Below are 144,179 nucleotides of genomic sequence, written 5' to 3'. Positions count from 1 at the left end.
AAAGAACACTCAGGAAAGACTTCCCCCTGGCTGCTTTTATTTAGTATTTTTCTAGGTGCTTTTCTGAAAGACGTTTAGAGTGAGGAAAGTGAAGGGAAAATGAATAGGAGAGGAGAATGCTTCAAGATCCTCCTTCAGCTCCAAGTCCCTTTCTGCTTGGGGGCATGCAAGAAATGGTCACTTGAGTTTGTCACACACTCTTCATTACAGCAGCACAAGAAAAAAAAACCCTCTTCTCTCCAACTCACCAATCCATTTGGCTTTTGTGTGTTTATAGGTTAGTGTGTAACCAGGGCCTTCTGAAGTCTGGTTAAACAGTAGAATAAGCAGCTAATGCAATCCAGCGACCTTGGCCGTCTCCCAGGGATGCAGCTTGGTGAATACAAAGCAGTAGTTTCCTATCTTTGTGACTGAGACTTTACCAGCAGGCCTGCCTTGAATATAAGCCCTCTTCTGGTTCTTTCATCACAATCTTTGCTGCCTGTCTCTTTCCTATTGTTGGTGACTCAGTCTCACATCAAACCATGTGTCTCTGTTTCCAGTCCAAGATCCTACATTACGGTGTCAGGTCCCTGAGCAGCAACCTCTTTCTCTCTCACAATGGGGACTCTGCGTCCTAGAATTGCTTGTTGTCAAACCAGGTTTAATGATCTTCTGTTGTTCCTCTTGCCTTTAACCCTACATTGCACCTGGCCCCAAGCTTGGGCCAAGAACACTTTCTTTTCTCATTCATTTTAGTTCACAAGATTTCTTCCTTTAATTTCCCTGGGAAGGGGAGGGGGCTCTACTCTTCTCCAACCAAGGGGATCATTCCTAAACCGCCTTGTACAAACTCCCATTTTCTAGAGTCCAAAAAGATACCTTCCACTGGTCTTATGTAACAATTTCTAGTCACCTTTTCCTGTAACCATTATCCGTCCCTCCTGCCCTCCAAAAGCCACCAAAGAGGATCAGTGCTGGACCTCCAAGGCCACTCTAGGTTCTAAGGTATATGAAATCAGAACTCATACTGAGTGGGAAACAATTCAATAGAAGGTATAAAAGATGTCTTCAAAAGGAAAGTGCTGGCTCATGGTTATAATCCCAATACTTGAGAGGCAGAGGCAGGAGGAGCACAAAGATGCCAACCTGGGCTGTGGCTACATGCCATACACAGTGAGAGGATGGCAAGAAAGAAAGGGAGACAGGAAGGAAATCATCAGCAATAGCTACTCACTTGAATGTTGTCACTCATGAGGTTGTGTTTGTAGGGGCGGGGCTGTATCTGTGTACAGATTCACAGTCCAGAGGTGACTATTGCTATTTAGAGAAGTTCACATTCCAGCCCCCATCTGATAACCGAGCACAACCTGTACACTCTCTCTTCGGTTGATAGCACTGAGCTCCTGAGAGATGCAGTGGCAAAAGACCTGCCCTAAAGCTTTCCTTTTTAAATGCATCTCCCGCCCTAGTTTAATATATAGCAGACTTTTGCTGCAGTCCTGCGTGTTTCCATGATGAATTTTCATTTTGCCTCGGTTTCTACTATACTTTTAAATTCATCATTTTTTGGCTGCAGCGCTAGCATATCCTTACATAGCATTTTCTGCATGAGTTTCTCAAGGGTTGTGCATAGGTTTTACCTGTCCTGAATCTTCAAGATTTATCATAGGTCATCCTCTCTTCATTCACACACATGTGCCAATAATGATGGAATGTTTCCATCAGGACCGTGTCTGGTTTTTTGTGAGTCCTCAAAAAAGAGGAGAGACTGCCTCTGTTTTATTTTTGCATCAAACCCAGCAGAGGCAATGGACTATGTAATCAGTGCTTCTGAAAACTGATGCTGTAAGTTGTCTTGGTTTTCACTACCTATCTGTGTTTTGTGTGGGGCCTTCTTTGTTAGCCATACACATGTGCATAAAGGTGGAGAAAGCAGAAAGGCGGGGACATCTTGCCCACTACCTTTGAAAGCCTAACAGGAGCAAGCCAGTCAGCCTCTGTGGCATCACGGCTATCGCCTTTAGAAATGAACATCGAGGACCACGGGTTTAGATTAGAAGTGGGTGACATTAAGACCAGGAAAAGCCTTAATAGATGATTGAACCCATTTCATCAGCTCCCCCAGGCCACCTGGCAGCATGAGAGAAGAACATGCAATAACCCTATCAGCCAGCTTCACAATTAGAATGAATTCATAAGAAACAAAAGATCTTGTTTTCATGGGAAAATATCCTTTGTGATATCCAACAAAGGGAGAATAATTTTGAAAGCATGTGACTTGGGGTCCCATCCTGCAGCTCTTGCACAGACAAAACTCTCATTGACTCTATCAATAGAATTGTTGCTACATAAAAAGTCTTTTGCAAAATTTCCATGATGCTTCAAAGCGCATTTTAAGTGCATCAGCCCCAGTACCCCACACCCTCCCTATTTTAATAAAGCTGGAAAAGGTTTCTCTTAGATTGCCCTATTGTGCAGCGGGAGACAAATACGGATTGGAAGCCAATGGCCCAACCTCATCCCCCCCCATCCTTGCATATATCATCATACCAAAATCCATGGCAATATAGAGGAAGGTCAAATTTCAACTGGATTTCTGAACTTGAATTTTCCATTTCAAATTGCTCTTGCCAGGTAGATAGAAAACGGATTTCTTACAGGCTTCAATAAATACCATCTCCAAGTAAAATCCACATTTTTCAAATAGATAACAGTATAATGAGTGGTATTGCTATTCCAGCTATGGCTGAATAGCGAGCAGTCTGTTCCTTTTTATGTAGTATGCTCCTTAAGAGCCTCAAAAGATGAAATTGGGCCTTCAATACTGCTGGAATGAAGGACAATGGGTTCCATCTCCTCTTTTGAATTCTCTTAGCAAATGTACTGCATAAAATAGAATGCAACTCTACGAAAGGCTTCTGTTCTCAGAAAAAAAAATAGAGGGGGCCATCTTTTGTAATAGGTTATCAATTCTCACCCTTCCCTGTGTTGTTCATTCAACTGATGCAATTTTAAGTACCACATTCTTAAACTGAGAAAAAAAATAATTTAATCCATGAGCTTTTTCTCTGAGGAAAAAAAAAAGCTAATACTGATAATTTCACAAATGGGCCCAAAAGTATATTGGGGAGTCCATTACCTTTCCATTAGAACTTTGAAGAAACAGAAAAATCTTCACCAGGACTGAGCTGATGAGATGGTATAGGCCAGTGGCCAACCTCCATGGGAGATCTAAGCAAAACATGTGTCTGTTCAAAGGAGAAATTAAATGTTATTATGATACCTAAAGACATATTAGGTATTATGTCTCTGTCTCTGTCTCTGTCTCTGCCTCTGTCTCTCTCTCTCTCTCTCTCTCTCTCTCTCTCTCTCTCTCTCTCTCTCACACACACACACACACACACACACACACACACACACACACACACACACACAGAACTTTTCATTCTTTAGGTTCTTACAAAACGCACTCTATTGCGTGACATCTGGCTTTTAATGTATTCTTATAAACTTACTTCATGTCTCTCTTGCCTTGTCTGCCAAAAGAGAACAACTCAAGGTAGAAATTGGATCTTCAATCTCAACTTTATTCACCACATTAATCAGAGTAAACATGTATTGAGTAATTAATATGTCTGGTTTTATTCCCAATATTTTGCATTCATTTTCTCAATACCCATTTCAACTCTGTATCATAGCAGATACAGCTCCATTTTAATGAGGAAAAATTATGCAAATTCAGGTTTTTAGGAAGTAACTGCTGAGTGACCTAAATAAATGGAGTCCAATGAAAAATTCCGAAAATTATATGCAAAGGAGACGTAGCATGTGGTGTCTTCTTAAATATTCTGTATTTTATTTACCTTTAGCCAATAGTATAATGGAGACCAGTATTAGCTTTCAATATCCATTTTCTCTTCTTTAAAATGGCTTTGTGTCTAAGTCTTTGCCAGTGAAATTTGTGTATAGAAGCATTGTTTTGTGTTTATTGGAGGAAAATAATTTAAATTAATGTGGTACACCCAAATTCTTTTCCTTCCTCTTTTCTACTGCTCAAAATACACATGTATAACTAAGATCCAGTGACTATTTTGGATCACAATGTGACCTTGGGCATTAAGACCACATACAGCTGAACAGTATAAATCAGTGTTGGTACCTCGTATTACAAAGCCACTCTGATAGCCTACATCCAAACTTCTTTTATAGTATAGAAACCTAGAGTTCTGTTTTAAGTTATTGTCAATACCACTGAGTCTTGAGTAAACAGCTGATACATATACAGTAACAAAAATGCCATTTGAGATGTAATAAAAGGCTGTCAAGACTTTCTTTTAAAACCTGACATTGGGTTTACTTCAACATTACATTTTCTTGTTTTAGAACAATACATGTTAATATCAGAAAACTGTTAGAATGGAAACAGTGTAAGTGGAAATTTACACTTATCTTTAATTCTATCAACAAGAACTAGTGTTACTGATCATTTTGATGTGCACAAACCTTTAAAAATAAGTACACAAGTCATCAATTCTTATTGTAGAAATGAATTTTAGAAGTCGTATTGTCTTGCTAGGAGGTGGTGGCACACACCTTTAATCACAGCACTGGGGAGGCAAAGGTGGGTGGATCTTTGAGAGTCTGAAGCCAGCATGGACTACAGAGTAAATTCCAGAACAGCCAGCACTATACAAAGAAACACTGTCTAGAAAAACCAAAAAAAATTGTTTAAAGAAAAAAAAAAAAGAATCATATTGCCTGGCATTTTAGAGAAGCCAGCATTCCTTCCCTGAGGCCTAGCCAGTCTCTTCTTGAATAGTTCCAATGACGAAGTGCTCAAAGATTCATGAAATGGTTGGCTCCATTTGGAGCCAATGTATTCAAAATTCTATATTTTATTAATGAAAGTTTGCCACTTGATCTCTGAAGCAACCAAAATTGAATTTACTGTTTCTCTATCTTCGTGTTCAATTTAACATTTTTAGAAGCCAAAACTGTATGCCAAGCACTGTGGCAGGAATGAAAAGAACCCAGGTCACATTAATGGAAAACTTGGATGAGACACAAAGTTGATATTTTCGAAAGATTTGGTGGCGGGGGTGGGATGGGGGTGGGGTGTGGGTGAGTGTGACCAACAAAATGTAGACTGTCAAAACATCAGACAGCGAGTGATTCTGTCTTCCTTGAAGAACTCATGGGCTATCCAGAGACAGGAAATAGAGTTTTAAAATGTGTGTCTGAAGTAGAAAAGGATGTTCACTCATTCTGTCCTCTCAATGCAGCCGTTTGAGACCATAGACGGATTAGGGTACTCCGCTCTTGGTTAGTGTTCTGAGAAGAATACATCCTACTTTAAACAGTGCCGTCAACCCTGAAAAAAAGGTCATAAAAGCAATGCAAGAACAGAAAAACTGAAATAAAGCCATAGACCTTTCTGATGCTCAGAGTGAAGTGGGACATTATCTTTTTCCGGCAGTTACTTAATCTAAGTGCCTCAGCCTATCTTCAAATCTGAGAGTTTACTGTGCTTTGGCCACACATAAATGAAGAGTAGAGTAGTTGGTTGAAAATGCTGAGAGAATGGCAAGAAGAGGAGAATAAGACAGTCTTCTATAGAAGAATATGTCCTCAGCCTTTCTGCCTCAACAATGTTTCAAAGCCGGCCACACCCAAACATTGACCCATTAACACACAGTGAGTCTTGTACCTACTTGAAAAAGGAGCATGATTATATGCCGGAATCCAGTGACTCCAAAGCAATCTGCCTCTCTTTCTACAGACTACAAGAGACAACAGGCTTTTATGCCTTCACTAATTTATACAATAAAGCAATCATAGCATTTGGACACTTTGCAAACTTGCTGGTTTCTGTTTCGCTTGAGATCAATTAAATCCCCTACGTCATAGTCATAAGAACTTCTGCAATCTCCTCCATTTTATATTTACATAATTAGGATTATTAACCCTTGATGTGAAATTTCCACTTATCTCTGTCAGGCTTATTCCTGTTTCCTTTGCTTCCTAATTCTAATCTAGGACACTGTTTTTGAATCTGCATGTTATACTCTCCAACGTCCAGTCTAAGCATGTCTCCAAATGTTAGTTCATTTCTAATTTTAATTCACATATTTTGGATATCTCTACCTAAATAAATGATGAAAGTGAGAAAGCAAGGCAGCTAAGGTAAGACCTTAGATCTCCTAAGAGCATTGGCTTTTATCTTCCAGAGGTCCTGGGTTCAATTCCCAGCATGATGGCTCATGATCTCCAGTCTCAGAGGATCCAATATCCACTTTTGGTCTCTTTGGCCACTGGGCACACACATGGTGCACAGATTTAGAGACAGAAAAAGCCACCCACTCACATAAAACAAAAATAAAGATGAAAATAAAACAACTACTACCAAAAACCCAAGTTAACTGAGATCAAATTGAAGTATGTCTAGTGTTTGTGTGCATTTTTTCAAGTAGCTAGGAAAATCCTAAACAATAGAATTACTTGAACTTTATTCATTTATGTTGCTTACAAAGACATCTTGACTACCATACAGTAGTTTAAATCACACTGTTCTAAATCATGCTGTTCTTTTGGCCACCCCATTATTCTGTCAATCCTGGGACTACAGGCTTTTTTTTCTCTTCAAAGAAAGCTAAAACACTTTCCTTTTAATTATATATAAACACCATGTCAAAGAAATGTATTAATAAAATTGTTTGTTGCAATTCTTGTCTCCAAGAATCCACTTTTTTCTGTGGATATGTGACAGTTTATATCTCAGTCTGTATGCATCAAATCTGGAACAAAGAAATTTTATTACTAATAGCAATATTTTCTTATGTCCACTTGCCACACAGAAGCTTGTCATAAAAAAAAACAGAGCAATTAGCAATTTTATCAGTTTGTTCACGTATTTGCATTTTGTATATATTTGCATTTTATATGTGGCACCCCATAACTGTTAAAATTAACTAAACTTGCCACCTAGTTTGGTTTACTAATATACTAAATGATGTGCCCCTAAATTAATAATTCAATTTAAGATGTAATTATTAAACAAATAAACAAAAAGTACAATCAACTGGAAAGTTGTTCTTCCATGCAGCTACTATTAAATAAAATTGTTGTTAGTTCAGCATATACATGAAGAAACATGAGATAACGGCACCAAAATACAATATAGTATTAGTAAACATTTTAAATATATCTTATATTCCTTGAGGTATCACTCATTCTAATGAAATTTATAATATTTCCATAAGTACCTTTAAATATTTTTTTAAAACAAGATGTGGTTGTGTTGTGCTTACCACTGAGCATGGATACTGGAGAAGCCAATTTGGATTGTTTTTCTTTTCCTCTTTATTTATTCTTTTCTCATACAACCCAGCCCAGCCCAGCTGCACTTTCTCCTCCCTCCACACCTCCCAGTTCCTCTGTACCTTCCCTGTCTTCCATTTCCACTGCTCCTGTTTCCCTCAGAATAGAGCAGTCCTCTTAAGGATATCAACTGAACACGGCATTAGTAAGATGCAATAAGACTAGGCACATACCCTCATCTCAAGGCTGGACAAGGGATTTCAAAGGTTAACTTTAAGTTATTTCACGAGCAACATTTGTGCATATACTGTAGAAAAGCTTAGGAGTAGATAGCTTAGCAAAAGCCCATTCAGTGTCCAATCCAGCTAGCTCTGCTTTCCTTATCAATATGCTTGTCCCCTCATTCTCGGTTAAGTATTCATTCCAGTGTTCATTCAGGCTTTCTCTTCTCCAAACCTCAGTTTCCCTTATTTATCTCTATTCACATCTGGATAATGGTCTAGGATTCTTAGCAGAAGCAACAAGCCAAAGATATCACCAAGTCCCTTACTGTTTTTCTACCCGTGAGATGATTCCTACACTGCCGATATGTGTAGGATCAAGGTTAGAACAATAAAAGTGGTACCTGAAGTTGGTCTCAAACATGAAATATTTACCAGTGTCACCGGTTTCTTAATCTCATCTTTCAACATTGGTTCTTTGAATCCCCATTGTGTGTACTTAACCTTGGAAATATGCTTTTGAAGCAACTCTCCCTCTGCGCATCTGGAACTGAATTCTAGAGGGATCACAATTACTCCACTAAGACTAGAATGCTCAGTAATATTTGCTAATGCCTTGGAACTAAACTTTTTATGGCCCTTTTGCTTTGGGGGTAGTTTACCTACCTAAGATATACATACAGAAGCAGCATATAGTGGTGGTGATGTGGAAGTAGGACTTAAGAAGGCCAACAAAGACTCTCAAGATGGCCCAGGATGGAAAGGGCAGGTGCTTTTCCCAAAGCCTGCCAGATTGAGTTTGACCCTAGGTTGGAAAGAAAGAACTGACTCAGTCGAGTCTTCCTTTGCCCCTACACATACTTGACCTGCACCCCATCTTGCCTCATATAATAAGTAATGTAAAAGTAATTAAATAAATGGGGGCAGAGGAGGTAAAAATGAACTAAGAAGATTCAGTTGTTCATCACACAAGAAACAAAGGAGAGGAAAAATGGAAGCAGGGAAGATAGGAAGAAGGGGGGATTGTCTCACTTTTTCCTACAATCTGTTCCTTCACCCTTGGCTCTTACTCCTGCTTAAGACACCCTTATGAAAAATGTACAAAAATTTAAAGATTTCCATCCCCCCACATACCATTAATAAAAAGCAACTGTCATAAGAATGATGAATTTAATTGGGTGATAAGGCTAAGTAAGAAAAAACACTGGCTGTCAAATCTGGCAACTGAGTTAGATTCTAGGACATGCATGGTGCAAGGACAGGACGCAAGCAAGTTTTCCTCTCACTTCCATATGCTGACCATGGCACAAGCCACCTCCACCTCAGTATAAGTAAACAAATGAACAAAAGAATGAATGACCCAACAAATGAATGAATGACCCAATGAATGAATGAATGAATGAATGAATGAAAAGAAATTTAAAGAAATCATTCATCACATCAAACTTCTAGGATGGCCACAATTCCCTTTTCTTCATCCTCAAGTCATTCTTAAAATAAGGTGGAAGACACTTAGACTCACTACACACACACACACACATCCTCAGCAAACAATTAAGCCTCAAATGTTTTTGCTTCCTCCTCATTGCCAACAAGAAGCTGAGACAAAGAGCAAGATTAGCAGCATGGAAAAGAAAGCTCTTGGTGGACAGGACAGAAAAGACCTCAGCACTAGTTCTGTATAGTTAATCACAAGTTCAGCCTAGGGAAGCCATGAAGCCATCCTGAGCCTCAGCTTTCTCATCTATAACATGGATTTGGGACCCTGTTCTCTTTGTGAACCCAAACTAACTACCCCATGCTCGGCCAGGCCATGGAAAGTGCAAACCACGCCCTCTCAATGTCACTTAACTAGTCTATTGTCTTCGTTCTAGTGACTCCACTTTTCTAGGTCCATCATGACCACACAAATGGTTGATTATTATGGGCTAGAGATGAAAAGCTCACTTTAGTGGAAATGCCTCTCGTCTCCAAATCTCCTTGTTGCCTTTTTTTTTCACCTATCCCACACTTAGCTTATGCTAGTGAACTCTCCCGTATCCAAAGACCACCTTCAACAAATTCCAGCTCTCAATAAACCTTCATCTTTCTTTTCCCTTTTTAAGATATGATCAAAGTAAGAAACTTCATTTTTTTTCTCATCAAGATGTTGCATGAGCACATTTTGACTGCCAGCTTTTATAAGTCCCAGAATCACTGTATGAATGTGTGTTTAAAAAAAAAAGTGTTAAGCACAGCCTGTCATGGTGGCACATGCCTTTAATCCCAGCACTCGGGAGGCAGAGGCAGACGGATCACTGTGAGTTCGAGGCCAGCCTGGTCTACAAAGTGAGTCCAGGACGGCCAGGGCTACACAGAGAAACTCTGTTTCGAGAAACAAACAAAAACAAAAACAAAACAAAAAGTGTTAAACACCATTAAAGCCAATTACATATCAAAAGGCTAGAAAAGTAGCTCTGTGCACAGGACATACACAGGATATATGGCTCTGGATTCAAACCTAGGCACTACAAAATATACACATAAATGGATAGAGTAAGTATGAGCTAGTCACTGCTTCCTCTTGTAAGACGTCTTTGTAAAGAGAGGCAATATCTTGGGAAGTCTGTACTACCTTCTCTCCTTTTCTTCATTCCTCTCCCTCTTTTCTCTCTCTTGAGCAGAGAACACCTGAGATACTTCCGTTTCACCTACCTGCCCGTCCCATTTTGTGTACTTAGTTTTGCATTGATATTCCCTATTTTATGTATTTAGTCTGGCGTTCTGTATGAGGGCGGGGAGGACTGCAGGTGGAGGATATGTAGCGGGCAAAGGAACACTTGCTGGAGTCAGCTCTCTCCTTATTGCCAGAAAGCAAATTGAGCTTGGCAGGCTTGGAAGCAAGTGGCAGCCTTTACTTGCTAGACCATCATCACCTTGTCATCCTTAACCCATACCCCTTTCATCACCTCTTCTTTCAGTATATCCTATTAAGATAAAATAACCCCAAATCAAAAGGACCGTTAAGAGAAATTTGGTCCAAAGTCACCAGTGTGTTAAAACACTCAATGAAACTACTGGAAGATGTTCGGACATCCTACACATGCCGCTGAACATAAAAAGAGACTTTTCACCTCTGTTTCCCCTTGGACTCTTCTACTTGACTGAACTCCAGAGATGACAAAGCTACTACATCCAGTTGCCAAATTAAAGGTGATTTTTTAATCTGGAATATAACTGTATGGTAGCTGTGGAGACAGGTAGCTACCACAAGGTGTCTACAGTTAAGGTGCAAAATATAAAGCATACTTTTCCATCTAAGAATTCAAACCCCCTCGTGTTTACAGCAACTGTACCTCCTTACAATCCCTAAAATGGTTTAACTTGGTTTATATTCTTCAGAGACACCTGGATACTCATCTCCCCTCTGCAACTTTTATAGCAATTATAACCATGCATCTTGGTTTCAGATATAGATAGATAGGTAGATAGATAGATAGAGATAGATAGAGATATAGAGATATGAAATTTAAATTCATTCCATAAAGTCAGATGAGGTGGCATACACTTGTAAGCTCAGCACTTGCGGGCGTGGGGGAGGGGCAGCTACAGTTGGATCTCTGAGTTTGAGGCCAGCCAGATCTACTGAAAGAGTTCCAGGACAGTCAGAGGTACGTAGAAAGACTTGTCTCAAAAAAAAACAAAACAAAATTTATACCCCGATGGTTCATTTATCTAGGGTATATAATATCTCATTCCACAACTCTGTTGAATGTGCCCTAAGTTAAGAAGTTGTCAAAGTGGTCTTCAGATTATCTAAAAGAAGCTTAAAAGGCAGAATACTCAAAATGATTACCTTTATACTAAGGTAGCCATTTGGTACCTAACAAGAGAAGCATGCTCAATAAAATGGTGTGCTAACAGATTTTGAGTCACACATATTTACCTTCACCTCTCTGTACTCCCAAAATGTCTTAGCATAGATGTTCTGTCTGATGATGGTGTATGTTGGCTGATAGGCAGACAGTTCACAAAAGTAGACAAGCATATGAAAAAACATCGAAAGTTACTAGATAATCAGCCAAATTCATATTTAAATAAGACACCAATAATAACTTATGGCAGTAGACAAATTACTAAATTTAAGACATTGTCTCCAGGAGCTAAAGAGAGGGCTCAGTGGTTAAGAGCACAGACTGCTCTTCCAGAGGATCTGAGTTCAATTCCCATTACCTATACGAGGCAGCTGACAAGCGCCTATAAATCCAGCTTCAGAGGATCCAACTGCTCTAGTATCTGAACATGGACATAGACATATACACAAAATTTAAAATAATTAAAATTAAAATAAGAAACACGTGCTTTCAAGTGGAGAGCCAGATAATCACAGTCCCAAATCACTGATGCCTGTAAGATTGAACAATCTAGAAAGATATTTGAACCAAGCCTTAACAAGGTTCATGTGTTATGTTTCACTGTAAGGAATTTCTCCCAAGATAATAATCTAAACGCATGTAAACAATCATTATCATGCAAATATTGGAAACAGACTCCATTTCCATCACCAATTGGGTACTAGTGAACCTATGAGCTTTCACACCTGCCATCTGTGGAAGCTACACAAGAGAGCGGTAGCTCTCACCTAATTCATCCACAAACTATATGATACAGCCAACAATACATTTTGTAGAAAATGAAATTGATATCACTTGCCCTTTCACAGACATGGAAACTAGAGGAATGAGGTCAGCATTGCAATGTTTTTGACCCCAAGGCACTTAGTGCACATAGTACCTCTATTCTAGAGAACATTTCACATTAACATTAACTTTCAGTGGCAGTGTAAAATTTTAATGAATCATGATAGCTTAGAAAATTGGACATAATTGATTAAAATTGTGTCATGCCCACATATTGGGAAAAATGCTTTTATAAATTATACCAAGTACTAAATGTTTGTTTCTGGGGCGTTGCTTATGGAAACCATTATCTTCTACTTTATAAGTTAGCCATTTTCCCTAAAGAGAAAGTCAGGCATTTTGAGAAAGGAAAGGTAATAGAGTAGATTTAAAAGAAACTAAAAGGACTAAGTGAAAATGACCCTTGAGAGCCACCTGTGTCCTACAGAGACAAACATGGATGCAGACATTAGGAGCTAGGTTTTGTGTGCTATGGAGCCACCCTCAGAGAGTGCCAGCATGACCTTTTGTTTTGTTTTCAATTTTGTAGCAACATTTGTCAGTCCAGCATCAGGGTGCTTTTGTTGTTGCTGCCTGATGTACAACACTACCTCTTGCTGCATAGATAACAAGGAGAAGCCAAAGGCCTCCTTCTTCATTCTAACAAGTGCTGCACATCTTCTGCAGCTTATGAAGCGCTGCTTGGTCTTCTATCATCTCACATTAGAGATCCATGATGATGACCTTAACAACAGGGCCAAATCAAGCAGCTCAGACTCCCCAGTCTGAATCATGGCAGGCAAGGCATGTGGGAAGCACCTCCTCCCCAATACAACCCGAGCTAAAGAAATGCGGCCATGTGTTGAAGCCAAGTTCACACTAATGCATACAATTTTTTTTTTTAATGATTGGTGTTCTCTTGGTTGCTTCAGAGGCTTGACCTGAACATGCCAGGAAAGGATAATTGTTAGGTAGAGGTTTGTGGCTCTGTTGTTACCACATTCTTCTAGAAGCTTCTACACTTGAGTCATAAAGATAAGGTATTAATTAAGCCATGGCAGAGAAAACATTCTCAACCAGTTGGAGACTGAGCAACAGAAAATGAGGATTGAATTGATTTTTTTTCTTCTTTTTCCCTCACCAATACAACTGAGCTCTGTGCCCAAACCATTCATTCTGATTTACACAGGATTTCTCTACAGATGGTAGAGCCATCAATTAAACGTTTGTGACTATGGCCTTATCAGTTCACTACCCTTCCAGCTGCCAGTTGGCTACAAACAATCTCACGTCTCATCCTGTTTCTAACTCAATGAATTGGGGTTGCTTTTAACCTCCATTGCTGCTCCCACTCAGTCTTATTGTACTTATTTGATGCAAATGTAGTTAACTACAGTTCTCTACATATTCATGAGATATTCAAGTTGGATAAGCTTTGTGAAATTGTAGGAAGAGAGTAGATGAAGAAAAACAGAATCAGCTACTATTACTATAACAGGATCTAAACAAGACAACAAAAATAAGATGGCAGTGATTAAAGCCCTCGTGTTCTCATAAAAACAGGAGAGACAGTTGGATAAATGTCATAAGTTATGCAGATCAATATTCTACCCATAGGACAAGAAACAGAAATCCTTCAGATGAGATCATTACAAATTCACCTCTCCCAAGTCTTCTGAAATTATGATATACTCCTTGTTCAGGAGGCCATCCTTGGGTTCTCTGGAATCAGAAGACAAGATGTTTTTTTTATCTCTGCTTCATCAAAGTCTATTCTTTCTTGTCTCTCCACAAACATAGAGCAGCGCTTTTCAAGGAGTCCACCACCTCTTGTTTTTTTGTTTTGTTTTTTTTTTTTTGGTTTGTTTTGGTTTTTGGTTTTTTTTTTTTTTGCTTTTGTTAGTTTTTAATTCTGCCAACTACAGATGTCGCAAAGACATTTATCATCATTGTCATTCACCCCTATTATTCTGAGCTCATAAATGGCCTTAAGATCAGATCTGAATGAATTGACTCTGAGTCATTAAAAGCAACAAATCTTAGATTTGCAGCTAAATTGAATAGATAGTTCAGATATGACAGCGCATTCTCACATCCACCTATGGAGTCTGTCATCTTACTGATCGTTTGCCTGTGTGGTGTGCATGTCACAGTTTATGAACAGATATGCTTTATATATATTTTTTTTATGTTTCTTTGTGTTTTTAACCTATTGTTCCTTTTCTGCACCAGAATCGATGCCATCCAAGAGACCTCATTATATTTAGTCATCACATTTGCTTAAGCTCTTCTTGGTGATGACAGTTTCTCAGGCTTGTCCTCTTCAATGACCTTGAGCATTTGGAAGAACACCGATTGTGCATTTACAGAGCACCTCTCTATTGCACTTCATCTGCTTTACTCAACATTAGACTTAGGCTATGTGTTTTGGGGAGGAAGACCACAGAAGTGAGATGTCACCACATTAATTCAAGAGTGCCTAAAATTAATATTACTGCTATTGTTGATGTAGACCTTGGCAATCTGTCCGATGTGGTGCTTGCTCAATTTTTTCTCTGTAAAACCAGTCTTTTGTTTATCTTGTAGAGATCCTTTTTATTTGCTTTATTTAAGTGTAAATTGCATGCAATAAAATGAGTGTTCCATCTTAAGTGTACATTTTGACAAGGGTCAATGAACAAGTAGTTCTTCACTAGGGCTGATTTTCACCAACCATTCAGAGGACATTTGGCATTTTTGGGTACAAAGAAAAGAAGGTACTAGATAGATTATGTGTACAAGGATCATCAGTCTAGTAAGTCAATATAGTATGGAAATATACACTATGTAAATAAATAGAGTAGGTAAAACTAGTATGCAATACATAAGACAAAAAAGAATTATCTAAGCCATAATGCCAACTGTGTCAAGTCTGTACAACTTTGACATGCCAGTAGCATCTCAAACATCTCTTATATTTCTTTGTAATCCATTTAATCAGCTTCCCCCCCCCCCCACATACCACTATTCTGTAGTTTTGTTTTGTCTTGACTTTTAACTAGAGGGTAGTTTTTCCAGTTCTTACATGTTGTAAAAATGGAAAAATACTTTAGTCCTTATTTTAGCTCTGGTTCCTTTTATTCAGAAAAAAAAAGAAGGAAATGCTGAGATTCATTCATATTAACTTACTTAACAGTGGGGTGTTTTTGTTGTTTTGTTTTTGTTTGTTTGTTTTTGCTGCTACTCTATTCTTTTTTCCTGGGCAGTTGGGTTTGTTCCAGTTTGAGAACTTTATAAATAAAATGAAAACCCATGTAGAAATGTTTATGTAGTCATATGTTTTTAGTTTTCTTAGATGCCTATTTTAAAATGGAGTTGCTGGGTCATATGATAAGTATACATTTAACTCAATGTGTTTATAATTTTAAAATGAGAAAGTGAAAATAATGAGTTTATCTTATTTTGACGTCATGTTGATTCTTTTACTACTTCTACTTCTTTGCTGAGAAATAAGTTTTGAATAAAAGAGAAAGTGATGTCAGAGACATGTCCTTCCATGCTTTCTGTCCCAGGCAGCACTCCCTGGGATAGTTAGGTGGTCAGACTTCATCAATTTCTCTCTGACTTACACTTGCCCAAGAAAAAGTTGATGTCTCTGAAGATCAGAAACAAAACCAGCTGGATCTTTGGTTCTTTGGGTAATGTGTGTTTGATTTTTATTTTTATTTTTTTTTGAGAAGATGTTTCTAGAAAATGGCCTGCGGTATTGGCATTTGTGAAACAGATCTAACTTCTGCTTGGAACTGCTATAAATTTTTAAAACAAACCAAACCCTTGCATCACAATATGGCTATGTAAGGTACCTCCAAGCCAAATCCATTAGATGTGGAATGAAATATTTATTATGATCTGAATGAGGCAACAACAAAGAAAGGACTTTATGTTTTCCTTAAAGTTATACTACCTAAACTTGGAATGTTGATATGCTTATAATGAGCTTGGCAGTATAATCTTGGATTATATAAAGACTTAAAATGGCCATCAAAAGGAAAAAACCCACAATGTTCCTAAAAGTAAAAACTAAAATCTTTTTAAGATAATGAGAAGCAGCCTATTCTGCTGAGAGAAAACTTAAAAATTATTTATTATTCACATTGTGAAAATATCCTTTACCATACAAAGTAGCGATATTCCTAATGCTTACAAATTCATTCCCAAGGATGAAAGCCTGCAAGAAGCATTGATAATATTTCTAATTTTAAGATGACATTAGACAATTTTAATAATGATAACAAAAGCAGTGAAAGATACAAAGATCCAGATGAAAAAAATAAACCCTAGTCTTGTTTCTGTCACAAACCAGTTGATAAAAAATATACTATGTCCAGGCAAGGAGGCACTCACCTTTACTCCCAGCCCTCAGGAGGCAGAGGCAGGCCTATCTCTGTGAATTTGAAGCCAGTCTCGTCAATGGCGTTCTGGGCCAGTCAAGGCTACACAGTGACACCCTATCTCCAAAACAAACTAACAAACTAAACATCAACAAAAAATATGTATGTGCACACACACACACACACACACACACACACACACACACACACACACACTGAATCCTATGAGTCCATTTCAACTCAATTTGAGTCAAATTATCTGCTTTTTGAAAAAAAAATAATGCACTACACTCATAGAAGCAACCATTTTGTCAGAATTATTTTAATTTACTTTAAAGTGATCCTGGCAAGGAAAAGCATTAGATGAGACAGATATATTAAATTATATTCTTTTGTAGATTTCATGCCTCAACTTATAATAATTTTAATAATAATATATCCTTACCATTATTATCATTTAAACTAAAGTCTGGTGACGATTTAGCAAGCTCCCAGCATCTTATTTCCAGATAGATTTATCTTCCACTGTTGTAAGGTTAAATACTCACATGACACTTTCATGTTTACTAAGTGTTTACGCATCAGATGCAAGCTAATTCTCACAGGAGACTTTTTAAAGTCAGTCTAGATTATTTAAAAGGCTAGAAAATGCTTTGGGGAAAATTGTGTACAAATGGAGTTAGCTTTGTAAGAAATAATTGCCCCCTCAATCTGAAACCATCAAGAGAAGCGAAGAAAGGATACACTATTGTCAGAGCTAACTTCTGGCAGCCCGCCTTCATTCTTGTCCTAAGAGCTAAATAAGGACAGCTCTTGAGTCGTTCTGTTCCACACACTCAAGATTCTTCCTTTTGCCTCTTGTTATATCACATTTCTCTCTTTATAGCTGGGTCTTCAGTATTTGGAATAGCTCGTCTCACACAACATGTCTTATTCAGGTGACCATTTTGAGGTCATAAACTCATCTGCTTTGTAGCTGAAGAAAAACACCTACGGGAAGAACATTGATGATGTGAGCCTAGTAGTTTGAATCTCAGCATCTCCTTAGTTTGAAGAGCTTTATACAAGCTCTAATTCACCCTGGGAACAGACAGAAATAAACAAGGCTATATGAAAACCATATTTCCTGTAAAAATGGAAGCTTAACTTGTTTGACTTAGGCGGTTAAAGTATTCACTTTGTAGAGCAGGGTGGCTCATTTTTTTTCTGCATTTTAACTTTCATGATTTCAAAATGAAAGACACTGTCCTTTCACATCTGGTAGATTCTAGATGTAATACCTTTAAACACATGGGAATGAGCTAAATAACCATGGTGTCTAGAATAAAGAGATAATTATGTTAACAAAATGACAAAAATAAATAAATTGCCTTTCTATTTGACATAAAGGTTTTAGCATTATGTCATTGACTCAAATCAAAGGGCTTCTTTGTGATATGACAATGATGTTTTTGATGCTATGGCCCATCTCACCATGATGTCACGACTCATTCATAAAATGCATGCTATTATAGGCTCATTTGGAAAAGGAAACTTCCAGAATAAATAAAAATTTAACCAGGCCTGGTGGCACATGACTGTAATCCCAGAGTTTAGGAGGTTAAGGAAAGATGATCAGAACTTTGAGACCAGTCTCCTATAAACAGTGAGACCCAGTCTCAGAAAGAAATACAAATTTATAAATTTTAAACAAAAATAGTTTTCTCTATAACAAGAAAAATGCATTCCCTAGACAAAATACTTTGAACTAACACATATGAAAGTTCTTTTTTCTGTAAGTAATCATCAGGCCTGTATCTCCACGAGAGAAGAATTGTTAGTGAAAACTATGTTTTTCAAGAAAAAGCTACAACTCCTAGCAAGCCATTAGGTCATAGAATTTAAGCTGTGTCTATAGAGATGGAAGTATCTATCTACAGAAAAAATATTAGTTTGCTGAGGTATTGACGACTATGCATGACCTAAAAAATCAGAATGATCTTTCTGCCTTCTTTTGAAAGGTGTCTACACAGAAAAGATATGCATGTGACCTCCACAGCAGGCTAGTCCTAGGCAGCTGTGTCCTGGGCTCCTCAAAATGCCTTGCTATCTTTAGTGCTACTCTCTGTGCTAACCATGACACCTTATCTTTTGTCTTCATTTTCCCAAGTTTCAATATCTGCTTTTGTCTTTTGCTAAACACTGAGCATAATTTACAGGCTTTGAAAATGTTCACAAAACTCTGGGCTTAAAATTTTTAGAACAGCCTTCATCTCCTAGTATTCCACAATGAAAAGATCTCTATCTTTTCCCCAATCTTCCTCCAAATGGAAACATGGAAGACAAATCTTGATAAGAGTCAGTAGAATAAATCATTTGTGTTGGCTGGGGACTGACTCTTGTACCCTGCGGTTCTTAAAAGAGCAAACACAACCGCCTCCTGCTAAGTCATTATCCTCGCAGCAGAATGGAAAAGAATTCAACGACAGGGCTCCTCCCCCAAAGGAATTTTGGATTACGAGATGCCAAGTTAGAACAGAGTTTCTTGCTAACACAAGACTTGGCATAAGCAGAAGATCCTCACTCCCAACACATGTGTCATTGGTGCAGTGCCACGGGCCAGAAAGTATTCCCAATGTCCTTGGCTGAAAGCGGAGGAAGAACGTAAAATAGGAAAAAGTATGAACAAGGATAAAGCTCACACTCAGGCTCTCCAGGGCAGTTAAGTCTTGTTCTGGCAATTCACACAGCGACCACCCTGGGTGTTTACGATCACGAGGAAGAAGAATGCGGAAAGAAAACATCAACAGCTCATCAAATCTCTCTGTTCTTGTGCAATCATCAAAGGCAGAGCCCTGACCCCTGCATTTATTTTTTCTTCCGCCTTCCTACAAGTCTGTGAGTTACACACCATCTGTCCTGGCTGGCCCTTCCTTTCTTCTGCTAGCTGGTGTTGCTCAAAACCTAAGCTCTGCACCACTCATCTCTCACACTAAATTGAGCCATGTGGTTCCAGACCGGCCTGTGATCTTCCTGGCAGACAGTAAGAGAAATGATGAGCTCACCAACATCAGAAAGAAGTCAGCAAGCTACTGATGCTAGTATCCATGCCTCCGGTCTCCTTATTAACAGAACTCATTTTTAGCCAAGCAGGTTCAACTGGAAAGAACCAGCTGCCTTGTCCAACCTCTCTAGCTACTAAGTATGGTCTGCTAGTGTCAAAGGGAAAGTCTTTCCAGAAGTCTTCAAGTTGTTAAGTTGTGAATGATTTGTAGCTGAATACTATACACAGAATTATTTGTGGAAAGGCAGTGATTACTGGTTATAATGAAATCAACTCTGTTGTGAGCAACTGTTTAACACTTCGGATTCTTTCTGCTTGCTGACATGACGGAAACATTTTAAGAAATGATTTATTTATTTGTAGTTTATGTTTGTTGGTGTTTTGCCTGTGTGTATGTCTGTGTGACGGCATTAGACCCCCTAGAACTGGAGCTACGGAGAGGCGTGAGCCACCACGTAGGTGCTAGGAATTGAACCCAGGTCCTCTAGACGAGCAGCCAGCTCTTAAGCACTGAGCCATCTCTCCAGCCCCTACATGCTGGAAATGTAAGCATCAACTTGATATCTGAAATTCTGGCAGTCAGCTTGTACCATGAAGTGTTCATAAAGTGGCATGACAAGGCCCTGTCAGCAAACTACCTGAGCCTGGAGCACTGCTATGGCACCATAGTATTTCTGGACATCGTACCTTCTTTTTCCTTTATCCAAGAAAGAGTAATGATTCTATTTTGTTTAAGCCTTTTTTTTTTTTTTGTCATCGATTGCAGTTTTCTGTTAGATTAATGTCAGAGGAAAGAATGTTACAGAAGACAGAACAGTGCAGGAGTGCAGGTGAGGATTTCAAAGCCCAGGCATAGCTGCCAAGTTCAACATGCATTTAAACATGATTGGTACAGCCTGGCCAAGGAGAATAATATCACATAAGGACAGAGGAACAGCAGAAGCCTTTTCGCACAAGGGCATGGTGGCCTTCAAAACACCTTGCAACAATACAGATGGATGGATGGATAGAAAAATAGATAGATGATAGATAGATAGATAGATAGATAGATAGATAGATAGAATGATTTTTGTTTGAGAACCATACACTGTAGTATGGCTTTTGTGTTTCTAAGTCTCTAGACTTAGAACAGTTAACCTGCCATTATCATTCATGATCTTAACTAACCTTGGGAAAGTACGAAGCGAGTAGTTGGTGGAATTTCTCACAATTTGGATCTGTATGTCCTCACAGTGGAATCTAGGTTGTGCATTGGTACAGGGATATAACAGAAGTGGTGTATCCTCAACACATCGTACATATCAGAAGGCAGATCTTTCACCATGGCAACATGCTCTTCATCATGTTGGTCCTGGACTTGTGAGAGGCTGAACCCTGACCTCGGCAGAACTAATAAGCTAGGTTGGGCCTCCCTATTCTCAATATGCCAATGAAAAGGGCAAGGAAGTGAAAAGCAGAGAGGGGGGAAAGGGGGATTTTACTAGCCAGCGTGGCTGTATTAGAAGGAGGATCAAGTAAGAGTTTCAGTGATGCGCTCCCTGCCCCATCTCAGTCCACATTCATCATCCTGATTTGAGGTGCAGTTCTAGTCAAGGTGGTCTGCCCACCACTGACTGATCGTTGCCTGCCCTCTACCCCAAGACTCTCCTGCAAGGTAAAATGACAAATTGTGAAAATTGTGGTAAATCTTTTCTTGGGAGACAAGTTCATCCTCCGGTGGGCACCAGCATTCGGCATTTTCCTTTTCCCAACATGAGATGCCTAGAAAAAATTCCAGTTTCTGGGGAGTCTATTGTCTCAAGACTCTGATGGAGAAGGAAGGTATACAAGTTGCTCTCTTTAGAGTATCTTCTCTCCTGCCCGGATAGTTAAAATGTTGGGCTATCTTAGCTTGCCTTTATTTCTTACCTCTATACATTTTTTTTTTCTGAGACAAGGTCTCTCTATGTAATTCTGGATGTCTTGCAATGTAGACCAGGATGGCCTTAAAATCTGCCTGCCTCTGTCTCTCAAGTGCTGGGATTAAAGGTGTGTGTCACTATGCCTGGCTCCTCCTGCTCCTCCATGCATTCTTGGCCCAAGGCTTTCAGACCTGGTCCCAGAGATCTCATCCCAGCCCATGGTCCCCCGTCTAATTCAATTCTCTAAAATCTAACAGTGGTCATCTTGTCAAAGAGACCATTCTTTAACTCCTAGGCCTGACTGAGGTCCCCTCCTGTGACCTGGCAGCGAGCTATGAACTCAGCCACCACAGCACTTCTTAGTATTAGAGCTGTTGCTTTGTGTCTCTGTTTCTCTGAACATTTGGATGTAGGAACTTGTCAATATTCACATTGATCAGCATCGCAGAGCCCAACGCTGGGTGTACTGTAAGGTGCCAATAAATCCTTCCTGAGTGAAGCAATGAGCTCTCTGCCTGCTCTTTGGGCCCTGCCTGACTCATCTACTCAATTCTCCCACAGTGTTTCCAGAAGCTTTGTCTACATCTGGCCTTTGTTGGCTTCTGGATATTCCTAGGTCCAGATATGTCCCAAATGTTAACACATTTGAAAAGAGGGTGGGATGGAGAGAGGGAGGGAGGAAGGGAAGGAGGGAGGGGATCAGACGGAAAGAGGGAAGCCAGGAGGTGACTAGTCTTTTGTAGTGGCTTCAGAGCTTGTGGTGAGCAGGTGAGAGACTGTTTTGGAGTGTGACTCTTAGTTACTTCTCCAGCTCCTACTCCACTTCCTGTTTATTCTGCCTCCAAAACCACAATAGGGAGAGGTGGGGGATGGGAAACTGTGCCGGCAGTTCTTTGTAGGAGCCTTCCTGCTCCCTGCAGGCCTTGCATAAATTGGAGTTTCAGCTCTTTGGAAATCCTTGCTTTGCAAAAGAAAAAAAACCCGAGGAGCTGAGAACCTTGATTAACTCTCCCAGAAAGCAAAAAAGATTGGAGGAGCCCGTCTGACTGGGAAAGCATGGATTCTCCACTACTACTGACTGCAACCTTTCCCTCTAATTCCTTGGGCCCCACCACTTCCTTTATTCTGACCTTTGTATTCGTATTAACCTCATTAAATTCACTTCTCTTGGTGAAAAGCTTTTTCTTAGGCTGCATCCCAGCACTAACTAAACTGCCATCCATCGGTGAGATCAAAGAGCTTTATGGAGGTACCACTAGTGAGAGTACCACTAATCAGAAGCGGACTAGGAAACGGGATCACTCACCCACTGCTAGTGACAGGCTTAAAACTGTCTAAACACTATGGAAAAAGCTTTGGCAACTTTTGAGAAACACGTTATCTACTCTATGAAGGAGCAATTTCATTTCCGTGTATGTGGTCTTGTTTTTTAAGGGTTGAACCAGAATGTCGTTTTGTTCGTATAGAACTAAAATCAACAATGAACTAATAAGTGACTTCAGTGTTTATCAGAAGGAGACCAGATAGGCAAAGCGCGAGCATTCATACAAAGGAATGCTGGTGAGCAGTGAAAGGACTAGTGAGGCTGACAAGACTACTCAGTAGGTACAAATGCTTGCCAAGCCTGAAGAACTGAGGGTAAAGTAGAAAACTGACTCCTAAAAGCTGTCTCTGACCTACACACACACACACACACACACACACACACACACACACACACACACACATTTGTGTGCACGCCCCATAAATGAAAATGTTTAAATAATAGTGCTATAGTGCATCCCTGCTAACATATTCAAACATGTGCTTGAATCTCGGAAGTACATTGTGTGAAAGTGGTCAGACCCAAAAGAGCACATTCTCTAGACTTCCTTTCCAACAAAGGTCAAGAATGTACAGAACTAAATGTATAGAGCTAGAGATTAGAATTCGGATGCCTGCTGGAGAGGTCTCAGAGAAAGGAGGAGATCAAGAGGTGAAAGGTGATAGTTTTCCACGGTGATGGTTCTGTTCTGTACCTTGCTGGAGATGTTGAGGATGACTTTATGTGCTTATTAAACCTTCAGCTGAATGCTTAGTATCTGTGCATTTTCTTCCATAAAATTATATAGCAAGAAGAAGAATGAAACTGAGGGTACCACACCTCCTCTCCGTAATATCACAAAATATTTTGGAAAGAGAAAATTTGGAAACAGAGCCTAAGAAAAGAAAGGCTGAACTTAAGACTTAATCACAAATTCAAAGTAAATTAATACTGTTACATTTAACACAATCCTGGTAAGCAACGCAATGGTGGTGTGGTATGTAAGGTATGTTCCATGCAAGTCCATTATCATATGCTAGAAGGCAAATAATTTCGTTTTCTGGTGCTTCCACACAAATTCAGTCATTTAAAACAATACAGAGGGCCTGGAGAGATGGCTCAGCACTGGCTGCTCTTCCAGAGGACCCAGGCTCAGAGCTGCCTGTAACCCCAGTTCCAGAGGACATGACACCATCATATAGATGTACATGCAGGCAAAACATGAATGCACATAGAATAAAAATTAAATTTTAAAAACCACAGAACTCTTAAAGTTCTAGAGATAATAGGTCCAAAATTGGTCTTGGTGACCTAAGGTCAAGGTGTTGGCAGGGATGGTTCGTTCTGAAAGCTCTTGAGCCATTCTGTTTCTGTGATGTCCCCAGTTTTAGAGGAAATCCTTGCATTTTTGGCTTGGTGAAATTGTTACAGTCTTGATAGGGCTCATTTCCCATGCCAGTTAAAGCTCTAACATCTAGACCCCCTCAGTATCTTTCTCCATCTTTACAGCCCCTTCATTCCTTCCATGAAAAACTTTTGTGATGACATTGAGCCCACCCATATAATCCAAAGTGACTGTGTGATCTGAATATCAGGTGATCAGCTACCTTAATTCATCTGCATCCTTATTGGCCTTCCTCCCCACCCCCCATACAAAAATATGTATTCTATGGGGTCTAGTGAATTAGCCAGGGGGAATCTGTGAAGCAGAGATACTATTTGGCCTACTCAACCAACAGTTCATAGAACTGTAAACTGTCACATAAAGCATCTTTCTAGTCTCTACATTTAGTTTGAGGTGGATATTTCAAAGATTTCAGGTCTGTTCTAAGCTGTTTCTATTCGAATTTTCATTTAGCGTCTCCTACTTGAAAATGAACCTCTGTTCTAGTTATCTATTACTGCATAACAAACCACTTAGTGGCAAGAAAAAAAAATAAAAAAAAAATATTTTGCACACAATTCTGAATTTGGGCAAGGCTCAATGAGGACAGCTTGTCTGCACTCTACTTGGCATTAGCTGGGCAGGCTTAAAGGCTAGGTAGATGATGATGGTTGAAATCATCTTTGATGGCTTCTTCACATGTCTGGCAGTTAACCTTGCTGACAGCAATGTCAGTAGTACTAAGGGCTGAAACACCTATGGGTCAGCTCTTCCTGTGGCTTGAGTTCCCTTTGAGCATGGCAGCTGGATTGCAAGCATCTGGAAAAACAACTGTATATGTCATGCTAGAAGATTCTCTATGTGCTGGTAGTGAGGGGAAAATTATCATGTCCTTAGTTAAGGTTGCTCCAATGCCCCACCTACATTGAAGGGGAGGAGAAAGAGACCCTAGCTCTGGAGAGAAGGTGGAAAGATTGTAGCAGAGGACGTCTGATCAGAAAGAACTTCATAGGCATTTTTAGTGCCACACCTGCCATACTTGGGATGTGAATACAGGAGAATCCCTGGAGCTCTCTGTCCAGCTGCTCTTGCCAAATTATTTAGCTCCAGGTTCAGTGAGAGATGCTGTCTCAGAAATATAAGGTTCAGAATGATAAAGGAAGATATTGAAAATTGAGTTCTGGCCTCCATGCATGTGTACACACCCATATGCATGTGTCTCTGTACCCGCATGCCCACATTCATAAAGTATACTATACAAAAACAAATAAGACACACTAGGTACTCTAGTCTTGATGGCTGCCATAGTCCACACGGGATCAACCTGAGAGCAGATGATTCTTGTGCTCTCAAGTTCTTCACTAGGAAAAGGGCTGCTAGGTCTGAGAATTCCTCTCAGACACCCAGCACTAGAGTTAACCATTTAAATGTCTTACACTTACTCTTCAGACATTTAAGCTATGAAGGAATTCTCAACTACTTATCACAACACACACACACACACACACACACACACACACACACACGCATACTCCTAAAGCATCTACGAACTTTATTTTGCAATTCCAATTAGATACCATGAAGTGCTACACCTTTTTTGAATGACTATTCTATACTAACTCTACTCCTTACATTTAATCATACTTGGACTCCTGAAGCATACATATGTTCTTTCGTAATGTATGTTTCATTTTTTTTTTTAAAACACGGGACTTAAGCTATTAATTCATGTGAACAAATGGAAAACATTTAAGTATCTTGGTTAGAACCAATAATGTAGTACTTTCATTTTTTTTCTTTTCTTACCTACCAAACAAGGAATCTCTTCAATTAAATGTCTGCTAAGGAAGAAAAAAAGAGGGGCCATTATCCAAGGGCATAGCAAGTTCTGTGAGGTATTTCAACATGGTGGAAGAGCAGTCAGGATTTAATTGGCCCTATTGAGCTCACCCACAAGCTGCCGCATTCTTTACCTCAGCAATGTGGTATTTAAAGGGGCGGGAGGAGGGGCTACCAAGTTAGTTTTTGCTTTTGAAAATATCAAGTGAATCATGTCCAGTTCATACTGTCGGCTGAATGAGCCTTGAAAGATGTGCCCATATCAGCACTAATAAAATCGATATTGAGAATTAAAGTAGACTGCAGAAAATGCCCCACCCTCAACGTTGTTTCTTTCTCTTGCCAGAATAAAAAAGTGAACTGGGCCTTGTTAGCAAGCCTACACTTCTAACTAGTTCAGAGACTGAGGCAGAACAATCACAAATTCATGGTCTTCTGGAGACCATGTGTAAGCTAGTGTAAGGCCAGCCTGGACTTAGGGAGACCCTGTTTCAAAATAAAATATACAAAAAAGCCTTCAGTTCCTCCTTCAGTACCAAACAAACAAAACTAGCATTATTTTGCTAGTATTTTCTCACTTTGTCTTAGCTAAAATGTTAGAGAACACTTTTCCTTGACAATTCAAGTTCAGAAAGTTGCCATCTGTTATGATGTTTATAACTGGGCAGTGCTACTGCACACCTTTAATTTCAACACTGAGACCAGCCTGATCTACAGAGTGACAGGACAGCCAGGGCTGTTATACAGAGAAACCTTGTCTTGAAAAAAAAAAAACAAAGCAAAACAAACAAACGAAAAGGTTTATAAGTGGTTATGAAGATTCTCTAATGTTAATTTTTAGGAGTTTCAAGTTAGACACAGTGGTAGATAATGCTGAAATTGCTAGGCAAGGGATACAAGGAAAACAAAGTAGGAATAAAATGTAAAAAAAAAATTCATGAATGATACAAAAGAATGCTCTTTTAACGATAGAGAATAACAGGACAGGAAAGACTGAGGAGATGGTTGTGGCTTTAGTTAATCTCATTTAGATTTTTATACTTTAGCTGGATTGAAACCTTTGACACTAAAATGAAAACATCTAGTTAAATATAAAAGGACAGAGGAACTGGAGAAGTGAAATCTTCCGTTTCATAGAAGACATGTCTCTCTGAGTCATAAGGAAATCACTTTGCTATTCTCACCAGCACTGGAGCACCAAATGGCAGGCAGAGAGGCAGAGTCCTTCTGTGTACAGAGGAGAGTTTCCTTTGTCTTGTCTGTTACTGTCTAAATTAAGCAGCTTTCTTCAATGGAGCAAGGAGATTCCTAAGTAAGGGGGCAAGTAGGGAGAAAGTTGTGGCCTCTTCATTTCCTGAAACTGAAGAAGCCTTGAAGCTCAGGCTGCTTCCATCTTATTTCCTTTCTGGTGGTTTCACAGCTTTTCCTGAGGGCAAGGGAGGCAGAAAGAGAGAACAAATGGCATCCCTAATTTGCACTCTACCTCTTTATCTTCCCAGTTAAGATGTGTCTTGCAGTGAGAAGGGCCTATAGAAAGCCCTGTATGTGTACCCAAAGTTGTTTCCACACAGCCCTGTCAAGCCTCAGACCTGGGTGCAAACAAATACAGCCCAAGTACATAGGGATGAAAACCCCAAGGTTGGTGTTTACAAAGATCCTTCAATGGCTTAGGGTCATATGCACAGGAAATCCTGTAGTCTAAGCATCTGGATTATGGCTCGGAAATAACATCATAAACTTTGAGCATTCTGTTGGCTCTCCAAGGAGTTCTTGCTCCACAGAGAGTGTCAAGAGATAGTACCACGCCCCTCTAACATGGTGGGTCGAGGGCAAGGGTATGAGGCAAGGGGAGGGATTGGCTTCCAGTTGTTCACAGTCTGAGCAAAGATGACACCAACAAACATGCCAAAGGGCTCAGGGAAAAGCCCATGAGGCCTCAAGCCTGCACACAGAATGTTAGTCAACTGCACGAAGCTAGGAGCAGGAGAGGTGGCACTTCTCATGGAAGAGCACACTGATTGGTCGTCCAGTGCTAGTCAGCCCTGAAGTCATAATACCAGCACTATTATATGGACTCAATAGGTTATATTTGGGAATATAGATGTGTATACAAATGCATGTACGCATGCAAAAACAATTCATTTGAAAAGAGGCCACGAATTTTAAGGAGAGCAGGGAAGGGTATGTGGAAAGTAGAAATGTCATAATTCAATTACAATCTCAAAAATAAACAAAAACAAAAAAATATCCTGAACCACAGAAACAAAGGAGCAGTTAGTTGTTGGCCATAGACTATCCTGATGTCTACTCTCTCAGTACATCCTATCCAACTCCACATGACGTAAAGGCCCAAGCCAAATATTTGGGGCCAATAAAGAACAACCTTTCCATTCCCTTGAGGTATTTTTTAAACTGACATGATCTTTGAAAAATTAATTTTCAGATTAAATGATCAAAATCTAAACTTCCCAACATAAAGAAAACCGTAGAAGGCCAACCATTATTCTCTGCTTTTATTAGTTGACAACAACAACAAAAAAACTTCACCTCCAAAAAGTTTAAGAATGTGCTCCTTCTTCCATTATTTTATTTAAAATTCTTTTTAAAATAAATCATATGCCAGATGTGGTGGCGCATTCTCGTAATCCCAGTGCTCAGGGAGGCAGAGGCAGGTGGATCTCTGTGAGTTCAAGGCCAGCCTGGTCTACAAAGTGAGACCAGGACAACTAGGGCTACACAGAAAAACCCTGTCTCAAACAAACTAATAGATAAACAAATAAAGCAAGGACGTAATGGTAGATAAAAATTTATTAGATACTCCATAGAAAGATAAATTTCTTTATAAAGGTTTATGGTATAAAAATTAAGCCCTAAGTCAACTAGAGCTCTGTATGAACATTTGAGAAATGCTGGGGACATTACTTAAGTCAGGAAGAGCTAGAGAAGAGAAAGAGGGAAGAAAACATAATTTAAGAATGCTTTTTGTTCAAAACTAAAGTAAAGCAAGACGATAAGGAGGAGGAGGAGGCACATGCAAATGACCCAAAGTTTCAGTTTTTAAAAACTACAGATGTTTCCAGATTGGTCAGAGAATGAAGATTCCAATTGTGCCACGTTCTCTGGCACAAGCAATAGGAGTGCACTAGGCAGACTGCTAAGGAAGTAGATAAATGTACAATGTGAAATTGGCTACATGAAGAAAGCTAGAAACTGGAGGGCCAAAACTAGTTTCTCAAAAGTTGAGGGGTGAAGTCTTGGGTAGGCCATTATTACCAATTGTCAACATCTGTAGGGTGGTCAATCCTGTCCCCGCTGTTTCCTTCTGTCCAGCTCATCTCTTTCTGTCTTCCCTTCAGTCATCAACCGCCTTGGAGATGGACACTAAGAGGTAGACAGTTTTGGGGAGAGCTTGGGGGCAAATACTACTTCTTGTATTCAGCTTTCCAACGATAGTCTGCAAAAATCGAAATCGCATATTCCTTTTGCCTCAGAAAAGTAAACCTATAGCTTGGGCACTTTAACAGGTAAGTCTTGTTTTGGGTCCTGTCCTGGTTTTATTTCAAAACTAATGTTGAATAAAATAGTATCCAGTGGAATAGTGTTTACTGGGCCTGGAAAAGTTCTAAAAATTCCATGCTCTTTAACAGCAAATCATATTCATATTAGTTGAGACTCACAAACATATGCGTACATACACACACACACACACACACACACACACACACACTTATATGAAAATATTTTTAAATAAAAATTAAAGTCAGTCCTTTTGCAAGTTGCATATGTTTTACTGCATTCTATTATTCTTGCAGCATTTTTAGAATACACATTTCAATTAGCAGCTTATAAAGTTCTTGCCATCACTTGCTCAGAGTGTGACTTGGCTTTAATCAAGTTCTCCTCATGACTGGAGGGAAATGGATGAATCATTTCTGTATGTTACTTAAAATAATAGTTTTCCTCCCAGTAGTAGACATCTGCCCAAAGCCTCCAATTTTCATAAAGAGTAAGGAGCAGGAAAGGAAGTGGAGGCACGAAAAACGTTTAGAGTAAAAGAGAAACCTAAAAGGGATTTTCGCTAGTGCTTAAACAATCTTCCAAATATCAAACCAGTCCCTTATCATCTCATGAAATCTCCACTGCAGGCCCTGGAAGCATTTTAAGTCTTATGCCGGACTTCCAGTGTGGTGGCAGGCTAGGAGCGTTAACTATCTACAGCACATAGGAACAGAAAATTTAGACACTCCAATTTTCTAGCTCCGAAGGCTTTGTTTCTTTTCACCCTCATTGCTTCCAGAGTTGTCTTTAAATGTTTGGTTCACACGTTGGTATTTCAAAGGGAAGAGAAAACAAGTACAGGTGGACCTGACATTTGGTGCTGGCTAGTTTATCTTCATGTATTAACGATTAACTTTCTCTGGCAACAGGCAGGCATACCAGTCTGGAGACTTCCCCCCCCTTTTTTTTCCACTGCTGCAAAAAGCTGATAATGGACTTGAGCTGCCCTGGCTGGCAGTGCACACATTATAAGTGCATGCGTGCATGCACACACAGACACCCAGTTGGCATTTTCTTTTAAACTGTAAAGTTGTATTATTTTAAATTCAAGTCCTATGAATTTAGAAAATGCCCCCATGACTTCCTGTGAAAACTGAGGTTGGTCTGGCATTTATCCCCCAACATGATGAAATAAACAAAACGCAGACCGCTGTGTTTCACCTGCCCCATCATTTCTCAGGAACATCATGACACTATCTTTAAAAAGCATTCCTAAGGGACTTAGGACAGCCTCCATCACATCTGCTGTCCACAAGTACAGAATGGGTCACCCTAAAGGGGGACAACACTCAAGAGCTTAGTACTCTTGGGAAGTGCTGAGGAAAGTCACAGGTTGTGTAATGATCTATTAAAATATCACCCATGATTAACATACACGATTTAAAAATAAAGGCCTGCAAGGTGAGTGCATTGCTATTCGATGAGGTTTTTTGTTGTTGTTGTTGTTGCTGTTGCTAATTTTTCACCTTTCTATAATCAAGTGAAAATTTTGCTTTCAGTTTTTAAACTTCAAAATGCTTCAACTAAGCATTGTGATAAGCTAGTCAAATTGGTTGAAAGATACAATATACGTACTTTCACAAATACTGTGAATATTTATAAACATCTTGTTAGGGTATTTGATTCTATCTTGGAACTGAATTAGAACAGTAGCTTGTCAAAACTAAATAGTTGTAGAGAAGATTACCCACCAACTGGAACTATGAGAAAATAATGCTTAACATCAGTGAAATAAAGGAAATTTATTTTTAATGATTTGGCCACTCATTGGTGGGTTAAAGAGCAACACACACGCTTATCCAGTTTAGTTAACACATCTGCTTTTTATTTTTTTAGAATATAGTCTACATCTGGATTAAAAAAAGTTTTAAATAAACAAGACATAAAACAACAGTGGAACCCTTCATCATTCTGCGTTATGACACGACAGAATGTCAGTTGGTTCCACTTTAGATAAATCCACTTTCTCATAATAATGTCATTTTTGCTGACCGAGTGGCAAGCTTCATCCTAGCTGGCGCACCCGCCAGTTTACACACACGGGGTGGGGGAGGGGTGGTGTGAAAAGGATGGGGTGCCACAGGACTACTGTACAGTGTAACAGAAAATCATTAATAAAGTAGTACCGGTTACCAACAGTGCTGTTTGTGCGCTTATCACAATGGAATCGACGAAGTTTCAAAGCAAAGACATTTGAAATACTTAAGACAGGGTCACTGTTACAAAAAGAAATAGTGCAAACAGGAAAACTGACGCAATCCTAGCAACGCCAGGGCCTCCTCTTGCAGCTCAAAGCAGGGCAGGCAAGAGGCTGTGCCCCGCCTCCCAGAGCACCCAGCTTGAAGCTGCCCTCCCAAGTGTGGCAACCCCGTGCTGTGCCCTGGCATGGCCCTTTCTCAGGCCCTTCTCTTCCGGAAGGGGAAAAAAAAGAAAACACAGAAAAGAAACCCCAAGAAAGGCACAGGCTGAATGAAGGACGTTGGCCCAGTCTCATTCCCACCAACACAGAGTAGACCCCCTCCAGAGGTCTTTGAACCCCCTTCTCTGGCGACTACTTTCCTTTGCTCTCGCGATGAGGCCCTCTTCTCAACACAATCCCCCCTCCCCCACGTACACAGCCCAGTTTTACAGTGTGCCCTTAGCGCCCCACAACCAGGAAGAAAATAGCTTGGAGGAAAAGAGAGGGGTGGGAGAGCCGGCCCGAGAGGGTGCTGGGCAGTGGGGATAGCCCCGCCTCAGTGGCCCCAATTACTGAAGCCGATCTCCTGCTTGTATCTGTTGGTGAGGATGTTGGCTTTGCGGGTAAGTTTGGAGAGCACGGTGTGCAGCCCACGCAGGTGGTAGTGGAACTGCTGCTCCAGATCTTCCTCGCCGGCATCTGCGCTCTCCAAGTGACTCAGGCCCACTAGGATATCCTTGGACTTCCAGGTGCTCTCCTCGCTCCCGGCCGGCGGGGACGACGGCTGGTGCAGGACTCCCCACTCGATATCGTTGCGGATGGACTTGAGCAGCACGTAGTGGCTGTACATGTCCCGGGAGGGCGCGAAAAAGCTCCCATTAGCACTGCCCGGGCTGGGGGCAGGGGTCGTGCGCTCTTCCAGGCAGCTGCCACTGCTGCCTACCTCCACACCGACCTCGTTGTCTAGCTCCGGCTCGGACAGGGGCACGTCGCGCAGCAGACTGGGCACCATCACTGTCTGGTCCATGTTGTTCACCGCGCCAATGAAGCGATTCATGGCGTTAAAGAGCGAGTGCCTCTGGTTATAAGTGTCGCAGATTTGCATCATGGTGGCCGAGTGGGCTCCGAAACACGGTGAACGCTGATGCACCGAGATAGACCGCTGGCGATGCCCGCCTTCAAGCACTCTCAGACGCTGATGCCGGGAGCCTGCTTGTAGCTGGTGTGGCGGGATTCCCAGATCCTTCTCCGCCCTCTTTAACTCTGGTTCCTGTCGCAGCCCAGCCCTTCCTGATGCGCGGCTGCTCCCAGCTTTGACTCGCAATGACGGTGGGTGGTGGGGTCTAGTCTTGACCTGCTTGGGAGACAGAGACACAAGAACTAATTACCCACCCAGTTAGGGTGCCCGGTACCCCCCAAAGACGGCGCCAGGGTGGCTCCCTGGGACCAGGCAGTATCACCTCCTCCAATGCTAACAGAGGACTTTTGAGAAAAAAGGAGAAAGGAATTCCCCTAGCCCGGATACTCCCGTTTCTCCCTTCTAAAACCTAAGCGAAAGCAACCATATTAGTCGGGGTAGCCAAAGGGCCGGGACACCCACCTCTTACACTGCGAGATTCCCCTGGTTCTCAGTGTTTGCGTTGCAGACTGTGGTTGCCCAAGGGCGCTGCTGCGGTCACTGATCGGACTGCGGGTGTGGAAGGCGGTGGCTGCTTCAGTCCCCTGCCCATCCCAGGTGCTCAATTTATAGTCCCGGAAAGGTGTCCCTGGCGCCCAGGACCACCCCTGATGTCTCCTCCTCCTCCCTCCTCCAGCAGCACAGATAAAAGGTCCCAGCCCTGACCGCGAGTAACACTCGCCCAGCCCTTTCCACCGCGGGGGCGGGGCACGCCGGGCAGCTCCGCCTCTCGCCTGATACCCGGGCTAAGGCTGGGCGACCCAGCAGGACAAGGCAGGGTAGGGGTGGGAGGATGGAGCAGCCGCGCCCCAGCACCAAGCCCAGAGCAAGCTGGCGGGGGGGGGGGGGGGGGGGGGGAAGGGAGGGCGAGGCACTGAGCCCAAGGAGCCGCCGTCCAAACCAGAGGGCGGACTGGCGCGCGCGGGCTGGGCGGGTTTGGCGCGCACTCGCTGGGTGGGATGACCGGAATGCTTGTGTGTCCGCGTTGCAAAAGAACCCCTCAATCCCGAACCTAGAGAAGCTGCAGCCCGGAAATTTAGCTTCGGATATATTATTAGAAGTCGGGTAAGAGGGACTCACAGCTGGCCTGACTCCGTACTGGGACTATTATGTAAGAGTAGCAGGACATGCCGGATGCACGTGGACACCAAGTGCTTCCTCCACGATCCTGGTCGTGGTCAGCGGCTGGGGGATCCCAGTGCTGATGCTTTTGCTTCCCTCTTGGTAGAGTCTTCCCCACTGTTTCTTATGAATGCTGCCAGGTATGAATAGCACCCTTGTCATCTGATCTACAGATGTTTCCCCCCCCCCCCCCCCACAAGAGATCAGAGCGCGTGGTGATGGGCTGCGAACTTGAACCTTGTGGCCTTTTGGTTATCAAAAAGACTAGGAGAAGGTGCCAGAGGTTAGGCCAGGTGTTGGGTGTATCTCATCATTTAAGAGAAAAAAATGGGAGTGTATCCAATAAATTTCTGGAGTGTGTGTCAAGTGCTCCTTTCAAAAGCTAGTTCTTAAGCAAGGGTTACTTAATAAGGCCTGAGCTGTGTGGCACATCCGTGGATGTAACTTTCAAATGTTTTACACTTGAAACTTGAGGGTTTCCAGCCTGCAGCCTATACTCGTTTTCTAGCTCACTTCCTTTGCCACATTCCGCATCCTCCAGCCTACCCTTACGTTCCTACAGATAATTATGACTCAGGCTTCTAATTTTAGGTTTCTTTCCACCCAAGTCTCTGAGGGAGGTTATAGAACACCATTGCCCTGTGGTACAAAAGTGACCCCCTCCCCCTCAAACAAGGAGAAACACCTTTGCATGTGTTTCTCTTTCTTGAAGGACCTACTGTCACTCAAAACGCGTGTTTCTTCCTAATTGTGAAGAGCGGCTGACTTTGTGTAACAAGGGCTGATAAACAGACATGGAAAAATCATTGGTGACCCTAGGACCCAATCTGGGGACTCTTCATGTGGTGCACTAGTTCTAGACCATGCTTTCTTTGGTGTATGTGTGTGTGTGTGTGTGTGTGTGTGTGTGTGTGTGTGTTTCTGGAGACAAGGTTCCTTCCAGCCAGATTGATTTTGGAACTAGTGCTAGAGCTGAACTTTTCATCCTTCTGCCTCACTATCCCATGTTCTTTTAAAAGTGAAATAATGGTATCTGCCCACCAGAGAGGTAAGCAGCTCTGTGGAAAGACCGACCGACTGGAGGGGGAAAGATGCATTATGATGTAAACCCGATCAACTTTTCCACCCTCCCTTTTGTCAACAAAATGGAGTGTCTGTCTCCCCTGTGAGGAATTTTTCCCATGTTTCCTTAGCAATAAAAAGAAACTACTTGGATCATGGCAACGGCTTTTGTCAGGGTTCAATGAGATAATGAAGGTAAAACTCTCATTGCGTGCATTATAAAGTCCAAAGATTACTTGTACTTGCTATAAGGTTTCATCATAATCTAGAGGTATTTTATATGGAGAGTCTTAACCCTTAAGAAAATAGGGAACTGGGCTAAGAGGAACCAGAGAGGGCCCCCACCCCCACCACATAGGCACAGGAGAGTATAAAACAGTCCAGGCTTAACCCTTTATGCCAAATGAGATCCAAGGAGGAGAGCTTTGGAAAGACAAATTGCCTGGTTTCCATCAGTTGACTTTTTTTTCCCTCATAACTTACAATGTATTTTGGCCCCATCTCAGACCCAGACCCTCTGGATAGTTCAAGTATACACCTTGATGAAAAGGAGTTATTAAATGCTGGAATCCTGCCTCCTTTTCTCTGCTACTTAGTACCAACAATGTGATTAATAGCTCATAGAAAACGCAAATCCAAACTGCCTAGCAGTTTCTCTTTAAAAAAGAAGCCCAGCCTGGGCGAAAGCCCCTAGCCCCTTCCCTTTGCCTTCCATCCTTCCTCTGGATCAACTTCCTTCCTTCCGTCTGGCTCCTCCAGTGTCTTGACTCTCAGTGGCTGTTCTTACATATTTCTTAAAGTCTGCCAGATGATGGCTCATGCACCTGCTAGCAAAACTTCCCAAACCGGGCCTCCCAGCTCCCCCTGCCCACACAATAACTCACACCCACCGGGTAACTCCAGAACGAAAAGGTCCTCAGGCCAGAGCTTCTGGCCCTTGGAATCACCCCACCGCCACCCCTCCTGACCCAGCCAATCAGGAAGCTTCCGAGAGATTTATGCAAATGAACCTTTGGCCCTAGCCACTCAGAAGCCACAGACCCCTCCCCCCCAAGTGTCCTCTTTAACCCGGCTCGGAAGAGCTGATGGCAGGCGTCCCTGGCAACCGGCCTGCAGCCAGTTTTCCCCTAATGCAAGGTTATAAAAAAATAAAAAACGATTCCCGGGGGTCACATGGGTACTAAACGGGTTGGGCCAGGCCCAGTAAAAAGTAGGCAGCTTCACTAGTTGCTCCAGGCACCTTCCCTATCTCGATCTGTAACTGACTAAAAGCTCCCAGCTGTCCAGGACTCATTTTGCCTAATGAGAACCATACTGATCATCAGTTGGGTAAATGGCTTTTGAGTGCCGGCTTAAGGCAAGGTGCCCTGGTCTCTATTTTTCTAACCAGTGTGCTAGATTCCTGTTAGAAGCTTGGCCAGAGACTGCACCTGCTCTCCTTTTTCCAAAGCTCTAACTCAGGAGATCTTAAATGCTGAATGTTAGAATTTCTTCCTGACTTTAATCAGTAACCAGGAAATGATGCTTGGCTGGCTCATCATCCCCCTGGAACCCTCCCCGCCCCCACCCCCCTGCCCGGACAATTCACAAATTACCCTTCCTGTTGTGCCTCCTTGATGGCTTAGGAAAGCGGGCATTTAAAACGTGAACAGAAATTGCTAAGCAAAGTCGTGACCAAAAGTAAACAGGGTGGAAGGGGGAGGACTGGAGAAATAAAAGGTCTGGCTCAGGGCCGAACAGAAAGTGGTATTTTAAGGCTAGAAACCAACCCAAGACAAGACAATAGAGAGCCTTGATCACATTGATATGGAATTCAGAAGCCATAGCTTCATGAAAACTGCCCTGGAAATACAATTGCACTCTCCTTTGAAAGGCCATGTAGTCCAACCATTTGTCTCTACTGAAATGGGTCACAACATCTCCACCAAGTGGTCACCCTGGCCTATGTTCTTGTGCTCCTCATCCTCCAGCATCAGGCCAAAGGTTTGGGAACTCTTCAGAAAGCCATGAGGCACACGGTGGGTGTTTGGTTCTAGCAGTTGTCTTCCTCGAGACAGTTACCTTTGGTTCTTGTAGCAATTGATGCCTTTGGGTGAGTTGCTCACTCATTCTGGTCACTTTCTTCGGAAGTTGTTTGGGTTTGTCTGTAAGTTTCATATCTGGGCCTCATTCCAAGTACCACCTTACCTGGAACAAAAGGAACCTATTTTATTGTGAAGCGCAACTTTTCTAGACGGAATTCTTCATTGCTAGAGCCAATGCTCTTTTATTACCTAACAAATACAGACTTCTTACAATGTTGTCCAGCATTTAATGGCCTGGTCTTAATGTTTACACTGGTATGTTGTTACATATACAACAACATTTGTGTACTCTATTCCTGAGCAGTAGAGACCTTTGTGGACCAAAACATAAAACTTTCTATTACTATTACCTAAGTAGAGCTTGGATCATTGCTCCAGCATGTTTTAGTAGTGTAGATGTGGATTTGATGCTCTAATACACTTGGATATTACCCACATGTCTGATAACTGTTCAGTGTAGTCATCCAAGCTACTGGTAAATGGGTGCCTATGAGCACTGCACAAAGGGCAAAGTGCCATTAAACATCTGGAGATATCATATTAATTGTACCACCATCCGGTAGACAGAAGAGTATGAGAGACCTTGCTAAGTGTTTTACTGAGCTCTCAAGTTAATGGCCAGCTTCCTTCTTACAGAGTTAGAAAGTATCTTTGTACCATTACAAACGAACCACTGTCACAGGATATTAACTAGAAATAGGGCCTGGAGAGATGGCTCAGTGCTTAAGATCATTTGCTACTCTTCCATAGGATCCATGTTCGGAACCCAGCACCCACATCAGGTGACTCACAACTACCTGTAACTCCAGTTCAAGAGGGTTCTAATACACTCTTCTGGCCTCTGTGGACACACACACACACACACACACACACACACACACACACACACACACACAAACCAGAAATAGTGTCATGATAGAAATTCTGAGTTCAGGGAAAGCTGACAATTTTTAAAAGTAACTTGTATTTCAGTCTCAGTAATTCTACTTATTTGAGGATTCTACATAGAAAAAGATGCATTCAATTTGAGTATAGCCAGCAAAAAGAGCAAAACCCATTGTAAGTTTTTAAATGCTATATAGGAACTTTTATACACATACAAACACATATATATAGCAACAACTCATGTAAAAAAAGCCAATGAATTTTAAAGAGAGCAAAGACATGGGAGAGCTTTCATAGAGGAAGGGAAGAGGGAAATGATGAAATTATACATCTCAAAAAATTAAAACTAAAAATTAAAACAATAAAATAAAATTAATTATTGCGTTTCTTCAAATACCAAGATCTACTTTAAAAAAAAAATGAGAATGTTCCTTTTTTATTTTGATGGGTGACATTTTGGTTAACTTAAATTCTGAAATCAAATTCAAAGCTTGAAAATCTGGAACATAAACTTAACATAGGAAGTAAAGATATAATTATCCATGTCATATGTTCAAGCTCTGACATATATTTATTTGCATTTTGTTGAGAGTATAGTATTATATGTGTGTGTGTGTGTGTATATATATATCCCAGTGGACACATTCAAATGTTCCAACAGTAAGGATCTTATAAATAATTTATTTTTCTGACTCAAATAATGAAAGAAACTAAACCCAGATGCTGTAGTCTAGAGAATTCACCTTCATTTTATTAGACTGTCCAGAGAGAATGCATAGGCTAATCTCATAATCATGAGTAAGAGGTCAAAGTAGGATGCAAAATTAATAGGCTAAAATTGACAGCAAATAAGTCTGGACAAAAGCGTGACCCACAGAAAAAATAACTATAGAAGAATTTGATAAGAGTAGCAAAATAATAAATCCTCCGGAAGATTTATAAAATGAAAGTGCCATGTTAAAGAAGCAGACGTTGAATCAAAACATTACTACAAAGCTAATAAACTAAGTGGAAGCAACAAAGAGCAAAACAGACATGCCAAACCATTAGTTACGATAGAGTACAGACAACTGTAAGAGACACAGGAGTTCATGGAAATGCATGAACAAATAAACAAAAAGAGTTAAGAAAACTACTATGGAAGACAAAGATCATAATTTAAGAATAATGGATGTTTGTGGACAAGAGGCTCAGGGAATGTGGTAGAATATACAAATGGGGGGGAGGGGAGATGGTTCAGCAGTTAAGAGTATGTACTATCCTTGCCGAGTCCCAGCACTTACATCAAGGGGCTCACAATTAACTGTAACAGCACCTTCAGGGGTTCCAATGCCCTTTTCTGGGCTCTGAAAGTACCTGTATTCACAATCCCAGACACACACACACACACACACACACACACACACACACAGAGAGAGAGAGAGAGAGAGAGAGAGAGAGAGAGAGAGAGAGAGAGAGAGAGAAAATGAAAATAAATTTTACAAGAAAAAGAAGGAAAGGAACAGAAAGATATCCTTGAAAAAAATTGCTCATTTACATGTTTAATAGACATGCTGAGTATTCGTTAAATTTATTCAGAAAAGAGGCAATACAAGCTCATTGCCTTTTTCAAATTCAAGGAAAAATTAATATTCAGACAAGAAAAGAAGTCAACAGAACTGTGGTAGGGTAGGGAGACTCATTCTGTGGAGAAGACACACAAATGGAGCAATAAGAAAGACTGTGATTGAAGACTATCGAAGTACAAATCGACAGTTCAGCATTCTCAGACATGAACCGAGGATTCTTCTTGAAAACCTTAGTGATAAATTTCTGCCAGCGCATCAACAGCAACAGCTGAATCAAAAGAGGAACAGGGAAGCTCTCAAGAAAAGGATCATGGTAATTGAAACCAATTAGGATGAGAATAACCAGTGTGGGTACTAAGGTTGCAGATCAAAAAGTAAATATTTTGCTGGGTGCTGGTGGCGCACGCCTTTAATCCCAGCACTCACTCAGAGAGGCAGAGGCAGGCAGATCTCTGTGAGTTCGAGGCCAGCCTGGTCTACAAAGCAAGTCCAAGACAGCCAGGGTTACACAGAGAAACTCTGTCTTAAAAAAAAAAAAGAGTAAATATTTTAAACCCTAAGTAAACTAAGTAATAAATGCAACAGAATTCAAAGATAGAGGGATAGCAGCAGAGTTCATCAAATTTTACTGTTGTCAGTGACGTCTAAAACCAAATTGAGCCAGTTTAAAAAGGAAGATATTAAGAGCTCACTATTTTTCAGATGTTTTTTTTTTCTTGGCTTAGAAGGACCTTTAGGGATTGATGTTTTCTATAGCAAAGTCTCTTTTCTTGAGTTCATGTTTTCTTTCGGTACCATTTCACTTACTACCAAAAAAAAATCAACTTAGTTGATTTTTGACATTTTTTTAAAAAGTAGTATGTATGAACCAGGTTTTGGTGATACATCCCTTTAACCTCAGAACTCAAGAGGCAGAGGCAGGTAGATCTCTGTGAGTTCAAGGTCATCTTTGTCCACAAGGTCAGCTTAGGCCACTCAGTTACATGGCAAGACCGTGTCTCAAAACAACACAAACAACAACAATAAAACAATGTTCCATTTCTTCAGCAGGCTGTAGATGCTTGTCAAATGGGTGTGTTTCAATCTGCGAAAATGTGTCAAGCTGACACATTTGATGGAATGGTTTTTTTTTCCGGTATATATTATGCTTGATTAATTTTTTTCCGTGCATGATTCTCGGTGGGAGTTGGGGAAAGCAGGGCAAAGGGAACAGGCAACTGAACCTACTGCTGTAATTTGCGATCCCATGCTCTCAGTATTTGGAGGGTAAAACTGACCTGAACTAAAATGAAAGTAGAAAAATAGTAAGCTCTCTGACCTGTGGAACCATAGTATGGGCCATCCTTCTTTCTTTGAGGGTGGATGGGTTTCAAGACAGGGTTTCACTGTGCAGCTCTGGCTGTCCTGGACTCGCTTTGTAACCTGGCTGGCCACAGATTCATAGAGATCCACCTGCTTCTGCCCATGGGTGCTGGGATTCAAGCCATGGGGCACTGTGGCTGACGAAGCCATGCTTATTGTGTTCTGATCCTGTCACCTACAATATGGAAAGTCTGGCAAGGCATGTAGTTCAGTGGTAGAGCCCTTAACTGGTATGTGTGAAACTCTAGGTTCCATCCTCACTACCATAGAGAGGAAAATTATGATTCTTATTGGCTTTTACACCTTAGTGTTAGAGAGATGACATTCTTGGAGGTGATACTAGTAAATGAATGTTTTTCTACAACCCCCTAAATGTTATTTCTAAGTATTCATTTGTATAGCACATTTATGTATGGCTGTTCACCTTTGTCACTCTGATTGCTTGCTTATGATTGGAAATACCTAGAAATATCTGATATTGGTTATCCTTTCTGTGAAGTCTCTCCTTTTAACACACCCATACACACATACACACACACACACACACAGAGTACATTACTGGAGTTGTGACTTTCCCTATGCCTTCATCTATCCCCTAAATGCGATCAGAGGCCTACACTATCTATGTAAGCTTTTAGCTAGGTTGCAATGCGCACGGTATCTTAGCCAACTTAGTTTACAAAGATTGCATTTTGTGTTAGCATTACTCTTGGGCAGACCAAAATCTAACTGGAACACATGATCAGTTTCTTTGTCCCCTAAATGATTCCACAACTAGTAGAAATTTGAAAATAAATTTATGAGTATGCCATTAATGGGTACTTTGATTTTACTCTAATTATAATTTTGTTCTTGGAAAAAATATTAAGCAAGAAAACACACTTTCCATTTTTGAAAACGCTGAGTGCCTTGTGTAATTTCATTTGGTGCAAAGTGAGTGATTATCTTGGCCAGGATTATAAAAACATTCATGTGTAGCATAATTTGTTCAGCAGTATTTGTTGTAAATATTTATCTGGTACTACACGTTGTCCATAGAAATGATCCCTTGGTTTCTTCTGGACAGATTCAAATATCTTTTCAATTCTGAGTCACACGAGTTGCAAATCTAAGTGGGATTGCTGGAGTGATTTATGTAGTAATTGGATCTTGGTTTTCAGAAAGAGCAACTTTGATTTGCTTAGCAAAAATCTGTTAAGTAAGATGGGGGAAAACAGAATACTGTGGCCAGATAGTAAAGCACATCACTCCCGTTTAATCTCTTCCTTTACCAGAAGGAGATGATCTGAATCACAGCACTTAGGATGCAGAATCCAGAATATTCCAAATTGAAGATTTTGGGGACTCTGTAATATGTTTTAAATTGAGAAATCCTAAACCAAGGTTTAGTGTTTGTTCATTGTATTCTCAGGTTTTTTTTTTTTTTCATTTAATTTCAGGCAACACATTCTGCTTCATTATATCGAAGTTGAAGCAAATTTGCTGCCATTCTAACAGCCAGGTCAGCTGCTTTTATAATGTTGTTCTTGACCTACTGCTGGGACCATAACTTTCATACATTCAACCAATTGGTTCAAGTGTTTCACATTTCTTTGTACCATTTGTGCAATGCCTTCGTGGCTAGAAATGAGAGTATTTGAGTTACTACTACCTAATGCCATGTTTAGTCAAATTCTCTCCTTTTTGCTTGTCTGTTTAAGTATAAGGCAATTATTTGACTGCCTTCTAAAACGCAGCTCCAAGATCTTCTAGACAGTGAACAGTCAATCCCCCCTTCTCTCTCCTATTCTCCATTTCTCCCTTTCCAGCTCTTCTCCGCTTTCTTTACTTCTCCTTTTTTCACCTACTATCTCCTTTCTTTCCTCTTGGGGCCAGAAATTAAAATCTTATGACAAGTGGGAATATAAAGCACTTTGACTTCCTAACTATTTTGGAATGCTGTTCCATATACTCAAAAAACAATGTGTAGAAAGAAGTCATGTTCATCTACATGACACTATATATAAGATGATAAAATAAATTAAGAAAACAGAAAAAAGAATCATTATACAAAGTAAAAGATCAATTCTTCATTCTCTTTTTTAAAATATGTGTATATATATACATATGAATGCTCTATTTGCATGCATTTTTGCATGACAGAAGAGGGCATCAGATTATTACAGATAATAATATCTGAGCCATCATGTGGGTGCTGGGAATTGAACTCAAGGCCTCTGGAAGTACAGCTGGCTCTCTTAACCACTGAGCAATCTCTCCAGCCCCAGTTCTGCATTCTTATAAAGACCATTGTTACATTTATTTTGCTTATTCATTCATTGGTTTCATACCTAGATTGATAATGTTTTATTATGACACACCCACAAAAAGCACCATAGAAACATTTGAGTAATTTTGTGTGTCAAATTTAAATAGAAACCCATTTCTCTAATGAACTTTCTATTTATTTGAGAGGGTGGAATATTACACCCAATGCAATGAAAAGAGCAAAAAGGCCGAAGTTATAATTGTTTGTCATCCATCCCACCAAGCCCTCTCTGAATTACTGTCATTTTGTTGGTGTTGTTTGGCTTATGTGCTCAGAAGCCCTATGTACCCTTTGTAAGCCTCAATTCCTTCACCCTACCTTACACGGTTAATGAAAGGGTTTAAGGTGGGTGTGGTGGTTTGAATACTATCATCTGCCCCCCCCTCCCATAGGCTCAAGTATTTGAATGCTTTGTCATCAGAGAGTGGGACTAGGAGGATTAGGATTAGGAGGTGTGGCCTTGTTGGAGGAAGTGTGTCACTGGAGGTGGGCCTTGAGTTTTCAGAAGCCCAAGCAAGCTCCAGTGGCTCTGGCTCTTTCTGCTGCCTTTGCATCCTTTTGTAGAACTCAGCTACTTCTCTAGCAGCGTGTTTGCCTGAGTTGTGCTGTCCCCTCCCCCTCCCACCTCCCCCCCACCATAATGATGATGATGGACTAAACTTCTGAGACTGTAAACAAGTCCCAATTAAATGCTTTCCTTTATGTAAATGTGTCCATGGTCTTGGCATCCCTTTACTGCAATACAACACTGACTAAGACAGTGAGACAAATTTCTGGTAGAATACTAGGATCATGTTAGGTTGTCATGAGAGTTTTGGCTTTTTTACCAACCCGGTTATGTTATGATTTTGTTTTAATCCCAAGTATGGGATATGGGGCTGCTTTTAGTTTGTCCACTGATAACTGCCTTGTGTGGCTTGCAGAGGAGCATGGTCTTTGCCAGCTGCAGATAGTTTAATTCTGAGGATTCTGGGAGGAATAATACGAGAGCCCAGAGAGAGAAAGGAGGGTGCTTAGACAAGATGGTCAGAAAACACTCAGAGAAAGGACCTTGAAGGAGATGGTTGGAGGAGGAAGAAAGCTGTCGGCTTGCTATCCTGATGTCTGAGATTGGTACTGCCCCCAAAGAACCTGACAACCCTAAACATCTGTAAGTAGTCAAAGAGAAACTCTGCCCTCTTCCCCTTCTAACCTTCTTTTTCTCCTACCAAGGGTTGGGGGTTGTAAGAGAGGTCGAGGCATTAAGAAACACAAACAAAATAGAGTTAAAAGGTAGCATCCACAGTAGGTAGTAAATATAAAGGTGTTGCTGGCTGTGATTGTGTGTTATGCTAATATGCAGTGTTATAATGCTGCATATGAGGACTGTAATTGAAAAGAAATATTTACATTTTTGTAACTCATTTGTCTTTTATAGTGTAAGACATTACTTGGGAACTTGATTATTTTTTTCTAACTTGAAATTTTGGGGGATTCTCAATTATATTGCTTCACTTTTCTTGTTATGTTGATAAACTACCTTCCTCCAGATAGGCTCTGCCTTCCAGAGGCTCACCCTCCCAAAACTAGCACTACCAGCTGGGGACCAAGTGTTCAAATTAGGTCCCATTCAAAGTATATTCTTTCTTTCCCTCTTTTATTACTTCCTTTCTTTCTCATTTTCTGTCTTTCTTTCCCCCTTTAACTGTCTCACTGTGCTTGCCATGTTAATCCATATCATCATCATCATCGTCATCATTATTATTTATTACTATTATATTTTTATTATTTAAAAATTTTAAATTTAAATATATTTTGATCATATTTTTCTCCCCTAGGCCCTCTCTCCATCCCAACCCACCCAACTTTAAGTTTTTTCTCAAAAAAAAAAACCCAATATAAGAACAAAACTTCCCCAAACCAAGAGAAGAAAGTAGCCCCCCCCAAAAAAAAACCCCACCAAACTGTAATCAAATAAAAGCACACAAAAAACAGTGGGATCTAGTATATGTTGATCAACTATTCCTAAATATGAGGCCTGCCCTGGAGTGATTATACACCCAGTGTCACTCCATGGAGAAAACTGTCGGTATTCTTACTTCATAAATCCCTAATTATACGTAATGTGAATATTTTTAGCAAATCTCTCAATCTATGTAGACTGAGGAAAACTGGTATTTAAAGAACAAGTGATTTAGAACTCAGAAAAGGAAGTAGTGGAAGTAAATGATGCAGATGGGGTAAGAGTGGGGGGGGGCAAGTAAGGAACAGGGCGTGGCCAGTGCAAAGGCCTTACCTAAAGCAAAAGCAAGCTTGCAGGAGCAAAGAGACCAGCAAGGCTGGAACAAAGATTAGCATTTAGGAGATGAAATCAGATAGGCTACTGGGTCAGATCCTATTGGAATTTCTAAGTTGTCTTAAAGTTTGTCATTTCACAAGGGAAAGACATCATTGGCATGCATGGAGGAAAGGCACACCAATTACTGATTTAAATTTTAGATGAAGTCCTGTGCTATTCTCTGGGCTGAGAACGTTTGAAGAGTAAAGGGACAAGTTAGGTGAGCAGTCTTGGAGCAATTGCGGAAAAGAGGCAACAAAGTGGATTAAAGTAGCAAGTGGTGATCAGGAGCTCTGTTCTGTGTATATTTTGAAAATGGAGCCAATATAATTGAGGGCATTTTATTTAGGGACAAGCATGGATGATGTCAAGATTTCAAAAGACGACAGAGGTGAGAAAACTGAGACTTCCCTTTGGACTGTGTTTGAGATTTCTATTTCTCACCAAAAAGGGACACTGTAGAGGTGATCAGATATGGAAATTGGAATCACAGTAAACTAGGAAAAATATGTAGTAAAATCATTTGTTTTAAAGTGTTGCCCCCAATGCTAGTTCTTATAGGATACAATTCACTTCAAGGATCTTGGGTATAAAACGTGTACTGCACCCTCAACAATAAATTTCCTTGCTCACCTCCTCAGCTACCCAAACTCTCTCTTTTCCTTCATAGCCTACCCCCTCCCGCAGGTTTCTTCCACTTCCCAAGCATTCCTCAGTTCTCTGCATCAGGCTTAATGCCGTCATCCCCCCCCCCCCAATTGCCCTTCCTCTCTGCTGCAAATCCTCATTTGACACTGTTTTCCCAGAAATGGACTCCTTCCTTAGCTCTTGTTTTCCCGTTTTCCAAATTCTTGTTTGTGATTAATGAAAAAAAAATACTTATCTTGCTCGACATCATGGTGGATTCTGGCACTTACGTCACTTCCGCTTGTTGATCCTTCCGAGGCATCTCACACTCAACATACCCAAAACTAGACTTTCACTTTAACACACCTGCTGCATACTGATGTTACCTTTCTCCAGATGTGGCACTTGTATCAGATTCACTGCAGATACTTGGAAATCATCCTAATACAACTTTCTTCTTCATGCCTCACATCTATAACTTTGCCTGAATCTATCACCTTCAATGCCTGTGTCTTTGTCTGGTATATTAATACTTTGTCTATGACTGGTTTAGTCTTTGTCTTTAGATTACAAATCACAGAGATATTTTCTTTCCTTCTTTCTGTCTGTTTGTCTTTTTTGTTGTTTGGTTGTTTGGTTGGTTTTTCCTTTTTCTTTTTTTCTTTCTTTCTTTTTTTTTTTTTTTGAGACAGGGTTTCTCTGTGTAGCCCTGGCTGTTCTGGCTGGCTGGGCTCTTGCTCTTGATCTGGCTGGTCTTGAACTCAGAGATCTGCCTGCCTCTGCCTCCCAAGTGCTGCCATTAAATGCTTGTGTCACCACCACCTGAGTACAGAGGTCTTTTCTAACCACCTTATTAAAACCAAAACTCCATTAGCAGTATTGAGGATCCCATTATCTTTTTTTCTTTTTCTTTTCTTTTTTTTTTCAAGACAGAGTTTTTCTGTATAATAGCCCTGCTTGTCCTGGAACTCCTTTGTAGACCAGGCTGGCCTCGAACTCACAGAGATCCATCTGCCTCTGTCTCCCGAGTACTGAGATTAAAGGCATATGCCACCACGCCTGGCTTCCCATTATCGCTTGTAATAGTAATCACAGTCTTATTATCTTTACTACTTTATACAATTTTTTATTTGTCTTTCCACAAAACAGAGTATAGGAAAATAGGCAACTTGTCTTTTCTATTAATTGCTTTCTACCTAACACTTTATATATGGTTTAATATATGAAGGGCTTAATAAATATCAACTAGATCAGTGGCTCTCAACCTTCCTAATGCTGTGAACCTTTAATACAGTGCCTCATGTTGTGGTGACCCCCAACCATAAAAATTAATTTTGTTGCTACTTCATAACTGCAGTTTTGCTACAGTTATGAATTTTAATGTAAATATTTAATATGCAAGATATCATATTTGATATGTGACCCCTATGAGAATTCCTGAATTAGATGAATGAAATATTTCTGTATTAAGTATAGCTTGATGCTAATAAATATGTCCTATGGTTTTAAAAATCAAGAATAATTTCACTCAAATGTCTTGATAGCAACTCTTGAGATGATTTAGTAGTTTTTCTTTTGTGATCTGTTAGTATGGAAAATTATATTAATAGACTTTGCAGTATTCAACCATTCCTAATTTCTACATGAAAAATTATGTTTGATGGGCACTGTCACTTAATACATTGGCAGATTCTCTTTCTTGAACATGTGATATAGAAGCATCAACCTCACAGAGGGGCTTTAAGCCTCACTATGACCTAGTCTCACTGATGAATAGAGATTTGAACATGACACACACTCACATACATATGTACACACACACACACACACACACACACACACACACACACACAAATAGAATCGGCCAACTTCAGCTTCTCAACTGTAGCCTGCTGGGCTTTCAGTCAAGTGTTAGCAATAGAAAGAGAAACTGGAAGAAAACTGAAGTGTGAGCTCAGGGAAGATGGGCTTCTTTCGTGTTTTCTTCTGTTCCTGTCATTTTCCATTGCAGTGGCAGGTCACTCCAGCAGCAGCATGGAGGTTCAGTCTGTATCTTCTTTTAGTAATCTCAGAGTCAGACTCATGGTGGCTCCTAAGATGGAGCAGCCACACTAGTGACTTTCTGTAGAAGTCTGGGTCCCAGCTCTGATCATAAGCAGGAACAGTTGGGCAAGGCATGCCAACGACTAAAGCATGAGCATTTTAAGGCCTCTGCTATGGACTCTTAGATTTGGCTAACAGCAACCTCTTCTTTCTTATTTTCCTGACCCAAGGGTTGCGGTATTGGCCACTTCTTATAGGTATTCTGCCCATATTCTTCCTAATGCCTCTCTTCATTCTTTCCTACATCAGTACCTGAATTGTTACTCCTTGACATTAAATTTGTGTCTTAGAAGTTTTTGTCTCTTGGAAGGATACTTAGTGATACACTAATCTTGGATATTAGTCCATTTGGGTTTGTAAGCATTTCCTTCTACAAAAGAATATGCATTTGATCCATAGAGCTAGGTCATTTTTTTTTTAACTTTTAATATTTACTTCTAACTCTTTTAAATTCTCTATAGATCATTCTAATCTCATATGTAGATTTCAGCTTTTATTAACCTTTTTCTTGTTTTTATTTTTTGGTTTTTCAAGACAGGGTCTCTCTGTGTATCCTTGGATGTCCAGGGACTCACTCTGTAGACAAGGCTGGCCTCGAACTCAGAGATCCGTCTGCCTCCCTGAGTTCTGGGATTAAAGGTGTGTGCCCCTACACTTGACTTTTTCTTGTTGACACTTTCCTTTGGGGTGTTTTTTTTCTAAGAAAGAAATTGCTATTGCATTTATCTATGAGTGTCTTAATTGTCCTATTTGCTATAACTGTATTTATCTAATGAATCAATTCTTTTTTTCTCTTTTCTTTGCTGATTTTTGACGTCTTAGGTGAGTTACCTAATCACGTGTTCCCATCTTTCATATTTAGTTAAGAAGGATGTTTAAAAATATAACATTTTCTCTGATGATTGCTTTAGTTGTTTTAATAATTCATTGACTAGATTCTACCTGTTACTTTTATATACTCATTGGGCTAACAGCTACTTTGGTGTTTTACAACTCCTGTATTATACTCTTTTCTTGGCCATAGTGTTGTTTTCCAAACTTTCTTTTATTTTTTAATTTTTATTTAAGTAATTTATTCAGATTACATCTCACTTGTTGTCCCCTCACTTGTATCTTCCTATTCCCCTTCCCTCCCTCTTTAATCCTATTGCCCTCCCCTAGGTCTGTGAGAGAAGGAGACCTTGTCCCTCACTATAAGATCACAGCCTGTCAGGTCTCTTTCTGGTAGCCTGCATACTCTTCCTGTGAGTGTCCCAGGTCTCCCCACCAAGGGGAAGTAGTCATATAGGGGATGCCAGAGTTCATGTCAAAGTTAGTCCTTGCTTTCCACACAATTGTGGAGAATGTAGTGTCCATTGGCTTGATCTGGATAGGGGTTCTTGGTTGACTGCATGCATGACGGTTGCTACAGTAGTTTGAACTGACCTATCTGGGTCCAGATCTGCCAGCCTTAATGATCTTCTTGTAGGTTTCTAGGACCCTATGGATCCTTCTATTTCCACATTCTTCCTTACCTCTCTCACCTAGAGTCCCAGTAGGAAGTCCCAGTATCTATCCCAATCTCCGGCTAAGTGAAGAGTTTCAGGGGACATCTCTGTTGGGCTAGTGTCCAATTATAAGTGAGTATATACCATGTGTATCTTTCTAGGTCTGGGTTAACTCACTCAGGATGATAATTTCTAGTTCCATTCATTTGCCTGCAAATTTCAGGATTTCCTTTTTAATAGCTGCATAGTATTCCATATTGTAAATGTATCACAGTTTCTTTATCCATTCTTCAACTGAGGGCTATCCAGGTTGTTTCCCAGTTCTGGTTATTACAAATAAGGTTGCTATGAACATGGTTGAGCATATTTCCTTGTTGTGTGGTGGAGTATCTCCTGAGTGTATTCCAAGGAGTGGAATAGCTGGGTCTTGAGGTAGCCCTATTGCCAGTTTTCTGAGAAAGTGCCAGATAGATTTCCAAAGTGGTTATACTAGTTTGCACTCCCACCAGCATTGAAGGAGTGTTCCCCTTTCTCCACATCTGCGCCAGCATATGCTGACACTGAGTGTTTTATCTTAGCCATTCTGATTGGTATAAGATGGAATCTCAGAGTCGTTTTGATTTGCATTTCTCTGATGACTAAGGATGTTGAGCATTTCTTTAACTGTTTCTCAGCCATTCAATATTCCTCTTTTGGCCAAACTTTCAGTCAACTGCTTTTCGTCAGCCATGGATGGAAAATACTAAATGAAAAAAAAATCCCACCATAACAATTGTTGCCATTCTGGACAGTTTTATGAAATCTCATGCCTTCCTCTCCATTCCTCTGGAGCTGCAAGTCATCCCTATGCATAGTTCATCCATACTATGACTAACCTTTCTTTTACTCCTTTATTAACTATCCATCTTGGCTATCAGATGAAAGGCTACAGTGTTTCAGTTCCTGTATTTTACTAGTAATGAGCCAGTCTGCAAGTTCATGAGTGGTCATGCTTGCTGGCTACTTGATTATAGTCTGCTGCTCTATTTCATCATTTCTTATTATAGTTAATCTTCTTACAGTAACTTATAAATTAAGCTTGACCATAGCTGTATATGTATATGAGAAAGATAATATGTAGAGAGTTCAGAACCCTCTGAGATTTTAAGCATCCACTGAGGATCGTAGAACATTTCTCACAGGTGAAAGAGGGCAGCTGTAATAAAAGTGAGCTTAACTTGTTTGTTATCAACAGGTTTTTATCATCTACCACATGATTTCTATTTTAGGGTGTTTATTAACATTGTCCTCGCTTATGCTTTATCTCTCAGTTCTAATTCTATATTCATTTTATTGAACATAAGACATATTGTAATACCTCTGGAATAGGACATATTCTCAATAGTTAATTAAAATTGGCAAAACTTTCACTTTCCTATTGCAACATAAGTTTATTTAGATCCTACAACCTGATTACAGTTTGACTCAGTAAGTGTGTTGTGTTTAAGTTATTCCAAACTTTCATTGTACCTCATTGTTTCTATTAAAAGAGTGGGAGTAAGTGTTAGTTCTGCTTGTACATGTACTATTGGATCATCCGTAATATACATCTGATTTTGGACAATATATTGGAATTGAGGACATACTTTAAAAATATCTTATTAAGAATGTTTTTCTCATAAGGGCACCAGTCTCATCTTCTGAGCTCATGACTTAATTAAATACCAAATGTAATATTACCAACCACTTTAGCTATTAGGATTTCAACACAGAAATTTTATGGGGAGAGAACACAGTGACTCAGCTCATATCAATAGAAGTCCATATTTTATCACTGAAAATTCGCTTTACCATCTTAATGTTTTTGTTTCTCTTGTTTTGTTTTAACCCTGGATTAGCAGATTTTAATCTTGGTGACTTTTCTCCCCACTTGGTTTCCATTCCTCTGCAATGTTTTAAATTAAATTGCTTAATTTAAGTTTATGCATGTCAATTTTTTTTCAATTGAATTTTATCAGATCCCACATTCCTTAAGTCTCTTAGTTCATTTTATCTCTTGGTCAGCTGGATTTTTTCATCAGATGAGGTTTTGAAAAAAGAGCTTTGTGGTATCTTCCTAGTTCAAATGTGTGTGTGTGTGTGTGTGTGTGTGTGTGTGTGTGTGTGTGTGTGTGTATGTGTAGATGTGTGTTTATATGTGTGTATGTATGTATATATGTATATGCTCACAGAGATCCACCTGCCTCTGTATCCCAAATGCTGACATTAATGGTGTGTGTGACCACACTTGCTGTTTTATTATATTTTAGAATACCTTTCAAAGCCCATCCAGACAACATGTAGGCTGGCTAGAACTTTGTTGGGTCACATTTTCCTTCAGAAGTCCGAAAGCAGTATCTACACTGGCTGAAGGGTGCTGCAGAGAAGGCTGAAGCCTCCCTGTGTTGTTCCAGCTTGGTTTTGTGGATGTCTATAAGGGTGAGTATAGTCACTGAGGTTGAGTAACTTGAGCCATAGATTATATTTACCAGGCTTTCTCAGCTTCACCCTTGAACTGACATACCTTTGAAACCTATAGATTGATGGCTTCCTTTATTCCAAATCATTTCCTTTAATTGTATCATTGAGTATTTTTCTACTTTAGACATGTTATTCTTTTATTACAAATTTCTCTTCTTTTTCCTTTTATGGTTTTGTCTCTGTCTAAATAATATTGCACATTTCCCACATTCCCATATTTCTACTCTATTTTTCCTTTTTCAAGTCAACTGGTTTTTTTTTTTGAGACAAGGTCTCTCTGTGTAGCCTTGGCTGTACTGGACTAACTTTGTAGACCAGCCTGGCCTCGAACTCACAGTGATCCGCCTGCCTCTGCCTCCTGAGTGCTGGGATTAAAGGCGTGCATCACCACCACCCAGCTAAGTCAACTGTGTTTTAATTTTTTCTAGATTTCTTTGTTTGTATGTGTGTGTATGAGTGGTTTGCTTGCATGTGTGTCTATCCTGGTACCCAAGGAGGCCTGAAGAGAACATCAGATCCTCCCAGAACTGGAGTTATGGATGGCTCTGAGCCACCATATGGGTGCTGGGAATCAAACCTGGGTTATGCTGAGCCATCTCTCAGCTCACAAGAATAATTACTACTTTTTTCCCTGACGCATAGTCTCACTATATATCCCTGGCTGCCCTGGAATTCATTAGACCAGGCTGGATTCGAAGCCAACTTTAATTTGAACAATTCAAAAGACCTTGTTTATTGAAGATTTTTTTAAATCACGGAAAAGGTGCTAACACTTGCTAAAAGCGATCTGTGGGTACTTGGATGGTATTAGCATGCTTTTGTTTTGTTTTCTTTCTTTCTTTCTTTCTTTCTTTCTTTCTTTTTTCTTTTTTTTTTTTTTGGCTCCATGTTTGTATGTTTTTTGAGACAAGGTTTCTCTTTGTAGCCCTGGCTATTCTTGATCTCATTTTGTAGACCAAGCTGGCCTCGAACTCAGAGATCTACCTGTCTCTGCTTGCCGAGTGCTGGGATTAAAGGTCCATGTCATCACCCTCAGGCAACATTGTGTGTATTAAAGCAGACTTCATTTTTCTCAAGCAATATTAGGCTGTCAGAATAACTGGATACAAAGTACAATTTCCAAATATCACTGTGTCCACACTCCTCAGTTTCTTCTGATAGAAACATCTCTGACTGCTGCGGCACATTTGTTATAATCACTGAACCTACACTGACGATCATTATCACCCACAATCCATTGTGACCATTATGAGTGTGGTTTGGATTTCTCTATTTGTTTTGTTATTAGCCATATTCCCTGAGGTCTGCAGACATCCCTTCATTTCTTTCTCAGCATCTTATTGTCCCTATGTTCTTGAGCCCCCTTTCTACTCCCCTTTGCAATCTTTCCATGCAACTTATTTATCTTGTGGTTTCTTTTGAACTGAGGCTCGCTGCATTTTTCACTGTGCACCCTTGGTGCCTGTCTATCCTAACTTTTCATCTACCTCACCATGAAACTACTCTGGCTGGAATCGCCAACTCTTGAGGTCCTGCTGTGGCTCAGTGAGTAAATACACCTGCCGTGGAGCCAGGTGAGCTGCATTCAATCCCCAGTACCCATGCGGTAGAAGAAGAGAATTGACTCTAGGATGTTGTCCTTTGAGCTCTATCTTCATGTGTGTACCCACACCTGGACACGCGCATGTCCACACACACAATACAAAAGCAAATAAAAACGGAACACAAATTGAAAGACAATTCAACCCATTTTCTGTCACTTTGCTGCTCGGAGACATCATGTCTGGCCAGTGAAATGAAAAAAAAAAAAAGGAATTTCTCTGTGGTTTTCAAGAAAAATAAACCTTGTAAAACAGGACAAACAATGCTGGAAGATATCCGTTGTTGTCGTTCCATCCTACTGTCAATAAATCAGCTGCATATTTCAGGTGCAAGACCCATTTATCATCATAAGGAAAATAGCCACACATATGGAAAAGAAAGCACAAATCTCCCACAAACCTGGGTCTAAATGACATCTATGAGCAGTCATACCAGCCAAGAGCTGTCTACATTTATCTGTCTTGTTATATTAGAATATTTTATCTCTATTTATTTAGACTACCATGCTTCATTTTCTGAGACATACAGCTGAACAACATACTGACTGATGAATATCTCATATATAGTCTATAAGAGTTCTTTAGAGTTGCCATAAGAAAGTACATAACGTTGGTGGGTTAAAACAACATAACTTTATTCTCTCAACCTTGTGGTGGCCAAAGGTTACAATTGAAGTTTTCAATACTTTTTCTTCTGTTAGGTTCTAAGGGAGAATCTATTCTGGTTTTCTCCTTCCGGGTTCTGGTGGCTTATATGTGCATCACCTTAACACTATTTCTGTTGTCACATGGCCTTGCCCTCTGTTTCTGTTTCCTTGATTATTGTGTCTTAATAGGGAGCTGGCGATTGGATTCAGGGGTCCATGTTAGTTTGAGATAACCTCATATGGGGATTGTTGCCTTAATTATGTCTGAAAATATCCTTATATCAAATAAGCTCACATCATGTGAGTGCATAGAATGGATGTGTCTCTTTGGAGGATGCTGTTCAACCCACTACACAGTATATGCTTATAGATGGGATTTTATTTATATAAACTTTATTTTTGAGAAGTCTTCTTATTTCTAAATTGATTTATCTAGCTTTTACATTTTGCTTGACTTTGCTTTCATCTCTTTCCAACATACATACTATCCACACAGCCCAGGCAAACCTGCTAGGTATCCTTTCGTTTTGTCCACACTTAACCCTATAAAGACAGAATTCACAGACACAGATGCCTGTACACACACACATACACATACACACACACACACACACACACACACACACACACACACACACACGGGGTAGGAAGAGGGAGGGAGGGAGAGAGGGGGAAGAGAGAGAGAGAGAGAGAGAGAGAGAGAGAGAGAGAGAGAGAGAGAAATCAACTAATAATTTTGCATAACAAATTATCCTCAAACTGAGTAACTTAATATAGTAATTACCTAACTTATAATTCATAAGCCATGCAACTGATATTTGGTCACTCTCAGCTGGTCACTTTAAGGATAGGCTCCAGCCTTTCCTCCAGGGTTAGTCTATGTGAGTTCAGCAGCTCTGCATCATGGTGTTTCTTCTTCTGGAAGGCAGTTGGCTAGACAAAGAACAGTCATTCCATGTAGAGGTAGGAAGTGGGAGCTGGCAAGTTAAATGATGCACTATTCCTACTTGTGTGACACTTCTGTTAACACCCTACTGTCTAAATACATAAGCAATCGGTGAAAAACTATATGCTGGCTCTTGATGGAAGCAATTGTGTGGTTCAGTGGCAAAGTCATAGAAACAGAAAGGGGCATAAAATTGGGACCCTCAGTGTAATGTATCTCATAGACAGGATAAAGAAATGTCTGTAACTTCACTTGATCAGTGTCTGCTTTATAAAAATGGAACCCTACTATGTAACTTGTGCCTTCCTTCTTTAAAAATACTTTGCACATATATTAAGTCATCTTTCTCATCCCTTCTTAAAATTTTTGACTGGCTGCATCTTATTTCATGTTGGAAATTTTCTATAATTATTTAGCTACCCATCTACCCTCTTGATGTATATCTAATACTTTATCTGTCTCTGCACGCCTGTCTGTCTGTCTCTGTCTCTCTTTTCTTCCCCCTTCAATGTTGTTTTAAGTACAAAATAAGTCCCAATCATTAAATTTTGCCAATAAAGGCTCAGGAGCCAGATGCTAGGGTGAAAACCTACAAGGTCAGAGAGGCAGAGAAAGTATGCAGCTGATCTTCCTACTTAGCCTATATTTTAAAAGGAAAAATCCAAAAGCCCTTTCTTCTTTTCCATGCTGTCTGAAAGACCCTTCCCTCCTTTCTGTTTAATACTTGCAGCTGGTTGTTTGCTATGGCTCTTAACCTAGGGTTAACTTTATTTAATCTTGTTTACAGAAAGCTCTTGGATTAAAGGTGTGTGTTAGGGCTGAGCCACACCAAACAAGAAACAGGTTTTTGTTTGGTTTGGTTTGTTACCCTCCCCCCACCCCCGAGTCAGGGTTTCTCTGTGTAGCCTTGGAAGTCCTTACTCAAAGTGTTGACCAGGCTGGCCTTGAACTCACAGCAATCCACCTGCTTCTGCCTTCTAGAGTGCTGGGATTACATGTGCGTACCACTGTGCCTGGGCTAAGAAATAGATTTTTACAGTTTACAATCTTGGGATTCACAATGGGATCAAATATTCTGCAGCACCCTTCCCATTGCTTTATTTTCACTCCTGTAATCCCAGCACTCAGGAGGCAGAGGCAGGTGGATCTCTGTGAGTTTGAGGTCAGCCTGGTCTACAAAACAAGTTCTCAGGCAGCCAGGGATGTTACACAGAGAAATCCTGTCTCAAAAAACAAACAAACAAAAACACCCCCAAAATGTAAATATTAATTGAATTAAATGATTCTAGAAACATTAGTAGTGTAGTGAATCCGAAGTAATCAAGATGTTGAGTCATGGAGGGAGACCTTTGGCCTTGTCTGGAGCTTCCTCCTGTCTCCCAGCTCATGCAAAAATGGTATATTTCAGCCTCAATAATGTTGAAAAGGAGAGTACATGTGACTGAGGCCCTGGCAAATCTTATCTACTAGAAGAAAAGCCTACTTGGGTTAACTAGGACTACAGGTAGAGCTATGTCCAAGCAATGCATGTATTTCCTAGGGTGATAATAAAATGTTGTAGACTCAATTGTTCATAACGAGAGAAAATTTCTCTCAGTTCTGGAAGCCGGAGGTCCAAAGTCAAACTACTGGAGGAGGAGCCCTAATATTGTCTTATTCCTGATGTTGATTTGTTCCATGCCTCTCTGTTAGCCTCCTCTATTTATAGACATACTACTCTGATCTCCTTTGCCATCATTCCATACTCTTCTTTCTTGTTTGTTTTCTTACGGGATTCATTCTATTTAAGGTGCAACTCTAACTCATTATGATCTCATCTTATGTAATCATATTCTCAAAAATTCTGTTTCCAAGTAGGTTCATTTCCTGGGGTCCTGGGGGAGGGGACACAAATTTCACAACATGACTATTCAAGCATAACACTATACAAAACAATGAACTCCATCTGCCCTCTTCCCCACGTTCACAGCCATGCCTCAAACAAAATAGATCATCCAGTCTTCACCCATTCCAACTTTGAGTCCAAAATCTCAACTCATGGAGAATTTCACACATAAATACAGTGAAATATGATCATACAAATCCCCTATTTTCCTCTGCTAACTCACCCCATATCATTGTTGTGTTCTTTTCCCAACTTCATTTCCTCTTAAAAAAATATAAGTCGCTAGTGCTGCATATATGTGCATGGGTGTGGGGCTAACCACTAGACAGCATAGGCAACTGTAGGCATAACCTTTTCTAAATCTACTTTATTTGAGGTTTTTTAATGCATATACCTCCCTTCCAACCCACTTACCCTAGATAGGAGAGAAAAGAGGTTAATGGGAAGAGGAGAAGTAGGCCTTGTTGGACTTAGTTCCTGGGAGCAATTCCCCTGAAGTAGTCGGCAGGATTTCAGCAGACCAGCAACTCCACCATAGTTGCTGCTGGAACCTGGAACAGCAGCCAGAGCCCGGAGCCTCAAAGCCTTCATTGGGGCAGTTCTCTCTAGGAGCTTCTGAAAGTGGAGCAATGAACAGCCAAACAATACCATGACCCAAAAAGGCCCCCAGCCTCCTGTTTTGGGCTCATATCCTCTCAGAGACTGTACTAGAATGTGTTTCAGTTGGCAAAACCAAGCCCCCCACACGAGGTGGTTCGATAAACATCACCTGTTCTCTCACAAGTCTGTTCTCTATCTCACACTTGGGATCAAAACAAAAACGTGTTTACATCCAATACCTATGCCACACTTGGGATCAAAACAAAAACATGTTTACATCCATTACGTGCAATCTAGCAGTGGCCACACTCCCCAAAGAAGAATGATTTTCCCCCTACTGCAGTAGCTCCAAAATGCCAATAGTTGCTCAGTTCAAAGTGGGGCCATGTGAGCGCCTTCCCCATCCATGATAAAATTTTGGTGATTTATCTTATTGAGGTCTTGTGCAGGCATCTATGGCTGCTGTGAGTTCATTCGTACAATAGTTATGTCATATCAGAAGCGAGCGTTTCACAACACTCCTCATCCTCCAGCTCTCACATTCTTTCTGCTTCCTCTTCCTTGATTGATGCTCCTTGTGCCTTGGGGTGGGGCTAGGTGAGGATTGAGAGGTTGATAAAGATCTCATTAATGGATGGCACACACTCACCTATTCTCAGTGCTTTGACTAGCTATGAATCTCTGTATTGACTTCTGTACAGTAAATTTCTCTGACCGAGATAAAGAACAGCTTGTGTCACAACATAACTATTCAGCAAAGTAACAGTAATAAGTTTGACCTTTAGGCCTATGACCTCCAAAGTTATGGAGTCTTAAAATTTTTTTTTTAGATTTATGTGCATGAATGATTTTGTTGCATGAACATGTACCACACACATGTGCCTGGTGCCTGGTGCACATGGAGGTCAGAAGAGGGCATTGGATTCTTCTGGAATTAGGGGTGGTTATTAGCTACCGTGTGGTTACTTTGAACCAAACCTAGGTCCTTGGCAAAAACAGGTGCTGTTAACTGCCATGCTCTGTTTCCAGCCCTCACCCAACCATTACAGCTGTGGCCTTTTTAAAAATATCCAGACCCAGACCATAATTTCCCATCTTTCTCCTCCTCCAAGTCCCCTCTTCCTGTACCTCCCCTCTGTACCTCCCACTCACTCCTCAGTTTCACTTCAGAAAGGGGGTGGTCTCCCATAGCTAGCAACCAAACATGGCATATCAAGTTGCAATTGGACTAAACACCTCCCCTCATGTTAAGGATGGACAAGGCAACGCAGTAGGAGGAAGAGGTTCCCAAAGGCAGGCAACAGAGTCAGAGACAACCACTGTTGCCATTGTTAGGAGTCCCACAAAAAGACCAAGCTACACCATTGTAGCGTATATGAAGATGGCTTAGGTCAGTCACATGCTGGGTTCTTGGTTGTTGGTTCAGTCTATTTGAGCCTCAGTGAACCCAAATTAGTTGATTCTGTGAGTTCTCTTTGGTGTCCTTGACCCCCTCTGGCAGCCATGAACTTTTGACCAGGCTTATAGTACAAGGCATAAATTCTCTCTAGTGAAGCAGGCCTCAAATCCAAAAAGAAATAGATTGGTTACCCTACAACAGTCATGTCACTATGGCACTACTGGGAACATCAGCCCTTTAAGGATGCTAAAAGATGTTATTTTACAATTCAAGAACAACTGCTAGCTATGACCATTGATTTCTTTCCTCTTTCAGCAGCCTGTATAGCACCTTCCAAAACTATAGAAGCTAGACAGTAGGGAGGAAGTTTCCTAATCAATTTCAGATTGATTTCCTCTTATGTCCTGTAGCCAAAGTGTGTGTATCCTCAGCAATAGGGTCTTACAATCCTGTTATGGCAGGTAAAACTGTCTTAGTCAAGGTTCTATTGCTGTGAAGATACACCATGACAAAGGCAACTCTAATAAAGGAAAACATTTAACTGGGGCTGCCTTACAGTTTCAGAGTATCCTTGTGGCAGAAAACATGGCAGCATGCAGGCAGACACAGTGCTGGAGAGGTAGTTGAGAGTTCTACAACTGGATCTACAGGCAGCAGGAAGAGAGAGCAACAATGGGCCTAGCTTGAGCATCTGAAACCTCAAAGCCCACCCCTAGAGACGTACTTCCTCCAACAAGGTCACATCTACTCCAACAAGGCCACGCCTCCTAATGGCATTTTCTAAGCATTCAAATATGCATCTATGGGGACTATTCTTATTCAAACCATCAAACACAGGCTATTACCATTGTTATCACAGTAAGCAATAGCTGATAGCCTGTGTTGTTTGGAAGACCACTGGTGCTCCCTTGATTTGATTACACATAGGGAGTATCCCATGCCCGGAGCTGTGACTTTTATTTACTAACCCACGTATTCTAGAAGCAACATTGTCTACTCATGTAGGGTACCACCATTTAAACTCATTTTAAAATTAAGCTGATTTCAAAATCCATTTCTTGATTTGTTGTTCTGAATGTCTATTTTTGTTGTTGTCGTTTTATAATTGTTAAACTTTATTTTTATTTTATGTGTATGGGTGTTTGGTTTGCATGTTTGTCTATCTTTGCACCATGTATATGCAGTGTCTTCAGAGGCCAGAAAGAGATGGTGCCAGATTCCCTGGTATGGGAATTATGGACCATTGTAAACCACTGTGTGGATTCTGGGAATTGAATTCAGGCCCTCTGAAAGAGCAAATAGTGTTCTTAACTGCTGAGCCATCTCTCTTGCCCCCTACTGTTTTTAATTCCCCAAAGTCTATGTAGTCTCCAGTTGGCAGTCAGTAACCTAGATTAAAATGGGATAAAATTTAGAATTTAGTTTTTTTTTAGTCATAGAAGTCACAACTTAACTGCTCAACTGCTACGAAGGGCACTGGTAACTATGTTTAATATCACAGAAGCTGAGCATTTCCATGATTGTAGAAAATTCTAATAGGCAAAGCTAATATAGCTATGTTTTATTTCCTTGTTTCTAAGGATGGTTCTTCTGATGTATATTTTTCCTTTAATTAGTGTTAGATTTCTGTTTTCATCTTCCCCTCTTTTATAGGTGAAAGAGTGGTGGGAGTGCTAATGACTATTTTGTAAGTCATGTAGGTTTTTTTTTTTTCCCTTCATTTTCCTGTCTTTAAATGGTAGAAGTTTGGAAAGGGCCATAGCTTAACATGAAAGTGAAAGTTCTGCTTGTAGCCATGTCAATAACAAACATATGTAAGTAGACTTATCTCCCCCCCCCCATAAACTGGGCAAAATACATGAGACAGCTGCTTTAGGCATTAAAGCAAAAGGAATGCAGCAAAAGGAATGTATGATCCTTGAGAAATAGGAAACCCACACAATGAGACTTGTATTTACATCACTTTTGTTCTTTAGCCACCTTTTGATCATGGTGCTAGAAGTTGACTGTACAAATCTCACTAAACCGAAGAGGTCAGTTTTGGTCAACTGGTGCACGTGGAACTTTTTGAGGGAACTGCATGAAATAGGCCACAGAGCATCAGTTTTCAACATGTGGGTCAGACGACCCTTTCACAGGGGTCACATATCAGATATCCTGCATATCGGATATTTATACTATGGCTCATAACAGTGGCAAAATTATAGTTATGAAGTACAAACAAAAAGAATTTTGTGGTTGGTGGTCATCACAACACAAGGAACTGTATTAAAGGCTTGTAGTAGTAAGAGTGTTGAGACCCACAGCCCTATAGTAACTGATATTGTCTTAGGACACAGACAAGGACAACCAAGTTGGAAAACACACTGATTTCAAGGGTTACTTTAAATTTATCCACATGAAAACAGAAAATAAGGCACAGCAAGAAAGACAAATAAGTTACTGAAGAGGGAAACACAAATAGATACAGATGCAGTCAATCAATTTTCAGTAAAGAGGCCATGACAATGTAACGGGGGGGGGGGGGGGAAACAAGTTTTAAAAAAGCCTTGCTAGAGCAAGGCGTCATTCATATGCTAAAAATAAGCTTACCTCTCACCCTATATAAAAAGTACTTGGAGATAAATCGTAGGTCTAAGCAAACAAGATAAAAAATATAAATTTTAAAATTGAACATAGGGAAGGAACTACTTTAGAGAAGGCACAAAAGACACTAACCAATAAAAAAGTAAAAAAAAGAAATTGAGATATGGTGGGACATGCCTATAGTCCCAGCTCCTCAGGAAGCTGAGATAGGAGGACCTTTGAATCCAGGAGTTCTGGACTGCAGTGTGCTATGCAGATCTATTAGGTGTCCTCACTAAATCAGCCATCAGTATGGTGGCTTTCTAGGAGTCAAGGACCACTAGGTTTCCTAAGAAAAAGTATATATTACTGAGCTTTATGAAAATGAAAACTGCTCATCCAATATCAATTAAGAAAATAAAAAGGCAAGTCAGCCTGGGAGAAGATATTCACAATACATTTGTTTCACAAGGGGCTTACACCCAGAATTCATCAAGAACGCTCTCAATAATAAAATGAAAAACAGTCCAATTTAAGTCTGCATAAAAAATTGAAAAGAATGGTTGTTAGCTGGGGGTTGGGGACTGGGGAGAAATTAGTCAAAAAGATATAAAATTTTAGTTAGGAGGAATAAGTTCAAGAGATTTATTGTGCAACATGGTGACAATAGCTAACAATATATTATTCCCTTGGAAAATTCTAAAATTACATATAAATTGTTCTCACTACAAAATGATAGCTGTGAGAGGTAATAAATATGTTAATTAGCTAGACCACTCATTCTACAATGTGTATATACTTCAAAACTGTATGTGTACATAGTAAACACATACAATTTAGTTAAAAATTAAAATGAATACACAAATTAATAAAACATGAAAAGACCCTCATGAAAGAAAATATATGAAGACCAATAAACACATGAAAAGGTGTTCACCATCAAATGCGAATTAAAGCTACAATATGATGCCACTCCACAAACACTAAAATAGGTTATATTAAGTCTAGTAGTATTACATCTTGGTGAGGATGTAGATGCACTGAAAGAGCTGTCATGATGGAGTGTAGAATTGTACAACCATTCTTCAGTTGAGGGACATCTACTTGTTTCCAGATTCTGGCTATTATGAATAAGGCTGCTATGAACATAGTTGAGCAAATGGCCTTGTTATATGGTGGAGCATCTTTCGGGTATATATGCCCAGAAATACTATAGCTGGGTCTCTAGGTAGAGCTATTCCCAATTTTCTGAGAAAGCACCAGATTGATTTTGAAAGTTGCTGTACAAGTTTGCACTCCCACCAACAATGGAGGAGTGTTCCCCTTTCTCTGTATTCTCCATAGCACGTGTTGTCACTTGAGTTTTTGATCTTAGCCATTCTGATAGGTGTAAGATGGAATATCAGAGTCATATTGATTTAATGATTAAGGACATTGAGTATTTATTTAAGAGTTTCTAGGCCATTTAATATTCTTCTGTTGAGACTTCTCTGTTTAGTTCTGTACCCCATTTTTTAATTTGTTGGTGTTTAATTTTTTAAGTTCTTTACATATTTTGGATATTAGCCCTCTGTTGGATGTAGGGTTGGTAAAGATCTTTTCCCAGTCTGTAGAATGGATAAACTGTGATACATTTACACAATGGAATACTCAGCTATTAAAAACAAGACCATCTTGATGTTTGCAGGCAAATGGATGGAACTAGAAAATATCATCCTGAGTGAGTTAACCCAGACTCAGAAAGATATACTCATTTAAAAGCAGATATTAGCCACATAATACGGGATAAATACACTACAATACACAGACCAAAAGAAACTAAATAACAAGGAGGACCTTAGGTAGAATACTTAACTCTCATTCAGAAGGGCAAATACAATAGACACCAGAAGCAATTGAAGAGAAGGAACAGACAGGATATTCTCCAAAAGTCTCCATCCAGAGGAGGATCAAAGCAGATGCTGAGACTCACAGCCAAACTTTTGGGTGGAGGCAGGGAATCTCATGGAAGACTTGGTAGATAGAAGGGCCTGAAGGGGACAGAAGCGCCGCCACAAGGAGACCAATGGAGCCAACAAATCTGGGAAGGGGTGAGCATGTGTGGATGGATGGGTGCTGCAGAGACTGATGCACCAACCAAGGTCAGTGCATAGCGGGAACCTAGACCCTCTGCTCAGATGTAGTAGACAGGCAGCACAGTCTTCTTGTATATCCCATAATATGTGGAGTAAGGGCTACTTCTGGCATGGACTCTGGCCCCCAAACTTTGATCACTTCCCCCTGGCAGGGCAGCCTTATCAGGCCACAGAGGCAGAGGATGCAAGCAGTCCAGTTGAAACATAATAGGCTAGGGTCAGATGATAGGGGAGGAGGGTTCTCCCTTTCTGAGGACTAGGGGAGGGAGGGAGAGGGCATAAGGGTGGGAGGATGGGACCCGGAGGTGATAAGGGAGGAATACATTTTTTAAAAATGTAAAAATAATTGTACAACCACTTTGGGAAAATGTCATTTTCCTATGAAGTGCAAATTAGTAACTGTTGTGTAACCATCGATTCCACTCCACTGTTCCACAGACCTGTTAAGAATGGTCTTACCCACTCTATTCATAACACTCTCAAATGAGAGCAACCAAATGCAGATTGACAGCGGATTGGGTAACCCTCACTAAAACTTAGGGAACCTCGATGCCAAGGAGGCAGAAAGATTTTCAGAGTCAGAGGGGAGTACTGCTATGAAACGCTGTCTTTTCAACATGACACAGACAGCATTGCACCCATGAACGCACAGCAGCTGTGGTCACCTGCAGAGGCCCCCCACACAAGATGAAGTCAGCCAAAGCTCTGGAGTAGATGGGGTAGATGATCTCCAGGTCCCACTCTTTAGTGTGAAACTCTTGGTAGTTGATAGCAGATGAGGAAGAGAGAAACATTCTTTAAAGATGTCACCACCGGATTCTTGTGTGACACACCCATGCACATATGGGCAGCACTCACTATTCTTACAGGGCTATCAAAAGAGAATAAAGACACAAAGTTGCAAGGGAATATATTGGGGGAATAGTTGGAGAAAGGTATGGGAGTAGATATGATCATATTTTATTGCATACATGTATGGAATCTCTTGAATAAACAAAGGATTAAATGAATAAGTTGCAGCATATTCACAAAATGAAATAACAGCAAATTGGATAATTTATTATACATTGTGCTGACTAGTTTTTAATGTCACCTTGATATAAGCTAGAGTCATCTGAGCAGAGGGAACCTCAATTGAGAAAATGACATTTTCTTAATTAGTGATCTACAGGGGAGGGCGTAGCCCATGATAGGTAGTGCCATCCCTGGGCTGGTGGTCTTGGATTTTATAAGAAGGCAGACTGAGCAAGCCATGGCAAGCAGGCCAGTAAGCAGCACCCCTCCATGGCCTCTGCATCAGCCCCTGCCTCCAGGTTCTTGAATTTCTGCCTTGGCTTACTTTGATGGGCTGTGATTCAGGATATGTAAGCCAAATAAACCCTTTCCTCGCTGTTTCTTTTGGGCATGGTGTTTCTTTCATCACAACAGTACGAAAGTAACTAGCATATTCAGAAAACAACATATAGAAATAAAGAAAATAAATTAAAATACACCCATCATTTGTTTCCTTGATATTCAGTTACGAGTTTTATTTTTTAAACCACTTTCTTAATTTTTTTAAAATTATGTGTATGTGAGTGTGGTTAAGTGCATACAATTGGAGGTGTACACAGAGGCCAGAAGAAGGCATTGAACCCTTGGGATCTGGAGTTAGAAACATTTGTGATGTGCCAGACATGGGTGCTGGGAAGCAAACTGGTCCTCTGCAAGAGCACTAGGCACTCTTTCCCACTGAACAACCCCTCCAGTTCCTGTGTACTCATCGGATACTCTGTTATCACACAGGAAGTTTGCAAGTATTTTCTCTTACACTATAGAGCTTTGTTTTCTCCCTATCTGTTTATTCCTTGGTGAGGAGTAGACTTTTACTTTGTCACAGTCCCATTTGTTTATTTCTCCCTTTCCTGCTGTGTGTTTGAGGTCATAGTTAAGAAACCATTGCCGGGTCAATGTCAGGGAGTTTATCCTGTGCTTCTTTAGGTCTGACACTTTCAGATCTGACACTGGAGTCTTTAATCCATTCCAGGCTAATTTCCGGATCCGGTGCCAGACAAAGGTCAATTGTTTTCTTTTACACATGAGCATCTACTTTTCTCAGAAACACAACTAATTTTTGTATGCTTACTTTGTGAATCCAAGTAGAACTTTGCTTGCTAGTTCTAACACTATTGCATGGTGTTTCTCGGGGTTTCTGTATGTTAGATCATGTCACTATCAAGTAAGTAGAAAGCTTTGCTTCCTCTTTTTCCACTTTGTATGCCCTTGCTCATTGCTCTCTAGAAGAAAGACCTTTAATTCCTCCCCATTAAGCATGGTGTGAACTGTGGATTGGTCATCCATGGCTTTTATAACGTTGAAGCTTCTAACTCATAAGACTTTTTAATCATTGAAAGGCAATTCTCTACTAAAAGGCAAGTGATATGATTTTTAAAATGCGCGTAGTATCTAAGTAGTTGTCCATCTCCAAAAGGCATGCAAATGACCAGGAGGTATATGAAAAAGGAGTTAACATGATTGGTCATCAGGGATATGCAAATCAAATCATAATGAGGTATCTCATACCTGTTGTGATGGCTGTTATCAAAAGTTAAGAGGCAGTCAGTAGCAGTACGAATATGGAGAAAAGATATAATAGATATTTATGGAATTTGGTATAGAAATTCTTTCAAAAGCTAAATTTGAATTATCCTTTGTTTATCAGCTTAACACATGCTGAAGTCATCTAGGAAGGGGGGCCCTCAGTTGAGGAAGTGCCTCCATCAGATTGCCTGGAAACACACATGAGGGCATTTGATTGATTAATGGTTGATGCAGGAGGGCCTAGCATACCGTGGATGTCACCATCAGTCTTAGTTACTTTTCTATTGCTGTGAAGAGACACCATGGCCAAAACAACTTATGAAAAATGAGATTCACAGTTCCAGAGGGTTAGTGTCCATAACCATCATGTTGGGGTGAGGAGAGTACGGCAATAGGTAGGTGCGTATGGCACTGAAACAGTAGCTGAGTGCTTACATCTTGATCCACAAGCACGAGGCAGAGAGAGCTAACTGGGAATTGCTTGGGCTTTTGAAACCTCAAAGCTTGCCCTTAGTGATGTACTTCCTTCAACAAAGCCATACCTTCCAACCAGTCACAAATAGTTCCAACAACTAGAGACCAGGCATTCAAATATATAAGCTTATGGGGGCCATTCTCATTCCCATCATCACACTATCCTTGGGCAAGTGATCCTGGGTAATATAAGAAAAGAGGCCGAGCAAGCCATGGGGAGTAAGCCAACAAGCAATGGCTCTCTATGGTTCCTGCTTCATTCAGTTTCTGCCTTGAGTTCTTGCCTTGGTTTCACTCAGTGATGGACTGTGGCAGGAATGTGTAAGCTGAATAAACCTTTCCCCCTCCTAAGTTGGTTATGCTCAGTGTCTTATCACAACAACAGAAAAAAACCAACTAGGACGCATGCAATCCATCAGTTCTAGCTCTGTTATATATTCAAAAGAAGGAAAACAAGTATCTCCAAGAGACATTTCCATTCACATGCTCTTTGCGTCATTATTCACTGTAGCCAGTACTTGGAAAACAGCCTAAGTGTCTTCTGATAGATATTTTAGGGCAGGTAAAGAAATTGTGGTATATGTAATTGAATATGATTTAAGATTAAAAAGAAAGAAATTCTGGCATTGATGAAATGGAATAAAAGGCATTATGCTGAATAGAGTAACTCAGAATTAGAAAAGAAATATTACATGATTTTGTTTGTATATATAATCTAAACACGCTCAGTGTTTTAGAAATAAAGAGTTGAACAGTGGGTCTAACGGCAGGAAGTTGGAGAAAATGGGAAAATGTTGGGCGAAGGGTATGATTGTGAAGGTTATATCACGACCAAGTCTAGGGTAGCTAACATCAGCATGGTTGCTGGTGGCCATATTCATTTCAAGTAGTAAGCACAACACATTGCATATGTTTATCAAAGTATGTATGCTGTCTCATGCTATTTCCCTCATCTTATTTTGTTATAAGTGAACATTACCAAGCACTTACTAGAAACCCAATTTTAAACATTTCGTATGTGTTTTCTCATTTGATCTTTACAACCACTCAAGTAGGTATTTCAATGTTGTCGTGTCAAAAATAAGGAAGTTTGGGTTGAAGAGATGGTTCATGGTTAAGAGTACCAGCTGCTCTTCCAGAGGACCCTGGTTCAATTCCCAGCACCCACATTAGGCACATAGTATTACCTCTGTAATTCCAGCTCCAGGGGATCCAATACCCTCTCCTTACACAGACATACATGCAGGCAAAACCACCAATGTGCATAAGATAAAAACATACATTTTCTTAAAAATAAGGAAGTTAAGGAAAAGAAAGCTTAAATAGCTTGCTCTGGACATGGGACTTCAATTCATCTCGTTCTCATGTTACTAAAGTATTTTTCAAAAGATGTATTTATTTATGTAATTTATGTATATGAGTGCTCTATTTGCATGTGTCCCTGCATGACAGAAGAAGACAACAGATCCCATTATAGATGGTTGTGAGCTACCATGAGGTTGCTGGGAATTGAACTCGGGACCTCTGGACAAGTAGCCAGTGCCCTTAACCTCTGAGCCATCACTCCAGCCCACTTTACAATATTATTAATCACTTATCAGTGAATAAATAGAAAAGATTATAACTTTTTTAAGATGCAAAAATTATGATACAGTAAATTTAAATATTACCCAGCATACACACACACACACACACACACACACACACACACACACACACACACACACACATCTGTGGCAGATCCTCAAAACAGATCCTATAGACATTACCCTAGGCTTACAATCACCCATCCAATGTAAAGAAAGCAAAGACTTATCTAAAATGATGGGCAGCAGACTTTGACCTCCTGAGAGTTTCTATCAATTGTGATCTGAGAGTACAGTGTCTACAGGGAGGGATACTTCCAGGGTGAGCCTCTCCCCTGCTATAGAAATCAGAACAAAGTCATTTTAAGGAAGGAACCCAAGTAGCTTTGGATGCAGCAGCATCACAACGGATAGTGACTGAAGGGAAAAACAGGATCATGCCTTGATGGCACACGAGCTTGTGCTGAGTTCTTCTGTATATGGACACAGCGAAGACCATGGCAAAATTCGTGACAGTACTCATGGTGGCAGTAGAAAGGTGAAGAGAAAATTGGCATTGATCAGCTTTGAGTCATTGGGGGGTGGGGGCAGGGTACTGAAGGGATCTGAATGCTTCAGGATTAGAAGTCTGAGCATCAAAGACACCTGTGTTAAAACAGTGCTATTTAGCCACACTCTTCATTGTCCGTGCTCCTGACTAGTGAGAGCTAACATGTAAGGAATAATCAATAATGAATGCAATGTGAGACTCACATCCTAGACTAATTAACACCACTGTGAAATTCAACTAAATCATTCTGGGGCACCATGTGAGTGCTGTGAATTGAACCTCGGTCCTCTGTAAGAACAACAAGTGCTCACAACCACTAAGCCACCTCTCCAGCCCCTCAACTATACTTTTGATTATCACCAAGAGTGAACTCATGAACTGTTCTTAGCCAGGCAGGTACTTGCAAACAGACTGAAAAGCATTTCAGGACCCCTAACTTGTAACAGACCCCATGGGCATTTTGCTTCCAGTTTTTTTACTATATTTGTTGCCAATCTTTCTTTTTTTTAAATCTAAAGATTTATATTATTTATAATACTCATTATATTACCTATATATAACACTTATGCTAACTTAAAATCTATTATTTCCAAAATCAAAATAATACCACAAATCATGATTAGACACATTTCGCTTCAATTTCTGTTTCATCCACTCATCTTCAATTCTTTTCTCTATAGGTAGATTTTTTTTTCTATAGGTAGATTTTTTAATACAGTTCATTGGTGTTTGCCTGCATGTGTGACCTTATGAGGGTGCCAGATTCCCTGGAGCTGGGGTTACAAACCATTTTGAGTTGCCATGTGGGTGCTGAGAAGTGAACCCGGGTCTTCTGGAAGAGCAACCAGTGTTCTTCACCACTGAGTCATCTCTAGCTCCTGTAGATTTTGTTTTAAATCAGATTTTCATTTGTTTTTTTTTCTTCAATTTAGTTTTAATAATTATAAGGATATATGTGTGGCTACATGTGTTTATTAGTACATGATTCATTTTAAAATGTTGGTCTTACTTATTTCGTAATTTCATGCATGCACAATATACTTTGACCATATTCCTCTTTCATTAGCCTCTCTTATCCCTTTTCCATTCTAGTCAAACCCCTTCTTCCCAGCAAGTCTCCCTCCCACTTTTATGTGTCTTTGTGGCAGGGACATGCTGCCTTTAATTATGGTTGCATGCATGAGCATGGTATGGGGCAGTATTTCTTTCTGCAAGAACCTGGGACTACACCTTGGTACTCCCCATGCCTTCAGGAGCCTTAATTGTTTCTTGCCCCTTAGAACTGAGTAAGCTACTCTCAGCCTTAGTCAGAAAAAATTTTTTTCAGTAGATGGCAGTGAGCACAGACACTCAAAACTGATCAAAGTGCAGAGAATATGTGACTGTTGAATGTTCAGTCCCAAGTGAGACATCTAGATACCAACCCGCAAGGCTCAGGGGATATCACAGAAGATGGCAGGAGAGAATGCAAGAGTCAGAAGATGGGGAGGAGCTCTGTTAAATGCTGTCTTCTGGATATGACATGGTTGCAGTACCCACGAACTCACAGCAGCTATGGTTATTTGCACAAAGCATTCTACCATGGTTGGAGGAGGAGATTGTGAATTCCTTTTAAATGCATGATACCCTGCTAAATGCACAGCTGTGTATTTTTGTTTCTCAGTGATATATCCTGAAAATGTGCTTATGAATAGAAATTATCCTTGTTCCTTTTCATGATGGCATAATGTATCATTATGGGAATGTATTGCTTGTCCCAACAGTCCTCTGCATTGGATATATAGGTTATTTAAACTATCCTTATTGAGTCCTAATGTTATTTAAATATACAAGCTTCATAGCTATTCTACCGTCCTGTCCCAAAGATCTCTATGTTTTCCCATTGCCTCGAAAAGCCCAACCCTTTGTATTCTTGTCCTCTGCTCCCACCACTTGATACTCTGATATTGACAAAGAACCTGCCTTTAACAGTAATTAAATAAATTTATTACTAGTGTGGGACTGTTGTTATGTATATGTATGGGCACACTTGTGGCACAACATGTGTGTGGAGGTCAAAGAACAATTTTCAAGAGTTGGTTGGTTCTCTTTTTCCATTTTGTGGGTCCCAGAGGTGGAACTCAGGTCCACAGGTTTGGTGGCAGATGCTTTGACATATTGAGCCATCTCATTGGCCACACAGTTTCCTTTACCCCAACTTGCCCTGCACATTCTTCATGCAGCTACTCAAACAATATTCTTCCCACCTGTTCTTTTGTTGTTGCTTTGTTTTGTGTTGTGTTTTTGTTTTTGTTTTGTTTTCGAAACAGGGTTTCTTTGTGTAATAGCCTGGCTGTCCTGGACTCAACCTGTAGACAAAACTGGCCTCAAACTCATGGAGATTCACATGCCTCTGCCTCCTGAGTGCTGGAATTACAGGCATGCACCACCTCTCTTCCTACCTCTTCTTGTCATTCTATCTCTGACCTCTTATGTTGCTTAAAATTGTTCCTCAATCAACAGAAAAACAAAAGCAACCTCTTTCAGGACTTCTTTCAGATTACCATCTCTACCTATACCTTCCTCTAAGTCAAACTAAGTTATTTTCACCTCAGTACTCCTAAAGCACATTAGTATTTTCAGAGTTAATGTTTCCAATTTATAGCATGCAGTATTTTTGGGTTATTTGCATATACAACCCTCCCCAGCCCCAGTAGATTATAGAGAAGTGATTTCTGTTCATGGCTTTTACACAACTAAGCAACCAACGCATACACCTTCAATTGTTTGTTTATATTAAACGCCTGTAAAAATAGAACACACACAATAACCAGGGCCAACATGCCTATGACTTTGGAAAAACAAATGCACGTCACTCATCCTTTACTTGCTTTGTTTTGCTCTACTTGATAGGAGAGGGCCCAAAGCAATTCCTGATGAAATAAAAATTCTCTGAACAATTGAAGGTTGTTATTTGTGTTTCTAACAGCATATTTATGTAGTTTTTAAATTACCATGCTTTGACACATCAACCTTCCTCTTAAGGGCTTTCTGCCAACTGAGCTAAATTTCAAATTAAGTTAGTTAAGGTCTTTCTAGAAACCATTGCCAAATTCTTGCAGAGTTCAAATGGTTTCTTGATAACACTAAACTAACATTTTAAAAATGTATTAATTAATTAACTCAGGTGTGTGTGTGTGTGTGTGTGTGTGTGTGTGTGTGTGTGTGCAAGCACCCACACATGTGCATGCACATGCCTGTGTGCCACCGAACACATATGTAGGTCACAAAACAACTTGCAAGAGTCATTTCTCAGTTTGAGACCTGGGGTTTCATGTCAAATAATTAGTCTTGGGTACAAGCACCTTCACCTGCTGGGTCCTCTTGCTGGCCAAGACCAACATTTCAACTCAAGTACATAAAGCAATTCCCCAAGATGTATATATTACATAGGTACATATTTTATCTAGCACACCTTAAAAATTAAATCTAAGGGCATAATTATTATTGCCCAACAAAAGTGATCTGGATGATCCAAGGCATTTGGGGATGCCTTTAACAGATAAACAAATCCATTCCATTAAAATTAAGGTGAGTTGTGGTAGCAAACACCTTTAATGCAAACACTTAGGAGGCAGAGGCAGATGGATTTCTATATGTTCCAAGCCAGCCTGGATTACATGGTCAGACTGTATCAAAAAATTAGTAGAAAATCCTTAGAAATGTTTGTTTCTGTTATAAGAAAATAACAACTTCTACTGGTTACTCAAGAAAAAGTTTAATGATCTCTTTTAGGGAATTGTGTTCTCATTTAGATAATTTAATAGAAAGTTTCTGATTCTTGGGTCACTGAAATGGCTCCGTAGGTAAAAGGCACTTGCTACCAAGCCTGTGACCTGTTGAACTCAGTCCCTGGAACCCACAGGGTAGAAGGAAAGAATTGACTTCCACAAGGTGTCCACTAATCTCCCCACATATGGCATTGTACACCCCTCACACATATGCACATTAAATAAATGTAATAAGATATTAAAAAAATAAAGTTTCTGGGTGGTGATGGTGGTGGTGGTGGTGGCGCACGCCTTTAATCCCAGCACTCGGGAGGCAGAGGCAGGAAGATCTCTGTGAGTTCAAGGCCAGCCTGGTCTACAGAGCAAGTTCAGGACAGCCAGGGCTACACAGAGAAACCCTGTCTTGAACAAATCAAGTTTCTGATTCTTATGATTTCTTTCCAGACTTTTAAGAAAACTCTCTGAGGTCATGTCAGCACTGAAGGGATTCTGACTAGTCCTAATTGCCATGAATTATTTTGGGTGGGCTAGCAAGCATTACCTATGGTGGGTCATATATCAGGCTCATGTACAGGGCATGAAGTCTAGTCTTTCAAATTAAGTAAAAAGTTAAAAACATAAAACCTCTCAGTGGAAGAGCTGTCCAAGAATTTGTGGCCATTTCAGACGTCATTCAAGATGATGAATACAAAATGAATAGGAACCAGGCTACCCCTGGCACAGAACTCCCATCTATAGCATTATTTTACCACTTGACAAAGATTTGCTGAATTCACAAGTAGGTATTAGGGATATTATAAAGGAACAAAGACTGCTGGATTTTGTGGCAACTTGTATGTCTGGAGGTAAAAGAGAGGAGAGAAAACAGCATGATGGCATTGTGTACACAGGCAGCTAATGGGCCTTCTAACAATGCTACTGATAGCAACTTTAAAGAAGGAATATTATCTCCTTTGTGGGTGATGAATCATCATCCAAAACCACCAAGCCACCCTGTGGAAACCACCTATTAAAATCATTAAATGTGTTAAGAGTGAGGAACATAGGTGAAGCTTTGGCGATCAGAATTCCAAGCAATGGTTAAAAAACTAAGCAAGCAGTTCCACCCATGGAAGAAACTATAGCATGGCCAATTTTCTACAGTCCCCGAGCAGTGCTGTTAATGAACACTATTACAGGAACATTTTTGTTGACCTTATTAGAGTTGTTCTCCATTAGTGGTAGAAGATGCTCTATAGAGATCAGTTGTAAAGATACCTCCATTCTGGGAACCATTTTAACACCAGACTCGCAGAGGCTTCTAAGTCATCTGTTAACGATTGTGATCCGATGAACTATGATCAATGCATAATCCACTGCACATTTAACGTCTACATTTTCTGGAAACATTGATCTGGCTTGTCTCTGAGGCAGTCGGAACAGAAACTTCTTGTGACTCAGCCGCTGTGGCTGAGTTTTATGGAGAGTCTCTTCAGTCTTGCATTTAAATCCCTCCCTGCCATCCTGCAGCACAAGTTGTAAAGTGCTCCATAACCCCGTGACCGGGAGAAATGAGAGACACTGCTGAGACTGGAATCCTACTCTAAACAGGTCTCCAGCGAGGGCTGCTGAGTGGTGATACATCACGCAGCTCTGTCCTCTCAAGCTCCCAGGGTCACCTCCGTGGTGCTCTCTGCTCCAGCTGCAAGATAGGGGAGCTTCCAGCAAGCATCACACTGAGCTCTCCCGTGTGAAAGCACACGCAAGCGCAAGCGTAGTAGCTGCTGAGCAACAGGACTTGCCTGCAGCCTGATTATTAACATCGGAGAACTGGCTGCTAGGCAAATTCAGGAATAGCTTCTATGATATTTAAAAATATGGATTTTTTTTCTCCTGCTACTTACTGGACAGACATACTGCATATTCCTCTCTGGATATACACAGGGGCAGTGTGACTGGAGAAGCCATCTCCACTGTGCCTACCATGACTATTGATCACATCAAGGATGAGCTTATTCTGCTGAGGATCGCCTGTGAGATGCAATAAGGGAACTATATTAATATTTTACAGTACTGATACTGTGTTTGTTGCATTTATTTAAGCACTTAGATATCAGAGTCTGTGAAAAGCCAAGCATCACTAAAATCTCGTCACTATGGATATTAGCCACAGGATAGTTCACATTCTGTTTAGAGAAGGCAAACAGACTTATTAGAACTACCTTTCACACATGCAATCAATAGACCATAATGATGCATTAATATAGATAGTTTCACTTAAAAGCCTGACCTTCCAGGCCCTGAAAAAAAATTTTTATTTTCACTTCCAGAGATCCACTAATGTGTATTTGAGAAAATAATTTAGGATGGATCTATCACTGAATGCTGAAGAATGTGGGTTACATTTCCAAACAAGGATTTCTTCCACTTCCTGTCAGATAAATGAACCTCAACTGAACATGGGTCTGGGGAGAGAGGGCGGAGCGGTGACTTAGCACTAGATTCAACATTTTCCTGCACTGACAGATTTAGAGATAAGCCCCATCCTGCATGTGGTTAACACCGTCATATTGCTCCTATCTCAAGGGAGGCTGAAGGACCAGTGCCTCTCCTGAGCACTCAGCAGATCACAGGAGGACAGCATCTGTTCCGGACGTGCTGGGGAAATGGTTTGGAATCTTTCTTCTCAGCCCAAGATAGCCTGCTCATCAAGCACAGTGCCTCCATTGCCTGATCGCATTCATTGATTTGAGATTTATTTTGTATTGGTGTATAGGGGGAAAACAAACGTGTCCAAAATTATTCATTCATTATCTTATATCTTAGCCATTTGCCTTAAAAAAAGAATAATTAAAAAATGCCTGGGACAAAGTGGCTTATATATGTGTGTATATATATATACATATATATATGTACATATACATATATATCACAAATAATTTGAAAAGTGATGTTTAGACAACAACAATAACACTTTATATGTAGAAGATATTTTAATCCAGGAAATGCTTCATAAATTACTATTCATAACTGCATATGATATTTAAATCTCACCGTCAACTGACAAAGTGTACTAATACTTTAGAAATGATAAATAACTAATACTGGCAACAAATTAGTTTAAAAATCAGCTTTATGGTTGACATTATTTTAAATGAATGAAAATCATTTTTTTAGTAACTCAATGTTAGTACCAACATGCCAGAAAGTTAGGTGGCTTGACCCTAGCTTTAAAGTTGTCTTCATTGTTAATTTCCATTAAAAAAAAAACTTTAACATTGTCTAATTATAGGGTTCTGCATTCACTGATCTCACTAATTCAACTATTTGATCTGAGGGCCTCTCCTGAATTGATAAATCTAAACTGCACATTTTTCTAAACTGCTGAAGCTCAGGAGAACTCTTGAAGGTGGCCCAGATGGTGGCTGAATCTTTTGCACCCACATAGCACCATCTGCTGTAACTTTGCGTTATTGAATTTATTGTCTAGTCCTCTTAAGTCGTGGTGCGATGTTTTGACTACTTTGCTCTGTGGCCTGGCCTGATTCAATACACCAAAGACATGTAGTAATGCATTCACAGTGAAACTGAGAAAATCAAGCCATTTTGGTAGTAGAATACAAAGAAAGAGTTCAAACTTCATGGCAGTGATCAATTCTGTGACCAGGAAGTTGCTCTTGTCACTGCGCTTATATTGAAGTCTGCTGTTGCGTGAACTGTGCTCTTTCCAGAAGCCTTTCTAAAAGGAATGAGGACTCGCATATGGAAAACATGTGAAACCTTCATGATTGTTTGGTTCAGGAAGAATGTGTGTTCACAGGAGTCTCACACCTGAATATTTTAATCATGTGTCTGTCTCCCAGAAGTAATAGGACATAAAGGGAATAAAGACCAATGTGTTTTCTCCTTGGGCAGCACAGGTAGATACTTACCTGGGCTCAGGAGACCTTTTTGAGAGTTCTGTGTAATGTTAAAAAGTACCTCTACTAGACATAGGGCCAATAGATGGAATAGTGAGAGAAACATGTAATCATTGTAGCCATTACTAAGGTCCTGACTTTTGTTTGTGGCCATGGCTTATTTTCAGGTGTTTACTATGTTACTCCAACTAACCAAAGAAGCAGAATGAGAATTTAAAGTAGGTCATGAGTGCACCAGTGGTCAATTTCATCATGGACCAGTTCCTTCCTCCTGTAGTCTAAGCTAAAAGCCAAAGAAGCACAGAAAAAAAATACTATAATGGTTTGAATATTGTAAACTGAAAGATTTCCATCTAGGGACCTTTTACCAAATGAGGCAACAAACACGACACCCTCAAGACTAGATTTCGGTCACCAAATCCATTAGTTTTTTTTTCTTATTGTTGTGGCAGAATATCTGATAAGAAGCAACTTCAAGGAGGGGGAATGAGTTTTGAATCTCAGTTTGAAGGCACAGTCCGTCGTGGTCAGAAGGGATGCTGGTAGAAACTGAGGCAGCTAATCACATGGTTGACAGTCAGGAAGCAGAAAGAAATGAATGCTGATACCCAGTTCATCTTTTCCTTCCTTCCTTCCTTCCTTCCTTCCTTCCTTCCTTCCTTCCTTCTTTCCTTCCTCCCTCCCTCCCTCCCTCCCTCCCTTCCTTCCTTCCTTCCTTCCTCCTCCTCCTCCTCCTCCTCCTCCTCCACTTTTATTCAATAGTGCACCTCAGCCCATGGAATTCTACTGCCCGGTGCATCTTCCCTCTGCACCTTACCTCTGGAAATCCACCTGCAAGTGATTTTCTTTCCTGTCTTTCATTTTCTTAGGGGGTGTGTGTCTGTGTGTCTGTGTCTATCTATGCCTATGTGTGCCCACAACTGCACATACAGACCTAAACTCATCCTCTGCAAGAGCAGCAAGTACGTTTAACCTCCGGAGCCAAAGAACTTCCTCTGTCCTGAGCCCATAAGCTAGTCTATCTTTATGTACAACCATAGTGCTGATGGCACAAAATCCTAGCACTCCCCCCATCAAGAGGCTGATATAAGAAATTTCACTTCCCAGCAGCATTATTCATGATAGCCCCAAATTAGAAATGACCCAAATACCCCTCTACACCAGCATGGGTCAATATGGTTTATTCCTGTGCAGACACACTCTATAGGGTGAAGCCCAGCTTCCACTGCTACATGGAGGAAGCTCAGAAAACAACATTGTAAGAAGACAGGCACAAAATAAGTTATAATACACAACTGCACCTCCACAAAATTCCTAAACTGATGAACAAACTAAAGGATGGTTGAGAAATCCATGCTTCCGTATCATGAAGGTCAGGTAGTGCTGACCTTTGAGACCACATGTGATACAGGAAATGAGAGGACATGTGAGTAAGGAGCATCTCAGGTGCTGTTGATATTCTCACTTCTAATTGTGTTCATGATAATTCTCATAGCTGGATATCACAATTGATTCCATTTTTGAATTTCTGGTATATTTCCCCATTATAAAACAGGTTAAAAACAAATAGTAAAAACCTTGTATGTCTCCACTGCTCATCTACTTCTCCAACATATTAGACTGAGATCCCTATATTTGCTCTCAGCTATTGATCCTGTTTGGCCCCATCATGCATATTATGTTCCAACCATACTATATGCTTCAATACTTTTATATTTTAAAAAATCTTTTTCTCCCAAATCCCCATTTCCTACTCCCAAGGTATTCACACCCATCATTTTAGGTATACCAAAACTGAGAAAAAAAAATCCACAGAGGCATCCATGAGCTCTTGGACCAAACATAATGCTGTGTGCTGCTTCTGGATTCTTGTTTCCATTTGGGCCTCTCTGCTACTGTATTCTCCTTGGTCCCGTCGTTGTTGCTGTGTGTTGTTCTCTTTCCCCACAAACTCCACAGCTTTGAGTGCAGTAGATGCTCGGTAAGTATAGGGAAAAGTCACTCTTCTGTGGAAGAATGAGACCTCTCTGTTTGGCTGTTGGAAATCTAAAGCGTATTTGCCAAGGCTTGCCCACAGAAAACGGGCTACTTGAGAAATACCACAACCCACATAGTATAATTTCATGATACGGTTGATGATGTCATTCTGAGAACTGTCTTATAGCGATCAATTAGGTTATACAGATAAGCACTACTATATGTACTATACATACTGTGTACTATAAGTAATTCATTTCTGCTTCTGGGATTGAGGCCCAAATCAGTTTTGTGATGCATGTCAGGAAGGCTTTATAATCTTCTGAATAATTCATAATGTAGTTAAAAGTACTGTTCCTTATCCTGGCTGAGTACTTATAGAGAGCACATTTAAAGCCATGACTGTGAGCTTGTATACTAATGTACTCATGTGGAAGATACATAGAGTTACTTTTTGAACTTTTCTCTAACTCTACACCTTATAAATAGAAATGTCACTTCATGGATATAAGAATGTCTGACTCTTCCTCCTCTTTTCAAAGACCGTGAATCAAGCTGAGAAGCAAAGAACACTGGGAGTTTGATAAGACTTTTATGGCATCACGAGTAAGACTTAAGACTGGCAACCTCTCAAGGAATTCCGTGATGTCAGCCTGGACCATAACTGGTGAGCTATTTACGTGCATAAGGAAACTCACAGGCTGGTTATACCTCACCAAGAAATGCTTATTCTCTCTCTCTCTCTCTCTCTCTCTCTCTCTCTCTCTCTCTCTCTCTCTCTCTGTGCACGTGCGCAGGTGAGCATGTGGGTGCTTACATGCATATGTATATTTGCGCAGGCATGTTATGACCTACATTTGGGAAAGTTTTCATTAGCCTCCCTAATTTGGTTGACTTTACATAATTGTTTAAAAATGACTGTAACACTAGCAGATTTTGAAGAAGGGATTAGAGCAGTGCAAGTGTGAGCCTAGGTGGGACTTAAAACTAACAATGGTGGGGGAGTAGATTATTTAGAGAATATTCTCGAGAACCTTGCTCTAGTGATTTGGAAAGCCACCAAAGCTATCCTTGAACACAAAGTTCCCTTAATCTGTTTTGCTTAAGTCAGAACTAACTGTTCCATCTCGAGGAAGTCAACATTAGTGATTACCATATAGAGCAGTTAGTAAAGGCATATGATCACAAATAAGTTGCTTTTACACATGGAATCCAAAATGCCTATACACATCCACAGTATTATATGTAAAATGTAGTTAATGGCTAAGAAATACTTAAAATTCAAAGCAAATCCAGTAAAAGGGGGGATGAAATGTATCCATGTTAGATTCATTAGGCAAATGGCCTCAAACATGTGTGATGTCTCCCAAACGTTCTGTGAGTTGCTGGCTTTGACATGTTGCAATTTTGTGTTTAAAATTTACTGAGAAAATTCAAAAGAAGTCATCAAAACAACATACCACTGGACAGTGTGTGAAGAATACCATTTCAGTCTTCAAAGCCTTCTTTGTAGAATTTTTAAATTAGAAAGAATAGAATGGTCTCTGTGTCTTTTTGTTCAGGATATAGATGATGTATAATTTAGGAAATAAATTCATGTGATTAGAAAATATCATTAACACCCGTCATTACTATGTAATGATCATATTTTTATTGTTTGGATAATTCCTTTATAAATTCCTTATGCAAACTTTAGACCTAAATGATTATCTCTTTTGGAAAATTTTGAAACCATCTGTGAATTTTTCATACCATGAGGCACAGGATACGCTGTGGCTTGATTTTTTTTTTTTTCTGAATTTGCCCTTTTGAAAGCATTGTCCACTGAGGGTTCTCTTAAGAAGTGTGAGGTTTGGATCTTTGAACTCCAAGGCTGTTCTTTGTTTATTAATGTCACTGTGCCATTGGCAGTTTACATCTATTTTCAAGTTGTGGATGCTGGAAAAATGAAATAAGTCATAATAAAAACAATTTTGTCCAGGTGGTATAGAAGTCAGTTGAAGAGGGGTTGGTTAAGAGCTGGCCTTCTAGAGGACCCTGGTTCAATTCCAAGCACCCACATGGCAGCTCACAACTGTCTGTAATTCCAGTTCCAGGGGATCTGACACCCTCACACAGACATACTTGCAAGCAAAACATTAATGCATATTTAAAAATAAATAAATTATTAAAAAAAGAAATCAGTTGAAGAAATAGAGCTCTTTTGTGGTAACTAAAAGATGTGCATTACCTAGCATACTAAAATATTACTATTCATCAAATGACTGCTATTAGGTGTGCCATGATTTGAGTACATGGAGCAGAAGAACATTATGGCAGAACACTGCAGTAGTGCAAGGCTTTGGTCTACTGTGACATAATTAGAAAAAATGTATGATAGTTATATACTATATAAAATCAAAATAAATAAAATACATATTAATATATAATACTAACCTCATACATAGGCTAATATTTATTAGCCAAAGACAAAGATCATTTCAGGAGTACATGAGTATTTCCCCCATTGGAAAGATTTTTAAAATTTCTTTATAACTTATAATTTGTTTAATACTGTGGGATATTACTATCAAACTCCAACTAGGGAATTCAAAAATAAAACTATAGTGGATACCATAACTAGAAAAAAATCTGATTACTAATGTAATCTGAAATAGGAATGTCTAAACACATGTATACATTTATTTCTATATATTTAAGTATATATATTTTTAATTGACTAATTACTCTAATATGTAAATTATTTTTTACTTGAAACAGAATTTTTCATCTGTGCCCTTACTGCATTTGTGTGTACAAATTGACTTATTGATATTATATTTTATAATTTTATGAGTGTGCTATGTGTTTTGCTTCTCAGTCTAATTATAGCTTAAGTCTATTTGTAACCTTTCTTCCGCTGTTTCTGTAGCACAAAACATTTAGGTAATTAGTGAATTTGAACAAAGGAATGAATTTATCTGTGTGTTATTGTTTACCACAGAGCCATCTTAGTAGATCAGAGCAAGAATGTAAGGAATTGATGCAAGAATGTCAAAAAAAATCACAATGTTCTTGTTTGCTGGCTTCAATTTAGAGTGCTCATTCTTTTCATAGTTCCTCAATTCTTTTGGTGTTTCTAGTTTTACACCAACTTTATATTAAAGGTAGGCACAGCTAGTTTTCCTGAAAGTACCTGAGAATAAGATTTTCTCATTATCTATGATATTTACTGATCAAGAAGGAGGGGTTTCAATTTGAATTTCTGAAATATTTCTCATCTATTATTTTTGTGCTCAAAATTTTTCTTGACTTATCTAGATTCCTTATAGTATATCCCAAGATCTAAGATCTAATAGGAACTTCTTTAACATGGAAAGTGGCTAGTTGCTTCCTCTACAACCCCGGATATATGAATCACTTTTAATGCATTTACTATGAATTGTATGAATACACTTTAAATGAGCTGACTATGTTTAGCACTGAGAATGGAGGGCTGACTTGAATTGTTTCTTATTTTATTTTGCACAAGTTATTTGTTCTTCAAAGATAAGTTAAGTCTCTTTAAGTTTCTTCTAACTCCCTTCTCCAATTCCTCCTTGTTTTGATTTTCCTCCTGCAAACCCCAAGGGAGAGGGCAGAAGTACTCGAAATAAGGTCTCAAAGAGTTATGAACATTTGAAAACACGCCATGTGCTAGGAAAGACCTGTTTGAGTGAAGTCCTACAACCAAATTCTTTCCCATGAGTGGCTTAATATTTATGTATGTGATATTGTTTACTACTTATTGTAGGTCACAATGTGACTTAAAAAAAAACCACGATGTAACTAAACTAGTGAATATAGAATGAAATGATCACATTCACAAAGTCATATTTTAGAGCATCAGAACTCTTGATTGAAATGTGACATGATGTGCAGGTTCAAGCTTAAGGAACATCGCTGCATCCACAGTCATACCTCTGTGAAAGTGTCAAGTAGCCAAATAGTAAACTGTTTGTGTGCGTGCGTCTGTGCGTGTGTGCGTGCGTGCGTGCGTGCGTGTGTGTGTGTGTGTGTGTGTGTGATTGGAATAAATAGTCTGACTTGAATTTTCACCCAAATTCATTTGATTATGTAGTTTAAAAGGCAAAGCCAGATGATAGCTAGAATGTGTTGGTTGTGTTGATATTTCTGACCCTAGTGTTTGTCTTCGAGGCAAGGAAGAAGGGCTGAGTCAATGAGTGAGGTAGAGAAGGTTCCTTGACACTGCTACCCTTTCTATGTTACACACACAGTCCTCCCCCTGTTTGTGTGTGTGTATGTGTGCATGTGTGTATGAGTAAGAGAGTGTGTGTGTATCATAGGAAGGGTACCAGTGGCACAGCACCTTCTCTACCTCCCTCCCTTTGGGGACTGGAAAAGTCATAGCAAATGCTTCAAAGTTAGAAGATGGAAGAGCTGATAGCTTCCTGGTGGTTCTGGGCACTAAGGTTATCTGGCATTTTCAGCATTCTCTGGTTAGTGTAAGAAATGTTACTGTGTCATGTCAGTGGCTCACCAAGCTTCTGCCATCTTCAAAGGTGATGCTAATGTTTGTTAAGAATGAGGCAATTTGCATCCAGGAAATCCTCCTCTGTAGTTAAGAAATGGGACTTAAACCTGCCTAATCTCTCCTCCGTGAACTGTTGTGGTTTCTGCTAACTATTAATTGATCGAAATTTCCCTTGGCTACATTCACCTTCTCATCCTGCTCAGCTACTCAGGGATAATAATGTTTAATGCATTTCCTACTTACTGTATGGCTCTTCATTTAATTTCCATTTTTCTTTTCTTTCTTTCTTTTTGTTTCTTTGTTTTTTCCAAGACAGGGTCTCACTAGGAAGCTCTGGCTATCCTGGCACTCACTATGTATACAAGGCTGGCTTGAACTTCCAGAAATCCACTTGCTTCTTTTTCCAGAGTATTAGGATTAAAGGTATGCCCTTATGACCAGGTCATTTTTTTTTCTAAAGTCCAGTCTTATATGTTTTAGGAGGCACCTTACAGTTTGGCTCATAATCTTGCTGCTCATAACTTTTGAGTGCCTTAGAAATGTGTCAATCACATAGCTCCACTTTAGAAGAGAATTATTGCACAGATGAATTAAGGTTGTCCCCAATGAAGCCATTCATATTTATGACCGAATAAGTACACTGTGTTTTTAAAGTACAAAATGTTAGATTTTGTAATCTCCAAATTCTTTTGCTATAGACTAGTTTTGTAACAAAGACAAAGATTTGGCACGCAACCACTCCTATCCAGAGCACATACTGACTTTCATCATTCACTCAGATATACCAGTCTAACCCTCAATATGTGATAAAAATTGATTATCCATTTAAAGTTGTTTCATGGCCCATGCATGTGTTTCCACTGGTGTTTTAAGTGGCTTTACGCTGAGTGAAATAGCATTACTTAAACAGTAAAGTATAAACATAATATGGCTCGTTTATTAAGGTCCCAATGCTGCAGCTGGAAGGCATTCTAAGCAGTCTGGATACACAGACAATGCCAATGTCCTTGACTTCATAGCAGTTAGGACAACAGAATACTTTCATGTGGACAACCACCCTTCTTTCCTTCTTTTTTAGCAGTAGGAGATGGTCTGTGCGCTATGCCCTCCCCATCTAGTCCAAGATACTATGAGCCAGTTATGTATTGTTCTCAGGAATCATTTGACAATACATTTTGCCGCCAAAATTGAATAGAAATCCATTTCACTGTAAAAGATTGGAGTCGCCATCCTCATTGATGGTTATTGTCAAAAGAAGTAGTGTATTGTTAAGACCATGAAGAAAAGAGTAAGTAAAACTGTTGGGATTCTTTTTCACAAAATCCTTGTTAGAGTAGTATTTTGAGTGTTGGCTGTATCCAAAGCAATAGAGATATTATTTTAGAAGATGCTGTTTTTCCCCCACTTACATCTCCTGCCAGCTAGCCAGTTAACCTTCAGGTAAGCCCACCTGCAGTATCTATGAAAGTCTTTGGACTTTCTCTGGTTCAGCTATACATCATTGTGTCAACAACGCCAACCACTCAATGATGGACGTTGTCAGATATATTAGTATACTTGTGAGGTGTAGAATATTCTAAGATAACATTCTTTCCTGTTTCCAATAGTTCCCAGTGAGATTGATCAGTTTTCTGACAGTGGCAGCTTGCTTCATGCCACACACCATAGTGGCTTTCCTTTTCTTCTTATCAGTCTTCTTGGCATTACCTTCCCAGTATCTCTTTCCCTTACATTCTTGTCTCCCACTGTGCTTCTGGGAGAAATCAACCTCATATGTTTTAAAAATATGTTCTTTGGTCTAACCTCAGGCTAAGTAAATGAGTGAGGCACAGAAAATGAACACCTTTAATGAATTCAATTGTCTGCATGCACAGCTCAGTTAGGGACAAACCAACTCCTCACCACGTTTCCTATTTTCCAGCAGATCTCAGTACTGACAAAGGGTCTAGGAATCGCTTTCAGAAGAAGCACCATCAGTGAAACAGGTGACTTCCAGCACATTCTTTTTGCTGAGACTCCTGCAGACTCTAGGAAATTGTAAAAACTGGATAAGAGCTACCTGTCCTTAAGTTTTTAAACTTTCATGAGGTCATTGTGTTTGTTAGTTTCCCATCAAAATATCATGGGTTAAGCCAGTGGTTCTCAACCTTCCTAATGGTGCAACCCTTTAACCCAGTTCCCCATCTATAGTTTCCCCAAATCAGAAAATTATTTCATTGCTACTTCATAACTGTAATTTTGCTACTCTTATGGATTGTAGTATGACTATCTGTCACCACCCACAGGTTGATAACTATGGGACTAAGCAGAGGATTCTGAGATGGCTACAGACCTAAGTCATTGGAATGTGCTTAAAAACAGAACTGTATATTGAAAATATGTTCTGGTTGATCCTAAAGGGGGAAAAGTAAGCCTTCCAATGTGCTTTTCAAGACAGAATAAATAGGATAAGAACCAAGAGGATCCTAGCACTTGGGAGGCAAAGACAGGTGGATGGCTGTGAGGTTGAGGCCAGCCTGGTCTACAAAGTGAGTCCAAGACAGCCAGGGCTGCTACACAGAGAAACCCTGTCTCGAAAACCAAAAACCAAAAACCAAAAACCAAACCAAACCAACCAACCAAACAAACAAACAAAAGCCAGGAGGATGAGGAGCAGGAGTAAGAACTTTATTATGAAATGAGTGGGATACACAGAGAGTCTATCTCAAAGTGAAAAGAAGAACTTCACTATACTTATTGAAATCTCAGTAACTGAAAGGAAAATAAATACAGAGAAAAATCCCAGATGTTGCCAAACCTGGAACAGTACAACATTGATGGGATAGGATTCATGCTGGTCATGTTGGAATCCATAACTAATGTGTAAGAATAATTCTGAGATGTCAGAAGAAACTCACCTTAAAGTCTAAATAGTAAAAATACATTTCCTGAGAAATGGCAAACATAAGGAACTTCTTTTATGTAATTAAGAATATACTACTGATGGAGGATCTGCACAAATTGTCATAAGGCCAGGCCATAAAAACAGAGCTTATTGTAAGTATATATTTTATTCACTCATTCATCTGTTTCAACTCTTGTCTTTGAGTTTCCAGTATGGGGAAAGTGCTGCAATGGGCACCGGGCTTCAAAGTTGAATGGAATGCTATATTGGTTTTAAATAAACTTTCTGATACACAAAATGAACACCTAGTGGTTTTGGAATATAAGCTGACAAAACATTAAATTCCCGTAATTGAACAGGGAGTGAATGATTAACATAACATGGGCAAGAAAAAAAGTTTCCATTGCTTTTAAGTTTAAGCGCACTCTATAAAATTCACTTAAAAAATTTAAACTTTATTTATTTAGTTGTTCACTTTACATCCCAATCATAGTCCCCATCCTCCTTTCCTCTTGGCCTCACCCTACTTCTCTCTTCCTCTCCCCCCCTCCAATCACCCTCAGGAAAGTGGGCCACTAACCCAACCCAGCACATCAAGTTCCATCAGGACTGAGCACATCCTCTTCCATGGCAGCTTGGAAAGGCAGCCTCACTAAGGGGAAGTGATCGAAAGCAGTCAACAAAGGCCATGGCAGAAACATTCCCCACTTCCCAAGTTGCCCATCAGGTATGTATGTGTAGGAGGGCTAGATCCAGGCCATGCCTGGTCCTTGGTTGGTTCTTTAGTCTCTGCAGGCCACCTTGGGCCCAGGTTAGTTGGCTCTGTTGGGCTTCTTGTGAAGCTTTTGAACCTCTAGGTCCTTCTATCCTCTGCAACTGTTCCACAAGGTTCCCTATGCTCTGCCCAATCTTTGGCTGTGAGTCTCAGCGCCTGTTTCAATTCTTTGCTGGGTGGAGCCTCTTAGAGAACAACTATGCTAGGCTCCTGTCTGAAAGGATAGTACAGTGTCATTAATCATATCAGAGGTTGCGTCTTTCCCATGGAGTGGGTTGGGCCAGAGATTGGTTGGACATTCCCTCTATCTCTGCTTTATCTTTATCTCTGCACATCTTGTAGGCAGGGTAAATTTTGGGTCAATTTTTTTTTGTGGATGGGTTGGTGTTCTTCTCCATCCCCTAGGAATCCTGTCTATTTAGAGGGTGGCCTTTTCAGTCTGTCAGTAATGCCCCCGCCCACAGTTTCTCTTCCAACTGCTCCCCACCCCTGATTCTCTCCATACACCTTTTCCTATCCTGTTCTGTCTCTTCAAACACTTCAAATGTCTGTTCTACTTCCCCTTCTGGGTGAAATTTGGGAGTCTTCCCTTGGGCCAACAGCTCAGGCTCTAAGATCAACAATTAATAAATGGGACCTCATGAAACTCAAAAGCTTCTGTAAGGCAAAGGACTCTGTCAATAGAAGAAAACGGCAGCCTACGGATTGGGAAAAGATTTTCACCAACCCAACATCTGAAAAGAGGATAATATCCGAAGTATATAAAGAACTCAAGAAATTAAACACCAAAAACCCAAATACTCCAATTCAAATATCGAAGACAGAGCTAAACAGAGAATTCTTAACAGAAGAATCTCAAGTGACCAAGAGACATTTAACGAAATCCTCAAAGTCCTTAGTCAACAGGGAAATGTAAACCAAAACAACTCTGAGATTCCATTTTACACCAATAAGAACGGCTAAGATAAAAAACTCAGGAGACAGCACCTGCTGGTGAGGATATGCAGAAAGGGAAACACTCCTCCACTGCTGGTGGGAGTGCAAACTTGTACAACCACTTCAGAAATCAATCTGGCACTTTCTTAGAAAATTGGGAATAGCTCTACCTCAAGACCCAGGCATACCACTCCTTGGCATATACCCAAAAGATGCTCCACCACACAGCATGTTGCTAAATCATGCTCATAGCAGCTTTTTTCCTAACAGCCAGAAACTGGAAAAAACTCAGATGTCCCTAAACCAAAGAATGGATAAATAAAATGTGGTACACTTACACAATGGAATAGTACTCCACTATTAAAAACAAAAGAATCATGACATTTGCAGGCAAATGGGTGGAACTAGAAAAGATCATCCTGAGTGAGGTAACCCAGGCCCAGAAAGAAACCTATGGTATGTACTCACTTATAAGTGAATATTAGCTATATAGTACAGGATAATGATACTACAGTTCACAGACCTAAAAGTCATTTTTTAAAGAACATATTGGCAATGGGTAGGCAGAGGTGAGGGGGTGTGGTCAAAGAAGATTATGGAGAAGGAGTGACATTTAATGCCAGTCTTGAAAACTACTATAGGACTGCACTCCAGCCAGGGAAGCAGGTAGGCAAGATAGGGAAGCAATCAGATCTTCACCCCCTCCCTTTCTTCATATCCAATTCCCTATTCTTATTGCCAGCTCTATAGCAAACTACCTGCTGTGAACTCCTCAACCTTCTCCCTGAACCTCCTTCTTCATTCTTCCCTACCCATCCTGTTATACCAGCCCCCAGCTCCAGCAGGCTTTCACAGAGAACCTGCTGGCCAAGACGGACAGAGAAGCAAGTAGGCCAGCAAAGCAGGTAGGTGAACTTCAGCTCTTCACACTCCCACTTCTCCCCTATAACCAATCCCCAAGTCTCATCCCCCAGCTCAAGAGCAGACTACCAATTGGGGCTTCTCCTCACTCTCTGAGCTTATTCCCAGAAGACTAAGCAGATCCTGGTGGAACTCCTCAGCCCCTCTCCTAGCCCATCCTCTTTCCTAAGGGTCAGTTCCCAAGAACTAGAGATACATTCTACCTGAAACCACCCAGTGGCTACACCTATCAGGATCACAAAAGTATTCCCTACCAGGCAACACACAGTCCCTAGTCTGTCAGAAGACCCAGAGGACAAGAAACTCACCCTGTGAGAGGTGAAAAGAGGAACCAGAAACAAAAGAGCAAAACACCCACCTAACAAAATCAACCTAGATGGCAGTGTAAAACAAACACAATCAATAACAGCCTGAACAAAATTTCTCCACCAAAGCCCAGCAACCCTACCAAAGTAGGCCCTGAGTATTTTAATATAGTTGAAGCACGAGAAAAGGGTCATAAAATATCCTTTATAAATATGATAGAGGTCCTTAAAGAGGAAATGAATACATCGATTAAAGAATATTATGAAAATCCAAACAATGGAAAGAAATGAATAATACAGTCCAAGACCTGAAGTGAAAATAAGCTCAATAAAGAAAACCCAAACTGAAGGAGATCTGGAAATGAAAAACTTAGAAAGTTGAACAGGTACCTCAGACACAAGCCTCACCAACTGAATACAGGAGATGGAAGTGAGAATATTAGACATTCAAGACATGATCGAAGAAATAGATTTCTTAGTCAAAGAAACTGTTAAATCTAAATTTTTTAAAATCCTGGCACAAAACATCCAGGAAACCTGGGACACTAAGAGAAGACCAGATCTAGGAATAATAGGAATGGAGGAAGAAGAAACCCAAGTCAAAGGCATAGAATATATTTTCAACAAAATCATTCAAGAAAAATTTCCTAACTTAAAGAAAGATGTTTCTATGAAGAAGCATACAAAACATCAAATAGACTGGACCAAAAAAGAAAGTCCTTGTAGCACATAATAATCAAAACACTAAACATACAGAACAAAGAAAGAATATTAAAAGCTGTAAGGGAAAAAGACCCAGTAATGTATAAAGGCAGACTTAGTAGAATTGCACCTGACTTTTCAATGGAGACTCTAGATGTTCTACAGACTCTGAGAGACCACAGATGCCAGCCCAGACTACCATACTCAGAAAGACTTTGAATCACAATAGATGGAGAAAATGACATTCCATGAATAAAGCCAAATTTAAGCAATATCTATTGACAACTCCATCCACACAGAAGGAACTAGAAGGAAAACTCCAACCTAATGATGTAAACCACACCCAAGAAAACACATGGAATAAATAATTCCGACTAACAAATCATAAGAAGGGAAGCACACAACAACAAGCAGATAAACAAACAAACAAACAAAATAAAAAGAATCAAAATGACTGCTCATTAATGGTCACAATTCTCCAATAAAAAGACACAGACTAACAGAATGGATGCTAAAACTGAAAACATTTTTCTGAATCCGGGAAGCATACCTTAACATCAAAGATAGATATCACCTCCAGGAAAAAGAGTGGAAAAAGATATCCCAAGCAAATGGACCTAAGAAGCAAGCTGATATATCCATTTTACTTCCTAACAAAAGACTTCAAAGTAAATCTAATCAGAAGAGAGAAGGAAGGACTTTAAGAACTCATCAAAGGAAAAATCTCCCAAGAGGACATTGCCTTCTTAACAACTATGCCTCAAACACAAGGGCACACAAGTTCATAAGAGAAACACTACTACAGCTTACATCACATATTGACCTTCACACACTGATAGTGGGAGACTTCAATACCAGACTCTCACCAATGGGCAGGTCATCCCAACAAAAATTAAACAGATACACTGGGCCTAATAAATGTTATAAACCAAATGGAACTAAAAGATATTTATATAAAACTTCACCCAAACGAAAGAATATACCTTCTTCTCAATACCTCAAGAAACTTTTGAAAAATTGACTAAAACATTCAGACATAAAGCAAGTCTTAACAAATACAAGAAAATTGAAATAACACCATGGATCCTGTATGACCACCATGGACTAAAGCTGAATATCAACAACAATAGAAAGCTACCAATTCATGGAAACTGAACAAATCACCACTGAATTTAAAAAGTCAGAATTAAGAAAGAAATTAATGACTTTCTAGAATTGAATAAAAATGAATATACAACATATCCAAAATAATAGGACACAATGAAGGTGATTCTAAGAAACAAGTTCATACCACTAAATGCCTACATAAAAAAATAAATAGGTCTCATACTGGTAATTTAACAGCACACCTGAAAGCTTGAGAAACAAAGGGGAAATCTTATACAAAATGAGTAGATAATAAGAAATAATCAAACCCAAGGCTGAAATCAATAAAACAGAAACAACAAAAACAATACAAAGAATCAATGAAACAAAGAGTTGATTCTTTGAGAAGATCATCAACATTGACAATGCCTTATCCAAATTAACTAAAAGACACAGAGAGAAGATCAAAATTTTAAAAAATTAGAAGTGAAAAGGGTGGAATAACAGACACATACATAATCCAGAGAATCATAAGGACATACTTTAAAAGCCTGTACTCTACTAAATTTGAAAATCTAAAACAGTGGATAATTTTATCAATACATACCACTTACCAAAGTAAAATCAAGCTTAGATTAGCATTTTAAACACACCTATAACCTCCAGTGAAATAGAAGCAGTCATTAAAACCCAACAAAGAAAAGCCCAGGACCAGATGGTTTTAATACGGAATTCTACCAGACTTTCAAAGAAGAGTTATACTCCTCAAATTATTCCACAAAATAGAAACAGAAGGAATATTGCCTAATTCATTTTATGAGGCCACAGTTACCCTTATACTCAAACCACACAAAGACTCAACAAAGAAAGAGAATTACAGACCAATTTCCCTTATGAAAATAGATGCAAAAATTCTCAATAAAATAATTGCAAACCAAATCTTAGAACATATCAAAAAGATCATCCACCACGATCAAACAGGCTTCATGCCAGAGATACAGGGTGGTTCAACATATGTAAATCGATAAATGTAATTCACATATAAAAGAACTAAAAGACAATACTTGCATTATCATTTCATTAGACACAGAAAAGGCCTTTGATAAAATCCAACACCCCTTCATGATAAAAGTCCCGGAGAAATTAGGGCTGCAAGGGACGTACCTCAACATAATAAAGGCAGTTTTAGCAGGCCTGTGGTCAACATCACCTAAAATGGAAAGAAACTCAAAGCAATTCCACCAAAATCAAGAGCAAGTCAAGTTTGTCCACTCCTTCTATACCTATTCAGTATAGTCTTTTGAGTTATTGACTAGAGCAATAAAACAACTGAAGGAGATCAAACACATAAAATTTTTAAAAGAATTCAAAGTATTGCATTTGCAGATGATATGATAGCATGCATACGTGATCCTAAAAATTCCCTCAGGAAACTCCTACAGCTTATAAAATACTTCCAGCAAAGTAGCTGGATACAAATTTAACTCACAAAATCAGTAGCCCCCTCTACTTACAAATGGTAAACAGACTGAAAAGGAAATCAAGGAAACAACACCTTTTACAACAGCCTCAAATAATTAAAATAACTTGGGTTAAGTCTAACCGAGCAAGTGACTTGTATGATAAAAATTTTCAGACATTGAAGAAAGAAACTTAGGAAGCGATCAGAAGATGGAAAAAATCTCTTAGGCTCCTGGATTGGTATGATTAATATAGTAAAAATAGCCTTTCTACCAAAAGCAATCTACAGATTCAAGGCAAACACCATTAAAATCCAATACAATGTTTTTTTTACAGATCTTGAAAGGACAATTTTCAGTTTCATATGGCAACAAACAAACAAAAATTCCAGCTAAAACAACCCTAATTAAAAAAAAAACCTAAAACAAAAAACAAAACTGCTGGAGTTCTCACCATCCCTGATTTCAAGGTGTACCATGGAGGTATAGTCATAAAAACAGCATGGCATTGGCACAAAAACAGGTAACATTGATCAACAGAATCTAACTGAAGATCCAGACATAAATCTGTAGTAAAAATTTTGGAATTTTGGTTTCTTTTAAAACACAGAAATATCCTAAGAATGTTTTCATTTTAATCCCAGGTGTAGGGCTATGGGGCTACCTCAGACTGTCCATAGCAGCTGACTATGATTTGCCTCATGCTCTAACAGAGGCGTGGTTTTGCAAAGTGCGGATAGTTTCTGCAATGATGTGACATTTAGAATCCTGAGGACTTTTTAGTGGATATATAAAAGCTAGGGCTCCAAGAGGCAAGGTAGATTGTTGTTTGTTTGTTGTTAGTTGCTGTTGGTCATAGTTTAAGTAGTTAAGTAGTTGTGTGTAAAGAAGAGGCATCAAGAAGGAGTTAGATCTCTTGACTGTGAAGCTAAAACTTACCCCAAGGAACTCAAAGCCACTAGCTAGCAGGAAATAGTCTAACATTATCATCACTCCCTTTCCATCCCCTGACTTTATTCAGAGGTCTGTTTCCTCTCCTCTATATTCTTTTTTAACTCATATATAGTGTTAGGGGGTTAACAGGAAAATGTAGAAGATAGAGGAACCCATAAAGTAAAAAAAAAATGTCAGCTATATAAATCCACACCACCTATGCAAACCCAAGTTTTGATAAAGAAGCCAGAAATGCACATTGAAGAAAAGACATCTTCCATAAATGGTGCTAGTCAAACTGGATGGTTGCATGTAGAAGAATGCAAGTAGATTCATATTTATCTCTCTACACAAAACTCAAGTCCACATGCCTCAAAGACCTCAACATAAAACCAGATACACTGAACCTGATAGAGGAGCAATTGGGGAAATAGCCTGGCACTCATTGGCGCCGGAGACAACTTCCTGAACAGAAAACTGTTAGCACAAAGCACTAAAATCAACAATTAGTAAATGGGACCTGAAAAGTGGAAAAGCTTCTGAAAGACAAAGCTGCAACTTAAAGAATGGGAGAAAATTTTTACCAACTACACATTGGACACAGTACAACTATACAAAATATATTTTTAAAAACCTCGATATCACAAAAACAGTAGCCCAATTAATCATGGGGCACAGATCTAAATGGAGAATTCTAAAACTCAAATGGCTGAGAAGCATTTAAGGAAATGTTCAACACCCTTAATCATCAGAGAAATGAAAATCAAATTATTTTTAGATTTCATCTTAAACCTGTTAGAATGGCTAAGGTCAGTAATACAAGTGACAGCTCATCCTGGGAAGGATTTGGTCTTAGGGGAACACTCTCCCATTGCTGGTGGGAATGCAAACTTCTACAGCCAATATGGAAATCAGTGTGGCATTTTCTCAGGAAGGTGGGAATTGAGCCACATCAAGATCCATCTATACCCATAGATCACTTCATCTGACCACAGAGGCACTTGCTTAAATATGCTCATTGGCACTGCATTCACAATAGCCCAAAATTGGAAACAACCTAGATATCCCTCAAGAGATGAATGGATAAAGAAATTGTGGTGCATTTATATGTGGGAATATTGCCCAGTCCTTAAAGTAAATGAAATCATGAAATTTACATGTAGATGGATGGGACTAGAAGAAAAGCATCCAGTACGGCCGAAGCAACACAAAGAAATTCTGTCTCAAAAACACCAGAAGAAGAGGAGGAGGAGGAAGAAGAGGAGGAGGAGATAAAATGCCTCCTGATGAGATTCTGTTATACTCATACATAGATGCCTTTTTCAGTCATCATCAGAGAGGGTTCTTCTGGCAGGAGATCAGAACAAATATAGAAACCCACAGCCAGACATCACAGAGAGAGAGAGAGAGAGAGAGAGAGAGAGAGAGAGAGAGAGAGAGAGAGAGAGAGAGAGAGAGAGGAGGGAGGGAGGGAGGGAGGGAGAGAGTCCGTGGAACTCACTGCTCTAAATGGGATATCTCCATCAAATCCCTCCCCTCAGAGGTCAGGAACCCTATGGAAAAGGGGGCAGAAAGAGCCAGAGGAGAAGGAGGACACCAAGAAAACCAAGCCCTCTAAATCAACATGAGCAAAGGTCATATGAACTCACAGAGACAGCTTGCACAGATCTGCACCAAATGGGGCATTAAAGCTGAAAGGAAAAGTGACACATGCCCCCCACCTGGAACCTGGGAGCTATCTCTAATTGATAACCACTTGCTATGTAAATTAAGCTTCTCCCAAGGAAAGTCTCACTGGGGAAACAAACTACTTTAAGGGGTAAGTTTCATGCCCAGGAGTAGATGGACAACAGAAACTGAATTTAACAGCATCTATGTAGATTTTTTGTCTTATAATGTGTCGAGGGTCATCCCTCACCCCTTTTAACATTTTATCTTATTTTTATTTTATTTATATGTTTTTTCTTGTATCTTTTTACTCTGCAGGTATTTTGTGTATATATTATAACTTCATTTTTTAGTATTTTAATGGGATTTCTGAATGTGTGAGTGAGTGGGTCTCTGTTTCTTGACCCTTCTCTTGGGCTCTTTCTGCTTCTTTTGTCCCTTTGTTCCAGTTTTTTGTTTTATTATTATCCCATAGAAGCCTGATTTTTTTTTCCCTAATGCGAGGCAGAAATGGGTTGGTCTGGATAAGAGGAGGTATGGAGCAGTAAAGATATATTACGGGAGGAAAAAAAACCCACCCTGCTTTCAATAAAATGGAAAAGAAAAGAAAACTAGAAGGCTTTCAACAGGTGAGGAAAAGAGCCAAAACAGTCCAGGTGGTGGGGCAGAGCATGGGAGCTCGTGCTAAGGACTCTTGCTGACCCTGCTCACCCACTCACTGGTGTTCTAAGCATTCCCCAGTCTCCCCAGAGCCACCAAATCCTTCCTGTCGTCTCCAGTTGTCTTTGTTTATTTTATCATGTGTACCAATGTCTTGCCTACATATATGTTTATGTGCCGGGTGCATGCCTTGTGCCTATGGAAGTCGGAAGAGGGCTTCAGATCCCCTGGAGTTGGAGTAATGAAAGGTTCTGAGGCACCCCATGGGTACTGAGAATCGAATCCTGGTCCTCTGCAACTGCAACAGAGGCTCGTAACCCAGGAGCCCTCTAGCTCCACCACTTGCCTTTCCTTATTACCATTTATATGCACATGTGGTTAGTTGCTGACTTTTCCTTACCTCTGTTTCTACTGCTTGGTTTTTTTTCTCCACCTTCTGATTTCAGCATGCTAACCGAGTACAAATAAAGCACACCCACTCACACATTTGTGCCAAATCCTCTTCCTCCAGCTCTTTCTTTTTTTTTTTTTTTTGCATCTATAATCATATTTACCATCTTTGTGACTCTGGGGCACTTCTCCTTTGTTATCTTCCGTCTTCTTCCATTGTTACAATTTCCTTCTGTTTCTTCAATTGCATATTCATATTTCTAGTACCATTAAAAACAAGTGATAATCGCCTTCTTTACCATATTTCTCCGACATGTGGCTAGTCCATCCCTTTTTTTTTCCATCTTCCCCAGGTTCCCAGAAAGCTAATTGTATACTTTCTCCCACATGACTCCAATACCCATTCCGTTTGCTAATTTCTTGCACTCTAATCCCACTGCCTCATAAGCAGTGTTTTCCTCATGCTGCCTGGCTGGCTGTATGTGCTTCAGTGGCTTACCAGGGACCATCGATGGGTCTGCAGTTCCGGTACCAGTTGTGTGTACAAGTGATTCTACTCTTCTCTGATCTGTTTTTGTCCCACAGCAGTAAGGGTCTGAATTCACTCCATCCACTGAACATCTGTTGCTGCCCTCCCCTTTGTTGGGTGTCTGTGCTATGAAAATACAAATAATGTCAATTTCTCTCTTTAAAGCCTTTATCCATTGGCACCAATGTATATGTCATTATGTTAATGTCAGAATAAAACATGTGTCAAGGACTCCTGGGAAGGTGAATAGCTGGTGAGTAATTGAACGTGCGTGTTGATGGGGCTTTAGTGATGGCCTTGTTTGTGTCTTACGTAAAATGTTTGTCGGGCAAGCAATGAGTCCAGTCAGCTACACTGCTAAAGTAGGAAGGTGAGTGAGCTGACCAGACCAAGAGGCCATAGTTTAAAAAACAAACAAACAAACAAAACAAACAAAAAAAAAAACTTAAACTAGTGGGCAGTAAGTAGACTTAAAGTTAGAATAGAAGCTAGCCCCGAAGGAAGGCAATTGTTTCTTTCTACCTCCTGACCCACACCACCACAAGATGGCTTTGAAGTAAAGGTCTGTTGTGGTCACTTTGTTGTTTAGAAACCCTCAGTTGCTCTACGATTGCTTGCAGGATAAAACAGAGAAAGCAATCTCCTGAGTATGAGGCACTGCCAGGCCTAACCCTTTGTACCTTGTTTATCAACTCTGCCAGGCAGGCAGCATCCTCTAAGCCAGTTGTTCTTGACCTTGAGCTTGGGAAAGGCATGGGAGCCTTGCTAACACACAGGTGGCAGGGCCCCAGCCTAGAGTGTTTGCGGTAGAGGCAGAAAATTTCAAGTTCCTAACAAATGTCTGTGGATGCTGATGATAGATCCTGGGCCCACCATCAACGAAAGTACAGGAGCTTCTTAAATTGGAAGTCATGACTCCACACGGGAGTATGACTGAATGTGGGAATCATGAAAAAAAAAAAAAAAGCAACATCAAAAGGCTTTGGATAATGTAATCACTAAAAATTAATTCAAAGTCAAATATGTAATAACTATGGGGTATTTCTAGCAGAGCTGCCCTTCTTGGATCATGCACCTTTACTGCAGCCTTGGTTCTAAATACACCACAAGTGTACTTTGCATCACGCATGCCTGCATGTCAGGCAATGCCAATGAATGCTGTCAGAAACACCTCGGCTCTGATTCAAGACTATTATGTTATGAATTGCAGTGCTTGTGCTGTATATACAAAATTTCTTCTATTATGGAAACATAATGGTTTAATTATAGAAAACAGATTTTTAATATTTTCCTACTGTCATTCCTTTACATGTAAGTAGCAAATGAGTATATCTTTGAATTGCATTGTATTAGACTGTTTGAATTTAAAAATTGCTATTTGAGTTGATGAGTTAAGTTTCCTAAAGGACTATTTGATGAATCCTGGCATATGATTAGGACAAAATTTCCAACAATTTCTAAAACGGACCCAAACAAAGTTGTGTCAATTTGTTCTATGTACTTTTGTGAAATGTAGTCCATAGCCCTGATAATTATATAATCCAAATATTGGTCAACTCTGAAAGATCTGTATCCTGTGAAATAAAATATTAAAAGACTTAATCATTTGTGTGTAAACAAGCATATTTATCTTATTAGTATAAAATTTTCTTCCATCTTTAATAACTGCTTAAACTATGTAGATGCTAAAGAATTATTTTAAAACAAAAATTTGTTATGATTTATTATTAGTAAATGTTTGTTTGGTGGGCCTATATTAAGGACTCTGCCCTCAAATATCAGGCCCCTGGACTCTGCCTCTGCCAGTAATATTTCATCTTGTCATTATTATCTGGGGAAAAGTTCTAGAAAACTTCTAGATCAATTTGCCTCAGTGGCTATATACCCTGATTCCAGTCTCTCTCCTAGCAGTTATTAGGCATCTCTGAGAAAGCAGGCACTAGACTAAATTTGATTTGACAAGACAATCTAGAGAGCATTAAAAAGTCAGTGCTGAACCCTTGACACACAGGGTCCTATATTAATATGCTGATGTGCAAGTGTTTGCATGAGGACCCTGGGTGGTCTGAAACTCAGGGAAGGAGGATCCAAGGAGGTAGGAGAAGGGGACTTCTAATCACAAGTCCAAAGAGGAAGAAAGATCTGGGGACTGATGGTTGACAGTACCGATGCATTGGTCTTCCCTCCACGTCTACCACTGATTTCTTAAATGCCACGGTAAAGCTTTTTTTTTTTTTTTTTAATTTTAATTCTGGGCTGCGTCCAACAAAAAAGAGACGCTTCTTTCTGGATGAATGAAATGAACACCAGTGTGTCCAATTTGTTTTCTGCTCCCAAGTTTATTTAAACAGAAAAGGCCATGACAGATAACATCTGTGCCATATACATTTGTCACATTTACGTCACGTTTCTGTTAACATACAGCTTATGGAAGTACATTTCCTAGCTCTCCATCATCTTCTGTTGTCCTCCCATTTTTATCTGATCCATAGGAGGTAGCTTTTGACCAGCCAGCCATTAGGCACAGAACCCTGCTGTATTTACCTACTTGGCAGAGCCTAAAACTGAGCATCTCTAAACAATGATTTTTAAAAACGAAGGTATTAACTTTATATGGAAATCAATTTTCCTAAAATGAACTTTAAAATTAAAAAGGAAAAAAGCAACCATAAAACCAGAATAGTAGAGAGATACTGAAAAAAAAAAAAAAAAAAGAAACCAAACCCCAAAACAGTAACAACAACAAAAACTTACACTTAGCTTTTTTCAGCTTACATCACAGCAGCATAGCACCACTTTGCCATCTAGTGTTGTGGGTCAGTATTGCCTGTGACAAAAGCAATGAGCACTTTGCTTGTCTCACTCCTTTGAGTTGTCTGGAGCTTACGAAGTGCAGTACTTAATTGTACTTCGAATGCCATAGATACTATTTGAAAAAACCCATTTTCCTTCCCATTCTTCTCTTCTCTATGTCTAATAAACAGCCAACTGCTCCTGAACTTAGATTACTTCACAGTTGGTGTCCTTAGAACCGAACCCGGCCATATGCTGTTAAAGTGCTGTGTGCTTGGAATCCCAGCACTCAAGAGACTGAAGGATGGTGAGTTTAAGGCTAGCCTGAACTACGTATATAGTGAGACATTGCCACAAACAAACAGACAAGGGCCTCTTCTTGGATAGAGTTGCATGGTACGTGGCTTGCTTAGAATGTGCAGGGGCCTGAGTTCCACAGCAAACTCACACCCGTGAGCGCGTGCGTGCACACACACACACACACACACACACACACACACACACACACACACGCATGCACGCACGCACGCACGCACGCACGCGCGCGCGCCTCCTTACTTCCATTTGCTGGGAGATTCCTTTCCAAGATAGAAGAGACTGTGGAGGAGGCGACGGAGCAACTGAAAATGACCTTTGTCTCTCAGCTAGCACTGACACAAGACTAAGCACGGCCTTTAAGGCCGACTGCAGTTGATGAGGAAAGCCTGCATGTAGGTTACACATTTAGTGAATGGAGCAATGCCATCAGAGTTCAAGTCCTTCTTTGGCCCTCTGCTAGCTGTAGAAGCTTGAGCAAGTCATTTGGCTTTTCTGCACTTCAATTCCTTTGTTTGTATAACTGGGATGATAACGCTAGCCTATGTTGCCTATACTGGCTTCAAATTCCTGGCCTTAAGGGAACCTCTTGAATAACTGGGCTTACAGTGACTTACCACTGTGCCAATCCAGACCATTGCTTGAGTCTTTCACTCAGGCCTTAATATTTGCATGATTTTTAAAGCATTTCTTAATTTCTTTTAGCTTGCTTATAAAGTCCTTCTACCTAGCCTATTGGACACTCAGAGAAGATCCTTTTAGTGCATTTTCCTGCTATATGACAAAACCCAGAAATAATCAAAATGAAACTAATAACTAGCTGTAGTGACCCCAAAGGAAACACATCACGAAAATATTTTGTTTTGCTGAACATTTATGTCAGTAAGAAGCAAAAGCAAAGCAAAGCCGATATTGCCATGAGAAGGAAAAAGTAGGTTAATATTTTTATTTATATGAATGTATTTTTACAGAGAAACAGCCTACTTAAGTTAGAATCATCCCACTGAGTGACAGTACAGGCCTCCAGGATTGATTTGCATGTAGAATGACAGATCTGAGCATCTCAAGTTCTGCTTCCTCCTTCTCCAGTCACTGTATTTTTGTGTTTTCAGATTTACTGCATTAATGCAGCAGCATGTAGAACCAACCACAGATACCAGAGAGGCAAACTGCATAAGGAGTGAGCTGAAATTATTCCAAACCAGCTCAAACTTATTCAAGAGTTGACTGCTCATGGCAAGGTCTGCATGGGTCAGTGGATTCACTGGCATCCCTTGCACTGTTTTCCATATAAAAAAAGACTCATTATTAGGGGGTACGTGATAAAAATGTGCGACATTGAGGTACATATAACATGCATATAAATGTGGTGGGTGTGGTGTTTTGTGTGTGTGTGTGCATGTGTGTGTGTGCATGTGTGTGTGTGTGTGTGTGTGTGTGTAATTTACAAGTCATCAGGAACTTCTGTAGCTGAGCTGTAGAACTTAAGGTAACCGAGGGGTAAAGGAAAAAGTGTTACATTACAGACAATGTTTAAAATAGTGAGGCTGTAGAGGGAAAAAAAAAACAGAAAAGGTCGCTTTGTAGTGGGCTTAGCATTCTTTCTCATTTCTCCACATGTAATCGATTTTCTTATTGCTAATATCTGGAGCAGAATGATTACTCCCACTGTCCTGTCCTTGGTACTCTTTTTTTCTGAGCATTCTATGAGAAAAGCTGCCTGGATAATACATATTCAGCACTAGCCCATGGGTTGTCTCCTTTTCTGACCCTCTTCTTCCCACTCTGAGCCTGTTGTCCATCTTCTCATAAACACATGGTTCCAAATACATGAGTTTGAACCATCAGGTGATCAAGTAATGAATGGCCATTAACTGACAATTTCAATGTCTTATAGTATTTTAGGACAAATACCCACCAACTTGGGCCTTAATTCAGAAACATGGCTATTCTGTAGAATTCCTCTCAGAATGTCTTTCAGTATCATAAGGAAGGGTTGTTCTGATGCATGTGGGCATATGGTCATGGGGGTGCCACCCTGGGAGTCATTTGGCAAAACTGTCACTTGTTTCTTGGTTCTCAGATCTGTTCCCTGTCTTAAAATAGCCTCCACTGTGTGTCACAAAATACTCCATTTACCTGACTTCTGGCAGGTTAGGCCAATGCAGGGCAAGCCAAAAGAGTGGAGGGAGGGAAACGGAAGGAAGGGGCCTGGCTAGCTCTCTACCTTCTCACTGCCTCAGGCAGCTACTCCACAGAGACACATTTCCTGAAAAGTTAATGAAGCTGAGGCTCCAGGGCCTCCCACTTGCACAGGCCTCTTCCAATGCCCTGTGTGCATACTTTTGAACAGCTTTATTGAAATATAATTTATGTGCCATAAAATTCACCCATTGTGAGTATATGGTTCAATGGTTTTTACTAAATTTATCGAGTTGTACAACCATCACCACAATCCAGTTTTAGAATACTTCCATCACCCCCTCCCTAAAATTCCCCCGTGTCTGTTTTCAGTCAATCCTGGCTCCCAACCCCAGGCTCTAGTAACCACTAATTTGCTTTCTGTCTCTATGGATTTGCTTATCTCAAACATTTCACATCAATGACATCGTAGTATGTGGTCTTTTGTAACTGGTTTTCTTTTCTGTGCCAAGTATTTTTGAGGGTTCATCCGTGTAGGAACAGACATCAGTGCTTTATTCTTTTATTGCCAAGTGCTGTTTCATTGGCTGGATATTTCTTATTTTAGTAATATATTCACTAGTTGAAAGACGTATGTCTGACTTTGCATTTGTAGTTGGTGTCTTTTCTAAAGAGCATTCCCCAGATTCTGGAAGCATCAGGTCAGGTCTCTAAAGCCTAGAGCTTCCTCCGCCTCTGTGTCTTTAGCCTCAAAGATAGGCTCTAGCATCTACTGTCCTGTGCCTCAAATTTTGGGATATAATTTCCAAGAATGTTAGAAGAAATGCTGTGCCTTCCATTTTGCTCTCTGGGGTTTTTTGTTGGTTTGTTTTTGTTTCATCACATGCCTTTTCTCTTAGTGCAAAGAACTGGTGCTTTTCGGCAGTAGCCATCAAAGGGAGGCCTGCCCTGTGCATGTGAGTGAGCTTGGCAGCATGGTGTCTCTCAGTTGAATGTAAAGAGAATTTATAGGCCTAAGAGACACCTTCCCAAGAATCCTTGAGCCAGAACCACCAGCTAAATCAACAAATCAGTTTAGTAACCTGCAGATACTTTAAGGTAGTAAGTCTCTTGGTTTTGGTGACTAAGGTTTGGAATCATTTGTTGAGAATGATAGACAAATACAATCTTGTCCTAAGGGTAGTAAAAGTTCCCACTGTGGTCAGTGTTTGTGTTGTCCTAAGGGGTTTCTTGCTGGTCTATCCACCATGGCCTTATCTAAACTTCTTTTGTTATTGGCCCCCCTCTGTTTGAAACACTTAGAGCACTCACTGTCTGCTTCAGACGTTTGTTGGGGAGGGGGTTCATCTTTGGTGACACACAGCCTTCACAAGTCTATTTAGAGAAAGGAAAAAAAATAGTGTGTCAGTGTGGAAATGAGAGTCCTCCAGGACCAGACAGAAAGCCACTCGCTGAGCTTGCAGACAGCACAGTGATAGTTCTGAGAGGTGATGACAGAATGACTGTGCAGCCTTCTTATCATCCTTCTCCACCATGAGCAGCCTTCTTACCATCCTTCACCATGAGCAGCCTTCTTACCATCCTTCACCATGAGCAGCCTTCTTACCATCCTTCACCATGAGTAGCCTTCTTACCATCCTTCACCATGAGTAGCCTCCTTACCATCCTTCTCCACCATGAGCATCCTGGAGCAGGGATAGATATAAGAGCAATAATGTATACTCTCCAATGGCAGCAGCCATCTTTGGGACTCTCGTTTGATGCGGCTAGATCAGCCAATGGTGGAGTCTGCACAGGGCAGGGCAGGTTCGTGATCCTATGAGGCCGAACCTCACTCCTTTGGGGTTCAATTAGCCTTGGCCTCACTAAAGATCCATGCTCTCGCTTGCCTGCTGTGGGAATGGACTTAAGCCCCCATCGGGATGCACCAACTGTTTGTGTAATTGCTGCAGGGCAGTATAGGTGGACTGGTGCACTAGCAAGTCCAGTGAATTCTTGTCCCTCTCATTAAGAAAGAACCTGCTCTTATCTAGAGCAGTCTTGGGAAGGAGAAAAAAAAGCCCTTGGCATTGGCTGCTCATCTTTCCATCCCTATCTCAGTGGGGAGGAGGGGCTGTTGCCTAGGAGGAATTCCTTTCATTGGAAATGATTTTGCTTCCAGCCCTCAACACTATTATTGCTTCTCCTGGGTGGAGGCCCAAGAGTAAACAGACCATAGAGATAGCCCTATGGCATCACTTGGTCCCTTTGGGGCTGAGTGGTCCATGCCAGCAACGATCATTCTTCGCTTACACCCTGTGGTCCATTGCTCCTGGCAGCTTCTCCTGTGTGATTTCATGGACCAGCACCTTCAGTCCCATTCCCCAGCTCTGACAGAGGCATTGGCAGCTTCCTCTGACACAACTGGGCTCAGAAGCCCTCCCTGAGTTGCAGAGGTGATGAATTGCCTCAGAGTTATTGTGCCTTTCTCATCACTGCGGACACCCAGCTGACAGAGGGACAGACAGAATCTTGGCAATAGGTGAGTCTGATGTCAGAAACCCTGTATGCAGTTTGTTTCCGAGAGCATAGTCTGAACAGTGAAGAAGGGCACACAAAGAAGGAAATTAGGAATCAAATGGCTTCGGGAGGATTACAAGATTGATTTCACTCTTGCTGCAACTGTCAGCTGCTTGGGGAATCTGAGCCCAGGCCTCAGCTAGAGCTGAGGAGAAGTTCAAGACAATGGCTAATAAAAAAAAATGCTTCTCCCGCCTTCTAAGGACCACTGCAGTTTTCTCTTGCTGGAATAGATTTCACTAAGCAACTAGGTATTGAGTCTCATCATTTACATCTTCATTAAATATTAATCTGCGCTCCTGTAATTGTTCATTGCTTTTTTGCACCAGATTGTGTGTAGAACTGTGCTGAATGTTCACCTCTGCTTTTGGGTCTTGGTCTCATTGGGATGCCACTATCAAGCCCAGTCCAATGCTGGGGACAAGCACAAAAGCACAGGAGTCACTCAATGTCCACAGTGTGTCTAATGGTTAGTACTGGGATGATGACGGGACATTACTCAGTTATGGATCATAGCTATCAAAACTGCAGACACTGGAGGATGGGAATAGGAAGATAAGAGCAAGGGGATTACAATCAGAATGTAATGTGAATAAATTATAATAAAATGAAATTCAAAAGGTTTGATAATATTAGCTTTAAAAACAAACAAACAAAAACCCTACAGAAACCAAAACTGTGGGTACAGGGATCTCTGTAACACTAATAATCATGTGAACTGGGTCTCAACATTAAAAGAAAAAAGTGAAAGGTGCTATTGACACAGACTCAAGTAATCTGGATTATTGGCATTCATTATGTTGTTGTTGCAGAAGAAAGCCCACAAATGAGATCTTTCTTCTTGTACTTTAAAGTTGGGTGAGACACAAAATTGGGTACAGATACAGAATCCTCACAAGTAATGCTTCAGAAAAATGAAGATCCATACTGTTTTGCACCCATATATTAGCTTAGGTTGACCCCATTGGCTGCGCTTATTCATTTGAGCCCAGTGAGAATAAATTATCATTCACCTATGTTTTGCATTGGAGTTTCTGTCAACAAGTAATCAAGTCTCTCCAGATGTTTCATTTACTATAACAAAGCCACTGTCATGAACAATAACGCACAGATGTTCCCTTTGAAAAACAGATTAAAAATGTTTTTGTTAATGTTTTCAAATTATCAAATGAATTGGGAAGAATATGGGTACAAAATTGGTTTCAGGACTATCTATTTGAAACTCGATTTTAAAAAAATTAATTAACTGTAACCTCTTTGGATAAGATTAATCAAACTTCAACAAATAAAGCAGAGAAATAAACAGCGTGGGTTTTGTTGTCAAGTGAGATTCTGAAATTTGTTTTTTTGCGGAAGTATTTTCTTTCTGTTGGCTTCATTTTGCTCCCACACCCTTTATTTTCCTCACCATGCTTTGACTCGGGGTCTGTTTGCTATTGTGTTTGAGTCTTTGTTTCTGGAACTTTTTCCCCTTTTATTTTCTAATTCTTTTCTAAGATCTGAAAGCTCCATTCACATCCCCTTGTTAGCCACAGCACATCAGAATCTGCCATTACTGGTTTCAGATATTCTTTGTAACTGTAAGGTTTTCTTATTTTCTTTTAAACCTCATTTTGCATTGTTACATAATAGACCTCATTTGTCTTGTTTTTCCTATTGTGTCTTGGATAACTATTGATACACTGATTCATTGCTTCTTATCCCAGATGTTTCTGTAAGGGCTTGGATCATGAACATTAATTGTTCATTTTAAAAAGAGATGTATCTTCTTACACTTTCAGGATAAGGATTTTAAATAGGAAGCAAACAAGCGAGAGGTGCTGTTATGGATAGAATGTTTGTGACCCGCCCTCCTCATCTTATGTCTTGAAACTCTCCAACTAGTGTTATGGTGTTAGAAGGCTGGGCCTTTGGGAGGTGGTTTACTCATGTATTTGAATCCACCATGAGTGAGACTAGTGCCCTTATACAGAAAATCCATGGGTACATTCCTTTCCACTATGTAATAGTAGGATAGAGAGTTGGCAGTCTGCAACCCAGAAGGGGTTTCTCCTTAGAATCCAAGTCTGCCAACACCGTGACCTCAGACTTCCTGGCCTTTAGAATTTTGAGTAATAAGTGACGTTGGTCTACAGGCTTCTTAGAAGACAGTGTTTAATATGTAAGTACATAGTACTTGGTGAGAAGGCTCAGCAGAAATCCCAAGTTCAGTTCTCAGCACCCAAGTGGTGACTTACAACAGTCTGTAACTCCAATTATATAACTTCTATGAACTTGTTGATCATTCAAATTTTATTACAGCTTAATACATGTAATTTCATGTGAAGGTTCCTGACACAGGATTAGGCCTTCAATATCCAAGTTCAATCTAAGTGTGGTAGATACTGTTGAAAGGACAAAAGCTGTTTTCTCCTCCATGGTAGATGGGAAAGAATACTCCTAGACAATTGAAATATCAGCTTCCAGCCCCTCTTACAGTCAAAGCATAGTCAATGTGATCTGAAGAAACTTTCTTTCTTATTTTCCCACTAAATTATTTATTTAATAATGACTAAATTATTTATTTAATCACTTTACAGCCTGATCTCAGCCCAGTCCCCTCTCCTCCCAGTCCCACTCTTACACTCTCCGCAACCCCCTTTGAGGAAAAAGGGAAGCCCCCCATGGGGTACCAACTGACCCTGGCACATCAAGTCACAGCAGGACTAAGTGCATCCCCTCCTACTTGTGTCTGAGAAGACAGCCAAGCTAAGGAAAAGCGGTTCAAAGACAGGCAACAGAGTCAGAGACAGCCCTTCTGGTAGTTAGGAGGCCCCCATGATGAGCATCTGCACATATGCTACATATGTGTAGGGGGCTTAGGTCTGGCCCATGCATGCTCTTTGGTAGGTGGTTCAGTCTCTGTGAGTCAAGAAAGTTTCTTTTCTAAAAAGAAATGTTTCCTAGATGGAGAATGTTCCCTTCTCCAGCTGGACACTTGTTGTATTTATATCCAATGCCTGGAACTCTGGGCTCCATTGTGCAACCATGGTGGGACAAGCTCAGCTCTGAAGCAAATGCTCTGAAGAGGGCCAAGGATGGGAGAGCCTGATCCCCTTGTGCTAGCATGGAGCCACTGAACCAACCCTGGAACCACCCATCTCAGTATTCTTGCTATGTAAGTCAGAAGTCTCCTGAATGTCAGCTACTGTACTTAAGAGTTTAGCTAAATGCATACAAGAGTGCTAAAATTTGTACAACAAGTGACCACTCTTATTTTCAAGTATTTCAATAGACCCACAATTCAGTTTATGCTTATTGTGCCCCCACAAAAAGTGTGATAATGAGCTGTCATTTGGGAAAGTGGTTCCCTGCTAAATTCCAAATCTATCTCCACATTAACTGGTCTTCCACATCCATAAAATGGGAGTCGTTTCTGATTTCCAAATCATTAGGTTTTTATGATGAGTGGAAGCCTAACTGGTCTGTGAGCCCCAAATTAAAGACACTAGAGGATCATTTTGATATTTGTTTCTTTATTTTGTGTGTTGCCCGCTATATGCATGCCGACACCCTAACGACTTCCGAAGAAGGCACTGGGTTCTCTATAACGTCTAGTTATACGACTAGCACCTAGACCTTAGTACATAATAGAGAATATATAGTTCACCTCATTCCAAAGAGAGTAAGACGGCTGTTTCCCTGCTCCTGCGGGAAGGATCCTGTACGCTTTGACTAGGAAATAGGGTTGGCCTCATGAGCATATGGCTTGTGGAATCACATGCGGTCTTCCATATTTCACATTCCACGCTCTGTTGATGTAGTCATGAAAATTGTGATAGAGTTCCGTAAAGTATGTAACTAGTCCCACTAAGAAATATCTAAATCCCTGGTCTTTTGTGTGGTGAAGGAAGAGCTAATACCACTGCTTAGCTGACTTGATATATGGTATAAACACACATATTTGGAAAGCCGTGTGATGCTATATCAAGGGAAACAGCCGTCTTACTCTCTTTGGAATGAGGTGAACTATATATTCTCTATTATGTTTAAATAAAATGAAGTAATGATACATAACTTTCACTCCATAAATACAATATTGTTTATTTTGGAAGGGTAAAGCTGTAGAAGCAGAGCGCACACAACAAGTGCATTTGGATTCAGAGTCCATGATGTCCCAATAAAGTTCTTTTTTTTTTTCCCCAAAGGTCATCTGCCATCCATCCGTTCTCTGCTTACTCAGTATATGTGAAATGGCTCGTGTAGAAGAGATGTTTAAATGATGCAAAGCAGAGTCTGCTTACTCAAGTGCACGCAGGTAGCCCCACAAGTTCTCAAGAAAAGCTGAGGGCTAGCCAGTTAAGGACCAGAAAAGGGAAGCTCAAGTGAGTCTGGACCATCCAAAATGATGACATCCTATACACTAGTTTGTTTCTGCAGTGTTCAAAAGCCAAGCTGTGCTCTATCACAGCCTTCTTGAAATGTTAGAAATCCCAGTCTTCACTTATGCCTTGCCTCCCTAATACCATTTAATTATCATGTTTACTTTTCATTGATTTGCAAAGTTCATCACACACTGGTTCGTATTTGTCTACATATCATTTGAAAATCATTCTTTTGGAAAGAACCAGTTGTTTTGCTTTTCTAATGTTGATATGACTGTTCTTCTTTATTATTAGTGTGATTTAGTGTGCAAAAAAAATGAGTGTCATTATAACAATTTTATACACTTTGCTGATATTTCCCCCTATTGTCCTCTCTTGCTCTCCACATCCTTCCCAGCAACGGTTATTTATTTCTATATTGCTTTTTTTAAAGGCTAGACTACAAGCACACGCATGTGCAGGCATTACAGTGCATGTATGAAGATTAGAACAACTTGGATGAGTTCTCTTCTTCCACTATGTCAGCCCTGGGGATCAAACTCAGATTATTAGGCTTCATGACCTGTTGTTTTACCCACTGAACCACTTTGCCAACCCTACACATTTTATCTTCAGTTGCTTTCTTTTTCTTTTCTAATATCTAATCTGATGGATGCACATAACGGCTTTTGAAAGAAGAGAACAAATGAGTAAGTGAAGTTGAACAATTCAATTAGTGAATATTAGAGCATAAGGTGTGCTTCCTTATGATGTTTCGTTACACAAAATGTGATAGGACTGACTATGCATCCATTAAAACAGTGGAGAACAATGCTACTTCTCAATGTTAAATGATGCAAATATAAATGGATTTCTTTTCTAAGGTAGATGATGGTCCCAGTGCTTTTGAGAAATGCACCTTCACATGCATTAAATAATTAATTCAAAGTATGTAGTTGTTGATCAAGTAGCAGCATAATGTGTTTAAATAGAATACCAAAGACACATAGAACCAAATACTAAACAACACATTACCCACTAACCAGTAGACCCTGGAAATCAGCAAGTAGTGTTGAATCAGTCTCATATCTAGCAAATGAGGATAACTGTAGCTACTGTACTAGATTATCCAGAGGCTTGGATGAGATAATGTCTTCAAAAAGACTGGGGCAGTGAAAGCACACAGTAATCAGGCAACATGTAGTATACTTTTCTTCTTTCTTTCACCCTACACAAGAGCCAATATATTCCCCAAGACTTAGAATAAAATGAAAATGTGATTGCTGTTGAAGGCCATTGGTCATACCTTTTTTTTGATGATCCAGAAGTTACATTGAGATTCTGCAATGCACAGTCATATTAAACTAAATAATCTACTTGGGTTGATCTACAATCATTGTTATAAAATTATGATTAATTTTCTGTCTCTGCTGGTTTACCTATTTGTTTATCTGCACATCTACCTGCTTTCCTATCTACATATCTATTCATTTATCTAGATGGTTTAATATGTAAGCTGAGCTATAAAAATATGAGACTGGCCAAAGTATCTGCATAAGACATCATGTACAATTTTGGATCTTCAATTGTCATAATAATTCAACCCAGCATAGTATAGTAGGTTTACAAATGTCACTACATATATATATATATATATATATATATACATGTATATACATATATGTATACATATGTATATATATATGTATATATATATATCTTTAACTCTCTACCATAGAGAGAGGATCTTTCATCCCAGCACCTAGTGATCTAGTCAGAATACTATTTAGGAAAAGGAACAGCTGCAACTCTTTAAAGAGGACGCCTAATTCTTAAACTCATCATATATGCAAGGCAGTAAGCATAGGCTTGAAAAAAAAATAGGATTTTGGACTGATGTTTGTCTTTTAAAGAAAGAACAAAAACAAAAAAAAATCTCTATGAAATCAGTGGGGCACCTTACTCTGTGATAAAGAGGTTAGATTCAACTTACTATTAGTTTGACACCATTTAGCAACAAAGGTTGTCTTACACTGTCAAGTTCACAGGAATAAGATCACAGGAATGTTTAACAAAGCAATGAATGTCTATTTTGACTATTTTCTTATAAGACTATGAAGCTCATAAGAACGCTTAAATACGTTGAAAGAACGAAGACACTTTTTAAAAGTCTTATTTTATCAACTACCTACATTTTATCCTTGCCACCCAAATCTCACAAAGATGTCAAACTGGAATATTTTATTTCTACATTTGTGGAATAAATATACTTGCCAGCTAAGCACTCTTCTAACAGACTGCTCAGGAACACAGTAGACATAGCAATACATGCACAATGAGGTAATAGGTGATGACCACTCCAGAGAATAGGTAAAAAACCTTTTCTAATATTTACAAATATATTTTATCCTTATAAAAACCCATCACTTTTTTCCTCTCTACTCCCAGATATTTGTATATGACATGGGAACACAAACACTAACAAATGCTAAGTCCAGTGCTAGGTGACAGAAAGCAACATCATTATTTCTGTAGTTATTTTGCTTAGTAATGAAATATTGTTAGTCATTTTAGAGACATTTTAAATCAAATTCACATTCAAATTTTGTATTTATTCTTAGGTGTTTTTGAGAAAAAAATATTCATTTGTTTCCGTTCATGGACTCGGTCATCATCGTGTGACACTAGACAATAAAAGTACATTTTGAGAGATGTTTCTTAGCTGGTTTCAGCTTTGTGTAAACAGCTTTTCAAACAAAGATAGCTATAATATTGCTACACGATAGAATTTTTTGGACCACCATCATATGTACAGTCTTCCACTAATCAAAATCTTGTGTAGTACATGAGTGTATGTGCATGTCCTTTAGATAAAGCTTATTATGTTTGAATCACAATAGCCTTATCAAATTTCTCCTCCTTCACTTACATGTTTATGGAAAAGAGGTAATAAATTTTGCCACTAACTGTGATATTTTTCAGTTTTTTCTATGTAATGCTATGAGTTTTTGCTTCACACATTTTGAAAATCTATTGTTATATTCCAATCAGTTGGTGACCATTACTTATATTTGTTATTTTCTCTTATTACTGTGTTTAGCTACTTAATTTCAAATAATATCTTTTTGCCTTGAATGGTGTTTAATTTGTCATAAATGTTGCTGTATCTAATTTCTTTTTGCTGTTCTCTGGCATATTATTCTTGATCATCTTACTTTCAACACTTTTGTGTCACTACATTTAAGAAGCTTTTCTGGATTTAAAATATAAGGAAACGGTTTCTATAACATTTGGACTGAAATCACATACATTACTGTGGATATTAATATTATTATTTTAAAGATCTTATCATGTATTTTCTTTGTTTCTGTTCTCCTCTTTAATTGATCTTGCTTTTTATTTTGTTTTCCTGTTCTTTGGTCATTATTATTAAAAGCTGTCCATGGATTTGAAAAAGGAATTTAGGATCCCTCCTCTTCTTTTTAAAAGCACAGCATTGTCTTCTGGGATCATTGTTGTGCATCAGTCTGTTTTCACTCTAAGTTTTTGTTCTTCTTCTTTAGTTAAATGAACGTTTTGTTGCATTTCCATTTTGCTTCTTTTCTATGAAAATGGATAATTAACATCTTACTTCAGTTATGAAAAATTCTCATCACTTACTTCTTCAAATATTATTTGGTCCCAATTGTATCTAATCTTTTCTTTTGGAACTGATTAGATGTAGCTTAGACCTTCTCACTTTCACCGCTATATGTCTTCATTTCTGTCATATTTGCCTATTTTTACTTCTTTTTGGTGAAGTATAAGTGATTTTTTTTTCAGGTTTACCATCAACTGTATATAACCTAGCCATTGAAGTTTTAGTTCCAATAGCTAGATCTTTCATTTTCAATTTTCATAATGCCTTTCTCTTTCATTATGGGTTTGGTGGTTTCCTTTAGTTTTATATTTATAATTTTAAACATTCATATCTACATAACATAAGCATAAAACAATATTTTTCCTTCAACTAGTCATCTCATTTATTAGTTTCTGGTGTACCTTTCCAGTATTTCTTTATGCAAGTATAAGGATTTTTAATATTTTCTTAAATATTAAATATAATATTTTCTTTTTTTTCCGAGAATGTCATATAAATGGGATTTGTGTTCTATATTTTGTACATGAACTCTTGACCTTATTGTAGTCCATTCTATAGATATAATGAGTAATCTGTTACTAGACTTGGGTTGTCCCATCTTTCTATCTTACTAAATAATATTACAGTGAATATCTTGTATATATCTCATTTCATGTATGCTCAGGTATGCCTATAGGACAGTTATAGAGTAAGATTCCTAGGCCAAAGTGCATTTACATCTGGAGTTTGCATTGCTATATACCAGTTGCGCTCCATAGACATTAGAACACTGGCAAGTCTCACCAACAGTGCGTGAAACTGTACCCAGTTCTCCATAATCTCATAAAAAGTATATATTGTTAAATTTTAATTATTTTTAACATATACCTTGTAATGCCTTTCCTGTTCTGTCCAATTACCATGCTCTTTTTACATGCCATCCACAGACTCTTTCTTTTTTGAGAATCATTTTTTCTCATGCTTATAATTTATGTTAGTGAGCATCTTTTTAACCAGCTTTTTTATTCCCTTGGTGCAGTTATCTTTTGATTAAAACGAATTCACCCTAAATGCAGCATGTAGGAGGGTTATTTTTATATTTCTTATAATGTTGTGGGCCAGGAAGTCAGGAAATACTTGCCTAGTTATAACTTGACTGGGTTCCTTCATGCTGTTGTAGTCATGTCAGTTGATTCTGTAGCAATCCAAATGTATTACTAGGTTAGATGGCCAAGTTGCTTCACTCATGGGGCTGGCCCTTACTCACCTGGCACTGTAGGTGGGAGCATGTCCACATGGACTCTCTAACATGGTACTGTCAGAATGGTGAGATTTCTTTACCTGAATATTTTGGCAAGTAGGGTGTTATGCGCAAGACCTTGTAAAAAAGTATAACCTTAGAAATCATGCAGCATTATTTCTGCTGTGCTCTGCTCCGATTTAAGTTGAGAGAACCTACGTGCCCCAGCCTATGGAATATCAGGAATTTGGACCAGTACTTTCCAAACTACAATTGTATTATCCCATGTATCCTGGTGTATAGAAATTTCTCTACACTGTGTCTCTCCCTGCCTCTTTTTCCATCTCCATACTATCCCATGCCTCTCTTTCTCTCCCTCCTCTTTTCTCCCTCCATCCTTCTCTCCCAGGTAGCTCAGAGGTTTAATTGGTTTGAAAATCTCTCTCTCTCTCTCTCTCTCTCTCTCTCTCTCTCTCTCTCTCTCTCTCTCTCCTCTCTCTCTCTCTCTCTCTCTCTCTCTCTCTCTCTCTCTCTCTCACACACACACACACACACACACACACACACACACACACACACACACACACAAAGACAATTCATACTCCACATCCATTTGTGGCACAAACCTAAGAACTTTGCTTTCTTACAGAAAACTTTTAAAAAAAAATGATTCAGAACATCAGACATATCTCAGAAGTTAAAAGCACTCACTGTTCTCTCAGAGGCCCTGAGCTGTGGTCTCAGCATTTCATATTGGGCAGCCCATGATTGCCTATAACTCCAGCTCAAGCTCCAGGTCATCCAGCACACTCTTCCGGCTTCCAAGAAGCACCAGCCTGAATGTTTGCAGATGCAACACACACACACACACACACACACACACACACACACACACACACACACACAACACACACTCTTAAAATGTATCTACGGTTGTGGGCAAAGAAAATGTTACTTTAGTTTCTTAGACAAGTAAGTGAAGATTTTTCTTGTCTACTTTTGCTGAGAGACTGGAGCCTCTGGAGCTCTGGGTTCTAGTAACATATAAATACATTCAAACTTAGTGTTTTATGGACTCAAAATATTTTCTGCTGTCGTCTGGCCAGTAAATCCTAAACTTGGTCATGAACACTTACATATAAGTCTGATGTTGAAGCCTATCCTTAGTTTAGGGGACTTGATTTTGATTCCTTCTTTGATTTGTATTTGGATGGATGGTTTTCTTTTGAACTCCACTGTATATTTAAATGTAATTGTCAGGGCTGAGGATATAGTTAAATGGCAGAGTGTTTACCCAGCACACACAAGGCCATGGGTTCCCTCTCTAGCACTATACAAAGAAAGGATTCTTACTACATGGCATCCAATACTCCACGTGTTTGTAGCAAGAAAATCATTGGTAACTCAGATTACTGTAGTTCCAGATTGAGTTCTTGAACAAAAAAGAAAGAACAGTTAGTGAACGACTGACTAGATAGAAGTTCTATTTAAAGCCATCATTACTGAGAAAGAATGAGCAGTTCCCTCTATTGGCATGCGGTTCCATAAGGGCATCTCCTTCATATGTTCTGGTCTGGATTAGGAGACAAATGACATTTCGGTCAGCCCTAAACGGTGGCTGAAGCATGTGTAGTCATTGTCTTTTTGCCATCCAGCACAGATATTGTGCTTGTTGTAGATTTGGCAGGCTGATCAATAGGACCCAAATGGCAATCAATTTCATGTGATTGCTCTCAGTTTACCATCGATTTCAATGCTGATTCTATGGCAGAATAATGAGGAAAAGCTGACGCCAGTCATTGGCCGTGAATGCCACTACACATCTTTCTAGGTGGCTGCATAACATGAGCCGGGGGGGGGGGGAGAGATCCTGATGTTGGGGATGAGAAAACATGTTAATTGGGTTGTACAGGAAAGCTTGAATTATGATATGCCTCCAATGTAGAAGGCCAAGGGAAAAAACTCAGGTTGGTACAGCCTTGGGGCCACATAGCTGAACAAGATTGCATGGTAAGCTTTCCTAACAATCATATTTAATAACTGAATCTTAATGAGGAATTCTTGGCTGTAAGCCCCCAATAGGAGCTGAGAGGTCTAATCACTGGTCTAATCACATGCTGCTTTTTTGAAGCCAAGAATCCCATTTTCATTACTTACAAAACACTCCAACATTTTCCTACATGTGGATATTTGATGGGTAATTGATGGAAATATATTTTGAACCTATTATCTAACTTTTTGTTTTTCTAATTTGTGACTCTAACAAAGGAACACTTGAACTCTCCAGACTTTTCCTATTAACAATGACATAGTTCTCTGTCATATGGCAGCACTGTCATAGGAAACAAAGACTCACAGTACATCTTCAAAAGGAAGCACAATTCCCAAACAGTGACACACCTAGATTTTTTACAAGCTTTGCTTCATTCCTGTATATATTTACTATAAAAGTTTCAAAAAAGTGTGTGTTGTAAATTTTTATTTATACTTTAAGCAAAAGGCATATATATCTACATAACTGTGAAAAGTTAAAGTGATAAAAGGAAAGAGTACTAAGGGGTATCTCCATGGAGCCCTCTTCTTTCTTGCCCCCTTTATTAAAAAGCATAGTAATTTACAGTGTTTCAGTGTTTCCCTGAACAAATGCAAGCACATATAAGTAATTATTCCTAAGTGTTTCATTTCCCACATCAAAGGACTTATACACTATATGGTGATACACTGTTTTCTTCATGTCCTATATCACGCAGGGGGTTTTCCTTCAAATTGGTAGTTACATCAGAGCATCTTGATGCTATTTTAACAGCTGCACAGTCTTCCATTGCATGTACATGGAAGAGTTTATGGAATATGTTTTCTGCTAAAGAACAATCATGCTCTGTCCAGTCTTTCTTTTCAAAACTATTTATTTTTAAATTGTGTGTATATGTGTGTGGGTATACACATATGGGTTCAGGTGCCAGCCGAGTTCAAACAAAATAACACAGTCTGTACTAGGCTATCTGGAATTCTCCTTTGCCAAAGGAAAGTGTTAGATCTCCTGGATCTGGAGTTGTGTGAAGTTGTGAGCCACCTGATATGGGTGCTGGGAACCAAACTCTAGTCCTTCACAAGAGTGGTTATGGTCTCTTAACCACCGAGCCACTTCTCCACTGTTTGTTTGTTTGTTTGTTTTTGATATTTTAGGTAGTGCAACAGAAAATAATTATGAATGTGTATCACTCCTTGCAGAAGTAGGTTCATCTATGAAAGAATTTCAGAAGGCAAATTCACTTTTTCAGGTCTGAAAATATCTATTTGCTCTCAATGTAAGTTGTGACATTTGCATCTCTCCCTGTAATGTGACAGTAGCTGCTGCCCCAAACGTTACCAATATAAAATGTTTATGATGGTTTGAATGAAAATGGCCCCCATAGGCTCATAGGGAGTGGCACTATTTGGACGTGTGGCCTTGTTGGAGAACGTATGTCACTGAGAGGTAGTAGGATTTGAGATTTTTGAAGTTCAAGCCAGGTCCATTGGCTCACTTGCCTGTCCTGATGCCTTTGGATCCAGATGTAGAACTCTCAGCTCCTACTCTGGCACCATTTCTACCTTTGTGCTGCCATGCTCCCTGCCATGATGACAATGGACTAAATCTCTGAAATGTAATGGAAGCCAGACCCAATCAGATGTTTTCCTTCATAAGAGCTGTATGCTCATAGCGTCTCAAAACAGCAATAAAACTTTAACACAGAAGTTGGTACCAGGGACCAGGGTATTGCTATGACAGGCTTGACCATGCTTTTGTTTACAGGAATATAGACTTTGGAACTTTGGATTAGGAAAACAGTTGAGTGCTTTAAACAGGGCTTATTGAGCTATACTGGTAGAGTATGGAAGACAGTGGTGCTGAGGGTGATTTGAAATATGGTGGCCCAGCTCAAGAGGTTTCTAGGAAGAAGAATATGTGCCCTAGAGACTGTTCTTGTGATATTTTGGTAAAGAATGTGGCCGCTTTCTGCCCTTGTTTTAAAAAAAAAAAAAGCTGCCTGAGGCTAAATTAAAGAGTTAAGGATTAATAGCTTTGGCATATGAAAGTTCCAGACAGCTGAGTATTGACTGTGTTATTGTGTTATTAGTAGGCGCACTTGTGCAGGTCTGTAATGAAAAGGAATAAGTTGAGCAAGAAAAAAAATACAATTTGAGGAAGGAGCACCAGAACAAAGTTTAAAGAAAAGCCTGATGCTATATGAAATAAAGAGAGTGGTGACCTCAGGGCAATGCCCCACCCAGCTAAGTTTCCAAATTGTGAAAAGGAATTAAAGATAAGTTTGGGTGCAGGAATGGTGATGCAAACCTTTCATCACAGTACCTGGAGACAGAGGCAGCAGAGGCTCTGAGTTCAAAGCCAGCCTGGTCTACAGAGCTAGTTCCAGGATAGCCAACCACAGTCAATGAAGGAAACTATCACAAACAGAAAGGTGGTAAAAATGTATTTGAATGACGGGGCCAAGTTCTAGCCCCAGCAAGAAGCAGAGCTTGGCAGCTTCAGCCACTTGATTCTGGATTTAGAGTCAAGGATTACAAGAAAGGGCTTATGGCATCTCCCTTCTTGACTAAAGAAAGCCATTGAGGCTAGGTGTGTGGCAGGGCTGTGTGTCCCTGCATGGAGGCTCAGAGGGACCATAGTGTGAAGCTGTGAGCATGAGGCCATGAAGGTGAAGCCTGGATTGCCTTGGAGACCCCAAAATACTGGAGGTGCTAGAGCCGTGGGATACCTGTCAAGGAGAGCTACTAATAGGGAGTGGAATCTGACCAAGAGAGAGAAGTGTTTCAGCCACAAAGCTGAAAGGAGTCAGAGATCTCAAGAGCCCTTTGGCATCACAAATGGGCATGCAGAGTTTGGACTTTGCCCTGCTGGCTTGGGGACTTGCTTTGGTCCAGTACTTCTTCACTATGTTCCCTTCCCTATGTTTTGGAATGGTAATATATATCCTTTGTCATTGTATGATGGAGGTAGGTTATCTGATTTTTTAAATCTTGATTTTGTAAAGGTTACAGATATGAGATTGCAATGAGTCTCAGAAGAGACTTTGAACATTTGGTCTTTTTAAACAATGTGGGAACTGTGGTCGGGATATTTGAAGTTGGATTGAATGCATTTCTGCATATAGCTTCAAGCCTATGGGGGCCAGGGAGTGGAATGTGATGATTTGAATGAAAATGCCCCCCCCCATAAGCTCATGGCTATTAGGAGGTATTGCCTTGTTGAAGGAAGTGTGTCACTAGGGGAGAACTTGAAGTTTCATATGTTCAGGCCAGGCCCGTTGGCTCACTTGCTCTTCCTGCTGTCTTTAAATCCGCAAGTAGATCTCTTGGCTCTTTCTTCAGCAGGATGTCAGCATGCACGCTGCCATGCCTCCCACCTTGAGGATAATGGTCTATACCTCGAAAACTATAAGCCAGCCCCAATTAAATGTTTTCCTTCACACAACTTGCTGTGGTCATGGCTGTCTCTTCACAGCAATAAAAAACCTAAGACAATGCTCTCACAGGTTTGGATTTTGGTCAATTGAAGAAGTGAGACAAAGTATGTCATAATTTTTATTTGTATTTGTAGAATTATAATTGAGATTAAGTATATTTCTTCTATGGTTTAGGAGATATATATTAAAGTTTTCTTATGAATCATCTTTTATCTTCTTATCTATTGACCCAGTAGGTTAACATGTTTTCTAGCAGAAGTAGTACAACACTACAGACTTGGTAGGTTACAACAAAAAATTATTTTTCCTGGTTTATAGTTATAACCTACGCATGAGGGGCTGCATACAATGATGGCCTTCTTGCTGACAGATGCCTGAGGACTACAGATAATCAGATGGTAATAGTGTATGCATATATGGCTCTTCTGGTGTTGCTTCCTCTTATAAAGCCACCAGCATTCAGCCATAGGAGTTTCACCTTATTGAACTTACCTAATCACAATCACTTTCTAAAGGCTCGATGTTGACTCAACATGATCAGAGTAAATTCTAATGTTCTTAATAGCCCACAATGGTGACAAGAGGACTTGAGAGACACACAAATTCCATCCATACCACAGCATCTATCTTTCTTGAAAGGCTCTTATGGTTTCCTTTTTCTTGCCATTTTCTTTTTTTTCTTTCTTTCTTTCTTTCTTTTTTTTTTTTTTTTGGTTTTTCAAGACAGGGTTTCTCTGTGTAGCCTTGGCCATCCTGGTCTGTCTTTGTAGACCAGGCTGGCCTCGAACTCACAGCGATCCGCCTGCCTCTGCCTCCCGAGTGCTGGGATTAAAGGCGTGCGCCTTTCTTTTCTATTAAATTTTCTAATGAATTTAGTGCTTGTTCTAGGGTATAGATATACAGTACAAGTATGGATTGAGTTATATACTATTTCGAGCCATATTTTAGTCATCTAAAGTCCTAAGCCGACTGATTAGAATGCTGTTTTATCATGTGGTGGCCATTTTCATCATGTAGTAACAAATACATGGTTCAATCTCTGGACTTTGATTCTGTGACCCTGGTTCTCTTTATCTTTTCCAATTACTGGTATTTTATGCTTTCGTTTTTGTAGTTCTTTTGTTCTTATGTTTTAATTATTTAGAATACCATTGGCTGTTTTTGCTCGCTTCTGTAATGAATGTTAGTCACAGCTCTTCTTGTGGTCATTTAACCTTGGATGGAAGCTATAAAGAAGGGGACAAACTTTTAAATATCTTATGGATGTTTAGTTCTCATAGATAAAGTCTTGGAATGATACCATGTCATTTGTGAACAAGTCTTGCACTTAGATGAGGACCAGTGTCCATGCATCCCATGTCCTACACTGAGTTATTCCTTTTTCAGGGAAGCAATTGGTAACCCAAGCCACTAGGCACAACTCATGGAGAGTCTTTTATTGTATGTCAGCTGAGCCTTAGGCATCCCATTTCTGAGAAATTATATCTGGACAGAGCTTCCCGGGGGAGGACTAGAGATTTGAAGAGGTCATGAAACATAGCTGAGAAAAGGAGGGTACACACAAACTAGATAGTAAGCATTGAGAAGAAGTCTGAATAGGTGAATTTGGAAAGGTAATTGCAGAGAGAGAGAGAGAGTAAATAGCCCAAAGACCCAGAGATTCATTGGTGCATAGTACATTATGGGAACTACAAGTAGGTTGTTAGTGTGTGTTCTGGATAGTTTTACGTCAACTTGATACAAGCTAGAGTAATTTGAAAGGAAGGAACCCAAAGATCTGGCTATGGGGCATTTTCTTAATTAGTGATCAGTGGGGGTGATTAGTGATCACTGTGGGTGGTACTACCCCCTGATCTGGTGTTCTTGGGCTCTATAATAAGACAGGCTGAGCGAGCCAGTAAGCAGCACCTCTCCATGGCCTCTGCATCAGTTCCTGCCTCCAGGATCCTGCCTTGTTTGAGTTCCTGTCCTGATATCCTTTGATGATGAACAGAGAATATGGAAGTGTTAAGCCAAATAAAGACTTTCCTCCCCAACTTGCTATTTGGTCACTGTGTCTCATCATGGCAAGGGAACCAAACTGAGACAAAGTATAATTCAGCCCAGTGAGGAATGTATAGACCTGCATGGGTAAACAGATCCTACAGTGCTCCACACACCAGCAAAGAATCATATTTTCTACTCCCTTTCTTTAGACTTTACAAAGTCACTAACCACTAAATAATTCTTTATTTTGCCTTTTTGTATTATTATAAAAATATTTATTATTTTTATTTATACATATGCATGCACCTGCGTGAATTTATGTGTATCATGCACATTCAGGAGACTGGGGAGGCAACAGAACATTAGGTCTCTTTGAGCTGGAATTACAGCAGTTTCAAATCACCAGATATAGGTGCTGGGAACTGAACCTCAGACCTCTGGAAGAGCAGCAAATGCTCTTAAGCACTGAGCCATGTCTCCAGCCGTTTGTTTTGTGGCATTAAAAACTAATCTTTCTTCCACATAGCGAAAAGTTCAGTAACATCCATATCTGTCCCCCATTCCCTATTCCCATAGAGATGCCCTTGCAGCTTCTTGTGTACCTTTTCAGAATTCTCTCCCCTGAAACACGTATTCACTATGGGTACATGTCCTTTGAAAAAGGAGATTGTACTATGTTGCAATGTAACTTGCGGTATTTGTTTTCTAGTTAATTACTAATCCTTGATATTGATGTTTCTGAAAAGGCTTGGCATTTGGGGGAAGGACTTCTTTGGTTATGATGGTTTTTCTCTGCAAAAATACTCTAAATAAGGCATTGACACTAAGCTTTCAGAGCAATATATGTGTGCTAATTACTCAAATAATGACGTCTATTCAGATGTTAGGATGCAGAACTAATTTGAGGTGTGCACTAAGTCTGGATGAAAGCAACCATTTTGTTTTTTTGTATGCAGGCCAAGCAAGATGCAAGGAATCCAGCACAACATCTGTACTCTGTGTAAGATGCTTTGTTTCCATGTGATCAAACTCATGCATGGTGAGCTTTTACTTTGCCCCAAAATGTTCTTCTAGGCTACACATTTATTTTTAAGTATAGTTTCAGGGCAAGATAGGCAAGAGCCCATATAAAGGTGAAGAAATGCTCAGAAAGCAGAATTCACCTTTCAAGGAACTACTAAATCTCTGCTCCTTGGGGCAACAACAACGAGCTTTATTTTTTGTACACACTTGCAAATTGATTTTTATTACTTATACAAACTTGTTTTCACAGTTCAATTGATTTATTATTCTATTTGCAAAAAACGTTTTGGGGTTATTTGGGGTTGGGTTACAGTGCAATACAATACTCTCCAGTTAAATTAATTTACTCAAATTTTCATGAAACACTGTTTCGCGTAGTAGGAAGATTTTCAGAGAGAAGCCCCATGTCTCCAAGGGAAGGTTTAGAGAGCTCTCTATGGCTGTGCGTTCTGGACAAGACCACGTCAGCACGGTGCCATTTACACCCTCCTGCTCCCAACATTGCAGTGTTCAGTGTATGTAGTTACCACAAGGACTCTAACAATTCACCTCTAACCTCAAGAGGCAGATTTTGTTTTCCAAAGAGAATCAGGGGTGTCTATGCTTGGCCCAATGTTTGGCTGTGAATCTCAGCATCTGTTTCGATTGCTGATGGGTAGAGCCACTCAGAGGACAGCTATCCTAGGCTTCTGTTGTGAGCATTGCAGAGTATTGTTTATAGTGGGACTTGGCTTTCTCCCATGGGGTGGGTCTAAAGTTGGGCCAGACATTGGATGGACATTCCCCCAATCTCTGCTCTATCTTTATCCCTGCACGTATTGTAGTCAGGGTAAGATCTGGGTGGACGTTTTTGTGGGTGAGTTGGTGTTCCCGTCCCTCCACTAGGAGTCCTGTCTAGTAGAAGGTGTCCTCTTCAGTCTCCATGTCCCCTGTTACTAGGCATCACAGCTAGAGTCACTCCCATAGCCTCCCAGAAGCCTACCATGTCTTTGGTCTCACGCTTGCCACAGAGATGCCACCACCCACAGTCCCTCTTCTCTCTGCATGCCCTGAGACTCACAGTCAAAAACAATGGGTAAAGCATAGAGAGTCTTGTGGAAAAGTGGGGGGAAGTATAGAAGGACCTGGAGGTGAGAGGAGCTCTAAAAGCATAACAGAGGCAACTAACTAGAAACCCAGAGGGGCTTGAGATTTAAGCCCCAACCAATGTCTATTCATAGACTGGAGACCTAGGCCCCTTACACAGATACAGAAGATGGGCAGCTCAGGCTTTATGTGGGTGCCCTAGTAAAGGGAAATGGGATGTTTCTGACATGGACTCTGTTGCCTGATGTTTGATCACTCTTCCTTCCCTCTAGCCCCCGCCCCCATGGGGCAGCCTTGCCAGGCCACAGGGGAAAAGGATTCAATTAGTCCTGATGCGACTTTTCTAAGGAATAGGGGAGGGGTGAGGGGGAAGAGAGATGGAGAGTGGGACTGGGAGGGGAGGAGGGAGGGAGCTACAATTGGGATATCAAGTGAATAAACAAATTAATTAATTAAAAGGGGCGTGGGAATCCACAGTAGCAAATATCCTCATGCACACATCATAAAACACTTGCGCAAAAACAAATATCTGTAGGAGAAATTTCTGCAAGTAGAATGGCCAGGTCAGAGAATGTGGGCATTTGCAATGTAAAGGGGAGTGCTGAATTGTCCTTCCCAGAGGACACACCAATTTACACCCCCATTAACATCAGACAAGAATCCCTATGCCTACACCAACAGTGTATGATCACAAACCTTTTCAGACAGGAAAAGCAGCGATTCATCTGCTTTATATGCATTTCCTTAAATGTTAGTGAGGCATAAGCATGGAGGAGAGCATTTTTCATGTGCTGATACCCAATACGCAATTCTTTCACTTAGAAATGCCTCTTTGTGCCCTTTGCCCATTTTTCCATTAACTTGCTAGCCCTTCTTTTATTGAATTGTAAGACTGAGGGATTTTAAATAAGGGATGAATTCAATCGCATTTTCTTCTGCTTTATCACCTCACGTTGATAGTACAGTTTATCATTTGCTTGGTTAATGTGTTCATATTTCTGAAGAGTCTGGACATAGGTTTCTCAGAGCCCCAGTGAAGGAAAAGAAAAGCTACTATAAAATATCAAGTTTATAGATTCTCATGGGCCAGGTCTCACTTGAGGTAGTGTTTTATTCTTTGAAGTTTGAGAGTTGGGCTGAAAGTAACAGTATGTTGGAGATTTGGCAACAAAAAGGTGAGAAAACTTGTACTTCCTGAAAAGGAAATGAAAATTGAATAATGAAGACTATTGAAAAGGTAGAGGATAACAGATATGTGCATTTCTTCATTTCTCTGAAACAATGCTTTGCTTTTTCTTTAAAAGTGAAAAATGGCTCTTCTCAGTCCTTTTCGAAGAAATCACACTCACCTCTTCTTGATGAAGACACTCCCTTTTCCACACTGAACTTTCCATTTCTCTTCATCCATGATCCAAAGGCAGGAGGTGAGCATCACAGCTCTGAGCCACTTTCTGAGGAACTCTGTGTGTGTTCTCTAACGTGAGGTGGCCCTGCCCATTTGCAGTAGACCAGCGCTATGTTGTCTACCTCTCAGCCTGTGTGCCCTGTCCTTCTCCTTAGTGAATCCTCTATCTGTGCCTCATTTGGCCCTTAAGGTCAGCCGAATTCTGTGTCTCCTTGAAATCTTGGTTCTTTTAGTTCCCAGAGACCAGGAGACCTCATCCTCCCTCACAAGTTGGCTTATCCTTAGGACTTCACTTAACTTCTTTGAGGACTGTGGATTGCCCCCACACTGTTATATAGGACCTCGGGTCAAGAATCCTGTGCTAGATGCATTGATGTCTCTTCTGCAGTCAAAGGAAGTCTCACAGTGCTATTTACTCAAATAGTTACTCCACGGTGACATGAGCAGAACTTCTAAATGTTCTTCAGTGGAGATCTGAAGTCCTTTTCAAACCTTTCAACAAGAACCCTTGCCCTTTTGTTTCTACCCATTTCCTGGGTTATCTTATATTTTCTGCTGCTATAGATGGAAGAGTGTAGCTTAACCCTGTCTGGAGCCATTCTTCAGTTTATGTGGCTGAAATAAATGTGGATGGCAGTAGACAGTTGCTAGTTGCTATTGCTGAGAAACCTCAAACAGTCAGTACATTCAAAGATGGATTCATTACTACACCCTAACCTTGCTCCTATCCTTGTAGTTTCCATGTTCACTGGGCCCCTACGATCTTTCCAGCCATCTAAGCTAGAGTTCCAAGTGTCATTTTTTGCACATCTCTTTATTCTTAGTGTATATATAGGCAGTCAGCTAACAAGCTCTGCCATTATGAACCCCTGAACATCGCCCTTTCCCACCCAAACTGTCAGTGTCCTAGGCCTGTACAATTTCTGGATAAGCATAGCCTCTTTCTCACTCATATTTCTGACTTTAATCTCACTCCCTTCAATACCTTTCAAAACTTCTCCTTGGCTGCTTAAAGGATGAAGTCTCTCATTCTCAGTCTAGCATATAACACCCACAGGGGGCTGTGCTTGTTTTTTCCTCTTGTTCTGTCCCTCTTAATCAGCCCCCACTGATCCCAGTAACAACACAGAGTGGCTGTGGTGCCTGCCAATTCACCCCATAGCACATGGATACTTTTCCAGCCTCACCTCTTCCTGCAAATGTCTGTTTTTTGGCTCTAATGCTCTGGCACAGCTTCTTAACCTGGTCATCTTCATTAGTTTTTGATAATGGAGTTAGGATCCACATTCCTAAGAAGCAAAAATGCTATCTAATATGTGATTCTTCCCACATTCCCCCTTGACTCTCAGCTAAGCAATACCATATGTGTGTCATTGTGATTTTACACAGAATGCAATGCAATGTTCGATTTACTTACTTACTACTTATTTACTTACTTATTGTGCTGATTAATACTGATGTCAAGTTGTTAGGCTCAGTCATCACCTAGGAGGCAAATCTAGGAGGTGAGGAAAAGGCACCATTCCATGGCCTTGGATCCCAGAAGGAATGAAAAGGGAAAACCAAGCCAAGCAGCAGCTTCTTTGCTTTCTGCTTCCTGATTGTGGTGGACATCACGCGATCAGTTGCCTCACTCTCCTGTCACCATGACCTCTTCTCATGATGTAATGAATCCTTAAGGTGTAAACCAACACAATACACTTCCTTTCTTAAGGTGCTTTTGTCATATATTTTGCCTCAGCCATGAGAAAAAAAATAATACATTTATGATATTTCTCCATTCCTGAATCTGACTTGACACTGAGAGCTTCATGAGAATGGGACACATATATTTTTAAATACGTAGTAAGTATTTAGTATTCTTAGTGAAAAACCATCAGTTTTGTTCCTCAGAACACATGTGCATGGTCACAAGTACACACACACACACAGGACATATGGAAGAGATGAAATACTTCATAATGTTTTTTGTTCATAATATCTTATTAAAACATACTGTTATAGGCTTACTTAGAATAAATTTTTCAGAAATTGGCATGAATGCCATCATTTTATACTTTGTGTTTATCACCGAGTCTGATCTTTTACAGTTTTATAAACTTTTCATCATTTGAGAATTTCCTACATCCATATATTTTGATCAAATCTACCACCCATTGCTTCCCCTGAAATTCCTCCCTTATTCTCCCAAACCCATTTCCCTTTCACCTTTATGTGGCTTTCCAAACTCTCATTGAGTCTACTTAGTGTTGCTTCTATGGTCATGGTCATGGTCATGGGGACGGGCATGGGCATAGGACCACCTGTTGGAGCATCAGTAGCTTCCCAGGGACAACATCCCTGTAGAAACCTGATTCTTTTTTCTCCCAATTGCCAATAGCTGCTGAGTGGAATTTTGTTAGCCCTCTCCATCCATGCTGGCATTTTGGCTGGCCTGCGCTGATGTAAGTCTTGTGCATGCCATAACAGCTGCTGTGAGTTCATGCATGAAATGGTGCTATTGTGTCCAGTAACTCCTGTTACACTGAAGATGTTCACTACCTTTGGCTCTTATACTCTTTCTGCCCTGAGGGGAGAAGATATGATATTGATATCACATCTGGAACTGGGCACACTATAATCTCATATTCTTTGCCCCTTGGCCAGTTGTGGGTTACTTCATTAATCACCATTTACTGCAAAAAGAAGCTTCTCTGTTGGGGGAGGGTGAGAGATGTATTCATTTATGAGTGTAAAGATAAGAACTTATGGGGAAATTTATTACTGTAAGAGAAGTAAAATCTTCTCTAGGGCTAGAGAAGGTCTAGCTGGCCACAGGATTTAGCCCTACCAGACATGAGTTCCATCTTATGGAACAGACTTCAAATCTGATCAGAAAATGTTTCAATACTTTTATAACATCTGCTCAACTATTGCACCTTTTACTCCCTCCTCTACTCTGCTCTCTCACGCTCTGGACACATTTAACCCTTCCATGTTTATTATGCTTCTTTCTGTGTTCTATCCCTCTTCTATAGAAATCCCTACCCTGCCTCCTTACAAGTTTCCCGACTCCTATGGGTACTATTTAAACACATATACCTGAAGTTTCAAATCTAACATCGACATATGAGACAGAATGTAAAATACTTGCCTTTCTAGGCCTATGTTACCTCACTCAGTATAATATTTCCTAGTTTCATTTGTTTACTTGTGAATTTCGTTCTTCTTTACAGCTGAATACTATTCTGTTTGTGTAAATGTACCATATTTTCATTATTTATTCACCAGTTGGTAGACATCTAGGCTACTTCTAATTCCTGACTATAGTAAGTGGAAAAGCCATATGAGCAGCTGTATCTGTGGTAGTGTTTGGAAGTCCTTTCAGAATGTATCCAAGAGTACCATAGAACATATGGCAGAACTATCTCCAGTTTTTTTTTCTTGATGTCCATAGTGGCTGTATCCATTTTGCCTTCCCATCAACAGTGAATAAATAGTCCTCTTCCTCAACATCCACACCAGCATTTGTTGTCATTTTTAAAAAAAATATTGCCCATTCTCAGCTGAAAAAGATAAGGACTTCAGGGGCTTGATCTTTGGTAACTTTTCCTATCTGGATATTAGCATGCCACAGAGTGGGAGAAGGGAACTCTACACTTGTTAGACAATGACCATGACATAGGCCAAATGTGGCAATGGGCTCCCTTACAAAGTAAGGCTCGCTTGCATATTATTTCTGCCATCAGACCTGAAAGTCTCTTGGTGGTGCAGGGAGCCACAAGAGCAAGCCAATAATGACTGGCTTTTAAAAATATGGTAATAACATAATCAGGATGACAAAGAATAGAAAACTGGAGGTGGAAGGAAACAGAAAGAAAGTCAGGATTGTCTTTGCTTTCACATTACAACTCTTGGGCTAATAGGGCCTGCCAATGGGGAGTTAAGCATCCTATCAGGTATGAGAAATTGATCAATCATATCTTGACTCCTGATATTAATTTTCATATGTGTGTGTGTGTGTGTGTGTGTGTGTGTGTGTGTGTGTGCAAGCCTATGATATGTGTGTGTCTTTGCTTGTTCATGTGTATGAGTGTAGGTATGCATGTCAGAATGCATGTGTGCTCACAGGACAAACTCCAATGGCAGTCCTCAGCTTTCATCTTGTTTGAGACAAAGTCTCTTGGTGGCTGCTGCATACATCAGGGTAGCTGGCCTGCAAACTACTGGGGGTTCGCGTGTTTCTGCATCTGACCTCATTGAAGCAGTACTAGAATTGTAGATGTGCTCTTTCACGTCCAGATTTACGTGGGTCCTGAGGATCTGAGCTTGAGCTTGCACACTAAGCACTTTACTCACTGAACCCCCTTCCCCCACCTCCAAAGCTGTATCTTGTTATTGTTGTTGCTGTTGTTGTTGTTGTTTTTCAGAGAAATAAGATACAAAGGCATGGTGGCACAGGCCTTTAATACCAGCACTTGGGAGGCAGAGGGAGGCGGATCGCTGTGAGTTCAAGGCCAGCTTGGTCTACAAAGTGAGTCTAGGACAGCCAAGGCTGCACAAACAAATCCTGTCTTGGAAAAGAAAAAAGAAGACACAAAGTCTGTTTGCATTCTGCGAGGACAATTACAGCAGTCAAGCCACTGGTCATGAATGGATTCTCCAAGTAACATGGTAGCAGCTTGTTTGTTTCAAACCCCCCTCCCCCGTCACCGGCATCCCACACAAGCATTTATTTGGAGTGGTTGACATGTTTTGTTCAGGGAAGTAAAGCTAATTTTCCCTAGAAATGAAGAAAGAATGTCTTTGTGCCCATCGATTTTTGCGTTTATTTGGTCACCATTCTATATCAACTCACTCCTAAAAGCTTAGCTTGACCTATAAAGATCTACGTCAACTTACTTTATACAAGCCTGGCCATGCTTTCAAAACAAGATATGGTTTCCTGGTTCTGATGAAATGACGGACACGCTGAGTTCCTTACCTTCATCCTGTCTAAAATTATTAATGGTGTGTTATTCTGCTTAATCTTCCCTTTCTGTTAATCTTGGTGAGAGTTGTGATTTGTAATCATTATGTAAGCAGCATTCGCAAATGATGTACTTTTCCTTTTACATTAATCTGAAATGGAATGTTATTGGGTAAAATACCCCTTAGGGGTCTAAAGAAAAAGACCCATTAATTTTCAGAGCAAGAAGGCTAATTGCTCCCCTCCCCCTAAATCTGTACTAATTGATAATAACTTTTTAAAGAACTGAGTGCACAAAGTTAATTTTGATTTCTTTTTTTTCCAATGTACAAGGTATCTGAAATGCTTGTCCAGAATAAGAAAAGATGTTTCAAAGGTTGAGTGTTTAATAAACATGCTTTATGGTATTGCAATTTGTGAATGAGTCGAAACTGAGTGGAATTTGCAGCTTTAAGAGGAAATACTCATGTTTGTAACCAAAGGGAACTGTAATGGAGTAACCTGAACATTTATGAGTGCATGCATGAGCATTGCTTCATAGGAGACACTTTTTAGAAAATAAAGATGAGGTAATAGGGCATGCTGGGTAAGAGTTCATTGCTGTTCCTATCGATTCAGTAGGACCAGCTCCAGTGATGTAACCTCATGGAAAGTGGCCTGTTTCTTGCTTTATTAACATGTCACATGGAAAGAAAAGCTCTGTGATTCATATTTTGTTGTGAAGATTAAATGATAACACTTGTAGACATTAGGAGCACAAATTTGCTCCTGTGCACAAATAGAAGACATTCTGATGTTCATAGCAGCATTATTCACAATAGCCAACAGGTAAAATACCCCCTGGACAAACGTAATGCATCACAGTGGACTATCATACGATGTGTACTATTATGCAGACTTAACACAACAGGAAACCTGTGTCTTTGACAACACAGACACACCTGCTGGAGGGAATTATGAAGTGAAAGAAGTCCACAACACACACTGCTGTATGACTTGCCTTACAGAGTATTTCTAATTAAACTCCTAGAGACCGTGAATACTTGACAGGGACTCTGGAGAAGGGATGACAGAGAACTGGCTAGTGGGTACGGAGTTTCAAGTGCCCAAGATGGAAGAGTTTCAACATTCTGTTTTACAACCATATGGATATATGTAATATTGTACACCAATAATGGGTAAGACTGTAAAAATTATACAAGCAGTTTTACCAACAGAAAAAAAAAGGCATTTTGTTTTTGAAAGCCCAGGAGTTTCTGGGAATCTGTAATTATTGTATTTATGACCTTGGTCAAAGCTTTTGAACTGTGGGGAAATTTTGTCAGAACATGCTTATCATTCTTCTTAGAAATAATTCCTTCCAGGGTTAGTGGCACATGGCTTTAATCTCAGTGTTCAGGAGGCAGACACTGGGATCTCTGTGAGTTTAAGGCCATCCTGGTCTACAAAGTGAGCCCAGGACAGGTAGGGCTACACAGAGAAACCCTGTACCATGGGAAAAAAGTAATTCCTATATGTCTTTGGTGGTTTGGCCTCATAAGCTCATAGGAAGTGGCACTATTAGGAGCTGTGGCCTTGCTGTAGTGGGTGTAGCTTTGTTGGAAGAAGTGTGTCAGTAGGACGTGGACTTTGAGGTCTCAGAAGGTCAAACCTAACTAGTGGCACACAGTCTTCCTGCTGCCTGGCAATCAAGATGTAGAACTCTCAGCTCCTTCTCCAGCACCATGTCTGCCTGCACACTGCCATGCTTCCGGCCATGATGATAATGGACTAAACCTCTGAAACTGTAAGGCAGCCCCAAGTAAATGTTTTCTCTTATAAAGATAAGAGTTGGCGTGGCCATGGTGTCTCTTCACAGCAATAGAAACCCTAACAAGACACTGTCTCTTACACTATTGAAAATTTTTTCAAAGAATGGTTTTCCTTTCTTTCACTGACTTGAGCTCGCAAACATACAGCCAGGAGAAGCACACAACTGTAGAAACAATTTTAAATGTATTTACATACAAAAATGATCGTCCAGAGTCAGCAGGTGTGCTCAGAATGTAAAGAATTCTACATCCATCACTCAATATTGCAATAAACTGGAGAAAATATGACTATGACCATACAATGGAGAAAGAATTCTTACTCATTCAGTATGAGAGTGTTTACTTAAAAAAAAAAAACAATCACCTTTAGGGGGAGACATAGAAGAATTCAGTGCCAAAACAATTTTTCTTTAAAAATAATAAAAAATACTTGGCATATTACTTACTAACATGGCATAATGATCTATGTAAAGAATATAATTCATGATTTTAGTAGGCTCTCAGAGTAGGAGAGCTATTGCAGCAACCAAGTGTAGACTAGTTTTACCATCTCACAAAGAAACCCCACACTCCTCAGCAGGCACTCCCCGTTTCTCTCCAGTATTTACCACTATCCCTTCCAGGCTGTGGGCAATAATCGCTATTACTTTCTAAGTTTAGAAATATTATTAATACTACAAGTAGAATCATACAGCACTTACCTTTCTGAGCCTGGTGCTTTTTTTTTTACTTACCATGAAGTTTCAACCATGTTACAGCATGCACTAGCCTTTAACTTCTTTGAATGGTTGGAAAAATAGTCTATGTATGGACTTGTCATATTTGATTCATTTACTTTTTAGTGGATGGGCATTCAAGTTACTCGAACTTTATGACTCTTATGAAAAATGCTGTTGGGAACCTTTTAAGTTTTTAGAGAAGATATGGTTGTTTTTCCCTTGAGTAGAATATATATATATGTGTGTGTGTGTGTGTGTGTGTGTGTGTGTGTGTGTGTGTGTATTTGGCATATGATAAATGAACCTATTTAAAGTGTATGAATTGGGGCGTGATGATGTGTATATACACACTTGAAACCATCCCAAACGTGATCTCTGATGGAATAGCACCAACTGTGCAACAACCCTGAACCTCAAGGTATTTGTCATATATAGTACGAGAAGAAGAAATTAGGCAGTCTTGGAGGAGATCTCTGTAGGAAAGCAGACTTAGGTTTCAATCATCCCAGAGAAGGAAGCTGTGGTTTTGTCCACACCGCTCAGTCATTTGTAAACACCTGTACTGGGACTAGAGGAAGGCTTTGTTATGCTTCTGAGCCTCATGGGAAGGGAAGCTTTTCCAATTCCCAGAGATATGAGGTATATTGTCCTTGTCAATAGCACAAATTCACTCAGGACTTCATCCACTCCTTACACATTCACTCAATGCTTCCTTGACTCCTCGTAGAACTACTGTAGTTTTAGGTTTTACATTAAATGTGGAATTAACTTTTTTGTGAAAGTGTGGTTAGAAGTTCTTTGTGCATGTAACATTCAAACCTTTCCACACTGTTTGATAAAAAGGCTGTGGATTTGTCCCTTTGCTTTTGAACCTTTGGGAAAACTCAGCCATTTGACATCTGTGTTGCTCTATTATGTAGATTTCCAAATCCCTTCAATTGTGTTAGAATTATTTTGGCTATTGTGAGTCTTTCATATTTCCATATGAGTTTTAGTATGACACATATATTTTACAAAACATAATAAGCCTTCCATAGTTTGTTTTGGGACTATACTGAATTTTTTGAAACTTCTGAACAATTAACATGGTATATATGTATATCTATTTTGATTTTCTGTAATTTGTCAAAATACTTTTTTAGTTTTCAGCTTATAGGTTTTGGAATCTTTTGTCAATTTTATCATTAAAATTTTAATTGTATTTCTTCAGGTTGCCAAATACAAATAGCCAAAACACTATGAATGTAATATTCATATAATTCCTGATTTTTTTGTGGTTCTTCTCACTGTATGTCATTTATTTTATTTATGTGTAATAATATAAATGTGTATTCAAAAATGAAATGTAATAAAAGAAATTTAATTGTAAGTGGCATTGAGGAGATTTGGGAGTAGAGATGACGGATGTTGATTGCGATGGCTTCAAGTGTATATATACATATCATTACTTATCAATCTATACACTGTAGATAGTTTCATTTACTGTATATCAAATATGCATACATCTATTCTACTTAAGTATATACTCAATACTTAAATATACACTCTACACACACATACACACACAGATATATTAATAAATTGAGGCACATACTAACACTCAGGTATTAGTGTACGAGATACTCAGGCATCTACTCTGGTGTCTACTCAGGTATATAGTTGCCATAGGTCACACAAAGCTTTCTTAGATAAGTCACTGGTAAGGAGATGAAAAGACTAGCTACTGTGTCTGGAAAACTCTAGTTACTTTGGCCTCCTGGGGAGGGCACCCTCATTGGTCCGTTCAATTCAGAAGCTATGTAGAATTTGATTCATATAGAATTGCTTTGTTATCCACTCTTCTATTAGTGGATACTTGAGTTGATTGTAGTGTGAAGCTATTATAAATAACACTGCACTTAAAAGATCATGCAAGACTCTCAGAAAATTCTTAGGCCTAAGGTGAGACCTGGGTCTCTTTCAGCTCATTTCCCGGCCATTCTGGTTACATGGAGCACAGCTGTCCTCACTAAACACGAATATGTTAGCATGGCAGTTATGACTGTACTCAGGGCATTTCTGAGACATTGTTGCTTGCTGATGGTCATTTAATTCAACCTCCTTTTTGGTGTTACTCTACTTCCTGCCTGTGAGTAATTTAAACACTGGGTTCTGGCATAATCATGTTTTGGCCTAAGAGTAGAAGGAGGCATTTCCTGACACTGGCCTAAAAAACTAGATTGGCCTAAAAACTAGACTTTAGTGCAAACTGAGTTAGGGACATTTCCAGGGAGCTAGTTTGGGAAGTAGGATTCTCAAGATTGTATTTTTAATATCCTCTCCATCTCTCACGTAATGATGTATGATTGTAAAATGAAAGTTACATAGCTGAGGTACACAGCATGCTCTTTGGATATACGCAGCCATTGTGAAATGATTGCCTCAACCAAGCTAATTATCATACTCATCTGTGTATGTGATGAGAAGATGAAGATCTACTCTCTTTGAGTAGTAAAAGTATGCATTATCAATTATTGTCAACACCCAGAACTCACTGAAACTGAGAAGTTTCTTCCTTTAGCCAAAAACACCCGTAAGCCCTGCCTCCCACTGCTCTGCTCTGATTCCACAGCATTTGCTTTCTTGAAACTCTAAGCTGCAAAGTAAAATCGTGCAACCAGGAGCTGTAATGTGATATCTGGTTTATTTCCCTTAGCATGCCTTCCAGGTTCATCTGTGTTATCGTAACTGCCAGGATTTCCTTCTTTGCAAAGACTTAATATTCCACGACACCCACATTTTTCTTATCCGTCCGTCTGTCTATGGACACATATGTGGTTTCCGTATCTCGGTTATATGGATTGTGTTACAAGGAGCATGAAAGTATAGATGTCTGTCTAAGATATATATTTCATTTCCTCTGGATATATACTCAGAAGTCATATTGCTGGATCATATGGTAGTTCTAATTTCTTTTTCTGGCTCTTTGAAACCACTCTTGTGACTTCTGAGTATTGCTTAGTCTTATCTACTCTTGAATTTCATAATAGCAGCAGAATATCCACTTTTGTATATTCTTCCCCTTTATATTTTGCTTAAGATAGTTATCCATATCATTGGCTGAAGGTTGGTTTTCTCTTAATCCTGTCTAGAATTAGATTCATTTAGAATAGTTTTGTTATCCATTCTTCTATTAATGGATACTTGAGTTGATTCTAGAACGGAGCTTCATTCTTTCTACCCATATTAACAACAACCTAGCCTAGGACATATGGTATATTAAAGTGTTCAAAATGTCTTGCAATTTATTTTTAATGTTAAAACATGAACAAGGCTACCAACAACCTCACTTTGTATCTATCTACCTCAGTGGTCAACTCCCCTACCTCTGATGCATCTTTTTTATATGGGCGCTGGGGACCTAAACTGGTCCTCAAGCTTGCATGGGAAGTGCTTTGCCTCCTCTTCCCAATCCTTTCATTCAGCATCATGAAGGGAATATATGAAAAATCAATAATCAATATTTAAAGAAACATATATATGTATATATATTATCTAGAAGGGATGAAATAAAAGTTACTGGGGAAACTGAAATTATTATTTTTTATAATTTCTCGTTTTATTTTTATTTTTAAAAGGCTTTCTTATTTTTAATTGGGGTGTGTGTGTGTGTGTGTGTGTGTGTGTGTGTGTGTTTCTATGGAAACTAGACAAGGGAATTGGGAATTGGATCCTCTAGTTATAGATTTTTGTGAGCCACCTTCACTTGGGTGCTGGGAACCAAATTTGAGCCATTTAAGAAATCTTCATTGAAAAAAAACTCTCATAGAATATATGCTACTTGAGACAGAAAAGTCAGGGTTTAGACTTTCAGTCTCTTGAGTCTGAAAAGTCCCAACACTTACCTTTAAACAAAGAGTCATGGACTTTGAGGGAACAAAACCCTAAGATTGTGGAGAAAGTGGGTGGGGATAAAATGACTTGTAATAACCTGTTTCCAGTAGATCCACTATGGTTCCTCCTCATGAACCCCATGTGCAGTGGGTATTTCCATGGTAAACTTGCATACAATGGAGCACATGTCTGATTTAAGAATCACAGTGTTACAGGGTAAGCACATTTTGACATTGTCAGTGACCATGGACATTCAGTTTGGAAGGCCACAGCACTCAGAGGTGTTAGTATGATCATATCTGTAACATAAAGAGCATTTACTCTCAGGATACCAGTTTTCACTTGTTTTTATAAGCATGCATGCTTGAATCATAATGAAAAGCTCACTGCAGCCTGCATTCTGAGCGAGCATCAAGATAAAAACTTCACATACACCTGCCCTCTAACAATGTATCAGTCAATGTAGCTTTAGTACCATGGGGGAATTTAATAGCTTGGAATTCTTAAAGTAGTGTATGGTTTCCATGATTTGATGTTCATTTAAAAACCCAAAAGTAGGATGTCCTCACATCTATTCTAGGTAAGAGAAATATAGGAGATGGAGAAATAGAAGGATCCAGCGGGTCCTAGAAACCTGCAAGAAGAACATCGTGACAGGTGGATCGGGGTTCAGGGGGGTCTGCTCAAACTACTGCACTAACCAAGGACAATACAAGCAGTAAACATCGAACCCCTACTCTGATCTAGCCAATGGACAGGACATTCTCCACAATTGTGTGGAGAGCGAGGTCTGACTCTGACATGAACTCTGGTGCCCCATATTTGATCACCTCCCCTTGGTGGGGAGGCCTGGTGGCACTCAAAGATACAATAAGCAGGCTACTAAGATGAGACTTGATAGCCTGCGACCATATAGTGGGGGAGGAGGTCCCCCTCAGTCATTGACCTAGGGGAGGGGAATAGGGTGAAAGCGAGAGGGAGGGAGGGAGGAACAGGAGGATACAAGTGATGGGATAACAATTGAGTTTTAATCTGAATAAATAATTAAATAAAAAAATTTTAAAAATTAAAAAAAAACCCAAAGTACCCATATAGACTTAATTGTTCAAATCACATCTCTGGGAGACAGATAGAGATGGAAGAAGGGTGCTCAGACCCAAAGGTAGCCTTTTATGAGTGGTCAGTAGCCACTTCCCTTGTCCACCAATCCTCTGCTGTTTGCTTTATGACTTAATGAATGCAGAAGACCATTCTATTTACTGTCTTCAGCAGCTTGAACTATCCATGTGGCTTCTTTCCCTGGAGGAATTTCACAGACAAATTATTGCATACAATTACATAAAAATAAATTTAAACTGAATAGGGTGAGTAGCAAGCAGGCTAGTCTTTCTGAGTGGTTCTGTGGAGTTAATCCCTAGCGAAGAGGGGAAGAAAAAAAAAATCACTGCATATAAATGAGATATCGCTGCTGTCTAATCCAGCTGATAAATGATTCCATCTGCTGGAAAGGAATTCTCAATGCCCTTGACACTTGTCCCACCCAGTTACCAGAATAGCCATTCTCCATTACTTACCAGCTTTCATGTGAAAGGATGAGGTTGGGTGAGGGGCTGTTCTTTTCCTTCATTGGTAGAGGGTTGCAGCTGATAGACTTGCACTATAAATCTGGCTCTTTGGTTAGCCACATTTTTAGACACCAATCACATTAGGGTTCAATCTGTGGTCTAAATAAGTGTTCGCAAACCTGGCTGCACAACAGCATTCTCTGGAGAGCTTTAAAAAAAATGTGTAGCCTATTCCTCAACTCTCAGGTCATTCCGAAGTACAGCTAAGTTTGGAAAACAGTGGCCTAAATCCCAAATAAGCACTTCTCAACTTTACATGAATATGAATCCCCTAAAGGCTCTCAAAAAAGAAAAAAAGAAAAAGAAAAAGAAAAAAAAAAGAAAGAATAGATGCTGATTTTGAGTGTGGCTTGAGATGCTGCTGTTCCAGGCTCTCGGGTGATGCACATTAAAGATCACATTTGTGGCGCTCCGACTCCTCTCATTAGCATCATGATCTAGCCCAATGTTTTGGAGGGGGCGGGGACTTTTTTCTTAGGGCTATTGGCATCCCTTCTTTAAATCTTCCCTTACAACAAAGCCTTGTATGTGTGTACAAAGAACATAGCTAGAGCGGTTCCAAGGGTGAAGGGCCAGGGCCAATCCACAAAGCTCATCAAGCAGGATCACAGCATGCACCTCCTTTGTTAACACTCTCACATGAACACTCATCATTTCTGTCTGAACTCAATCCCTCTGTGTAACATGATGGCTAACCCTTGATTTACTGTCTTTCTGGAAGCCTCTTCAGGGTCGAAATTTGGAGGTGTTGTTAGCCTTCTTATAATTGTTGTAAATATCTATTTTTTTAAAAAAAAATACTCATATGCTCTTGTAGCCAAAGTGTCTCAACCCAAACCTTAGGCACATGCCATCTGATTCCCGCCCACTTTTCAGTGAACTCAGATGAGATAACAGAGCTTGTCTGTGTAGGTTGATGAATGAAAAGTGAAAGTTCAATTGCTGAAATAGGGTCACTGATGCCGCTCACTTACACTTACTTTTAACACCTATCACTGGCCTTACTGAGGCATATATTATTTCCCACCTTCTCTTTAAAAGAATAGATTTTTAATGGGCATTGGTGTTTTGCCTGCATATCTGTCTGGGTAAGAGTATTGACTCCCCTGAAACTGGAGTCACAGTTGGAAGCTGCTGGGTAGCTGCTGGGAATTGAAGCCGGGTCCTCTGGAAGTACAGTGCTCTTAACTGCGGAGGCATCTCTCCAATACCTTACCATCTTCTTTTAAAACCTAAATTCCATATAGATAATAGCCTGGCCTGCCTTGTCTCCACTGTAGTCCCACACTGAAAATAGTGGTTAGCACATAGCATTTGCCTGTAGGATTATTACAGAAAGGAAATCTACTGACCATCCTACCAAAAGCAATCTACAGATTCAATGCAATCCCTATCAAAATACCTACACAATTTTTTAAAGATATTGAAAGTTCCATTCTGAACTTCATATGGAAAAACAAAAAACCCAGAATAGCTAAAACAATCTTGTACAATAAAAGGTGCTCCGGAGGAGTCTCCATACCTGATCTCAAACTGTACTATAAAGCAATAGTAATTAAAACAGCATGGTACTGGCACAGCAAGAGGCTGGTTGATCAGTGGAATCGAATTGAAGACCCAGATATGAATCCACACACATATGGTCACTTGATTTTCGACAAAGAAGCCAAATCCATTCAATGGAAAAAGGATAGCATCTTCAACAAATGGTGCTGGTCTAACTGGATGTCTATGTGTAAAAAAAATGCAACTGGACCCATATTTGTCACCGTGTACAAAACTCAAATCCAAGTGGATTAAAGACCTCAACATAAAACCAGAGACACTAAGTCACTTAGCAATTCTCATTTCTCTTAGTTCAGATCGCACTGATATGGACTTTTCCCTCATTAGAACCTTCAGTCACGTCAGTATCAGCACTCTAGATTTCTAGGTTCTTTTCTGCATTGTGGTTTTAGGCAGCTAAACTATACACAACTGTAGTTCCCAAGAGGAGTGTTAGTTGGATAACTGAAAACGAGGCACTGCCATCTATATGGTAATTGAGACAACCCAGATGGGTAAAATTGCCCAGGAGGGGGAGGAGTGAGATGATGACCAAGGCTTGGTCCCCCTTGAACTCAGTGTTTAAAGAAGAAAGCAATTTTCCTTCTTAATGTGCCCCATTGCCATATACAGACACCTGTACAATGAGACTGTCACAACTTCCTTCCAGTCAAAGATGGCCCTGACGATTCTGGAGAATATTTGTAACATCATTTGTCAGCTTGGCGATGGCCTCTCTCCACAAAGACATTACAGATAAAATGACTCCAACATTTATTTGAGTGTATCAACCATCATGTCAGAGCACTAGTCCTAGGAAATAAATCTCATAGAGGAAAGGGTAAAATCAAATACCCAGGAACTTACTTCTAGGAATTTCTCTTGAGGGCTATTTTATCATGACACGTATGGGTGTACGTAACTAAGATCATCGCTACTTTTTAAAAGGAGAACATAGATATATCCAGAAATTAGAAAATGCTCCAAGTTCATAGAAAAATACTGTTGATATTTTTGGAAATTCATAGCTTTTTATTGGTTTCCCAGGACTTATCCTTTCTGAAGAGACTATTTGAGGTGATTAAAAAAAAAGAAGCATTGGCTCATCATAAAATAAATAGAAAACATTAAGATTCATGAAATGGAGTATAAAGTTAGTACAAAATATGCTCCTTGCTTACTTTAACTGCCATTACCTTGAAGTTGTGTGAGTTTTCCAGTAAGTCCTAAGGGGAAGCAAAACCAAGCCCAATTGTGGTAGGTTGGCTTTGAGGATGGCGCCCAGTGATAGGCACCTCCTACTAAGTACAGCTATGTATCAAACTCTTCCTTTTCTACAAGCTACATTTATTCTAAGACTTCTAACAAATGGGTATTACAGAACTAATGCTAGGATGGAAAATTCGGGTTTCTGTCTCAAATACTCTTGCTTTGATTGTTCACCCTGGGGCAATGTGTTTAGTCAAAAGGTCACCTTGTGGAAAATTCATGAATGGCAAGGGACCAAGGGCTGTCAACAAGTGACCGAGCTTAGAAGCTGATGTGTGCATCTCAAGTTGCACTTTCTCAATAGGTTACAGTCTGAACCAATGCCTTCACTATTACCTCATCCAAGAAATCTAGACCCAGAAACCTCTAATTAAGGCATACTGGGATAGCGATTTCCCTAAACCTATATTAATAAGTAGTTGCTATTTTAAACTGATAAGTGATGGGGTGTTCTGTTATAAAGCAATAGATAACTAATACAGTTTGTAAGACCCCCAGCATGGTGGTCTTAACGAGGAGACCCCCACCAAGAACCAGCGAGACCAAGGTTTCGGTTGTAACACGCAAGAGGCTTTATTGTAGGGGGACGGGTACCCGGGCGTCTCAGTCTCTGGAGAGGCTGGCGCCCGGAGCGAGTCTTTCGGGGGCCTTTTATAGGGATTTTAGCGGGAAGCGCGGGTACAGAAGTGAGAAGCATAGTTACAGGGCTCTGATTGGTAAATTTAAATGAGGCGAGGTTATGGCCCGGTCATTAGATGGGCTCTGGGAACAGGGGAGTTCACCCGTTCTCTGGGCCAGATGGCTGACCATAAATATCTTGTTTGACAAGGACAAACTGTTTCTGTTATCTCAGCACGCTTTTATCTTTTTCCTCTGGGCCCCAGGCCTCATCTTATCCCGGGAACCTATTGTTCTAATCTTGCCTTGCAAGATAGCGTTACTGCTGCTATGCTTGCTATGTCGGGTGCACAGGGGAGGGGGTCTTACAAGTTTTACTCATAGATGGCATTGTATTATATTTTTCAGTTAACAGTACAGTTCTGATTTATTCTAGCAGAAAGTCTGCTAGCTTTCACAAACTGCACTATATACATACAGAAATTTATAAACATTGTTTCAAGGTACATGTTATTCTTTCTTACATGTCCTACAGTCTAAATTCAGGACATTTACAAATAATAATTTTAAAATTAGATTGCATGATTTCTTGAGAACTATACAGACAAATTTCTGTCCTTATGTTATCTAATACTATTTTTCTGTAGAAATCTGCAAGCACTGGGAGTTCATTTGTCAACTATTTGATCCTTTTCTTTTTGTCCACTAGTCAATTTTACACATAACAGGTTCTGTTAGAGGGCAAAACCTACCACATTTCTTCAATTGAGAAACAAAATGTAAAAAGTAAAATCTAAGGTATACTGTAAATCTACACTAAAGTCCAGAGTGTATCATACCATTATTACTCAAGACATGCAGCTCTTTATTGTGAAGGCAGTGTGAAAAACTGTGACATACTCATGAGATAAAAATATGTTTTATTAACTAGTAAAGAGGACCTGACACAAAAATGAATACTACACAATTCAGAATTCCAGAGTTAAAGTCATAAATAAGACTCAAAGAAGAAATGAAAAAAAGAAAATGCATGCATGTGAGGTAACTTAAGCTTCTGGCACATAGCTAAAGCTTAGGAGTACCTTAGTTCATTATCCATAAGGGAATCTGAGAACCCCAAATGTCTTCAGTTCTGTGTGTCAATGTAGGGATATAAAGGCACTGTTAGACTGTCTTTGTCCTCAATAACACTATTAAAAGATGTCAGTGAAATTACAGGAGAAACAATTAGGGAAACCAGAAAGCAGACTGTAGTACACTGAAAATCCTGGTGACGAGACAATTTGAAGAATGATGGAACTACCTATACAGGCAGAACTTTACAAGCTGGATTAAAAATATGTTGAATTAGTCAGTGTGCATTGATAAACAAAACCTAAAGCATGTCATTGTTTTGGACTCAGCCCTTTTTTGTTTTAGGTATCAAAAGGTGAAACTAAAACAGAATGGGGCCACTTATATTAAACTAAATTTTCAAATAAAGACAATTTTCCAATCATGTGAGCTGTGTGTGTGTGTGTGTGTGTGTGTGTGTGTGTGTGTGTGTGTGTGTACTTATGGAGAAAAGTAAAGAGCTGGAGTTATCGGTGGTTGTAAGTTAGGGTCCTAGGAATCAAACTCTTGTCCTCTTTAAGAGCAGCATGTGCACTTAACCACTAAGACAACGCTTCAGCCTTTCATCTACAAGTTTTATTTGTTTGTTTATTTAGTGAGTGTAAGGTGTCTGCAGAAGTATTTATTTATTTATATTTAGTATGTGTAAGGTGCCTGTAGAGGTATGTATGTAAGTATTTATGTATGTATGTATGTATGTATGTATGTATGTATGTATGTATGTATTATTTATTTATATTTAGTGTGTGTAAGGTACCTGTAGAGGTATTTATGTATTTATTTATTTGCTTACTTATATTTAGTGTGTGTAAGGTGCCTGCAGAGGACAGGAGAAGGCATTTGATTCCCTGGAACTGGAAGTAAGGCTGCTTGTTAACAGCTTAACCTGGGTGTTGGGAACCAAACTCCTGTGCTCTGCAGGAGTACCAAGGACTATTAAAGTAATTTATCACACACACACCCCTGAGATCCAAAGGATTGAGACACAAGAAGCAACGAGAAAGGTGAGACTGATACTCACTTAGGGAAATGGAAACTATAAAGCCATTAATAGGATTCATTTTCGTCGATTGTAGAAAATGAAATATCGGGCAACAAACCCATGGCAGGTGTTTTGAATCAAAACTCTCCACAGTCTTGGTGTCATGTGGAGGAAGATGAGGATTCTGATTAACTTTAAATTTCAAATATGCATGCTAAGAAATTAATGCTAATCACTGAAGTGTAGATAAATATATACAACAAACGTATAATGCATAGTTTTCAAAAAAAGAAACTGGACGACACCGCAATTCAAGAGGAGACAAAGAAAAAGTTAAACAATGTTAGAAAAGTAACACAGTAGAAATAAAGCCAAACACTTCACTAACAATAACACATAACTATACTTAGCTGTCAATTGAGGCTGCCTCAGACTGACCTAAAAATGTAGTTCTATGCCACTTGAGAGGCACATCTGAGCTACACCGAAAACCACAAAGTAAAAATAGAGGGACAAGGCACAATTCTTTTGGTAAATACTAGCCAAAAGAAAGTGATTAGGACAACTGTAATTTCAAATAAAATGAACATTAGAGAGGAACTATCATCAGTGGAGAAAGGAAGCAGTTTTACCAAGGATATAATAAACTTGCATGTCCCTAACAGTATAGCTTAAAAATAAAGTCAAATGTGACAAAAGCTACAATCTCAGTGGGGAATTTTAATATACATTCACAGAAACATATTAAAAAGATGAACCCTTTATAAGAACATAGACTATTTTAAGATTCATTTAAAAAAGACTCATAAAATGTACTATTTGAATATAGTTGTAGGCTTTTTCTAACCTTGCATCCAACAATCAGAGAGCATATGTATTGTTAGGCAGATGTGAAACAAACATTGTACCAATTAGGGTACACAACACACCTCAACAATTAGGAATTACTTCTTCCTGCCAGATCC

General features: G+C 39.8%; 1 protein-coding gene and 1 long non-coding RNA gene across 4 annotated transcripts; one reads left to right on the top strand and one right to left on the bottom strand.

Annotated features, from left to right (window-relative positions):
- Window positions 1-31,379: 31,379 nt before the first annotated feature.
- Window positions 31,380-33,561, bottom strand: MID1IP1 (MID1 interacting protein 1). 2 transcript variants are annotated; one of them, XM_084791107.1, is made up of 2 exons: window positions 33,356-33,561; window positions 31,380-33,112 (listed from the first exon to the last, which is right to left on the bottom strand). In XM_084791107.1, the coding sequence occupies exon 2, from the start codon at window positions 32,861-32,863 to the stop codon at window positions 32,312-32,314; it is 552 nt and encodes a 183-aa protein (XP_084647233.1). In that variant the 5' UTR covers window positions 32,864-33,112; window positions 33,356-33,561; the 3' UTR covers window positions 31,380-32,311. The 2 variants fall into 2 exon arrangements, with proteins under 2 accessions (XP_084647233.1, XP_084647232.1); XM_084791106.1 differs by having other exon boundaries at window positions 31,380-33,109.
- A 154-nt stretch (window positions 33,562-33,715) lies between these two features.
- LOC311602687 lies at window positions 33,716-133,240 on the top strand. 2 transcript variants are annotated; one of them, XR_014780818.1, is made up of 4 exons: window positions 33,716-34,194; window positions 79,513-79,637; window positions 86,931-87,094; window positions 129,121-133,240. It is a non-coding gene; the product is annotated as an uncharacterized lncRNA (long non-coding RNA). The 2 variants fall into 2 exon arrangements; XR_014780817.1 differs by lacking the exon at window positions 86,931-87,094.
- Window positions 133,241-144,179: the final 10,939 nt, after the last annotated feature.

Source organism: Acomys minous, assembly GCF_964271855.1.
Source record: "Acomys minous genome assembly, chromosome: 7".
NCBI classification, from domain to species: Eukaryota; Metazoa; Chordata; class Mammalia; order Rodentia; family Muridae; genus Acomys; species Acomys minous.
This window is presented reverse-complemented; position numbering and strand designations above follow the sequence as displayed.

Bases quoted from the DNA above. Each gene is read 5' to 3' on its own strand.
- MID1IP1 (XM_084791107.1), bottom strand. From the start codon at position 32,863: ATGATGCAAATCTGCGACACTTATAACCAGAGGCACTCGCTCTTTAAC.